The sequence below is a fragment of the Watersipora subatra genome, chromosome 8 (assembly GCF_963576615.1).
Source record: "Watersipora subatra chromosome 8, tzWatSuba1.1, whole genome shotgun sequence".
NCBI lineage: Eukaryota > Metazoa > Bryozoa > Gymnolaemata > Cheilostomatida > Watersiporidae > Watersipora > Watersipora subatra.
The window spans coordinates 50251745-50383275 of record NC_088715.1 but is presented as its reverse complement, the minus strand read 5'-3'; the positions used below and the strand labels follow the sequence as shown (position 1 = coordinate 50383275).

At 34.4% G+C, this 131531-nt stretch overlaps 5 protein-coding genes across 8 annotated transcripts in view; 3 read left to right on the top strand and 2 right to left on the bottom strand.

The window, feature by feature from the left end:
- Positions 1 to 4399: 4399 nt before the first annotated feature.
- On the top strand, positions 4400 to 18680 carry LOC137401538 (histone deacetylase complex subunit SAP30L-like). Its single transcript, XM_068087942.1, has 5 exons — positions 4400 to 4457; positions 5974 to 6164; positions 7045 to 7173; positions 10148 to 10246; positions 17736 to 18680. Exons 2-5 carry the CDS (start codon positions 5994 to 5996, stop codon positions 17883 to 17885), a joined length of 549 nt encoding a protein of 182 aa, XP_067944043.1. The 5' UTR covers positions 4400 to 4457; positions 5974 to 5993; the 3' UTR covers positions 17886 to 18680.
- A 10465-nt stretch (positions 18681 to 29145) lies between these two features.
- On the top strand, positions 29146 to 35508 carry LOC137402865 (putative uncharacterized protein DDB_G0286901). The gene is made up of 17 exons (XM_068089374.1): positions 29146 to 29277; positions 29435 to 29598; positions 29861 to 29930; positions 30043 to 30120; positions 30247 to 30440; positions 30898 to 31131; positions 31254 to 31566; positions 31711 to 31808; positions 31928 to 32101; positions 32278 to 32544; positions 32760 to 32942; positions 33385 to 33513; positions 33638 to 33832; positions 33950 to 34060; positions 34301 to 34378; positions 34500 to 34655; positions 34979 to 35508. Exons 2-17 carry the CDS (start codon positions 29436 to 29438, stop codon positions 35098 to 35100), a joined length of 2565 nt encoding a protein of 854 aa, XP_067945475.1. The 5' UTR covers positions 29146 to 29277; position 29435; the 3' UTR covers positions 35101 to 35508.
- A 3923-nt stretch (positions 35509 to 39431) lies between these two features.
- LOC137401397 (uncharacterized protein DDB_G0283357-like) lies at positions 39432 to 86958 on the bottom strand. 4 transcript variants are annotated; one of them, XM_068087727.1, is made up of 48 exons: positions 86822 to 86958; positions 86519 to 86682; positions 86043 to 86112; positions 85844 to 85921; positions 85539 to 85732; positions 85048 to 85281; positions 84625 to 84937; positions 84380 to 84477; positions 84088 to 84261; positions 83711 to 83977; positions 83426 to 83608; positions 82947 to 83075; positions 82632 to 82826; positions 82414 to 82524; positions 82223 to 82292; positions 66790 to 66815; positions 66505 to 66687; positions 65975 to 66103; positions 65637 to 65831; positions 65380 to 65490; positions 64941 to 65018; positions 55317 to 55341; positions 55013 to 55206; positions 54483 to 54716; positions 54052 to 54364; positions 53831 to 53928; positions 53548 to 53721; positions 53168 to 53434; positions 52883 to 53065; positions 52354 to 52482; positions 52016 to 52210; positions 51759 to 51869; positions 51320 to 51397; positions 44612 to 44636; positions 44308 to 44501; positions 44014 to 44071; positions 43838 to 43947; positions 43401 to 43713; positions 43180 to 43277; positions 42899 to 43072; positions 42525 to 42791; positions 42240 to 42422; positions 41680 to 41808; positions 41343 to 41537; positions 41115 to 41225; positions 40675 to 40752; positions 40391 to 40546; positions 39432 to 39980 (listed from the first exon to the last, which is right to left on the bottom strand). In XM_068087727.1, the coding sequence occupies exons 2-48, from the start codon at positions 86679 to 86681 to the stop codon at positions 39859 to 39861; spliced, it is 7215 nt and encodes a 2404-aa protein (XP_067943828.1). In that variant the 5' UTR covers position 86682; positions 86822 to 86958; the 3' UTR covers positions 39432 to 39858. The 4 variants fall into 4 exon arrangements, with proteins under 4 accessions (XP_067943828.1, XP_067943827.1, XP_067943829.1 ...); XM_068087726.1 differs by having other exon boundaries at positions 43838 to 44071; XM_068087728.1 differs by lacking the exons at positions 65380 to 65490; positions 65637 to 65831; positions 65975 to 66103; ... (1 more) ...; positions 66790 to 66815; positions 82223 to 82292 and having other exon boundaries at positions 43838 to 44071.
- Positions 74526 to 77214, top strand: LOC137401879 (mediator of RNA polymerase II transcription subunit 1-like; the record flags this gene model as incomplete). Its single annotated transcript, XM_068088354.1, has 4 exons — positions 74526 to 74563; positions 76857 to 76912; positions 77001 to 77008; positions 77146 to 77214. Coding segments are annotated over exons 1-4 (171 nt in total), but the record flags the coding sequence as incomplete, so codon positions are not given.
- Positions 86959 to 117937: 30979 nt separating the features above from the next.
- The window catches only part of LOC137402674 (probable cyclin-dependent serine/threonine-protein kinase DDB_G0292550), a 17953-nt gene continuing 4359 nt past the window's right edge, over positions 117938 to 131531 (bottom strand). The window contains exons 5-13 of the mRNA XM_068089178.1: positions 129494 to 129727; positions 128013 to 128168; positions 126777 to 126933; positions 125434 to 125531; positions 124456 to 124629; positions 122703 to 122969; positions 120224 to 120334; positions 118424 to 118579; positions 117938 to 118187 (exon numbers count right to left, since the gene is read on the bottom strand). Coding sequence (XP_067945279.1) covers positions 118087 to 118187; positions 118424 to 118579; positions 120224 to 120334; positions 122703 to 122969; positions 124456 to 124629; positions 125434 to 125531; positions 126777 to 126933; positions 128013 to 128168; positions 129494 to 129727 — 1454 coding nt within the window. The 3' untranslated portion in view covers positions 117938 to 118086. The remainder of the gene's footprint in view (positions 118188 to 118423; positions 118580 to 120223; positions 120335 to 122702; positions 122970 to 124455; positions 124630 to 125433; positions 125532 to 126776; positions 126934 to 128012; positions 128169 to 129493; positions 129728 to 131531) is intronic.

Here is a 131531-nt window from a genome sequence, read left to right as displayed (position 1 = left end):
ATTATATTAATCATAAAAAATTATTTTTTAATTTAATCATAAAAGATAATCATAGATAAGATAATAGATAAATAGTAGAATCAAATCATAAGTTATCGTTTTTTTTCTCACAGCAAGAGCAGCACGGTCAAGTTATTTTTTTTTAAATTATGGCTGTAGTGAACTTACAGTCTGTAAATAGTGGCGATAATCATGCAAATCAACTGAATGATGCAGTAGGTACACAGTAGAAAGATGATGAATGAACAAAAATTCACATTCCCATTTCTTATTGTAAACAAACTGCAAATCACGGATATCGTATAATATAGACTATACACGCGCCGTTCGTTGAACAGGGGATCTTCGGAGCATATCCGTGAAGATCGAGTTCAAATTTGAGGCACAATAGTGAAAATCTGCTCTTCTGTTTTGAAAAATCATGGCAAGGGGTTGTGGGTAAATGCCTTTACCACACAATGTTTGCTTGGTTTTCCTGAGAAACCAGAGCTAGTTTGTATAAATTCTTTACTATCGCGAGAAGCGTTTCATATCTCGTAGCCTCAAACAATTAGTATACGTAATGGCGGTAAGGGTGCGCAACTTCGGCACATCTCCAATAAGTCGATTTCATATGTCACAATTCTCTGGATTTTCGAAGGGTTTTGCCTCTGATTCGTTATTAGGCAGACCTGTTTTTAGCTGGCTACATCTCAGCTGCTGATGGGTCAATCTCCTTGATTCTCTTTTTAGAACATCAGGCAACACCTCAAGATAAATAATAAAGCATAATAATATTATGCTTTCTCAAATCTTTGAGCAGCACACATTGTTCAATTACTTAGTTCCAAAGGTCAAAAACTTAATGATAATACTTGAGGCAAACAGATGCATTAAAGTGTAAAAACTAAATAGCAAATTCTAAACTATATTTAAGAAATCAAGTAAGTGAAGTAATAATCAATTAAAAGAGGTGTTTATTGACATGATGCTGTCCGATAAAAGCGATGGACAATGGGTAGGTAAAGATGTAGACACAACGTTACACAGACTTAGACTATGGGAAATTTTAATTGGTGCAACTTATTTTCGTTTTTTATATCTGACATTTCTTATATTTCGTCTTGCCTAGTCTCTCAACTTTTTTATTTCAGTATCTCTATTTCTCACAATACTCTCATTTTCTTCACGTACAGTACAACATAGATGACTTCAAAAACCTTTGAAACGTGATAACATCACATCTCAAAATAATAACCACGTCGAGTTGAGTATATCGTCGAAATAAAAGGATTCCAGCCTACATCGTTTTCATGATGGCTGCGATTAATTGCACGTTTCTGAGCTTTTAAGAGCTCGTAATAACATTTCCACATATTTGACACCTACAACACAACAGAGTAAGACATGGTGAATCTTTTGGTACCTAATAACTGTAATGTTGTTGCAAGTCAGCTTTTGGAGAAAATAATCCAAATAAAATAGTCTTTAGTCTTGCTTTTTATGTCTTTCTTTAATTTTAAGAAAAGCATATTTTGCTCTCCTGTTTTGTCGCTATTACCTCTCACATCCAGTTGTGTAGGAATAAAGCAATATATAATATCATTTGAACACTAGAACCCAATTAAGTGAATTAGAACTGCATACATACGTGTGGCGATATTTACAAAACGGAGCATGTTGAGAAACTTTGGCATCATATGTTATTAATTATTGCTGAGGCATACACAAATATCTGCCCACATTGATATTGGTCAGCATCATTGGCTTCATATGGAAGAATAACAACATACAGTGGGCCCCTGTCATACAGTGGGCCCCTGTCATATGACATTAATTTGTTCCAGTTGTGGCATCGTAAGGCGTAAATGTCGTATAGAGGGGTATAGAAACCCATAGTAATTATCAGATGCAAACACCCCCTAGTAAAAAACATGAAATTTTTTTATATGTACTGTAAATATTAAAAATTAGTAACAAAATAGTATGTTAACCTTAGTAACTATAGTTACCTACAGTAACTTTAGTATGTTTAGTACATTTAGTAATTATGATCAACAAGAAAACAACATTACAATTAGACCGTGAGCCAAGGCAATTTATCTTGCGTTTCCGCTGGCCCCCTTTCAGTGGCAATTTCTGCAGTGATTCAGACTAATTTTGGTATGGAGAATTCAAAACTGAAGAGTTGCCACAGCTGCCATTCCCACTTCCATGAGAAATTTAAAAAGAATGATATTTTAAGATTTATCTCCCCTGTAAATAGGGTTCGTTTCATAGAATCATCAGGTTTGCAACTTTTCATCATAATTCTTTTGCAGTGATTTAATATGTCGTTAGTGAAATCAGAATTCATCTTTTATCTATTTTCGAACATTCCATGTCCTACGATTGTTACACTCACAGGTAAACTATATACATGTATATACGTATTTGTACATATTTGTATAATTGTATGGTTTAATATCTTTATTTTACAAAAAAATTCAAAACACTATAATTATGTTTTATAACCTGACACTGATGAATCATAGAAAGTAACAATTGGTTATTATTATTATTAGCATTATTATTAATAGTATTATTGGTAGCTAATATCAACAGTCTTGCAAAATGAGCTGGGATATTTCAAAATATCGCATATCCTAACTGTTTGTTTAATATTTTGAGTTCTTAGTCAGTGTCCTCACCATCGACATGCTCTGTTACTCCTGCTACAGTTTTGTTTCAGTGCACGCATGTGCAAAGCTCTGTGTAAATGTCCAAACACACTAGGCGATTTTATCGCGAGCGTCATGGGGAGGGCGGAGATATCGCTGGCCTGTGCATAAACATACTTGAGCGATTCGCTAGCAAACGATATAATGGGCACGCTCACAAACTGCCAATAAAATTCTGTATCATTAGTTTCTTCGGAGTTGTCAATAAATTTAGGTTAGTCAATATGGCGCCGTCTAGGCGACAACGTAAACAACTTACATATTTGTTATTAAACCTATCTCACTTTCACGGATTGTACACTGCCTACACTGCAAGGAAGACAAGAAAAAACAATTATGGTATTTTTAACTGTAATATTTTTTACGATTTGTATACATATTTTATTTTGTAGTTGTTTTTTATACTTGATAAATTAAATATTTACCGTTCTCAAGATGGTCAACCTGTGCAACGATTGACTCCACCTGTTGGTTTTCAACTCGAATTTTTTTGTAAATTTTTGTTTGTTATGGTGCACAGGACTGGGAGTGCTATTATTATATTTATGAACAATTCAGTGTTCGTTCTGAAGATGTTTCCATCGTAACAAACTAGCCAGTTGTCGCTGCTGTACGTTGGTGAACATCGATAAGAAATAATTACCCGCCATAAAATTGCATTCTGGTAAAAACCAACCAATCGAAATGCATCTCGCTGGCGATAAAGTTATGTAAAAAAAAGAAAGTCTAGCGTTATCGCTCTGCATGAGCACGCAGAGTGAATTCTAGCGCAGATTAGCGCTACGCAGCGCGATATCGCTCTAAATATTGCCTAGTGTGTTTTCACCTCTAGGTAGCTTTGCCATGATACTGGCACATCAGTTCCCTCGGCACCTGGATTTTTGACGCTCCCATAAAACTGCTTGTAGAATATCAGCTGGGGCGATAATTCTGGTATGGCACTTTACTGCATACTCATCGTTTTCCTTACCCAGTATCCACCCATGTAAAGATGGAAATGATACAGTGACAAGTTGTGTTGTTGACTTTTTCCATATACATGTAGGTAGCTGCGACATAATTGACACAATGCTTATGTTTTTTCAGTTATTGAAGGAAGGGACTAACCTGACCTAGACACAAAAAGCCTGTCCCTTAGTCAGTTTAAGTCTGTGCCATTTTCCTTGGTGCTGTCTTCTTCGCCATAGAGTCTACATGTGTAAGTCTCACAGAGAGAATAAAGTTGCCCCGAAACTTAAATGATTCTCAGAGTCCTTTCATTGTCTGCTGAAGCTCGACTTCTGTTTTGATGGGTTTTCTATGACTCTTTTTCCCTTAGCCTGAAAAGGATGAAACTGCATCACAGCCAGATAAACCATGCAAACTTATGAGATTTTTACATTGGAAGTTTATCTCCGAGCATAGTAGCCTTAGTAGCTCTATTCTTGCAAGTTTTCGATCACAAATTCCACACAAACCGCTTTGTACTTCTTAGCATGAACAATAAGCACATCAAGAATGGTATCAGCAAGTTGAAGGAATGACACTGGCCGGCTGGACTTGTATAAGTCCTATGGCATCCACAAGAATGGCCCCAAACCCTCAATAGCTTGGAGTCACTGTAGTTTGATCATGTCTGCCATATATACGAACTAGTCCTTTGAGAAGGTTTCTAACTCAGGTGCCCTCTGGGAACCTGGGCTGTCATATCCACAAACCGCAGTTAGAGGCACAGTTCTCTGCTTGTCCCCTTACATAAAAAGTTCCAAGATATCGTAGGTAAGTAGTGAACAGTTGATTCTGTTGAGGCAAGATTGATCAAAATTTTAACCACTTATGCCATTGCGTATCGAGCATTACGCAGATATACTCGTCATAACACTTGTTATGAGAGGCCATCCCTATAGCAACCACATCTTGCTCAAAATTCTATAAAGTATACGTTCTTCCTGTTTGATAGTAGCAGCATTCTACAATCCATCTGCATGTGTAGACAAGTGCACTTCTCCCAAAATTAACAAGTTGTTTACGCGAAACCATGCTTGAAGATGTCAATAAGAGTTTAAATCTGTTGTGAGGGCCATAGTTGCTTGTAGGGCGATATAGTGACAATCTTTGTTGCCATACTAGTACAAGCTGGTCTGCAAAACAATACAGGGTACTGCTTATCAATTATCAGTTACTTGATTATAGTTAAAACAACTGAAGAAATCACATCTTAGGTTAATTTACAGGATAGATAAACATATCAGGGGACATAGTTTTGGCCGCATGAAAGACAGCTTTGCGAGTAGTTGATATGTGTGAGCAGTACCGCACCTTTTCAAAAATCATGCTTATATGTTTAAATGTAGGTCTTGAAGCGTATAAGTGGACAACATAATTAGATGTTGTGATTTTCTCTGGTGCTTCATCTTGATATGGTTTATCGTGAGTAGCAGGTTTCTGACTCCCTTCATGTAGCTAAATGAATGCCAGGACAACATTGACTCGGGAAATCACTATCACTTAGTCAGCCTAAACCAATAAACTAGAGTGAATACTTGCATGATTTGTCCATTTGATAAACAAGGGCAAGACCAATGATTAATACCTGGCTGGATGGAAATTTAGTTATTTTTTAAACTAAATGCAAGCATCTTGATCAGTAGCCACCACGACTCTTTGCTACACATTAGCGTGTCAATTTACATGTAGCTTAAAAAACACACACCTGAAGCTAAGCTTTAGTATGTATTTTACTGAACTTTAATTTTGTCATGTCTAAAATTGTATCGCCTATCTGTTTCCGGTTTCATTCTCTCTATAACTTATAATGAATATCGTTAAACTGAGGGAGAGGGGGAGAGGGAGAGAGAGCCAATATCATATCGCTTTCAGGAATTGTAGGAGGGCTTTCGACGAATAGCATATCGGCATCTTTATTATTCCGATGTAGTCAACACACTGACTGCCAATTTTTAATTTTGACAGAAACTTATGTTGATGTCGTATGGCAGCAACGATAAAACATCATTTATGACATCCTAAGGCAAAAAATCGTTTATCAGAGACATCGCAACCTGGCGGTTCATTGTATGTGTAAATTGCAAATGGTTTATTTTTGATGGAATGTCCCAATCTGCAAGCATTCTGATCTTTCTTCCGTGACGCAAGCAAAGCTACGGATCCATTGCTTTCCCTATTTTTGCTTTTTCATCTCGTTTTTCGTTGTTACTAATCATTTTGAACTTGCCAACTCGTGGTGGAGTGTTTCGTGTTTCGTTATGGTTCTATTGGAACTGTTGATATATAGTAGATTACAGCAGAACAGAGATGGTTCTAGAAGAATCAGCGGCGGATGTAGAGGGCGCTACCACAGAACAGCTATGTTGCCTCGTAGAGAACTCAAAGCCATGTATGTTCAAAGCAGGAAATGCGAGCTATGGGAAAAAAATACAGCGGACCGTTCAGCAGCGTAAGCTTAAGCTAGAGATCAATGAGAAGGTTGGTGGAAGACGACTGCCCAAGTCGCTGATCTGGTCGCTTATCTTTTAAACTGAGTTTTGCCGCAAATAAAATAGTGTACGGGTGTATTTAGAAAAAAGTCAAATAGGATATAAATGGAGAAATTTGTTGGTTTGCAAAATTTATTTCGACAAAATGAACCATTTTCTTAGGTCATCATGGTCTAATTTGCTTTGAATTGCATTCACCAGTGATGATAAAGTTCATATCTATAATTTTTGTTTTACAAACATGAAGTTTTAGCCTCCATAATTATGTACAATTATTTGATTGTGGTATCTCCTGTTATGAATACTAGCTTGGAACTACCAGACCACAAGGCTGAGAGTTGAGATCGGTTGTCACAATCACCATGATGAGAATCTTGTAAATCACAAGCCCAATTTTGCAGCGATATGCCTATGATTCGGTTGCCATAATAACATGTTTTAAAAAAAAATCATATTTAAATAGAGTCAAATTGATTAATTACCTCCTTAGATCCTAAAGTGTTTTGCTGCATTGTAGATTAGAATTTTATATATACAAAAGATTAGCGGTCATCATTTGACTGTATGTTCACATGCGTCTAACTTGGATTATGCCGTGCCGGTTGACATACGTATTATCTTACCTACCGCTTGGTATATGTACCTTCGCTGAGGAATAGGCAATTCTTGCAAATAAATTTTCATTCAGTTATTTTAGAAGTCGATAGATTAAAGTTAAGCATGCAAACATTTTCAAGTTTGCCCCGTAAGCGAGCCTCTTCTCTAATATAGCGCATACATCCAGTTATGTGGACGTTAGATAAAACAACTACGATGAAGTTGGGCCTAATGTTGTTCACATTTCACAACAAGTACTCTTGTTATTTTAGATTAATCACACCTATATCTGTGATCGACATAAAGAGATGATCCATTCTCTTCGGCAGATTAAACCCAGAAAACGACCCGGCAGCGACCGGGACAGTTCTCCGGAAGTAGAGTCCAAGAGAAGACCAGATGTATGTCGCTTTTACCAAATAATGTTTTATATATATTTCATACTATTTCTCTCGTACAGTTAGAGGTCGACTTGCAACAAAATTCACATTACAGTTATTTGATATCAAAAGATTCACCATGTCTTACTCTGCTGTGTCGTAGGTGCAAAATATGTAGAAATGTGATTACAAGCTCTTAAAAGCTCAAAAACGAACAGTTGATCGCAGCCATCAATCACGAAAACACCGTAGATTGATATCAGTTTATTTCTCTGACGTTGTCAATCCATTTGGTTATTGTTTTGGCACGTGATGTTCTCACATGAATTGAAAGGCCAATAAAAAGCTCGATATAAAACGTCTCGTAGCACTAGTTTTTGACAAACACTTCGGGTTTTACCGAAGACCCCGTATCAAATATAGATGCTCGATACTTTACAGTTTTGTTTTGGCTTGGTCTAATTGTCTAGTCTTAGTCTGATCGAGAGACCATACTTCCTGCCAAACAGCACGAATAATTTCTGCAGCATTTTTCGATTATCACAGGTGACCGAAAGGCTTGTCATGTTTATCAGAGAATGATATGTACTCTTTTTTCGAGCTAATGTTAAAAAATTAAACGAATTTTCACGGTAGGTTATAAGATATCAGTGCTGAAAGTGACAGCATTTTTTTTATAGTAAAAATTGGCTTTTATGATGAGTTCAAGTTATGCACTCGAATACAAGAGAGAGCTTAGTAATATTGTGTTACCTTCAGCATGAAGTATCGTAGCTAGGCAAAGGGGATAATTGGTTAATAACTAGTGTTCATAACTAGGCTTAATAATCATAGTGTTCTGTAACGGGTCCTGCGTTTGTATACCAAATGCTACAATTAAAATTAAAATGCACAACTAAAATTGATTGTTAGCCCTTGGCATTTTTAATACTGCCTTACATGTCCCAGTAATCATAATTCTGTTTTAGTAATCCATAAATTAATGGGAAAATAATAGTTTATTTTGTGGGTACACATACGTACAAGAAGATATGCCGCTTTTAAGGTATCATCATCGATTATTGATTACGATTATCAAATATTGCTGTAGCGGTTTTCGTTTATAATAAATTCTTTGGTCTTCTCTAGAGTGTACCAAACCACTTTTTTTGAGTTTTAAAGAAGTCTTTTGTCTGTTGAGATCATTTAAAGCCGAGTTACGTCACTATTTTATGGTTTCATAAGTGAAGAAAGTTTAGAACTGTTTGATTTTGTAATCAATTTTAATAAAACCTGATTATCCGCTGGAAAATTGTAAAGCTTAGCAATTTTAAGTAAGATATGAAAAAGCTTGTGTGTTCAATTTTTCTCCTTTCATCATAACCAAACTGCTACACACCAACAAAAGCAATGCATGTTGTGTGCTTGCTGTTACAATGTATCACTATGGCAGCATAAGGAAAGTCGACAAATCTATATATCTAAATCTCAGTGTTTGTTCGTATTTCTGTTTTCATCTCAGTGTCCAGTTATAGCTATTAAAATCTAGCAATAAAAAATGTGCATCATAGAAGATTTGATCTCAGAACCTCCCATTCATAAGGTGCCAAATTAACCCATTAAACCACACAGCATACAGTAGTTTCATTTGGTAGGGAGTCATTATTTGGGTTACAATACGCATAACAGTCACATACGCGCAACGTCACTTAAGCTTGCTCTCACGGCTCTTATTAGTAAGTGTAGCATTACGTATACTAGCTTACTCAAATTAGCCAATGGCAGGTACATTACCTGCCACTGTTTATAAGCTGTTTTTTGTTACCCGTGCTGGTAATTTATTTTATTTGTTTTGTATTATTTATTGCTAGGCATTCCCCTAGCATATTATAATTTAACCGCATCCTTTTACCTTACTTTTTCTAAAATACTTAGAGAAGTTTTACCAATCAAATTGTGAAAGTTCTTATCGTTAGCTGAAATAGAAGAATAGACTGTCTGATTCTGAATTGCCCCATAGTGAAGGCATCAGAGATGCGTAGTCTGCCGTTTAGCAATCAGCAAATTTTACGTAAATAAATAAATCATAAAATGAGCAAGTCTTTCTATGCTGATATAATAGTAAATTTTTTCTTTTAATAACTTATTTGAAGTTCAAAAATTATGATATTCCTGTCATTGTGGTCATTGATATGTTGGAGTTCATGAAAATGTAGTTTTTAAATGTCGCCACTAAACAGACTAAAATCATATACGCTTCCGTTTACTCTCAATTGTAGATTTCACTTTTGTACTCATGCTCACCACAATTTGTGCAAATGTTTTATGCATGTTTCCATGTATTCAAATTTTTGTAAGTTTCGAATATTTTTTCTACGTATCTCCCCACCACCACAGCAGCTAGATGATTTTGAGACGGAAGAGAATGGAATTACAAAAGAGCTAAAACCGAGCAAATTTTCATGCTAATATCAACAGCTCTTTGAGTATTATCTTTTGTTGTTTCATATGACTGCATTTATAGTTTAGTAGATATAAAGTTTTAAAGAACCTTGTTGATCGCTGACTTAGTCTCTTTATTTGTTGGATTTTTTGGGAGTTATCTGTTCTATGGCAAGGTAGCCTATTTGGAAAGCAACTGCTGAAATATTAATAGATCAACTAAAGGGAGGAAAACTCTAGTTTTATGATGTTGTTTATTCTAATGCTAGTGCACATTGCCACTTCCACATCTCATTGGTTTTGTGCAATGTTTTAGGAGTTGTCTGTTCTATGGCAAGGCGTTTCGAAAACAACTGCTGAAATATTATTAGTAACGTAACTAAAATGGAGGGGAAACTCCAACTTCATGATGCTGTTTTTCTAATTTCTGAAGGAGATTAAATTTGGTCTCATCCAGCCTGCTGCTGACAGCTTTATCAGACAAATTATGTCACAAATCTGAAGCAGAGATCTCTTTTGCACGCTAAATGGCTCATTTGAAACTAAACCACTAAGCTTCATTCTTTTCTGACAGGTCAACTTCCTACAGATGCCAGTAAATACATTGAGACGATACAAAAGACACTACAAGCTTCAGACCAAACCAGGTTTAAACAAGAATCAACTCTCTGAGGTAAAGTCTGTGACTTGCTGTCTTTCTTGCTACTCATTTATGCCTATATGGCAGCTTTTCATACATTTTAGGCGGCAGCAGACTGACTTTGCTATTTGGTTCTGATTCGGCATTTTTGAAGCTTTCATATAGCCAAGAGTATTAGAGCCAATAGCATTTATAAGACAGATAGGCTTTTGTTCTCAAAGGTATCCAAGACGATGGTGTTATTGAGTTCACTAGTCGATGATTACGAGTAAAATAATAGTCATTGATAAAAACGATCTTGAATCGAACAAAAAGCATGACTTATGCATCACAAGAATTTCACTTGAGAGTCACCAACCTTTTAATTGACGAAAGGCTGGTTCACACTATATCGTCGTTGTCCTTTCGGCTTTCATCATCGACTATGTGCACTGTGCACAAATGGGATCAACGCAGAAAGTTTGCAGCTGTCAAACCTTCCCGATAGTTTGTCAAGCATCGAAGACAGCCTGTACAATGTGTACCATTTCGACGATGATGATTTGCCATATTTCCCTTTTAGTAGAGCAGGAGGGCATTAAAAAGCTGTCAAAAAAGTGATTTATTCTTTTTGAAGGTGAGCTATGTGATAAGACTGGCACCTAGATCAGAATTTCGAGCTGATTTCAAATATCTGGTTTCTACGCCTCTCAGGTTGTTCATTTTTGAGCAATACAATTAATATATTATTTTAATTAAATAAATGTCTGTAATGTTTTATGTGCTTCTGCCAACAATGTGATTATGAAAAAGGCATATAAATACTAAATACCTAGCAACAACCTAAATTGAAATCAATTCTAATAACACTAAAATATTTATTCAAATATTAGAATAATATTAAAAGTGTATTATATAATATTGTGTATTCCCAGATTGGTTGATATTGTGGCAGCTTTACAGTTTGTCCTTGTTTATCCGCACCTCCTATATCATTACAGATCTACAAAACAAAATGAAAAGTATTATTAAAAACTCAGACCATGTGTATATAATATTTTAGTATACATATATTCATCATTAATGCTTATTATGTTGAACCGTGTACTTTATTATGCAAGTGAAATCACAATTAGTCAGTCTTTTATACGGTATGACACATATGTATTCTTATCAAACATGAAGCACACTTCTGGTTACCATACCACTCGAATAATAATCTTCTAATTCAGAGTCATCTGAGTCTTCTGCATCACCACTTTCATCTCCATCCTCTTTATTTTTATTGCTACAGCAGCTGCATCTGCACATGTCCGTACACTTGAGATCTGTGTTGCTGCACTGACAGCGACGAGACTGGCATCCAGTTTTGCATCGCCAAAACATGTCCATAAGCACAAAAGGAGGTGCTGGTTGTTGTGTCATCCATCTAGCTTTACGCTCTCCACCTTCCATAAACCATCCATGTTGCTGGAGGGATGGGGCATTGATGATCATTCGCTTGGCTTTTCTCCATATCGCGGCCTGATAGGCAGCCCTAGATATATGGAGATTTAACTCATCTAGTGTGGGTGGTAGGTTTGATTGCGTTGTGCAAGATGGTGATCAGAAGATCTTATAACGTGTTTCATTGATGGAATTTGTCTCTTCACCGTATAATCTGCATATGAATGTCTCAATAGATTCTCTTATTGCACCATCAACTTCAGCATCTGTTCCCAATGATTTCAGTGTGTTACAGAATTCAGGATGGTTCTTTAGCAGCTGGAAGAAGGTTATCTTTTCTTTGGAATAGAATGCGCTTACACTGTCGCATCCATTTAGAGCATGGAGTCCAAGCAGTGCTTTACATCGTTCGGGTGTGTGGGTAGTAGACAGACAGCTTATGTTTACATATCTCAACTGCTCCTTACTACAGCAGTAAATGAGTTTCTGTGATAGCAGCTCATCCACTAGAGATAGACAGCTTAGGAAAACATCTGTGTCCTGGCAATTGACTAGAACTTTTGAGCTGGGTTTTTCTTCCAATATCTTTGCGATAAGTGATAACATGCCGTATGTGTATCTGCCTCCTCATGGTGTGATGTCAAATTATCTATTTGGCTTACAGCGATTGATCCATCAAGGTCATAGCTGATCATGTGGCATTCTTGAGAAAAAGCTGTTACAAGACCTAGTTTCTGCTTCACAGTTGACTTGCTTCATGTGTCATTCAAAAATTTAACTAGGGCAGGCTTGTTTGAGCCATCTGCTAAAAATTCAGACCATTTTGGCAATGATTAGTTCGGACTAAACACAGCAACCTTTTGCCTTCCTTTCACACTTCTACAACTTCTCTCACCTCCCTTAATGCTGATATCAGGGTATGTGTCACAAACAAAATCTACACCACATGTGTGATACACGCCTGCACTACTAACTATCCGTTGCAAAAGCTGGAGGAGCTTTCAGGGTCTGAATTTCGGCCATAGCATCAACCACAACCGCGTCAAAGACTGGTAGCTGATCCTGGTTAACATAGATTGATGGTTGATCAGCAACATCCTTCTAAACAGCAGCCATCAAAGTCAACTTAGCAGTCTTCAATATAGAGCCATCAGAGTTAGCCAGGGACCAGCTGATGTTGCCAAAAGAGAATGATAACACTTTTTCAAATCCAAGTTACACTGTTAGCGGATGACTACCAAATTCTCAAACAGTCTGTGCAAACACTCTAGGACTTTTTATTTAGATTTCTGTTTAGCTGATGGTAATGTGGTGAAGGTTTGGAGCTTGTTTGACTTGATAGATGCATTGAAATCAATCTCTTGGATGCTTAACCTCTTCTGGACAAAGTCTGAAAGCTGTTTCTCTCTTATCACATTTCCCATTTCATGATCCTGCTTCACTTCGATGGAGGCCCCACTGCACCAATGGTTATATGTACTAGTTTGGTGGTTTGAAACCCAAACGGATTTATTCTTGTTGTTATGAGTCTTTCATGACTTCCCTCATTTCCTCATCAGCCTTCCATGCCTTTTCACCCATCTCATAATTTGCTGCATCCGAATCACCAAGCACTGGCATCTTCTTCATGTCTGTATGTACAGCTGTTCGTTCCGGGTGAGATGGAGTCCAGCGTTGAGAGGCCAATGACTTTCTGGTAAACCCTATGATTCCACCGTGAGACTTTGAGTCTCTTTTAACTGTTTGCTCAATAGATTGATCAGAAGCGATAAAGCTGAATCTACAGTGATGTCGTGATTGATAAGTAAAATACCCCTTCTTCATAAGAGCCTTGTACACCTTGCTATGCTATACTTTCAGATTAGTCATCTCTACATTGTTCAGCGTGCCATATCTAGCGTAGTTTGTGTGGTCATATGCAAAAAATCAAGGAAGAATCATACATGTAATTTATCTATATATTTATGTCCAAATTGTAGGCTATAACACGTTATGGAAACTGCAAAGAGTTAGTTTTGCTGCTCACAAAATGTGCAAACAAAAATTAAAATGTTTTCTTTTTCTCCCACAAAAGTACCATCATCATGGAGTAATCATCATGAATTTGTAAAGTAATAAATATCTAGTCTCACCTCTTTTGCTGCATCACATTCCTTCTGTTTCTTCTCATGTCTTTTCTCAGCTCTTTTCATAACAAGTTTGTTACAATACTTTTTATAACATGCATAATGACATAACAAGTCTGAACTCTCATCAAATTTTTCAAAGCTTAGCACTTTTTGAGCAATTTCACATTGAATGCTCTCTTCTTCTAATATCAACCATCTGTTTGAATACTGTTTGGCTGTCTCATATTGAAGTTTAGTCACTTTGACTAGGGTTTCATTCACAAACTGATCAAGACAGTGAAATAAGCAGTCTTGCTGCATCCTTGGCATGGGTTAAGAAGTGCTGAGAGTTGACTCACCTAATCTCAAATAAAAGACATTTATTAACTTTCGAGATTATAAAATAGTTTTCTTTGTCTGATTTGTAAGTTTTTCCAAGCAATCTTGGAGTTGTCCCCTCCCATTTCAAAAGGGCTCTCTAGCTCAAAAATGTGCAAACACATAGGTTTAGAAATGTTATAATTGAATTCAGCATAAATTTCCGACTAATTAGAAACATTTTTGTATGAGTAGTCTACCCTCTGAAGGAATAAGCTGAAAGATAAGTTGATGTTCCAACTCTACTATTTGTCACAATTGCTAGGGGATTAGAATATGATTCAAACGCGCGGCAAGGACGAGGTTCCTTCGAGATAATCTAAAAACGGCAGCAAACAACGGTGTGTGTTTCTGATAGTGTAAACATCGTTATCACCAACGATCTATTTTGGCATCAATCCCAAAATAGATCGACGATCACCGAAGTATTGTGACATCAATGCCAAGATGCGACATATAGTATGAACCAGCCTTAAAGGTTGACTTGCAACAAAATTCACATTACAGTTATTTGGTATCAAAAGATTCACCATGTGTTACTCTGTTGTGTTGTAAGTGCTGAATGTGTGGAAATGTGATTACAAGCTCTTAAAAGCTCAAAAACGAAAAGCCGCCGCAGATTAGAATCTCTTTATTTCGATGACGTAACCAAGAAATTTGGTTATTGTCTTGTCTTGTATGTTCTCACGTGAATTGAAAGGCCAATACAAAGCTCAATATAAAACTTATCGTAGCACTAGTTTATGACAAACACTGGGTTTTACCGAAGACTCCGTATCAAATATAGATGCTCGCTACTTTACAGTTTTGTTTCGGTCTGGTCTAATCGGCATGTCGTAATTTGATCATGTGACCCAATACTTCGCAAATAATTTTTGCAGCCCTTTTCGATTATCACAGGTGACCAACAGGCTCGTCATGATTATCAGACAATGATATGTACTCCTTCAAGCTAAGGCTAAAAAATTAAACGAATTTTTACGGTAAGTTATAAGATATCAGTGCTAAAAGTGACAGCATTACAATGATGATAAAATAGACGCATAAGAACAATAGACATAGTTTTATTGAATGCGTGAAGTATATTTGTGAAAATATTTCGACGAATAAGGTTGCATGAAAGTGTAAACAGAAACCATCTTTCACAACTACATCTCATTGGAGCCATTTTGGAAAGGGAATCCAAACTGGCGGGCTAGGGGGGGCTGCGATTAACTGTTCATTTTTTAGCTTTTAAGAGCTTGTAATCACCTTTCCACATATTTTGTAAGAGTAAGAGTAAGACATGGTGAATCTTTTCATATCAAATAACTGTAATGTGAATTTTGTTGCAAGTCAACCTTTAAGACAAAAAATGTTAACGAATAAAAGATTTCTGTGCGAATATATATATTATATATATAAGTATAATAATATGTTAAGAGAACAAATAGTCTTAGCTTGAAGTCACTACAAATCTGTTTTGCCCAATCAGAGCATGGTTAGACGAAAAAGATTTGTGGCGACTTGAGATAAATACATTTTCCTCATGTCCATGTTTTGCGAAATATGAGGAAAGTTTGACAGCTGCGATGTTTTTCAACATATCTGAGTTACTATAGCGATGTCATTGGTTTACTGCGCATAGGCGTGACAAATAATCGCTGATAGGAAAACCCCAAAGTCCTGCGATACATTGTAAACAAGCCTTAAGGTTGAATGCTGAGAAAGTCATGTTGTTCTATTATCACTACTCTTAAATTACTTGTGGGTTTCCTTGTCATCACTCTTCATTCCGCTGAAACTCTTCTCTCTTCCGTATAGCAAATACAGTCCATCCTTGTTTGTTCGGACCTAGTCTGGCATAAAAAATCAAATGATGTAAATCATGATTTCTTTTTTAAATTGCCGATCTTTTGATTTTCTCATAAATTCACAAAAACTGTTTTGTGACAAACAATATTGTTTTCATGTGTGTGACAAGTCTGTAAAAACCTTCCTGTCATGAATTAATAATTGGGATGGAAAGAATTGATTGAATCTGCAGAGCAATGCTACAAGAACACTTATGAAGCTAGGACCCATGGATTTACTCAGTAAACTGCATTTAGCAGTATTATATGTGAGGTAGCAACTGTAACTGGTAGTTTCCCCTCCCTACTCTGTTTAATAAATGACATCGCATCAAACTCCTTCCTGCAATCAGCTCAAAAACATGCATTGAAGAGTGTTTTCTACTTCGGTTTCATTCGTTCAAAAATTATAAAATGGCTAAGTACTAAAAAACTAGCAAATTGGTATTTATATTTCTCATGATAAACTGTATCGATTAAATCAAAGACGAATGTGTTTACATATTTTAAAGTGCCTTTCTGTGCCTTTGGCTTTCATTCCTACTTTGTGTGGAACTGCTAGTAGCTCTACTACACTAACTTACATGCAGTTTGATCATTATAATTTTATATAACTGTTGAATGCAAAAAATATAAAAAAATTTCAAAGCGTGTAAGTCACTAAAACTGAAAGCTTGGTTTACCAGCATTTTGATGTGCAGTGCGATTTACAGACAATTTGCTTGAGCAAGTGAGCGAAAAAATAAAATTTATTAAAAAGTCATAAAAATCGACTGTAGTGAAAAAATCTGATTTTTTTCAAAAAATTCTAATATTTTTCTTAAAAAAATTGATGTTTTTTTTCAACCATGACTTAAACCTCTAAAGTTTGATATAGTATTAAAGCCTTTAAACTATAAGTTCATTCTGACAGCACCAGTGACCTATTGTTAGACGTGAGCTTCATGTTGTCATCCTATAAATCACGACTGCTGGCTTCATTTGTACTCATAAACATTCACTATCTGTAATGTATACCCTACAGGATGAAAATATTTGTTGGTTATAAAAATTCGCGATTTTGAATACTTAAATTTAGATTTAAATTTGATTTTGATATTAAATTCCGTGAATAATTAGTTCTATTTTTAATCACAAGGGAGAATAACTACTGCATGAAATTAAAAACTAGCCGCTAAACTAGTTTTTAATATAAATACTAAATGTAGTTGAGTTCCAAAACTTTTTTAAATTCATTGCCTGGGCTTTGAGCTAACACCATTGCCAATGCATCACATTTCATTACAAAATTATTCAAGGTTGTCACAAGCAATGCAGAATGGCGTCATCGCCAAAATAGCCGCTAGGCAGAAGTACTAAACGTAGCCAAGTTCCAAAACTTTTTTAAAATCATCGCCGGGCTTCAAGTTTTATTGCCATTGCATCAAACTTTACAAAATCATTCAAGGTTTTCACAAGTTACCGTATTCCTTGCTACACCTTCCACTACATTATACATTTTTCATGATCTCTCCCTTCTGCGACCTTCTGAGTTTGTCCTGGTTTCATAAGTCACTTGTCTTCATTCCAATTCTGTTTAGCCTTAAGATAGACAGAATTCTGTTTAGCCTTAGGATAGACAGAATTCTGTTTAGCCTTAGGATAGACAGAATTCTGCTTAGCTTTAGGATAGACGGAGTTCTGTTTAGCTTTAAGATAGACAGACTTCTGTTTAGCCTTAGGTTAGTCAAAATTCTGTTTAGCCTTAGGATAGACAGAATTGTGCTTCATTTGTTGCAGGCTGTCTATCGGCATTTCAAAAGCATCAGTGTTAACGAAAAGGAAGTGCTCAACTACTTCATGTATATGGTGAAACACAAGCGTAGCAAACTGGACAATGACGCTGACTCACCCATGTCGTCGCCAAAGCCAATGAAATACCAGGATTAACGGTACTAGGATTGACCTCATCGTTTATCTATATAACAAAATGAGTTTATGTACGTTATATTCTGATATGACCCGCTCTTTTACTTATTCCCTCATGATTCCATCTGTAGTATTTGCGGTTAACGCTGCAACACAGCAGAGAAGTATGGCTATTTTTGATTTAGTTGTAGCGAATCCAGCTTATTCATTTATATCCAGACTGGTCCCAATTAAATGGTGTACTATATTACATGAAGCAAGTCGTGTTGCAAAACTATTTTTGCTATATTATAGATATCGTCAAATGAATTGGATGTTTTGCTGTTCCATTATAACCATTTCTTTGTATGACTTTTTCTCAAGCTAAGTTAGAAAATTTTTGTTGGTTTGTTTTCTGCTATAAGACTGAAGCCATTGCACTATAGCCTCTATTCATTTCTTCTGTTTTATGATTTATTCCTCCTTGCACCATAAGACTTCTGATTATTATGTTTTAAAATTTGAAAGTATTTGTGTCACGGCTAGTTTTATATTGAAGAAAACTTCTAAAGTATGTTATCATCCCATGTATTCCCATCAAGAGGTGACAACTCTAATGTATGTTATCATCGCATGTATTCCCATCAAGGGGTGACAACTCTAAAGTATATTTTCATCACATGTATTGCCATCAAGGGGTGACAACTTTAAAGTATGTTATCATCACATGTATTCCTATCAATAGGTGAAAACTCAATCCAGAATTTTAGAATGCCATTGTTTGGCCCGTGAGATCATGTGTATGCATTATTGGCTGTCCATACCAAAGACACACCTGCCAACCTTTTCTTAGCTACGTCATAGACAATAATATTATCTTCAATCTTACACTCGTTGGTTATTTATGAACCACTGAGGTTATACCTCCAGGGTTCTTTACTACTGATCCATATATATATTATGACTGGCTGCGTTGCCCGGGTATTAAAATTCAGTTCAGCTTGTAAACAATGAGAGGTAATCAGAGTTTCCTGCCACTTGCTATTAGCCTGGCGCATTGCCAATGGATAATTTGAGTAAGCTTAATAATAAGAGCTACCAGCTTCTCAAGACGTTATGCCATCACCATGCTGCAGTAATGGAAAGCCGTTGCGTATTTGTTCCCATATACCGCTACATCAAGCTTGTGTGGCTGAATTAGTAAGGTGTTGGACTGGTGAACAGGAGGGTCAGATATCAAATCTTCTGTGATACAGATTATTTATTCCAAGATTTTAATAGCTACACACACACAAACTTTGAGAAATATAGATTAGTGGTTTGTTTTTGTTCAAAGCGCAATAAAGTATTTCGGCTGTGAAGGGAACAAAGCAAAACACCTGGAATAGACGCCAAAAGCCTGAATGCAGTGTTGATGGTATAAGCCTAAGCACCTTCCAAAAACATTAGCCTGTGTACCCACATCATCAGAGTAATATTTGGTGTGAGAGTTAACTCGGCCAATATCAAATTGACAAACAATGTGAGTCTACTCTTAGTCCTTCCAGCTTACCTTTTGGACCTGCGTTGTGAAATTCTTCAATTCTTATTTCACTGACTTTTTAGCTAGACACACGTAGCAAAGAGGCTTTGCAGCTGCGTGTGTCACTGATGCACGCAGTACGATAGTACGTCATCTATTTGTCATTTTGCAACTTCAGTTTTCAGGAAGATGAAGAGGTGACTAAGAGATGTTACCAAATCTCTTGAGAAACAAACGGTGGCCTCTGATTGACTGTTATGCATGGGTGGTTTTTAGGAGCAACCTTGTTTTTTTATAGTTCTCACCAAGAGAAGGGCTAAAGTGAGATATTGTAAGGGTTTTGTGTGCTGCCCCTTACTACTCCAAAGTACAAGACTCGGTGCAAGAGTTTATACAACAAGTCGTATAACAGGCGCAGATCGGCTCTACCTTCTCATCAGAGCGCGTGCTGTTATACATAAGAGCTTTTATACATAGTAAGAGCTCATTGCATACTTACTAGTAAGAGTTACATAGTAAGTATACATACTTACTTTTGTTCCACTTGACTGCACTCGCCTTGGCTCAGGTCTAGGCTCAGCTCTTGGTGGATCACATTCCACAACAATATATTCATGTATCCTATATATACACACGCATACATTTATGTATGTGTATATATATGTATGTATGATCTTATATCCAATAAAAAATGTGTGACCAAGAAATATTTGGTTTTACTGCTTCAAGCAAGGGTTCATATATGTTCTTGGCAAACAGCAAAAAAGTATGTTTGTGTCATACGAGATCTATGTGTTTAGTCGAACATTGGAGAAATGAAATAGATAACTTGTTGATAAAATTGTTAATCATTTCGTCTTGCAGTTAATTAAATATGTTGAGCTTTTGTTGAGTAGGTTGCGGATTTCCTTAGGACTTGATATCAAGTCCCTTGCTCTGCAGATTACAAGCCTGCGCATGCAGAACAATGGCTTATAATTGACAGAAAGGTTGCACAGTTGTGTACGCTTGGTACTTTTCAAAACTGGGAGACATCATGAATATCAGGTGGCAGCACAAGATCGCAATTCTCTGGAAATCTTAAATTTGGCAGGCCTATCATAAATTGTTTCTCTAATTTATTATTGTTTTTGATGTATGAGGTGATCTAACTGTTAGGATGCTTCAAGATTAGAATCGATAAAGCTCTATCGCGGTTAGAAAGCTCAGAATAATTAGAAGTGCAATTTTTACATCTATAGTTTCAAAGAGACATACAACATGGAGACTTGCTACAACATGCTCAACTTGAATGCCATAGCGGTCAAGTTGTAGCATATGTCACTAATTGTTATCGGCTATTGCAACTATAACAATTAGTGACATCATACTGCACTCATTTTTCTTCTGAGTGTTATAATCGCAATCAAGTTTTAATTTTGAAACATCCCGATAAAAAGATCACCTCAAATGATGAAAAAGGCCAATAATCTCTTGTAAAATCTACAAGAAAATTAGTGTAAGTTTATCTTTAAAAAAGGTAGGGAAAAACTGCAGCACACTCAATGTCATATTCAGATGCCTAGCAATGAGAATATATAATACTCTAATATAATACTCTATAAATACTAGTAGCATGACAGTCTGGTGTACTGTGAGTGATTGTCAAGTGTGTAAATGTAGCATAGAGAGTAAGTACTCAATAATTGAAAGTCATGGAAGGAGAATGATGGCTGCACGTACAAATCCAGTACGCTGCAATCCTTTTCTCAGCAACCGACTATGATTCCAAAGCAACAAATGCCCACAGCTCTTATGATAGTAAATATTTTAATCTTTCATTTTTAGTTTTAAATTTTTAAGGTAATAATTTTTAGGTTATTTCTAGGTTTATTTGCTGAACATTCAGAGAATATTTGCTTTATGACAAACATATTGGTGTATGCTAAAAAAATTTATTATAATCGACTGCAAGTCATCAATAAAATTTTATTATTGCGTCGCTGCCAAGTTGATAAAAGCTGATAAGATAACTTCTAATTAATAAATACGAGTAGAACTAAATGTATGCTTATTGCATTACTTATTCCATGATGGACTGCTTTTTATACTTCATAATAAGGACCTTTTGAGGGTACACATAGAGAATCTGAAATCACCCTAAAGTAGAATAAACAGAAACCTAAATAGTATTTGCCACGAGAAGACTTTACAGCAAATACTGGCTCCAGCTGCATGTACACATGCTGATAATCTGTGGTTACCCATTGTTCAATTCTTGTGGCTTACAAATTGCTTCCAAATCTATACATTGGCTGATCTGTACTGCTGATTGATGTTACGGAAACAAATACACTTGTCATTTTTTTATTTTGTTAGTTTTGAAAGCTAGCTTATCCTGCATGAGAAAGTTAAACTGCTGTACGACCGTATGAAAATTAAATAAACTTAGCAATTCAAATTATTCGAATCATTTTTAGTAAGGCGAAGATAAAAGTTTTTTGAAATTTAATCGGCCAATCAAGATTTTAGCAAAACTTGCCTAATTAACAGCTAGTGGCCACATTGCTTCACCATTTTATATAAAACATTAGCCAAATGCCCGGCATTGCGCGGGTAATAAAGTAATTACCAAATGAATTTGAGTAACTTACTTGGTAAGAAAGTAAAGGTAAACTTACCTTTACTAAAACAATTACCGTGTTTGCAGAATGTTTAATAATCACCATGAGTAACTGCCAACCATGCTAGTGATTATTTAAACTGATGTAATAAATGTGCTAACAGTTAAGAATAGCTCCTCTATCGTAGTGTAGTAGATTAGATTGCAGGTCTGTTGATTGGGAGGTTCTAAGCTCAAGTCATCTGCTATGTGGATTTTTCATTTCTGAATTATAATTGGACAGATGACAAACTTTGAGATTTGTATATATAGATTTATATAAGACGAATGGAATTACTTTACGTGTTCATGAACAATTATGAAAAAGCTACTCGGAAATAAGATGTAACGGCAATTCTAAGCTTCAAAAATAAACCAAAACCTATTTAAAGAAAGATTCTGGATGACATAGCAGGTCGATAGATATATTGAAGCATCTATTGGCCTGCTATGTTATCTAGAATATTCTTTTAAATGAGTTTTAGTTTATCTTCTAAGTGTAGAATAGCAGTCCTAGTTTAGTTCTTTATTCAATAACACTAGGTCCCTTGGATTCACACAAAACTATTCCTCCAAACTAGTCCTTAGTCATGTGGGCTTGTTAGTCTTATGCAATAGTGCCTAATAAGCATGAATAAAACTATTCCGTCAGAGTGAATGATCATATCAACCTCATCACCGCCATCTGACACCTACTTGTGCGGCGCATAATCATGAAAGCTGTTTGCGAATGCGGAAAAAACAAAATTCTTTGTTCACGCATCACCGCATCACACACTGATGTCACAAAAGCCGGTGCAGAGTACAGTAATAGCGTAGCGACACACTCCCATATGGGGCTGCGATGCCATCATGGAAACAACTAAGTCGCTCCCATTCTGCTATGATTCAGTTTGTACATGAAACATTTGTGGGATGCGCCATCTTTTTACCATCAAAACAGCCTTAAGCCTGGTTCCTATAAAGGTCGTAAGCACCGGCGACAGCACCGCAGAGCTATCAGCAGTAAAATGTGAACATACGCGCCAAGAACCGCCGGTAGCTGCCGGCAATCAACGCAAGAGTTCAGCGCTGTTCAACATTCGTGAAGATCCACAGGCAACCATCTCAGTATTTTCGACACGGCATGGCGCGCGAACATTTTTTATGCAACTATTAGTGATGCAGCTTAATGTGCACAGAAGCTGCCGATCCTAGCATCGCAAGTGTTTTGCTGCGCAAGATTACTGCCGGGGTCTTGCGACCGATATGGGAGCCAGGCTTTAGCGACTAGCGGCATATCACTTGTACATGCGAATAGGTGAAAGATACAACCTTGACCAAATTTGTCACACGCTTTAGGAAGTTTTACTCTAGCAGCCTTATTTAAAAGGTAACTTAGCATTACATGCAACACACCGATCAACACCAGTTTCACGTCTCTCAGATCCGTAAGGCTCACTGCTGTCGAACTAAGAGAATCTTGAGGCAGCAGTAAACACAGCCCTGGTCCTTCACAAATCTTCTTTACAATAGGTCATTAATAACCCTACTTAAAAAGTTTAAGAGGGGCAGGCAGTAGCGATGTATATGTCAGAGCAATTGTAAATTCTACCCTATGGTGTAGCTCGCAAAACCAGTCATCATTTATATGTATATGCACAACTGATACAGCCATACACAATTGCTCCTTGCTGTTTCTTATACGCTCAGGTTTTGTATGGAAGTTACTAACATATTGCAAACTGAATATGATAAGATTTTCATGTAACATTTGTACTAGTTCTATATAATCAGTGTCAGCAACTATGAGCATACTTAAAGTTGATGTCTGCATAGTGGGTACTGGTGGTGAGAGTAACAATAGTAGGAGTAACAATAGAAGGAGTAACCATAGTAGTAATATTAGTAACAGTAGTAATATTAGTAGTAATAGTCGTAGTAACAGTAGTAGTGGTAGTAGTAATAGTAGTAGTAACAGTAGTGGTAGTAGTAATAGTAGTAGTAATAGTAGAAGTAGTAGTAGTAACAGTAGTAGTAGTAATAGTAGGAGTAGTAGTAGCAGTAGTAGTAACAGTAGTAGCAGCAGTAGTAGTAGTAACAGTAGTAGTAACAGTATAGTAGTATTAGTAGTAGTAACAGTAGTAGTAGTAGTTGAATTAAATTTATACCTGACGGGTTTACTTATACAAAAGTTATTGAGACATTGAATAAACAGTTAGTTTTGTCTGCAAATACACAGCAGCAGTGAAAGATTCTTTGGAAAAAACTTCTGTTTTTTCCAGAATATTTTATCAATCTGTGAGTTTTTACCTGTGCTTTTTATTTGTGTCGATTAAAAACTTTAAACCTACCATGGCATTGATAGGTTTTACACTTGGAGGTTCAACTCGGTTTGACCTGAGAAGATATCAATAGTTAACAGTCTGTATGGGATGAGCAGTCACTGACATCTTCATGCATTCTTAAACTTGGAAGTTTTCTTCTCATCTCACTTTTAGTGACTAGTGATGGAGACAAGAATTTACCTATTAATTAGAGAGCAAAGTGTTAATTTCTCCAACACAAAAGTTATTAACCACACCATATATGTCAATTAAATGTAAGGGCGGCTTTGGTAGCCTACAAAACTTACCTCAGACTAAAGTTTTTAGCGCTTCATCAAGAGCCATTCACTTACATACTGTGTAATCTTTTATCTTATAGCAAGAACAACAGCAATTATTTTTTCAGTTGAGAAGTGCAGTAGGAAATATGAATATTAATCATGTATGCGTGCCTTTATAAGAATACCTCCTACATTTAGGCAATCCATTTACCCCCTGGTGTAGTCGCTAGCACTTGCATTCCCCTGAATGTTGGCAAGGAAACATCGACGTGTTCTGGTGTGTATCGACAATCTATCAGTCATTTTACTGGTGCTCAGAATTTTGAAAGTAGTTTCCAAAATTACACAGTTCCAATAGATGTGAAGTTGTTTTTAATATAATTTTATTATTTTACTGGCAGTAAGCAGGAAACTATTTGAGGTTTCTTTTATTTTTATCAGATTGTCCACAAAGTTGATGTTCAAAAAACTGGTTCTTAGTAACCAGATAGAGTTTATAAACTAAATATTTTTGGCGACCGAGTAACAAGAACGAAGCATATGCATAGGAAGTTCGGATAAAACTTGGCTAGAAAATATGAGAACAAATAGTGTTTACGCAGACTAACAGACAGACACATTGACAAAGTGGACTATGTTTATATAAAGTAGACATATTTTTAAAGTAATATTTATTTGAAGTTCAGTTCTAATCCTTCCAGCTTGACGTGCCCCAAATGACAGCCACTCTCCTGTAACATATCTACACACCTGCTGTTAACAAAAATTCATACTCATGTTGTTACACAGATTCCTTCACTAGTTGTCAACTTCTTTGAGGACTTGAAATATAATTGAAACAGCAACCTTGATAAATTGTTTTAAATGTTTTGTCCACAACTGAACCTGCATGAGTGGCCTGAAGTTAACACAGGTAAATAAATTTTTCCTCCTACTAAACTTGAAATTATGTATTCAGCTATGATCATAATTGGTTCCAGCTGACGTGGTAACCTTAGCTTGCGCCAGAAATCATTCATTTAATAACCTGATAAGGTTGTTGAGGAAAGCCATATTTCCTGAGTTTGAATAGAAAATCTTACATTTGACCCCAATTGAGCGGATTACAGGTTGTTCACAAGACTTGATCCCATTATATTAAAGATAATTGATATCTTAGACTGCCTTGATCTTTGTTTAATCTTTTATCCCTTTAAACCAGGGTGGACCAGTGTTACTCATCTGTGAGAGATCATCAGGAGCTACACCCAACTGCGAATTTATTCCAAGATGCACAAAGGTGTTTGAGAATTGCAGATGGTAGCGTGTCTGGCTGCTAAGCTAAATGTGCGAGTTTGAATCCCGTGTGATGAATTTTTGGTTCAAACATCCAACTGTTGCTTCCGACAAATGAAAAGATAAAAGGATAGATGGACACGGCCCTTATTATAGCAAACTCTAAATACATGTAACTTCGCGGTTTCAAGAACTGTGAAAGATTGTCAGGCGTGCTGATAAAGTAGAGATAATAATTATATACACGACAATTCTAAAGCCATGGAATACGAATGATCAGTGCAGGTGGTATTGCTCTAGACTAGTAAACTCGCTGCTGCGGGTTCAAAACCTGTGTGGTGCAATGTTTTTTTTCAACTACATAACATTTTCTAAGTATGTTTTTTTAACCTTTGGGCAGGAGATGCAGCTCTTTGCAGCTCTGCAGAGAAAAGCTACCTTAGGAAAATATAAGAAAAATATATTTCTCAACTGTCTGGCAACAATATAAATGGATATACATGTAAATAAATAAAAATATATATACATGTACATACACCGGACAGTGGGCTTCTCCCATCCTTTCTAGATGGTAGTGGCCAGAGCCCGCTGTGCTGGACCGGTTGCCCCATCATGCTTTTTGAAGGTTTGGAAATGGATTAGATTGTCTTTAGCTAGTTTACACAAGGAATCTTGCTCAGATATATGAGAACATTGACACACGAGCTCAGTCTTAAAAGGAATTAAGCGAGCTTTTCAAGGCATGGCTGTGTATTCAAAATATTTTATTATATAACATAACTGATCCCTATATTTAGGCCAAACTATTGTGGGTGCTGGACCATTCAACTCTACAGACTTTCAACAATATTTATATATTACTAAAAATAAGCCTGATATAGCTCAGAATTTCTCAAAGCCTGGTTTCCATATGCCCTGCAAACACCGGCGACAGTACAACAGGGCTATCAGCGGTGAAATGTGAACCTACGCTTCGAGTATCGCTGGTAGTTGCTATCGGTCAACGCAAGAGGTCAGCGCTGTTCAACTTTCGCGAAGAGCCGCAGGCAAAACCTTTCCGAAATGCACTGTGCTGGTGAATGTTACCATTATCTTAACGACATGGAGAGTGGCAATTTATTATGCGATTATTAGTGATGCAGCTTTATGTGAACAGAAGCCGCTGAGCTTAGCACCGCAAGTGTTTTGCTGCGCAAGATTACCGCCAGGGTTTCGCAATCGATATGGGAACCAGGTCTAAATTTTCAATGCAAATTGCTACACTGCTTTCATGGCAGCAATCTATGAACATGTTTATTGAGTGAACTAGTCTGTAATGCGTGTGTATGCGCTTATTTGAGGTTATAATCAGATAGATTGTGATAAATTTATGTAAAGAACAAAATTGCTAACAGTGCACATTGAGCCCTGCAGTGTTTGAAATGAACCTGTATTTGCCCATTAAATAAGCTGTGGGCAAGTCACGAGGATCTGACACTCTGTTTTTACAACTCATCGCTGACGCTAGATTTTTCTAATGTCACAGGACACTGACCTTATCATACTACAGATTATTCAACAACCGTTGAAAGAAAATTGAGTAGCTCAAATGGTAGAGTGTCAGTCTACCAGGGTACATATTAGAAGTCCAAAACCTGAGTGAAGCAATCTTTTATGGAGCATTTTAACTACCGCCAAATTTATTTTTTTAGTTCTGATAGTTCCAAGAAAGTTCACAAGATTAGAGTTTTATAGGTAAATATACATGTTCTAGTTTCATCGATTTATAACTGCATGTGTTTTTTGTTGGAGTTTTTCACGGGACCAAGGTAGACCAAAGGGGTTGAATCCGTATATAGAAAAACCTAAGACACTATTAGAAAGAGCCTGTTTTGTGGTTACCTGCTTTTGTTAGCAAGTCACGCTGACGCAACTAACAAAAGCTAGCTTTTGTTATTTGTGTCAGCGTGACTTGCTAACAACCAAACTGATAGCTGCCAGGATTTTCCAAACATTGTTCAGTCATACTTTGTAAAAGACGTCTTAATATAGCTTTAGTAACTAGTCATGGCATTATATGAACACTCATGGCATAGTGGTCGAGAGGGCCTTTACTGCAACAAGAGACCGAGGTTAATTCCCAGAAGTTCTAATGGTGGTAACAAGAGACCGAGGTTAATTCTCAGAAAGGCATGCCGAGAGACCGAGGTTAATTCCCAGAAGGGCAAATGGTAGTGACAAAAGATCGAGGTTTATTCTCAAAAGGGCTAATGGTGGTAACAAGAGACGGAGTTTAATTCCCAGAAGAGCTGATGGTGGTAACAAGAAGTGTCTACAAGAGCATGCTCTTGCCTCTTGTTTGCAATGCGCATTTGTCCGCAATTTGGCAGGTATTTGGGTTACTGGAGCTTCATGAGATGAAAAAATTATAGTTAATTTTGCCTGTCAATTTGCTATGTATTCATCAAGCTGTTTAAGTTGGCAATTTTTCTTTTCTCAAAGCTATTCTAAGCTCCTCTTTTGCAGTCAGTCAAGGTGCGGCTGTCTATGGTTGTGGCTAGATTACAAGCAGCTGTTTGCCATGGGCTTGTTTGATCAGCTTCCATTTTAAATTGCTTTTCGCTACATCTTAATAGTGTAGTCTAAGCTTTTCCTGAGTTCATTTACCATCACATTGTTACGAGTATAAAAGTTGACGAAGGAGCCGGTTTTGTTCCATTCTGGGTACACGATCCAGCCATCTCAGACTAAGTCTCTATCATGTTTACATAGATAGTTATCAAAATAATTTGTCCAGCTACAAATAACCACTGCAGAGATCAAAAATTGAAAAAGCTAACCATTGTAAAAAAACTTAACACTAATACTCTTTTTTAAATCCATTCACCTTTTTCTGATTAAGACAATTCCGGAAAATAGGGTTGCACAAACTATTTCGTAGTCAATATGAATAATTATTGAAACCTTTTGCATCATGAGCTTCAACAAAAATAAGCCATGATTTAAATATCAACTATTTGGTTTCACCATCGAGCAATAAATCAAGGACCTTCGTTGCCATAGCAATGGTAATACCTCATTCAGGTCACACAAGTTGCACTCATGCCAGCCTATAGTTGGTGCTAATCTAATTATAGATGCCTGCGCTATACAACCTTGTAATGGATGTGACATCTGACCATCCTGCGTTATTATATTCTGACCATCTGTGTGATAGGTTGCCTTCTGGTGACTCAGTGGCGTTCCGCTTGAGGTCTGTTTATAAGCTGGAGTTCAACTCAAAGAGAACCATTAAGCGCAGAAAGAGAGAACACGAACAGTGTTGACCACTGATATACAGATAGATATACAATAAAGAGACTATCAGTTGATCTGATACACATTTTATTTGAAATATTTAACAATTTAATTTAATATCAAGCCTTTCAAGGTACGTAATAGTTTATTTCACTTCACAAAACTTGTAGTATTTATATTCTGCACATTTGTTCGATAATATTAAAAGGTGCGATCAAAGAACAGTTATACTCTGTTATACTCTGTAAATGTTATACTCTTTTCAACTTGTATTTTAATGCTGTTTTCAGAATGGCTCGATTTGCTCATATTATATGCGCCCTTACCACCGTGTTAGTCGTATCACAAGCAATGAATATCAACTGGAGAGAAAGAGCTGATGCTATACAGAATAACTACAGAGCTTGGGATCCAACTCAATCTGGATCAGACAATGGAAACAATAATGGTGTTGGTGAGTAGAGTAGTTACACACCATCAGAAGTAGTTACTTTAGCTGAGAGGCAACCAAGGGTTCGTGAACATTGTCTGATGAGGTTCTGTAGAAATTATAAACAATATTGAGCATATTGATAGATGTAGTAGGTTACAACTATTTGTCTTAACAGTTCAAATGTAAGTGTTGCCCATTAGCTGTAGCTTTATCATTTTAATTAATTTGCAATAGAGTCATAGAATTTATTAAAAGAAACTAATTTATTAACATATTTTTCCAGGAAACACAAGAGGAACTCAGAATGGAAATGGTAACAATGGCGTCTCAAATGGAAATGTCAATGGCAACAAGTAAGAGCTATATAAATCTTAACTCATATGTTTTAAAGTTGTGAATCTGTTTTGCAAAAACAAGTAACATGGCTGAAAACTTTCACTTATGTTAAATAATTCACTATTACAGCAATACTGGAAGTGGAATTGGTAATGTAAACGGAAATGGAAACAATGGAGCAGATAATGGAAACGTTAATGGTAATGGGTAAGTTTTACAAAGTTCATTTATAATTCATCATCAGTTATCATTCTTACCATCACCAAGACACCTATATATAATATATAAGATATAAATATGATATAAGATTTAATTACTCTAATATTTCTTTAGAAATAATGGCCATGACACCGGTAACAGAAATGGAAATTCCAACAATGGTACATACAATGGTAACTTCAATGGAAACCATGATGAGGGAGTTGAGAATGGAAATGAGAATGGCAATGCTAATGCTGGAGATGTCAATGGAAACAACAATGGTAACATGAACATGGGAGACCTCAATGGAAATGCCAATGGAAATGGTAAGTATCTTCTATTAATGATTGAACATATTGTGAAATGCTAAACAGATTTTTTTAGCAGTACAGAACAAAAAAATTCCTAATCGTAACCTGGCTGATAGCCAAACAAATTTTTGAAGTTACGACTTTAACGATTTTATAGTTTTTGTCAACATAATATAAAAATTAATCTTATCTTATGCTTAAAAGACAAATCCTTATTTTTTTTTAGCTTTGGAACTGTTTAAAATATTTTATGACGTTATTGGCTACTTGATGGGTTCTCTGAATCATAAATGTACCGATTTGAACTGCTAATGAGTTATATTGAGTCGGACATGAGTATCATCATTTGAATAATGCAAATTATTGCACTTTGGTATCTGAGTCTATGATGAAACTATGAAAAACATGCATAGCAATATACTGCTGTGTCAGTCTGTACCACAGCATTGTGAAATAACCTTTCCGGCTTTAGGGAATGATGGCAAAAACCAGGGCAATACCAATGGAAATGGCAACAAGGGAGACGCAAATGGCAACGCTAATGGAAATGAAAACTTTGGAGCTGGTAATGGTAACTCCAATGGTAACAGCAACAGTGGAGATCAGAATGGTAATAGTAATGGTAACCTAAACAGAGGAGATGAAAATGGCAACTTTAATGGACTGGAAAACTCAGGAAGTGGAAATGGAAACAACAACGGAAACAGTAAGTACTCCATGAGACAGAAATTAGGTTTTTGCTATCAGTATTGTAAAATTACTAAACATATTTATGGAATTACTATTTTATGCTATTTAAACTTTATAATATTTTGCATTTTTGTGCAGAAAACAATGGAACTAGCAATGGTAATGTAAATGGAGATGGAAACATTGGCAACAACAATGGTGTTGGAAATGGAAACAGCAACAACGGTGACGGCAATGGTAATGCCAATGGACTGTCCAACCTTGGAAATGACAATGGTGGCACCAACGGTAACTCCAATGTAGGATCTTCTAATGGAAACAACAATGGTAACAGCAACACTGGTAACAACAATGGCCATGACAATGGAAATGGAAACTCTGGAGATGGCAATGGCAATGGAAATGGTTCAAACAATGGTGGAGATGGCAATGGCGCCATTAACGGAAATAGGTGAGTCAATACCAATAGATTTATGATGATTTTTTGACTGTCAAATTCTTTAATTGAACAATGCTTTTGTTGGTGATAACTGTAGTAGTGAAAAGTGTGACACACTTTCATTGCAATTTAAATGATGTTATCTATTGGTTTCAGCAACAACGGTGATGCTAATGGAAGTAATAACGGAGGGAACAACGAAGGAAATCAAAATGGAAGGTCAAATGGAAATGGCAACAGCGGTGACTACAATGGTAAGAGTGGCGATTCCTCTTTCTCAGCATAGATAAAACTCAATAAGCTATTTTTGATGGTAAACTGAAATAGGGAATGCTGTTTTTAAAATAACGTTTTTCATTTTCAATTGCGACAGGAAACGGAAATGGAGGTAGCAACATTGGCGATTCTAATGGCGCCAACAGTGGTAACTCCAACAGTGGAAGTGGTAATGGGAATAATGTTGGAAATTCAAACAGTGGCAGCGGCAATGGTGTGACAGCGGGAAATGGAAACAGTGGCTCTGACAATGGAAATTTTGTTGGAAACAGTAAGTACCCCATCATATGACAACTGTCTGTTTATTTGCGTGTATTTCATTTACCTTGCAGTTGAAAATTGTAAGCAAATATTTGACAGTTGTGTTTGTTTAGTCAATATGATAACTATCACAACTCACTGATATGGTTTCTGGCTTGATATTAGACAGCTATGTTTAAATTGCAGACAATGCCGGAAGCAACAACGGTGTTGATAGCGGTAACAGCAACAGCGGTAACAACAATGGCAACAACGGTGGAAACAGCAACAGTGGTGATTCTAACGGAGTTGGAAATGGCAACAAAAATAACGGAAACAACAATGGTAATGATATTGGAAATTCCAACAGTGGAAATGGAAATGGTGCAGGAAGCGGTAACAGCAACACTGGCTCCAACAATGGTGGAGAAAATGGAAATGGAAACTCTGGCAATAGCAATGGAGTTGCTAATGGTAAGTTTGAACCATAATAATAAATCTGGAAGTCAGTGATAAAGCCTGGAACATAAGAAAGCCATTATCGAAAAGGTTGACTGATTGACTGCGAGAGAAATATAGAGTGAGAGAGAGAAGGAAGGAATCTGTTTCCAGCAAGTTATGCAGAAGGTGTTATTACAAATTAATAATCATATTACCAGTTAGTCAGTATTGCTATGTATTTTTTGTAGGAAATGGAAACAGTGGAAATGGAAATGGAGGAATCAATGGAAACAGCAACTCTGGAAACTATAATGGAGGTTTGAATGGAAATGATAACACTGGTAACAGCAATGGTGAAATCAACGGTAATGGTAACTACGGAAGCAACAATGGAAATGAGAACGGAAATGGAAATGCAGGAGATGCTAATGGTAAGGAGTTAGCATCTGGATTTCATGAAGCGTGAATACCATAAAACATTACATAATAAAATTCACAAAAAATGTAATAATCTATAGAAGTAGCTTTCAAAATCTACAACATCGATTATTTTTGGTCAGCCTTTATGGGAAGCTCATTTGAAGTGGCTCATATTAGAAGACTGAAATAACATCCAATACAGTAGGTTTTTTGATTTTTCAAAAACTAATTTTTAACACGGTCCATCAATTGTGAATTTGAACCTTAACTCATGGTTTCCTTCTATAATTAAATTTACAATGCGATAAAATATACATTTTAAGTATATGAAAAAGAGAAAACAAAAACAATCAACTACTTTTCAAACCTTAAATTTAGATGATCTATTGTTATTTCATTTGAAATGGTATTACAAGTTATCCCGTTATCATTATTTCTGTTAATGTTTCATAGGTGTTGGCAATGGAAATGACAACAATGGCTCAGACAATGGTGGCAACAATGGTAACTTTAACGAAGGCAATGGTAACGGACAGGACAATGGAAACATCAATGATGGAAACAAAAATGGGCTAGATAATGGTGAGTAATCTGTATGAAAAGGTTTCAGTCAACCAGTTAATATCAGCAAAACTACTAGCAAAAACTCTATGTTGGTTTTTACCTATTTTTTCCCAATTTAATTTTGATATCTGTATTTTTATAGGAAATGACAACACTGGAAATGGCAACGGTGTAGATAATGGTAACAATAACCTTGGAAACAACAATGGTGTTGACAACGGAAATGTAAACGTTGGAAGCGGAAATGGAGGAGAAAATGGAAACCAAAACATTGGCAGCAACAATGGAGGAGAGAATGGCAATGCTAACCTTGGAAACAACAACGGAGTTGGAAATGGTAAGTGGATATTGGAGAACTTGTGTTTGTCACAGGCTTTCATAATAATATGCAATTTTCTATTTTTATAAAGTTGTAGTATGTTTTCAATCTTATAACCTATTCTTTCCTTTACAGGTAACAACAACGAAGGAGATGGCAATGGAGTATATAATGGAAATGTAAATGATGGCAGCAATAATGGACAAGATAACGGAAATGAAAACATTGGTTCTAACAATGGTGCAGGTAAGGAGCTATTTCATGTTATACTTTTACCTGACTTTGCTTAAAGCATTCAGTTATTAGCTTTTAACTCGCTTGAGTCATTTGTAGCAATGAAGATATATCTATGTAGCATATTTGTATGGAACCTACCATAGTGCAACATATTGAGAAAACGCTACAAAGATGTATTTAGGAACTAAGAGTGGATTCAAAAATTCAAATTTGAAAATTATTATTTTTACATTGCTATTTTTATTTTAGGCAACGGAAATGTAAACAATGGAGATGGTAATGGAGTAGGAAATGGTAATAACAATGATGGGCAGAACAATGGAAATGGTGAGTAATCAAAAACTTGTTAGAGCAAAAAAACTTTGAAAACGTTGCTAAGTTTGTGCTTTTCTCAAGTCCATGTTCCTATTTACCATGGTTTCAATTTTCTTCTTTTTTTAATCTACAGACAATGGAAATGCCAATGAAGGGTCAAATAATGGTGTCGGAAATGGTAACAACAATGCTGGTAATGGTAACGGACAAGGAAATGGAAACGGAAATGTTGGCACTGGTAACGGTGTCAACAACGGAAATGGCAACGTTGGTTCCAACAATGGCAGTGGTAAGCTATCAAACAAGACCTTCTTTTCTGAAATCGCTAGGGAATAAACCAGTTTTATAAAATATCATTTTTATAACTAGCAAGCTTTATTTTATTCAATTTTAACAAAGCTTTATCTGAGATCAACAAACTCCAAAATTGGAAGTTTGCTACCAATTTACTGATTTTAGACTTTACAGTTGTTTTTTGACTGAAATTGATTTAAATTTGAATCTATTTTTTTTTCTAAAAATTGATAACATCTTCAATATGCTAGAATGACAAAGTCATCATGCTACTTGTTAAAGGTGTTAATTGTATTAATTATTTGTGTTTTTTTACAGGAAATGGCAATGGAAACAACGATTCAGGTTCTTCCAGCGGTGGAGCTGTCTCTTACACAGTTGATCCCAACGCCTGGAGAAAGTATCTCTCTCAAGGAAGTAGCAGAACAAATTACTGGTAATCAGTAACAGACAACATCAAAAGAATACCAAAGAAGTGACAAACATTGTTTGGTGTTCAACAATGGTTATTGCTTTAGTTAGCATATCAGCTGTATAGCTTTTATGCTCTATATAGCTTATTAGCAGTTTTGTTAAATTGGCTATTGAGCCAGAAGTCACCCTATCAATGCTCAGCAAGACATATTAGCTTTAATTTGTCCTATTTGTTTTAATTTAAGAAAGCCCAGTTGTGTTTTGTCAGCTACATAGTGATCATACTGGACAATCTCCTTTTATACCGCCAAATCTGTAATAAAATTTATGAAAAAAACACATTTATATTGTTTATGTTCTTTCAAGCTTTCTAATCTATATGAGAGAGAAAAATTGTTTTTATTTCTTGTGCAAATACAGTTAAACAAATGATACCACTGCATATTCATTTTGACTGCTGATCATCGCTGACTGGATTTTTAACTACAATCATACAAGTGCTTTAATTGACCACAAATGTTATGTTTAACTTGTTTTAATTTATTATTACGGTTGAGTATTATTAAAAAGGATTTTGTGTTAAGCCTAACTTTTGAAAGAGTGCACTTTGAACATAACTTAGTAGCACAGTATTGTGCAAAACTGTGTTTAACGGCAAATACAGCTAAACTTTATAAAAAACTCTCATCTAAAAATATTCAGGCTCCTGTCTCAATGATAATACTAAAAAACTTTGTAATAGTTCTAGATTGTTCCATTAGTGGGTATTTACAGAATTCCCATAATCTAAGATAAAATTTTGCATACAATTTAGTTAAATACTGGATTATAATTTGATACTTTGATTGTAATGGAGAATAGGTGGTTTAAATAATAAAATTTCTTAAGCAAACGCTTCCGAAAAAACAAAATTCAATTCACTCGAGTTTCATATTTTAGTCCTTGTTAAAGTTGAACAAAAAATTCCTGGGCATATAAACCTTCTTCAAAAATTTAATCATTATTTTGTTGAACTTAATTGTAAATTTAAAAACAATCATTTTTCTTCAAAACTCAAAAGTTAACAAGTTTTACTCCCTCTTCCTTTGCGCTCAACCCAAAATACATACATATAGATTGTAAACAATTTTTATGAGCAAACCACATTCTATTTTTATATAATATATGGCTTTTGCAGCAAATTATTTGAAGCAATAATATTTAATTCACCGATTTTGCTGCATTAAACACCTTAAAAAAGAATAGGCATATGCTCAAGTACCACCGACTTTAAAATTCTTGGGAGCTTATTGATTTATATATTTACTTAATAATTTGTTAAAATAAGTAAAAGGTTTCAACAGTTGTAAAAAATTTAAAAGTTTCCTGCTAAACAGAAAATTTATCTGAAAAAGTATATAGCTACAATTTTAGTTGAATGAGTAAATGTGTTATTCACTCAAACTTTTGAGTATTTCTCTTTGTAAGCACCATGTCCTGTGAACACATTGGCAATCATGGTTCTCTCCTACTTCCTACAACCATGACTGTTCTCGGCAGGTTTTAACAGTGCTTTCTGTTTGGTGCTTTGAGACGAGATCTTTAGCTAGCTAGCTGGCTGTTAGCTTGCAGAAGAGCTTCTCCACCCTTTGTCAGGTTTTGTTTTTAGTCTTGCATGGCTGCTAGCTACCCATTCTCATCAACACCGATATACAGGCTTAGCTCAGTTGCGATGATAGTTGGATGCTTTTCTTAGCACCTCCAACTATCCGCAAGCGACTGGAATCACTGACCTATCAATCAAAAGTCATTGTCCTTACCAGTAAACAACGGCTGCTCCCTTTTAGGTATATACTGATTCAAATGCAGTCAAACTTTCACATTCAAAGTTATATAAACTCCATTACCTACTTCCATGAGGGTGTCATGGCTGTCTGTACAGTGGATCAATTATTTAAATAGAAATACATAGTAATTGTTTTAATTGCATGTAGTTTCTGCAAAAATTCTTTGCTAATTCCAAAATAAATACCCAAAATTAGTAAATACTAAAGATAAGTATCTTAAAAAACAGGCTAAACAAACGCGTAACCTAGAAAAGTCATCCATAAAGTCGGGTTACATTGCCACGTTGTCTTAAATCAATAGAGAGGAGGTGCAGAATTTGTAAGTCATAAACGTAGAGAGTACATAAACAGATATGGTGATAAGGATACACAGCATAAGCTGCTCTAACTTACACCAAGCAGAATTCAAACTACATTAATCACCTTATTTTAATACTTTTTGTAGCTTTCAGTTTTACCATGAACACTTCAGACTTTTTTGGCTCACTAATTTTTTCATAAAAAAATTGAATGTTGTATTTTCAAAGTTACGCTTGATAAAGTAGAGCCCAATATTTACTCACAATTTTCACCGTTTAATAGAAAACCTGCATGTTTCAGCACGTGTAAATATAAATATTTATTAGGATTTTGCTAGCTTCAGCATTTTAATAGATGTAAGTTTTAAAATTAAAGATTTTATTAGAACCTTTCATGTTAACCATTATGATAAACTTCAATTTTAATTTGCTTGCTACTAAGAAATCAAATATAGAAAGGGTTAAATACGGGCTTTTTATTATTCAAACTACATTAATCACATTAATCACATTAAAACTACTATAATATATATATATATATAATATATTATATATATATAATATAATATAATATTTTAATACTAAAGTATTAAAATTTTAATACTTTTTGTAGCTTTTATTTTTAGATTAAACACTTCTTAAACACTTTTGCATCATTTTTTTCAGAAAAAAATTTGAATGCTGTATTTTCAAAATTACCATTGGTGAAGTAGAATCCAATATTTACTCATAATTTGCACCGTAAAATGGAAAACCTGTGTGTTTCAGGATCTGTAAATATAAACATTCTTAAGAATTTCGCTAGCTTCTGTATTTTAATATATGTAAACTTTAGAGTTGAAGGTTTTAGCAGAATCTTTCGTGTTAACCATTATGTGATTATGAAAACCTTCAATTTTAATTTATTTGTTACTAAGAAATCCAATATAGAAAGGGTTAAATATTTTATTTTTAAAGTAAGTAAATAATTTATACTTCTAAACCATGTTTTATTTTAAAAAGTTAGCTGTTTATTGATAGGTTATTGATAGGTTATTGACAGGTTAGGGTCACAATCCAAATTCTATCATTCTACTAGCTTTAACATTCGCGTTTACATCTCCCATCACTATAGCTAATCCCTAGATGTTGACCTTCACTAAGCTGGTGAAGTTTTGAAAGGCTATAAAATTGTACCCAATTACAATTATTGATGAGCCTGCACTTCTGTTTACACGTTTGTTAAATAAAGTAAGGGTGAAACATTTTACTGAGGAATACTTTTTTAATTATTTCATTTACATATGATTTAGTTTTTTTTATTTGTTTCACATACCAATTATTATGCTCTATTAAATCATAATTAATTTCAACATTGTTTATCACTTTTTAGGATAAACTAAACTTAATACACAATTTCTTATAAAAACGTTTTTTACAACGCATGATAGTTTGAACACAAATAACAAATAATGGAATCAATTGACTTTGCATGTCAAAGATTGTTTGTATATCACCATAACAGTATCATTATGTATATCTGTAGAAGCTGCTCATTGCAGGATTTCTGACACACATAAATGTGTAACCCTTGTTTAAAATTATATAAAGATGCATCCCAAATAAACTCCACATACCTTTTGATTAAGCACACATGTCTACTGTTGCAAATTTTTAATTTTTTAAGAGTGTAAATAATAAAAAAAGATTAAATGAATGAGTTTGAATTTTGGTACTATAGATGTCTGCATTTTACCTACTGTCTTTTTAAATTATTGTGCTAACCAATTTTAAAAATTTAAGTTGTATTATAAAAATATAAAGGGATAGTATACCATCAAATGGCAAAAACAGCTGTTCGAAAAGTCTTTGGTAACACCTTGAAAGATGAATCAGGAATTTCTTATGAGTTTTTCTATCTCTTTGTATTTTGTGTTGGTTGATGTTTATACATTCAAAGGTGGTAAAAGGTCATTAAACTATATACTGGCAACTCATTTGTAAAAAAGGTAACTAGTGTTACAAGCATCTGCAAATGTCTTTAGCTGGTGATCATATTTGTTTTAGATCCAATAATGTGAAACCGCAATAATTGAGAAAACTTTATGGCTTTTAACAGATGCATTACCTTCCCATCAAATAGGAGCCAAAGTAGTCTTGCTTCACTTTTTGACACAGTGTCTTAGCCACTCAACGTACCAATTTATTAACTCTAAAGAGCTTCTTCTGTCCATATTTAAATATGCCTGTGAATTACGGTAAATAACATATATTTATTTAAACACATTTGAATGCTCACTCACTGTAGAATATCTGCACTGCACGAACTTCATAACTTGATTCAAACACAACAAAATAGAACAGATAAGACATTAAATAAATTATAATCTGGCAGGAAGATAGACAGCAAAATAATTTTGCCTTGTTTACATGTTTGCACAACTAAACACAAAAACACAGTGTGTTGACAATGATGAGCAACAGTTAGAACAAAGTTTTGAGACAATAGCCCCAAAGATTGTCGCTTAAAAAAATATAATAAATCTTTGGCCTATAAAATAATTTAGTACTTTTCTAAACCTAAAGTTTCTTTGAGGTCAGATTTTTCAATTTTTTTGAGTATGTGAGAACTATTCCTTCGTTTGAAGAGTCGTTGAGAAGAATTCTGTTTGACTGCTTATTACCAGTAATTTGATCTGCCACTTCCTTGGGAGAGATACTTTCTCCATGCGTTGGGATCTACTGTGTAAGAGACAGCTCCACCACTGGAAGAACCAGAATCATTGTTTCCGTTGCCATTTCCTGTTAATAGAATGCAAAGAACACATTATTACATGCTCTGAGAAATAGGTTTTGTTATAAAGTTGAATGTAAGCCACTAGTAGGACTCCAAACCTCAGCGCAAATAAATAATAATAAGAAACTTACTACCATTTGTATACAGTAAAATATAATATTACAGAAATACTAGATATGAAAAGTTGCGTTTGTAGATAAAAGAACATTCTCCCAAAAGTTTAGGTGTGAAAACTTAAGCTAGTGACTATCTAAAGAGAATTTTCAAGCAGATTATCTGATGAAATTGATATTTATGCCGAATCATTCTCCAATCATTCCTGCAAAAGGCGTTGCTAATTAATGCTGTCACTTGATCGCTCTAGAATTAAATGATATTTTGTAGATATAATGAAAGGCACATAGTGATAACTTACCACTGCCATTGTTGGAGCCAACATTGCCATTTCCGTTGTTGACACCGTTACCAAAACCAACATTACCATTTCCATTTCCTTGTCCGTTACCATTGCCATCATTGTTGTTACCATTTCCGACACCATTGTTTGACCCTTCATTGGCATTTCCATTGTCTGTAGATTACAGAAACAAAAAATGGTTAGATTATGATGAATAGGAACATCATTTTATGAAAAACACAGAGCTGTCCAACCATTATTTTACATTATTTCTGCTTTTATTAATTGTTTTTACTACTTACCATTTCCATTGTTCTGTCCATCATTGGTGTTTCCATTTCCTACTCCATTACCATCTCCATTGTTTACATTTCCGTTACCTAAAATATTAGATGTAAAGAGTTATAAAAAGAGTTGTTCACACTAGAGAGTTGCTCACATTAGCTACTTCAGCTCATTCCTTTTTACATTGATGAGAAAGTAGGACCTTAGAATTGTGCCAGTTTCTGCTTTAAAAGACAAGATAGTACAAGCCTATGACTGAACACTTTTCATAACGCCATGCTCTTACTTAACTCTTACTTGTAATTACAGAGCACCTGAATTTTCTGCCTGAGGTTTTGGATTAATACTACGCTGATTGTTTTTCAAAGCGAGACAGATTTGCATTCAAAATATCAGTGCGAAGAAAGTATTTGCAAAAATTTAAGCAAATTGGTGCAAAGATGAAACATTTGCTTACCTGCGCCGTTGTTAGAACCGATGTTTTCATTTCCGTTATCCTGCCCATTGTTGCTGCCATTATTCACGTTTCCATTATACACTCCATTGGCATCTCCCTCATTATTGTTACCTTTAAAAGAATGAAATCTTTATGAGGTTGAAAACAAAGTAGCCAGCACATAAATAAGTATTTTTAAACTGTAAAACATTGTGGTTTGTTAGAGGAGATGATAACATTCTGACTTACCATTTCTAACTCCATTGTCACTACCCTGGTTGGCGTTGCCATTTTGTCCTCCATTTCCACTGCCAATATTTTCATTACCGTTCTCTCTTCCATTTCCGCTGCCAGCGTTTACGTTTCCGTTTTCAACACCATTGTTGTTGCCAAGGTTGTCATTACCATTACCTAAACCATTTTCGCTGCCAGTGTTTTCATTGCCTATAAAATATATCAACATTTTAATAAGCTGCAGTAAAACTCAAAGCAACGTTTAAATTCAGAGTTCTTTTCTCTAGAGTTTTGAAAAATTCATATAACTCAATACTCCACTTTTTTCGAATTTCATTGATTTAATGCTCACCGTTGGCTTGACCATTGTTATGTCCATCATTGAAGTTTCCATTGTCTTGTCCATTCTGACTTCCTTCATTGAGGTTTCCATTGTTGTTACCGTTGTCTGACCCATTGTTGTCATTTCCATTGCCGACACCTAAAAAGTTAATATAGATTTAAAAATAGTGCAGTTATTATTCATATTATTTAAGGTAGTCAAACGCAACAGGATATGTCTACAATAGTCAGCCACTTTCATTTGTCAAAACATTTTTGTACAGATTGCAACCTTATGTGCAAATCCAAGAGAAACAACAAAGAGACTTGTTACAAATCTCTAGATTTCTTTAGTAAATTCGAGTAAATTTTTTGGTCAAGTTAAAGCCAGATACAGCAAAGAACAAAAAATAATTACTCTTTGCAAAAATATGTTTTAATCTTGTTTCAGCTCGTATATACAAAGCTCTTTAAAATAAATAGGACTAAGATTCTGTTAATGCTTCTAATCTTAACTTATTTACTAAAATAGATACTTTGTGGAAAAATCTTTTGGCTTTGTGAATGCCGAAACTGATGATAGTTCCTTACCATTAGCATTTCCTGCATTTTCATTTCCATTCTCATTTCCATTGTTGCTTCCGTAATTACCATTACCGTTGATTTCACCATTGCTGTTACCAGTGTTATCATTTCCATTCAAACCTCCATTATGATCTCCGGAGTTGCTGTTTCCATTTACTCCTCCATTTCCATTGCCATTGTTATCATTTCCTGTACAACAAAACAAAATTATAGCAAAGTAAGAACTTAAATTTTTTTAGCAGCGGTAAAACTTGTAACCTAACCATTAATCAGTATAACACTGTTACTTACCGTTGCCAACTCCATTGTCATTGCCGGAGTTTCCATTTCCATTTTCTCCACCATTGTTTGAGCCAGTGTTGCTGTTACCGCTTCCAGCACCATTTCCATTTCCAGTGTTGGAATTTCCAATATCATTACCATTGTTGTTTCCAGAGTTTTCATTGCCATTTCCAACTCCGTTAGATTCCCCATTGTTACTGTTTCCACCGTTGTTGCCATTGTTGTTACCACTGTTGCTGTTACCACTATTAATGCCATTGTTACTTCCAGCATTGCCTAAAATTTACAAATTTTTTTCAAACCTTTTGGAGACAGCAGTCAGTTATCTGTGGTTACGCAGTTTATCCAATCAAGTGCTTGTTTCATTGAAAATTTCTACTCACTGTTGCCAACAGCATTGCCATTGTCAGAGCCATAATTGCCATTTCCAACAGTAAGACCATTGCTGCTTCCACTGTTTGAATTTCCAACACCATTTCCATTGCTGTCTCCATTGTTAGAGTTACCGCTGTTGGAACCATTAGAGTCTCCAATGTTGCTACCTCCATTTCCATTTCCTGTTGAAATATCACTAACTGTTAATTTTAAAGATACCATTTTGCAAGAGTTTTGAGGACTAGCATTCAAGTACAAAGTTCAAGACTTTAATTGGGGTGTGTCTTACCATTGTTGTCACCACTGTTTCCATTTCCGTTTGCGACTCCGTTATAGCTTCCTTCATTATTTCCACCATTGCCATTGCCATTAGAATCACCATTGTTGCTAAAATTAACCAAAATAAGTTACAGCAGATTGTTTAATCGCTTGTAGTTAAACATTTTTCCAACAAAAATTCAAGTTTTTTTAAGTAATGAAATATACAGTTATACATATGTTTTGACTTACCCATTTCCGTTAACAGCTCCATTGCCATCTCCACCGTTATTTGAGCCATTTCCATTACCGTTGCCATCTCCAGAGTTTCCATTTCCATTGTCATGGCCATTGTTGTTACCGGTGTTGCTGTTACCATTGTTGTTTCCATTAGAAGATCCTACATTGGAGTTACCGTTGGTGCCACCATTGTCATTTCCAAGGTTAGACAGTCCATTGGCATTACCATTACCATCACCGTTGTTGCTGTTTCCATTTTCAACACCATTGTCATTGCCCATGTTTCCATCTCCATTTACATTACCATTGCTAGTTCCATTGTTTTCTGCAAATACATAATCAAATCTTGCTTAATATTTTAACAAAACTTTTTTTACCTCTAAGTTAAAACTTGTAAAAAATTACTTAAATACTTAGTTTCCATTTCTTAATAAATTGTGAATACTTACTGTTTCCGTTGTCGTTTCCATTTCCACTTCCTGCGTTCTCTACCCCATTAAAGTTGCCATTTTCATCTCCGCTGTTTAGGTTGCCATTACCGTTACCATTCTGATCTCCACTGTTGCTGTTACCATTGGAGTTACCGTTGCCAGCACCGTAGTTCTCATTTCCATTAGCATTTCCATTTGCGTTTCCTTTGTTACCATTTCCATTTGTATTACCCTGGTTCTTGCCATCATTACCTGAAAAATTTTTTATATTTTTGAATAGATAGAAAAGTTTAAGAACATTATGTGAATAGCCAGTACGTACTCTTAATTTTAATATTGATAATGTCTAATACCAAAGTTCTAGATAGCCAAAATTAGTTAAATAAAAAAACTATGAAACCATGCTTTTCACATACAGTAGATTTTTGCTTTTATTTAGTGTTTTCTCAATGTCTTTAAGCGTGCGAAACATAATAGAAGATATTTACCATTTCCATTAGCATTTCCATTGAGGTCTCCCATGTTCATGTTCCCATTGTTGTTTCCATTGACATCTCCAGCATTAGCATTGCCATTCTCATTACCATTCTCAACTCCCTCATCATGGTTTCCATTGAAGTTACCATTGTATGTACCATTGTTGGAATTTCCATTTCTGTTACCGGTGTCATGGCCATCATTTCTAAAAAAGTATTGGAATAAGTAACATCTATTTTAAATCTTGATAACGCTTGAGCTGGAGGTAAACTTAATGACTGAATCTGAACGGCAAATAAAGTTTATAAAACTTACCCATTACCATTAGCATTTCCATTATCTGCTCCATTGTTTCCATTTCCATTTACATTACCAACTCCACTTCCAGTGTTGCTATAATAGAAAATTATTTAACATAAGTAAAAGGTTTCAGCCATGTTACATGTTTTTGCAGAACAGATTTGCAACTTTAAAACATATGAATTAAGATTTAAATAGCTCTTACTTGTTGCCATTGACATTTCCATTTGAGACGCCATTGTTACCATTTCCATTCTGAGTTCCTCTTGTGTTTCCTGGAAAAATATTACCTAAAGTTAGCTATTTTGGACAAAGTTCATGACTTTTTTGCTAAATTAATTAAACCAAAAAAACTACAGGTGATAGATAAAACTTACTTTTGAACTGTTAAGCCAGCTAATTGTAATCTACTACATCTACCAATATGCTCAATATTGCTTATAATTTCTCCAGATTCTCATCAAATAATGTTCAGGAACTCTTGTTTGCCTCTCTGCTAAAATAACTACTTCTGATGGTGTGTAACTACTCTACTCACCAACACCATTAGTGTTTCCATTGTCTGATCCAGATTGAGTTTGATCCCAAGTTCTGTAGTTACTCTGTATAGCATTAGCTCTTTCTCTCCAGTCGATAGTCATTGCTTGTGATACGACTAACACGGTGATGAAGGCGCATATGATCTGAGCAAATCGAGCCATTCTGCGAACATAGGTGAGAGTTTAAAACCTTGAATTAGGTTAAAAGTTTTTTTAACTCACAAGACTGTTGTTATAGCAAACTCCAAAACTACATGATTAAAAATATCAACACAAAAAATTGTGGCAGTATCAGTGATGTAAAAGAAACTTTGACTTACCTTAAAAGTTCTGGAAACAATCTAAACTTAATTAAACTTTATAGTAGTACAAATCAGATCAACTGATAGTGTAAGTTGTATTTCCTTTGTATTCCAGTGATCAACACTGTTCGCTATCTCTGCTCTTAGTGACTCTCTTCAAGCTCAAGTTCTGCTTATAAGCAGATAGCTAACGGAACAATGGTGAGTCACCAGATGGAATCAGTAACCTATCCGCCAATCAAACAGGTGGTGTGTGATGATTGATAGATGTCAACCAGACGTCACATTTATTGCTAAGGAAGATTCAGACCACTCATTAATAATTAGATTAGCGCTAGTCTTTTGCTGGAATACACTTGAGATGCGCTTAGAGCTTGCAAAATAGGTCACCATGGAAACTGTGAGCCCTAAAAAGAACACAAAAAAATTTGGTTTTAGAAAATTCATCAAGCTTCCCTTTTTATAATATTTATAGGTCTACACGCTTTATCCGTGATAGGTGGTTTTTGGCACCATAATTAAGAAAGAGGAAGCATAGTTTTCCTCCCAACTTTTTACTTATCCTACTCAGCAATTTTATGTTTATTCGGCAACAAATTGTGTTGTGTACATTTTAGAGTTTATTGGCATAAAAACATCTAAAAGTGGTTTAAAGGACCATCTCATATTTGAAAACATCACAGGGGCTAGAGTTGCCTTCAAGGTTCAATTGCTGCTTTTTCCATTTTAAATTGTTCTCTGTAGCATCAGCATTATGTAGGTTTTAAATAAAGAAAGCCCAGTTGCGTTTTTTAAACTACTTAGCGATCATACTTGACAATCTCCTTCTATACCGCTAAGTCTGTAAAAAATTTTATGAAAAAATACATGTGCACTGTTTATGTTTTTTTCATGCTTTCTAATCTACATATATGAGAGAGTGAAATTATTTTTATTCATTGTTCAAATACAGTTAAACAAGTGATACCACTGCTTATTCGTTTTTTTGACTGCTGATCATTGTTAACTGCATTTTTTACTACAATCATACAAGCGCTTTAATTGTCCACAAATGTTACATTTAACTTGTTTTAGTTGATTATCACGGTTGAATAATATTAGAAAGGATGTTTTGTTGAGCCTAATTTTTGAAAGAGTGCATTTTGAATATACACTTATTAGTACAGTAATCAGCAAAACTGTTTTTAACAGCAAATGCAATTAAACTTTGTAAAAAACTCTTTCCTAAAAATATTTAGGCTTCTGTCTCAACGATTATACTAAAAACTTTGTAATAGTTCTAGATTGTTCTATTAGTTAGTATTTAAAAAAATTCCATAAACTAAAACAGAAGTTTGGATACAATTTAGTTAAATATATTTTTATAATTTGATAATATGATTGTAGAGGATGCCCCGACTCTAATTTCACCAGCCGATTCAGATACTGATTCGATATACCGATTCTCATTGAAAAGTAATACGACTCAGATACCGAATCAAATCTTTTGGGTTGCATAGATAATTTTTAATTTTATTATGTAAATATAATGCAAAGAAAATGTAAATATTGATGTATTATTTGTTTGTATTTATGGAAAAAAGACACATATATATATATATATATATATATATATATATATATATATATACATTCACATACTGCCATACCAAGCATCTAGTAACAAAACAGTCCGTGGTCCTTGAAATCTGTTATTAATAATGGAATTACTGTTAGTAGTACAGCTTTATCTGTGATAATTAAGTCTTTTTTCTACTGCTGAACGAACTGCTGCGCCTGTACTGTTTAGAGCAAATAAAAGTTTCGTTTAATTACCAATTACCATTATTCGTTTCATTCAATTATCTCAGTGAGATGTCTTTATCTTTTATCACTATCGATGTAACCAGTAGTACTGAAGAAGGACTCACTTGCCACAGATGATGGAGGACAGGCTAAATACCGATAAGCCACTGAGGTTATTTTATGCAATACAAACCATACGTCATATAGTCAGGATCAAGAGAGAGATAGATAACTTTATGCATCTGCTGCTCAAATTACTTTCGTAATGCTAGTAAATAGAAACATTACACTGCAATCTTGTTTTTCATGATTGTTCTTTTGTTCGTGATTGGCTGCAATAAATCATATTGCTGTAATTGGGAAATACCGCACTTTGTGATTACGTCCTGACTAAAGCCAAAATATTCCTCAGCTGTGATGATGTTTATTAGGTTGTAGACATGAAATAGATTGTGTGACAGGCTCGGAATTCATTAGGTAAAAAGAAAGAACTTGCAGCTGATGATTTTTTATTAGTGTAGCAGGCTAAAATACGGTTTTCTGCTAAATAGTTGACCTGTAAAAAGTATCTGAAGTTTCCAATTTTTGAAGAAAAGATCGGCCGATACCGATTCAGATACTTAAAACCCGTATCGGCACCGATACCGTTTCCGATATTAGAATCGGGGCAACTCTATTAATGATTGTAATAGCCTAATAGGTGGGTTGAATAATAAATTTTTTTTTGAAAACGCTACCACAAAATCAAAATTTAATTCACTAGAGTTTCATATTTTGGTGCTTGTCAAAGCTAAACAAAAAGTTCATTGGCTTATAAACTTTCCACAAACATAAATAGAAAACTATCATGCTAAAATCTTAGCAGCTTAATACTTTAAAGTGTTATTCATTCAAACTTCTAAGTATTTCTCTTTCTGTATGTGCATATTCTGTGAAGCCGCTGGCATTCATGGTTCTCCCCTACTTCCTGAAAACATGACTGTTCTCGGCAGGTTTCGACAGTGGTTTTGACCTGTTTGGTGTTTTTACTTCCGACATCCTTACTAGCTAGCTGGCTGTTAGCTTGCAGAAGAGCTTCTCCGCCCTTTGTCAGGTTTTGTTTTTAGTCTTGCATGGTTGCTAACCACCCTCATCAACACCGATATACAGGCTTAGCTCAGTTGCGATGATAGTTGGACATCCTTCATAGCAACTCCAATGGTTCGTAAGCGAGTAGAACTACTGACCTATCAATCAAAAGTCAATGCCCTAACCAGTAAACAACTGTTGTTTCCTTTTGGGTTCTTACTGATTCAAATACAGTCAAACCTCTACATCCAAAGTTATATAATCTTCATTACCTACTTCTGTGAGGGTGCCATGGCTGTCTCTACATTGGATCAATTATTTACATAGAAATCCATATTAATTGTTTTAATTGCATGTAGTTCCTACAAAATCCTCTTTTGATTCCAAAATAAACACCAAAAATTAGTAAATACTAAAGATAAATATGCTAAAAACAGACTATACAAACATGTAACATAAAAAAAGGTTACCAAAGTTTGATGGTTTTCAAAGAGTAAAATGCTTCTCCGTTTCTTCAATCTACAAGAAAAGGTCAATGAGTGCTTGAAAACTCATAACAAACCCAAACTACTGGCTTCAATGCAGGTGGAAGGCTTCCATCAGCATCTTGCTTACCTGGTTGACATATTTGGTTTAATGAATGAAGTGAACACAAAGATGCAAGGTAGAGACAGAAGTGTGTTGAATGTAACTGATAGTATCAATGCATTCAAAGACAAGCTCAAACTCTGGGTGGAAAGACTGTCTACTGGAAATGTAAGAGTTTTCTTTCCAGTTCTGCATTCATTAGTTGACAAGAAAGCTCCTTTCGCTTCTCTGCTAACCGACATGAAGCATCACTTGAATAGCTTGATAGCAGAGTTTGAGAGATACTTTCTAAAGTTAGATCCTAGGACAGAGCAATTGATGAGCCTGACCCGCGACCCTTTCAGGCGCAATGTCCATGAGATTCCGGAACAGCTTCCGGAGGAGCTTTTGGAGCTTACAAACAACTCTGCATTAAAAGAATACTTCAAGGAGCTGTCAATAGAGCACTTTTGGGTTCAGGCCCAACGATTGTATCCCAACATAAGCCTGGCAGCTTTCAAGATGCTCATACCATTTGCTTCCACATATCTGTGCGAGTCAGCATTTTTAGCAATGCTAACCATAAAGAGCAAATCTAGAAACCGTCTGGAAGTAGAAGCTGACCTACGGTGTGCTCTATCCACAACAACTCCTAACATCAAAATTTTGGTCAGCTCCAAACAAACACAGAAATCGCACTAGTCTGCTGACTGTCTTACAATGATAGATAAATTGAGTTTCAATATTCATCCATTTTTAATATTCCATGTAAATATGACTGTAATAAATGCATATATACATGCAAATATATGTATATAAGTTATATATGTACATAAAGTTCCCTATCTAGTTGCAGTGCATTATTTGAAGGAGTTGGGAGGGGGTAATTTCTGTCTTTAGGTTTGGAAAAATGGGAATGGGGCAAAAAAGGTCAAGAATCACTGAACTATATACTGGCAACTCATTTGTAAAAAAGGTAACTAGTGTTACAAGCATCTACAAACGTCTTTAGCTGGTGATTATATTTGTGTTAGATCCAATAATGTGAAACCGCAATAATTGAGAAAACTTTATGGCTTTTAACAGATGTATTAACTTCCCATCAAATAGTAGCCAATTAGTCCTGCTTCACTTTTTCACACCATGTCTTAGCCACTGAAGGTACCAATTTATTAACTCCAAAGAGCTTCTTCTGTCCAAATTTAAATATGCCTGTGAATTACGGTAAATAACATATATTTATTTAAACACATTTGAATGCTCACTCACTGTAGAATATCTGCCCTACACAGAATTCATAACTTGATTCAAACACAACAAAATAGAACAGATAAGACATTAAATAAATTATAATCTGGCAGGAAAATAGACAGCAAAATAATTTTGCTTTGTTTACATGTTTGCACAACTAAACACTAAAACACAGTGTGTTGACAAGGATGAGCAACAGTTAGGACCAAGTCTTGAGACAATAACCCCAAAGATTGTCGCTTACAAAAATATAATAAATCTTTGGCCTATAAAATAATTTAGTAGTTTTTTAAACCTAAAGTCTCTTTGAGGTCACATTTTTCTAATTTTTTGATTATGTGAGAGCTATTCCTCCATCTGAAGAGTCGTTGAGAAAAATTCTGTTTGACTGCTTATTACCAGTATTTTGATCTGCCACTTCCTTGGGAGAGATACTTTCTCCATGCGTTGGGATCTACTGTGTAAGAGACAACTCCACCACTGGAAGAGCCAGAATCATTGTTTCCGTTGCCATTTCCTGTTAATAAAATGTAAAGAACACATTAGCACATGCTCTGAGAAATAGGTTTTGTTATAAAGTTGAATGTAAGCCACTAGTAGGACTCCAAACACCAGCGCAAATAAATAATAATAAAAACTTACTACCGTTTGTATACAATAAAACGTATTATTACAGAAATACTAGATGTGAAAAGTTGATTTTGTTGGTAAAAGAACACCTTCACCAAAAGTTTAGGTATGAAACTTTAGACTAATGGCTATCTAAAGAGAGTTATCAAACGTATTATCTGATGAAATTATTATTTATGTGGACTTATTCTTGAAATATAGCTGCAAAAGCCATTGATAATTATTTCTGTCACTTGATTGCTCTAAAACTTAATGATATTGTGGAGATATAATGAAAGGCACATAGTGATAACTTACCACTGCCATTGTTAGAGCCGACATTGCCGTTTCCATTGTTGACACCATTACCAGAACCAACATTACCATTTCCATTTCCTTGTCCGTTACCATTACCATCATTGTTGTTACCATTTCCAACGCCATTGTTTAACCCCTCATTGGCATTTCCATTGTCTGTAGATTACAGAAATAAGAAATGATTAGATTACGACGAATATGAACATCATGTTGCAAAAAGCGTAGAGCTATTCAAACATTGTTTTAAAATATTTCTGCTTTTATTATTTGTTTTTATTACTCACCATTTCCATTGTTCTGTCCATCATTGGTGTTTCCATTTCCTACTCCATTACCATCTCCATTATTTACATTTCCGTTACCTAAAATATTAGATGCAGAGTTATAAAAAGAGTTGTTCACACTAGAGAGTTGCTCGCATTAGCTATTTCAGCTCATTCCTTTTAACATTGATGAGAAAGTAGTATCCTAGAACTGCCAGTTTCTGTTTAAAAGACAAGCCAGTAAAAAAGCCTTTCACTGAATGTTTTACATAACGTCACGCTCTTACTTTACTCTCACTTGTAATTACAGAGACCTGAATTTTCTGCCTGAGCTTTGGAATTAATACTACGCCATTTGTTTTCCAAAGTAAGACAGATTTGCATTCAAGTAACAATGCGATGAAAGTAAGTATTTGCAGATATTTAAGAAAACTGATGCAAGGTTAAAACATTTGCTTACCTGCGCCGTTGTTAGAACCAATGTTTTCATTTCCGTTATCTTGTCCATTGTTGCTGCCATCATTCACATTTCCATTATACACTCCATTTGCATCTCCCTCATTGTTGTTACCTTTAAAACAAAGAATAATTTATAACGTTCTTTAAAACAGTGAAATCTTTATGAGATTGCAAACAAAGTAGCCAGCACATAAATAAGTATTTTTAAACTGTAAAGCATTGTGGTTTGTTAGAGGAAATGATAACACTCTGACTTACCATTTCCAACTCCATTGTCACTACCCTGGTTGGCATTGCCATTTTGTCCTCCATTTCCACTGCCTATATTTTCATTACCGCTCTCTCTTCCGTTTCCGCTGCCAGCGTTTACATTTCCGTTGTCAACACCATTGTTGTTGCCAAGGTTATCATTACCATTATCTAAACCATTTTCGCTGCCAGTGTTTTCATTGCCTATAAAATATATCAACATTTTAATAAGCTGCAGTAAAACTCAAAACAACTTTTAAATTCAGAGTTCTCTTCTGTAGAGTTTTAAAAGTCTCCTATAACTCAATAATCTGCTTCGTTTCGAATTTCAAAGATTCAATGCTCACCGTTGGTTTGGCCGTTGTTATGTCCATCATTGAGGTTTCCATTGTCTTGTCCATTCTGACTTCCTTCATTGAGATTACCATTGTTGTTACCATTGTCTGACCCATTGTTGTCATTTCCATTGCCAACACCTAAAAATTTAATATAGATTTACTAAAAGTGCAGTTATTCTTTATGTAAAGAAAGTAGTAAAACACAACAGGATATGTCTACCATAGTCAGTCATTTTCATTTGTCAAAACTTTTTGCACCGATTGCAACCTTATATGCAAAACAACAGAAATGACCAAGAGACCTGTTACAAATTGCTAAGTTTCAGTAAATTCGTTGGTCGAGTCAAAGCCAGATACAGCTAAACAGCAAAAAAAAACTACTCTTTTCAAATAAATGTTTTAATTTTGTTTCAGTTCTGATATTCTCTTTAGAATAAATTCTGTTAGGGCTTCTAATCTTAACTTATTTACTAAATGAGATACTTTGTGGAAAAATCTTTTGGATTGGTGAATGCCAAAACTGATGATTGTTCCTTACCATTAGCATTTCCTGCATTTTCATTTCCGTTCTCATTTCCATTGTTGCTTCCGTAGTTACCATTACCGTTGATTTCACCATTGCTGTTACCAGTGTTATCATTTCCATTCAAACCTCCATTATGATCTCCGGAGTTACTGTTTCCATTTACTCCTCCATTTCCATTGCCATTGTTATCATTTCCTGTACAACAAAATGAAATTATAGCAAGGTGATGACTTAAACATTTTTAGCAGAGAGAAGACTTGTAACCTAACCATTAATCAGTATAGCACTGTTACTTACCATTGCCAACTCCATTGTCATTGCCGGAGTTTCCATTTCCAATTTCTCCACCATTGTTTGAGCCAGTGTTGCTGTTACCGCTTCCAGCACCATTTCCATTTCCAGTGTTTGAATTTCCGATATCATTACCATTGTTGTTTCCGTAGTTTTCATTGCCATTTCCAACTCCGTTAGATTCACCATTGTTACCGTTTCCACCGTTGTTGCCATTGTTGTTACCACTGTTGCTGTTACCACTATTAACGCCGTTGTTATTTCCAGCATTGCCTAAAAATTAAAAATTTGTTTCAAAGCTTTTTCAAACCTTTCTCAAAGTTGATTATCTGTGGTTACACAGTTTATCCAATCAAGTGCTTGTTTCATTGAAAATTTCTACTCACTGTTGCCAACAGCATTGCCGTTGTCAGAGCCATAATTGCCATTTCCAACAGTAAGACCATTGCTGCTTCCACTGTTTGAATTTCCAACACCATTACCATTGCTGTCTCCATTGTTAGAGTTACCGCTGTTGGAACCATTAGAATCTCCAATGTTGCTACCTCCATTTCCATTTCCTGTTGAAATATCACTAATTGTTAATTTTTTAAAGATACCATTTTGCAAGAGTTTTGAGGACTAACATTCAAATACAAAGCTCAAGACTTTAATTGGGTTGTGTATTACCATTGTTGTCACCACTGTTTCTATTTCCATTTGCGACTCCGTTATAGCTTCCTTCATTATTTCCACCATTGCCATTGCCATTAGAGTCACCATTGTTGCTGAGAATAGACAAAATAGGTTACAGCAGAATGTTTAATCGCTTGTGGTTAAACATCTTTCCAACCCTAATTCAAGCTCCTTCAAGTAACGAAATATACAGTTATGCATATGTTTTGACTTACCCATTTCCGTTAACAGCTCCATTGCCATCTCCACCGTTATTTGAGCCATTTCCATTACCGTTGCCATCTCCAGAGTTTCCATTTCCATTGTCATGGCCATTGTTGTTACCGGTGTTGCTGTTACCATTGTTGTTTCCATTAGAAGATCCTACATTGGAGTTACCGTTGGTGCCACCATTGTCATTTCCAAGGTTGGACAGTCCATTGGCATTACCATTACCATCACAGTTGTTACTGTTTCCATTTTCAACACCATTGTTGTTGCCGATGTTTCCATCCCCATTTACATTACCATTGTTAGTTCCATTGTTTTCTGCAAATACATAATCAAATCTTGCTTAATATTTTAACAACACTTTTTTTACCTTTAAGTTAAAACTTGTAAAAAATTACTTAAATACTTAGTTCCTTAATAAGACATGAATACTTACTGTTTCCATTGTCGTTTCCGTTTCCACTTCCTGCGTTCTCCACACCATTAAAGTTGCCATTTTCATCTCCGCTGTTTAGATTGCCATTACCGTTACCATTCTGATCTCCACTGTTGCTGTTACCATTGGAGTTACCGTTACCAGCACCGTAGTTCTCATTTCCATTAGCATTTCCATTTGCTTCTCCTTTGTTACCATTTCCATTGGTATTACCCTGGTTCTTACCATCATTACCTAAAAAGAAATTTGTATTTTTAAATAGAAAAGTTTTAGATTACAATATGAATAGTCAGTGTATACTTTAAATTTTAATATTGGTAAAATATATATATATTATATTATATATATATATATATTGGTAATAATAGGCAAATGACTAATACCAAAGTTTTATATAGCCTAAATTAGTTAAATAAAAATGCTATGAAACTACATACAGTAAATATTTGCTTTCCACATACAGTGAATATTTGCTTTTATTTAGTTTCTTTAAGGTCTTCAAGCGCGTCAAACATAATAGAATAACTTACCATTTCCATTGGCATTTCCATTGAGGTCTCCCATGTTCATGTTACCATTGTTGTTTCCATTGACATCTCCAGCATTAGCATTGCCATTCTCATTTCCATTCTCAACTCCCTCATCATGGTTTCCATTAAAGTTACCATTGTATGTACCATTGTTGGAATTTCCATTTCTGTTACCGGTGTCATGGCCATCATTTCTAAAAAAGTATTAGAATAAATAATATATCTTTTAAATCTTGGAAACTCTTGAACTGGAGGTAAACTTAATAACTGAATCTGAACGGCAAAAAATAGTTATAAAACTTACCCATTACCATTAGCATTTCCATTATCTGCTCCATTGTTTCCATTTCCATTTACATTACCAATTCCACTTCCAGTGTTGCTATAATAGTGAATTATTTAACATAAGTAAAATGTTTCAGCCATGTTAGTTGTTTCTGCAGAACAGATTTGCAACTTTAAAACAAATGAGTTAAGGTTTAAATAGCTCTTACTTGTTGCCATTGACATTTCCATTTGAGACGCCATTGTTACCATTTCCATTCTGAGTTCCTCTTGTGTTTCCTGGAAAAATATTACCTAAAGTTAGCTATTTTGGACAAAGTTCATGACTTTTTTGCTAAATTAATTAAACCAACAAAACTACAGGTGATAGATAAAACTTACTTTTGAACTGTTAAGCCAGCTAATTGTAATCTACTACATCTACTAATATGCTCAATATTGCTTATAATTTCTCCAGAATCTCATCCGGCAGTGTTCAGAAACTCTTGTTTGCCTCTCTGCTAAAATAACTACTTCTGATAGTGTGTAACTACTCTACTCACCAACACCATTAGTGTTTCCATTGTCTGATCCAGATTGAGTTGGATCCCAAGTTCTGTAGTTACTCTGTATAGCATTAGCTCTTTCTCTCCAGTCGATAGTCATTGCTTGTGATACGACTAACACGGTGATGAAGGCGCATATGATCTGAGCAAATCGAGTCATTCTGCAAACATAGGTGAGAGTTTAAAACCTTGAATTAGGTTAAAAGTTTTTTTAACTCACAAGACTGTTGTTATAGCAAACTCCAAAACCACATGATTAAAAATATCAACATAAAATATTGTGGCAGTATCAGTGATATACCAAAAACTTTGACTTACCCTAAAAGTTCTGGAAACAATCTAAACCTAATAAAACTTAAATGTACTACAAATCAGATCAACTGATAGTGTAAGTTGTATTTCCTTTGTATGCCAGTGATCAACACTGTTTGCTATCTCTGCGCTTAGTGACTCTCTTCAAGCTCAAGTTCTGCTTATAAGCAGATATCTAATGGAACAATGGTGAGTCACCAGATGGAATCAGTAACCTATCCGCCAATCAAACAGGTGGTGTGTGATGATTGATAGATGTCAACCAGACGTCACATTTATTGCTAGGGAAGATTTAGACCACCCATTAATAATTAGATTAGCGCTAGCCTTTTGCTGGAATACACTTGAGATGCGCTTACAGCTTGCAAAATAGGTCACCATGGAAACTGTGAGCCCTAAAAAGAACACAAAAAAATTTGGTTTTAGAAAATTCATCAAGCTTCCCTTTTTATAATATTTATAGGTCTACACGCTTTATCCGTGATAGGTTGTTTCTGGCACTGTAATTAAGAAAGAGGAAGCATAGTTTTCCTCACAACTCTTTACTTATTCTACTCAGAAATTTTCCGTTTATTCTGCAACAAATTGTGTTGTGTACATTTTAGAGCCCATAAAAAACATCTAAAAGTGGTTTAAAGGATCATCTCATATTTGAAAACATCACAGGGGCTAGAGTTGCCTTCAAGGTTCAATTGCTGCTTTTTCCATTTTAAATTATTCTCTGTAGCATCAGCATTATGTTGGTTTTAAATAAAAAAAGCCCAGTTGCGTTTTTTAAACTACTTAGCGATCATACTTGCCAATCTTCTTCTATACCGCTAAATCTGTAAAAAAACTTAAGAAAAAATACGTGTGCACTGTTTATGTTTTTTTTATGCTTTCTCGTCTACATATATGAGAGAGTGAAATTCTTTTTATTCATTGTCCAAATACAGTTAAACAAGTGATACCACTGCCTATTCGTTTCTTGACTGCTGATCATTGTTAACTGCATTTTAGACTACAATCATACAAGCGCTTTAATTGTCCACAGATGTTACATTTAGCTTGTTTTAATTGATTATCACGGTGGAATAATATTAAAAAGGATGTTTTGTTAAGCCTAATTTTTGAAAGAGCGCACTTTGAACATACACTTATTAGTACAGTAATCTGCAAAACTGTTTTTAACAGCAAATGCAATTAAACTTTGTAAAAAATTCTTTTCTAAAAATATTCAGGCTTCTGTCTCAACGATTATACTAAAAACTTTGTAATAGTTCTAAATTGTTCTATTAATTAGTATTTAAAAAAATTCCATAAACTAAAACAAAAGTTTGGATACAATTTAGTTAAATATTTTTTTATAATTTGATAATATGATTGTAGAGGATGCCCCGATTCTAATTTCACCAGCCGATTCAGATACCGATTCGATATACCGATTCTCATTGAAAAGTAATCCGATTCAGATACCGAATCAAATCTTTTGGGTTGCATAGATAATTGTTAATTTTATTATGTAAATATAATGCAAAGAAAATGTAAATATTGCTGTATTATTTGTTTGTAAGTATGTAAAAAGACATACATATATATATACATTCACATACTGCCATACCGTGCATCTAGTAACAAAACAGTCCATGGTCCTTGAAATCTGTTATTAATAATGGAATTACTGTTAGTGGTACAGCTTTATCTGTGATAATTAAGTCTTTCTTTTACTGCTGAACAAACTGCTGCGCCTGTACTGTTTAGAGCAAATAAATGTTTCGTTTATTTACCATGAGTGATTCAATTATCTCAGGGAGATGTCTTTATCTTCTATCACTATCGATGTAGCCAGTAGTACTGGAAAAGGACTCACGTGCCACAGATGATGAAGGACAGGCTAAATACCGATAAGCCACTGAGGTTATTTTATGCGATACAAGCCATACATCATATAGTCAGGATCAAAAGAGAGATAAATAACTTTATGCATCGGCTGCTCAAATTAACTTCGTAATGCTAGTAAATCGAAACATTACACTGCATTCTTGTTTCTCATGATTGTTCTTTTGTTCGTGATTGGCTGCAATAAATCATATCGCTGTAATTAGAAAATACTGCACTTTGTGATTACGTCCTGACTAAAGCCAAAATATTCCTCAGCTGTGTGGATGTTTATTAGGCTATAGACATGAATTAGATTGTGTGACAGGCTCTGAATTCATTAGGTAAAAAAAAGGAACTTGCAGCTGATAATTTTTTGTTAGTGTAGCAGGCTAAAAAACGGTTTTCTGCTAAGTAGTTGACCTGTAAAAAGTATCTGAAGTTTCCAATTTTTTAAGGAAAGATCGGTCGATACCGATTCAGATACTTAACACCCATATCGGCACCGATACCGTTTCCGATATTAGAATCGGGGCAACTCTATTAATGATTGTAATAGCCTAATAGGTGGGTTAAATAATAAATTTTTTTTTTAAAATGCTACCACAAAATCAAAATTTAATTCACTAGAGTTTCATATTTTGGTGCTTGTCAAAACTAAACAAAAAGTTCATTGGCTTATAAACTTTCCGCAAACATAAATAGAAAAACTATCATGCTAAAATCTTCAAAAGAAAACAAATATTACCACCTCTTGCTTTTGCGTTCAGGCCAAAATATATACATATAGATTGTAGACAATTTTCCTGAGCAAACCAAACTCTATTTTTATATATGGCTTTTGCAGTAAAGGATTTGAAACAATAATATTTACTTCACAGATTTTGCTGCATTAAACGCCTTAAAATACAATTGATATATGCTCAAGTACAACTGACTGTGAAATTGTTAAGGTTTTGTTGATTTATCTATTTACTTATATATTTGATAAACCAAGTAAAAGCTTTTTAAAAGTTTAAAAAAATTAAAGTATTAAAAGTTATAAAAAATTTTAAAGTTTCCTGCTAAACCTAAAATTTATCTGAAAAATTATATAGCTACAGTTTTAGCTTAATACTTTAAAGTGTTATTCATTCAAACTTCTAAGTATTTCTCTTTCTGTATGTGCATATTCTGTGAAGCCGCTGGCATTCATGGTTCTCCCTTACTTCCTAAAAACATGACTGTTCTCGGCAGGTTTCGACAGTGGTTTTGACCTTCTGTTTGGTGTTTTGACTTCCGACATCCTTACTAGCTAGCTGGCGGTTAGCTTGCAGAAGAGCTTCTCCGCCGTTTGTCAGGTTTTGTTTTTAGTCCTGCATGGTTGCTAGCCACCTATTCTCATCAACACCGATATACGGGCTTAGCTCAGTTGCGATGATAGTTGGACATCCTTCATAGCACCTCCAATGATCCGTAAGCGAATTGAACCACTGACCTATCAATCAAAAGTCAACGCCCTAACCAGTAAACAACTGTTGTTTCCTTTTGGGTTCTTACTGATTCAAATACAGTCAAACCGCCACATCCAAAGTTATATAATCTGCATTACCTACTTCTGTGAGGGTGTCATGGCTGTCTCTACATTGGATCAATTATTTACGTAGAAATCCATATTAATTGTTTTAATTGCGTGTAGTTCCTACAAAATCCTCTTTTAATTCCAAAATAAACACCAAAAATCAGTAAATACTAAAGATAAATATGCTAAAAACAGACTATACAAATGCATAACATAAAACAGGCATTCATAAAGTAAGGTTACATTGTCACATTGTCTTAAATCAATAGAGAGGAGGTGCAGAATTTGTAAGTCAAAAAAGTAGAGCGTACATAAACAGATATGGTGATAATGATACACAGCATAAGTTGCTCTAACTTACACCAAGCAGAACTCAAACTAACTTAATCACCCTTTTTAATAATTTTTGTAGCTTTCAGTTTTACCATGAACACTTCAGACTATTTTGGCTCATTATTTTTTTATAAAAATTTGAATGTTTTATTTTCAAAGTTACGCTTGATGAAGTAGAGTCTAATATTTAATCACAATTTCCACCGTTTAGTGAAAAACCTGCATGTTTCAGTACGTTTAAGTATAAAGATTTATTAGGATTTTGCTAGTTTCAGCATTTTAATAAATACAAGTTTTAGAATTAAAGATTTTATTAGAAATATTTGTGTTAACCATTATGATAACCTTCAATTTTAATTTGTTTGCTACGAAGAAATCAAATATGGAAAGAACTAAATACGTGCTTTCTATTTTTAAGGTAAATACGTAATTTATATTTCTAAACCATGTTTCATAAGCGGTTCAAGCAATTCTAAACACTTAGTTGCTTATTGATAGGTTTGGGTTAAATCTGAATTCCATCACTTTTTTGTCATAAAGTTTGCGTTTACATATGATAGTTAAGACACGAACAACAAATATTGAAATAATTTGACTTCACATGTCAAAGTTTGTTTGTATATAAGCATGACAGTAATATAATGTATACCTGTAGAACCTGTTAAATGCAGGTTTTATGATACACACAAATATGTAACGTTTATTTTAATCATAATAAGATGCATTCCAGATAAACTGCTAATAATTTTTTGAGTAGGCACACGTGTATACTACTGCAAATCTTTTATTTTCATTAAAAGTGTGGGTAATCAAAGGAGATTAAATGAATGAGTTTAATTTTCAGTATCATAAATGTCTGCATTTTACCCACTGTCTTTTCAAACCACAGTGTCATTAAACATTTAATATTTAAAAGGGGTTAATAATAAGTAAATAAATACATATAAAGCGATAGTATCATCAAATGGCAAGAATAGGTGTTGATAGCTGTCCAAAAAGGCTTTGGTAATACCTTTAAAGTTGAATCAGAGATTTCTTATGAGTTTTTCTATCTCTGTGCATTTTGTGTTGGTTGATATTTATACATTCAAAGGCGGTAAAAGGTTATTAAACTATATCAGTGGTTCTTAAACAGGATGAATTCCCCCTGGGGAGAATTTTGGGATTTTAGGGGGGAGAGAATTTGGCAGTTTGCCAAAGGGGATTTCCATGGCAGCAATTTTCTTATATAAAGGGCAGCGAGGAGTGAATGAATTTCAGTAGTTTCAACAAAGCCAAAATCTAAAATTGGTGAAAAAGTAAGGATTGCTACACTACATGCATATAAAAACCTGCAATATTAATTGTTCAGTTACCGATTTAGTTTGCACAAACGTATAACATTTTGACAATTTGCCCTGTAGCCTAACATATGTATGATGTTTTGCTCATTTAGATATTGAGCGTCTTCAAATATTTTGATTGCATATCCCATATTGTAGGTGTTAGAAATGTCAAATACAAAGAGACGAACATATGACGATTCTTACCTTAATTATGGATTCACTCGTATGATTAAAAGCGGCATCGAAGTACCACAATGTGTTTTGTGCATGAAAGTGCTCGCTAACGACTCCATGAAACCACATCAACTTAAGCAACACTTAAAAAATAAACATGCAGAACACATGGATAAATCAAAGCTGTTCTTTGAAGCTAAAGAGAGAGAAATCAAGCGGGCAAAACTGGATTCTACTGGCAGCTTTCATATCCAGGCACAGGCCATTACCGAGGCATCCTATGCTCTGTTTTACCGTATCGCCAGAGATAAAAAGCCACACACCATTGGTGAAACATTAGTTAAACTTTGTCTGCTAGAGTGTACTAAGATTATTCTCGGAGACACAGCCTCTCAAAAGATAGCTGATTTATCCCTCTCAGACAGCACAGTCAAATTGAGGATCGATGATATGTCTGCGGACATAAAGAGGCAAGTAATTGAAAAGAACAAGTCATCTCCCATGTTTGCCATTCAACTTGATGAGTCCACTGATGTTGCTAGCATTTCACAGCCGATGGTGTTTGCACGCTATGTACACAGAGAGACAATTGAGGAAGAATTTCTGTTCTGCAATCCTCTAACAGAGACCACCACAGCTGCTGATGTTATGAACCTGGTTTCCGACTTCTTCGGCAAAGAACATCTGGACTGGGGCAAACTAATTGGAGTTTGCACTGATGGTGCTCCAGCCATGCTTGGCTGTCGTGCTGGATTTGTGCAGTTGGTAAAAGAAGATAATCCTTTAGTGGTGAGTACCCATTGCTTTATTCACAGACAAGCTCTAGCAGCAAAAACTCTTCCCAAAGGATTGCAGAAACACGTTTCTTCAGTGATTAAAGTAGTAAACTTTATCAAAGGCTCTGCCTTGCAAACACGTCTCTTCCACAAGTTATGCAAAGATATGGATGCTGTGCACTCATCACTATTGTTTCACACCAAAGTTTGATGGTTTTCAAAGAGTAACATGCTTCTGCGTTTCTTCAATCTACGAGAAGAGATCAATGAGTACTTGAAAACTCATAACAAACCCAAACTACTGGCTTCAATGCAGGTGGAAGGCTTCCATCAGCATCTTGCTTACCTGGTTGACATATTTGGTTTAATGAATGAAGTGAACACAAAGATGCAAGGTAGAGACAGAAGTGTGTTGAATGTAACTGATAGTATCAATGCATTCAAAGACAAGCTCAAACTCTGGGTGGAAAGACTGTCTACTGGAAATGTAAGAGTTTTATTTCCAGTTCTGCATTCATTAGTTGACAAGAAAGCTCCTTTCGCTTCTCTGCTAACCGACATGAAGCATCACTTGAATAGCTTGATAGCAGAGTTTGAGAGATACTTTCTAAAGTTAGATCCTAGGACAGAGCAATTGATGAGCCTGACCCGCGACCCTTTCAGGCGCAATGTCCATGAGATTCCGGAACAGCTTCCGGAGGAGCTTTTGGAGCTTACAAACAACTCTGCATTAAAAGAATACTTCAAGGAGCTGTCAATAGAGCACTTTTGGGTTCAGGCCCAACGATTGTATCCCAACATAAGCCTGGCAGCTTTCAAGATGCTCATACCATTTGCTTCCACATATCTGTGCGAGTCAGCATTTTCAGCAATGCTAACCATAAAGAGCAAATATAGAAACCGTCTGGAAGTAGAAGCTGACCTACGGTGTGCTCTATCCACAACAACTCCTAACATCAAAATTTTGGTCAGCTCCAAACAAACACAGAAATCGCACTAGTCTGCTGACTGTCTTACAATGATAGATAAATTGAGTTTCAATATTCATCCATTTTTAATATTCCATGTAAATATGACTGTAATAAATGCATATATACATGCAAATATATGTATATAAGTTATATATGTACATAAAGTTCCCTATCTAGTTGCAGTGCATTATTTGAAGAAGTTGGGAGGGGGTAATTTCTGTCTTTAGGTTTGGAAAAATGGGAATGGGGCAAAAAAGGTTAAGAATCACTGAACTATATACTGGCAACTCATTTGTAAAAAAGGTAACTAGTGTTACAAGCATCTACAAACGTCTTTAGCTGGTGATTATATTTGTGTTAGATCCAATAATGTGAAACCGCAATAATTGAGAAAACTTTATGGCTTTTAACAGATGTATTAACTTCCCATCAAATAGTAGCCAATTAGTCCTGCTTCACTTTTTCACACCATGTCTTAGCCACTGAAGGTACCAATTTATTAACTCCAAAGAGCTTCTTCTGTCCAAATTTAAATATGCCTGTGAATTACGGTAAATAACATATATTTATTTAAACACATTTGAATGCTCACTCACTGTAGAATATCTGCCCTACACAGAATTCATAACTTGATTCAAACACAACAAAATAGAACAGATAAGACATTAAATAAATTATAATCTGGCAGGAAAATAGACAGCAAAATAATTTTGCCTTGTTTACATGTTTGCACAACTAAACACAAAAACACAGTGTGTTGACAATGATGAGCAACAGTTAGGACCAAGTCTTGAGACAATAACCCCAAAGATTGTCGCTTACAAAAATATAATAAATCTTTGGCCTATAAAATAATTTAGTAGTTTTTTAAACCTAAAGTCTCTTTGAGGTCACATTTTTCTAATTTTTTGATTATGTGAGAGCTATTCCTCCATCTGAAGAGTCGTTGAGAAAAATTCTGTTTGACTGCTTATTACCAGTATTTTGATCTGCCACTTCCTTGGGAGAGATACTTTCTCCATGCGTTGGGATCTACTGTGTAAGAGACAACTCCACCACTGGAAGAGCCAGAATCATTGTTTCCGTTGCCATTTCCTGTTAATAAAATGTAAAGAACACATTAGCACATGCTCTGAGAAATAGGTTTTGTTATAAAGTTGAATGTAAGCCACTAGTAGGACTCCAAACACCAGCGCAAATAAATAATAATAAAAACTTACTACCGTTTGTATACAATAAAACGTATTATTACAGAAATACTAGATGTGAAGAGTTGATTTTGTTGGTAAAAGAACACCTTCACCAAAAGTTTAGGTATGAAACTTTAGGCTAATGGCTATCTAAAGAGAGTTATCAAACGTATTATCTGATGAAATTATTATTTATGTGGACTTATTCTTGAAATATAGCTGCAAAAGCCATTGATAATTATTTCTGTCACTTGATTGCTCTAAAACTTAATGATATTGTGGAGATATAATGAAAGGCACATAGTGATAACTTACCACTGCCATTGTTAGAGCCGACATTGCCGTTTCCATTGTTGACACCATTACCAGAACCAACATTACCATTTCCATTTCCTTGTCCGTTACCATTACCATCATTGTTGTTACCATTTCCAACGCCATTGTTTGACCCCTCATTGGCATTTCCATTGTCTGTAGATTACAGAAATAAGAAATGATTAGATTACGACGAATATGAACATCATGTTGCAAAAAGCGTAGAGCTATTCAAACATTGTTTTAAAATATTTCTGCTTTTATTATTTGTTTTTATTACTTACCATTTCCATTGTTCTGTCCATCATTGGTGTTTCCATTTCCTACTCCATTACCATCTCCATTATTTACATTTCCGTTACCTAAAATATTAGATGCAGTGTTATAAAAAGAGTTGTTCACACTAGAGAGTTGCTCACGTTAGCTATTTCAGCTCATTCCTTTTAACATTGATGAGAAAGTAGTACCCTAGAACTGCCAGTTTCTGTTTAAAAGACAAGCCAGTAAAAAAGCCTTTCACTGAATGTTTTACATAACGTCATGCTCTTACTTTACTCGCACTTGTAATTACAGAGACCTGAATTTTCTGCCTGAGCTTTGGAATTAATACTACGCCATTTGTTTTCCAAAGTAAGACAGATTTGCATTCAAGTAACAATGCGATGAAAGTAAGTATTTGCAGATATTTAAGAAAACTGATGCAAGGTTAAAACATTTGCTTACCTGCGCCGTTGTTAGAACCAATGTTTTCATTTCCGTTATCTTGTCCATTGTTGCTGCCATCATTCACATTTCCATTATACACTCCATTTGCATCTCCCTCATTGTTGTTACCTTTAAAACAAAGAATAATTTATAACGTTCTTTAAAACAGTGAAATCTTTGTGAGATTGCAAACAAAGTACCCAGCACATAAATAAGTATTTTTAAACTGTAAAGCATTGTGGTTTGTTAGAGGAAATGATAACACTCTGACTTACCATTTCCAACTCCATTGTCACTACCCTGGTTGGCATTGCCATTTTGTCCTCCATTTCCACTGCCAATATTTTCATTACCGCTCTCTCTTCCGTTTCCGCTGCCAGCGTTTAAATTTCCGTTGTCAACACCATTGTTGTTGCCAAGGTTATCATTACCATTATCTAAACCATTTTTGCTGCCAGTGTTTTCATTGCCTATAAAATATATCAACATTTTAATAAGCTGCAGTAAAACTCAAAAGAACTTTCAAATTCAGAGTTCTCTTCTCTAGAGTTTTAAAAGTCTCCTATAACTCAATAATCTACTTCGTTTCGAATTTCAAGGATTCAATGCTCACCGTTGGCTTGGCCGTTGTTATGTCCATCATTGAGGTTTCCATTGTCTTGTCCATTCTGACTTCCTTCATTGAGATTCCCATTGTTGTTACCGTTGTCTGACCCATTGTTGTCATTTCCATTACCAACACCTAAAAATTTAATATAGATTTACTAAAAGTGCAGTTATTCTTTATGTAAAGAAAGTAGTAAAACACAACAGGATATGTCTACCATAGTCAGTCATTTTCATTTGTCAAAACTTTTTGCACCGATTGCAACCTTATATGCAAAACAACAGAAATGACCAAGAGACCTGTTACAAATTGCTAAGTTTCAGTAAATTCGTTGGTCGAGTCAAAGCCAGATACAGCTAAACAGCAAAAAAAAAACTACTCTTTTCAAATAAATGTTTTAATTTTGTTTCAGTTCTGATATTCTCTTTAAAATAAATTCTGTTAGGGCTTCTAATCTTAACTTATTTACTAAAAGAGATACTTTGTGGAAAAATCTTTTGGATTTGTGAATGCCAAAACTGGTGATAGTTCCTTACCATTAGCATTTCCCGCATTTTCATTTCCATTCTCATTTCCATTGTTGCTTCCGTAGTTACCATTACCGTTGATTTCACCATTGCTGTTACCAGTGTTATCATTTCCATTCAAACCTCCATTATGATCTCCGGAGTTACTGTTTCCATTTACTCCTCCATTTCCATTGCCATTGTTATCATTTCCTGTACAACAAAATGAAATTATAGCAAGGTGATGACTTAAACATTTTTAGCAGCGAGAAGATTTGTAACCTATCTGTTAATCAGTATAACACTATTACTTACCATTGCCAACTCCATTGTCATTGCCGGAGTTTCCATTTCCATTTTCTCTACCATTGTTTGAGCCAGTGTTGCTGTTACCGCTTCCAGCACCATTTCCATTTCCAGTGTTTGAATTTCCGATATCATTACCATTGTTGTTTCCGTAGTTTTCATTGCCATTTCCAACTCCGTTAGATTCACCATTGTTACCGTTTCCACCGTTGTTGCCATTGTTGTTACCACTGTTGCTGTTACCACTATTAACGCCGTTGTTATTTCCAGCATTGCCTAAAAATTAAAAATTTGTTTCAAAGCTTTTTCAAACCTTTCTCAAAGTTGATTATCTGGGGTTACACAGTTTATCCAATCAAGTGCTTGTTTCATTGAAAACTTCTACTCACTGTTGCCAACAGCATTGCCGTTGTCAGAGCCATAATTGCCATTTCCAACAGTAAGACCATTGCTGCTTCCACTGTTTGAATTTCCAACACCATTTCCATTGATGTCTCCATTGTTAGAGTTACCGCTGTTGGAACCATTAGAGTCTCCAATGTTGCTACCTCCATTTCCATTTCCTGTTGAAATATCAATAATTGTAAATTTTTTAAAGATACCATTTTTCAAGAGTTTTGAAGACTAACATTCAAGTACAAAGCTCAAGACTTTAATGTGGTTGTGTATTACCATTGTTGTCACCACTGTTTCCATTTCCGTTTGCGACTCCGTTATAGCTTCCTTCATTATTTCCACCATTGCCGTTGCCATTAGAGTCACCATTGTTGCTGAGAATAGACAAAATAGGTTACAGCAGATTGTTTAATCGCTTGTGGTTAAACATCTTTCCAACCCTAATTCAAGCTACTTCAAGTAACGAAATATACAGTTATGCATATGTTTTGACTTACCCATTTCCGTTAACAGCTCCATTGCCATCTCCGCCGTTATTTGAGCCATTTCCATTACCGTTGCCATCTCCAGAGTTTCCATTTCCATTGTCATGGCCATTGTTGTTACCGGTGTTGCTGTTACCATTGTTGTTTCCATTAGAAGATCCTACATTGGAGTTACCGTTGGTGCCACCATTGTCATTTCCAAGGTTGGACAGTCCATTGGCATTACCATTACCATCACCGTTGTTGCTGTTTCCATTTTCAACACCATTGTTGTTGCCGATGTTTCCATCTCCATTTACATTACCATTGTTAGTTCCATTGTTTTCTGCAAATACATAATCAAATCTTTTAACAACACTTTTTTACCTCTAAGTTAAAACTTGTAAAAAATTACTTAAGTACTTAGTTTCTTAATAAGATCTGAATACTTACTGTTTCCGTTGTCGTTTCCGTTTCCACTTCCTGCGTTCTCCACACCATTAAAGTTGCCATTTTCATCTCCGCTGTTTAGGTTGCCATTACCATTACCGTTCTGGTCTCCACTGTTGCTGTTACCATTGGAGTTACCGTTACCAGCACCGTAGTTCTCATTTCCATTAGCATTTCCATTAGCTTCTCCTTTGTTACCATTTCCATTTGTATTACCCTGGTTCTTACCATCATTACCTAAAAAGAAATTTGTATTTTTAAATAGATAGAAAAGCTTTAGATTACAATGTGAATAGTCAGTGTATACTTTTATTTTTAATATTGGTAATCATAGGCAAATGACTAATACCAAAGTTCTATATAGCCAAAATTAGTTAAATAAAAAAACTACGAAACCCCATACAGTAAATATTTGCTTTCCACATACAGTGAATTTTTGCTTTTATTCAGTTTCTTTAAGCTCTTCAAGGGTGTCAAACATAATAGAATAACTTACCATTTCCATTGGCATTTCCATTGAGGTCTCCCATGTTCATGTTCCCATTGTTGTTTCCATTGACATCTCCAGCATTAGCATTGCCATTCTCATTTCCATTCTCAACTCCCTCATCATGGTTTCCATTGAAGTTACCATTGTATGTACCGTTGTTAGAATTTCCATTTCTGTTACCGGTGTCATGGCCATCATTTCTAAAAAAGTATTAGAATAAATAACATCTCTTTTAAATCTTGGAAACTCTTGAACTGGAGGTAAACTTAATAACTGAATCTGAACGGCAAATACTAGTTATAAAACTTACCCATTACCATTAGCGTTTCCATTATCTGCTCCATTGTTTCCATTTCCATTTACATTACCAATTCCACTTCCAGTGTTGCTATAGTAGAAAATTATTTAACATAAGTAAAAGGTTTCAGCCATGTTACAAGTTTCTGCAGAACAGATTTGCAACTTTAAAACAAATGAATTAAGATTTAAATAGCTCTTACTTGTTGCCATTGACATTTCCATTTGAGACGCCATTGTTACCATTTCCATTCTGAGTTCCTCTTGTGTTTCCTGGAAAAATATTACCTAAAGTTAGCTATTTTGGACAAAGTTCATGACTTTTTTGCTAAGTTAATTAAACCAACAAAACTACAGGTGATAGATAAAACTTACTTTTGAACTGTTAAGCCAGCTAATTGTAATCTACTACATCTACTAATATGCTCAATATTGCTTATAATTTCTCCAGATTCTCATCAAATAATGTTCAGAAACTCTTGTTTGCCTCTCTGCTAAAATAACTACTTCTGATAGGGTGTAACTACTCTACTCACCAACACCATTAGTGTTTCCATTGTCTGATCCAGATTGAGTTGGATCCCAAGTTCTGTAGTTACTCTGTATAGCATTAGCTCTTTCTCTCCAGTCGATAGTCATTGCTTGTGATACGACTAACACGGTGATGAAGGCGCATATGATCTGAGCAAATCGAGCCATTCTGCAAACATAGGTGAGAGTTTAAAACCTTGAATTAGGTTGAAAGTTTTTTTAACTCACAAGACTGTTGTTATAGCAAACTCCAAAACCACATGATTAAAAATATCAACACAAAATATTGTGGCAGTATTAGTGATGTACAAGAAACTTTGACTTACCCTAAAAGTTCTGGAAACAATCTAAACCTAATAAAACTTAAATGTAGTGCAAATCAGATCAACTGATAGTGTAAGTTGTATTTCCTTTGTATGCCAGTGATCAACACTGTTTGCTATCTCTGCGCTTAGTGACTCTCTTCAAGCTCAAGTTCTGCTTATAAGCAGATATCTAACGGAACAATGGTGAGTCACTAGATCGAATCAGTAACCTATCCGCCAATCAAACAGGTGGTGTGTGATGATTGATAGATGTCAACCATACGTCACATTTATTGCTAGGGAAGATTCAGACCACTCATTAATAATTAGATTAGCGCTAGTCTTTTGCTGGAATACACTTGAGATGGGCTTAGAGCTTGCATAATAGGTCACCATGGAAACTGTGAGCCTTAAAAAGAACACATGTAAAAAATGGATCTTAAGAGAATTCGTCAAGCTTCCCTTTTTATAATAATTATAGGTCTATACGCTTTATCCGTGATAGGTTGTTTCTGGCACCGTAATTAAGAAAGAGGAAGCATAGTTTTGCTCCCAACTTTGTACTTATCCTACTAAGCAATTCTCTGTTTATTCTGCAGAAATATGTGCTATGCGCATTTTAGAGTTCATTGGCATAAAAATAGCTAAAAGTGGTTTAAACGGACCATCTCATATCTGAAAACATTGCAGGCGCTAGAGTTGTATTCAAGGTTCAATTGCTGCTTTTCCATTTTACATTGTTCTCTGCAGCATCAGCATTATGTTGGCTAACTCTCTTAAAACTTTTTTTTGTAGCAAAGATTCTATGTTTTTTGCATGTAAAAATTGAGTAGAAGAAGGACTAAAAAAACTACCATTTAGATAAGTTATAAAGTTCTCAGTTTAAGCTGAAGACAACTTCATTATTTGATTTGGCAGCTAGCCGCAACCTTGAATAAAAGTATAGCAGAAAATATTGATAAACTATTGGCTTGAATGTGCCAAAGATTACGTTTAATTATTCATATTTTAGTGGCAGTCTTTTCTAACACAATGACATGGCATTAAACTTCACTATAATAAAAGCCATTTATCTGTTAATCCATGGGTTAAAAGCCGTAGTTAGAAGCTATATCATATAGGATTCAAACCCTCAACATTCCTCTTCACCACACAGCATGCTACTACCTGCGCTAATAATACACCTTTGAGTATGTTAGAATTATTGTACACACACTTATTCTCTGTCCTTTATTAACAAACACACCTGACAATCTCTCACAGCAGATCAGACTGTCAGGGTACCATTGGTAACAAAAATAAGTTGGTGAGCCAAGTTATAGCTTAGATATACAAAGACTCCTCATAGACATCTTGGAGTACCCAGATTTCTTTTTAATAACCAGAAAAGTTTCTATAATGTTTTTATGTTTTTGAGGTGTTTATCAAAATACATACTTTGGACCAACTTGCTCATTTTCCATCTAGCGAAACAGCACTCTATATCTGCTTCTTAAGCATTCAACTCTTTCCTTAACTGTGTTATGAAACAAAAAGTTGCTCTCATTCTCGCTCTCACTCTCTCTCATTCTCTCTCTCACTCTCTCTCACTCTCTCTCACTCTCTCTCACTCTCTCTCTCTCACTCACTCTCTCTCTCTCTCTCTCTCTCTCTCTCTTTCTCTCCCTTTCTCACTCTCTCACTCTCCCTCTCTTTCTCTCTCTCACTCTTTCACTCTCTCTCTCTCTCACTCTCTCTCTCTTCTCTCACTCTCCCTCTCTCTCTCTCTCTCTCACTCTCTCACTCTCTCTCTCTCACTCTCTCTCTCTCTCTCTCTCTCTCTCTCTCTCTCTTTCTCTCATCTCTCCCTCTCTATCTCGCTCTCTCGTCCCTTCTCTCTGTCTCTTTCTCTTTTTCTCTCTCTCCTTCTCTCTCTCTCACTCTCTCTCACTCACTATCTCTCTCTCTCTCTCTCTCACTCTCTCTCTCACATTCTCAAACTATCTTTCTTATTATTAATTTTTTTCTCGCTTGCAGTTGATTGTTTTGACATTCATTTTTCTACATTCATTTTTCTATCTTTATCACTAGATTTCATGCAACTCTGCATTCTGCTTTCTGTTACCAGCTGTTTGTGTCTAGTTCTTTAAACTTCACGTTACGCTTTGAAACATTTTGGTGTTTAAGTTTAGGTCTACCCCGATTCTTCTATCTTTTGTAGAGTTGTGATTATAATAGTTGTCGCAGTATTTGCTCACTATCCATCTTACCATGCTGGTGTTCTTAACCTTATCTTTTCAAGTGAGATTCATTATGCTGCGTATTTGCTACATCATGAATGCATGCAGTCTCTTTGCTTTTGTTTGATATGCTGTCCAGGTGTTAGCTTTATATAATAGAGCTGTTAGGACTACAGCTTTGTATATTTCACATTTAGCTTGGATGGTTACATGCTTATTCTTTCATATATTTTCTACAGAAAGCGCTGACAGTTCCGATTTTGTGACTGCTCGTCATGGATTTTGGCTTTGCAATAAGCTTTGTTTTACCTTGTCTGCCAAAGTACATGTATCTAAAATCTGTACAGAGATTAAGCAGCTTATTGTCTATCAGGGTATCTGTAGGATCTTATGGTGGATGTAGAGGCCGGTACAGACATTGCGTTTTCATTATGTTTATCTTTAGGTCACTTTTTGATGCTGATTGTAGCATCTACAAGCCTAACTGATCAATTCACCATTCTTTGGGTTTTCTATTTAGGGTTTGCCACCGCAAGTAGTATATCCTGGTGTTAAGTTCCTTGGGCCTATTTGTTCATAAGATTTGGTGCAGGAGAAAATCCAGTTTGATGCCCTTCTTTATTCGACCAATGGTTCTTCTTTGATTCGAACCACTGACCTACTGATTGTATACCAGTGCAATAACCACTGAACAACGACTAGCTTAACAGCTCAATACTTTCCGTAAATTCTTAGTCACAAGTCCTATCAAGAAAACCTTGGTAAACGCATCATGTTTGGCAGCATTCAAAAACTCCAGTAACAGATACTTTCATCAAAAGCTTTTCAAATATGTATTCTCACTGCAATTGCACTTGTGAAGTGATTTTTAGTGCGTTATTCTTTACATACATCATAACACGTTAAAAAATACTGATATAGGTATCTCACAAAGATGGTACCATTTTCAATATTAATATATGCGCATTAGCTACGAAACCCTTTTTCTTATGTTACAGGTTTACCTAACTGGAAATCCTGAACTTCTTGTATAGAAATGATACCAATGAACCGTGGGCAACATTTGCATAATTGAAATGAAAGTTGCGCCACAGGAAGCATAAGTTGAATTTGCATAAACAGATAGGTCTTCTGATTAAACCACAGACCCAGATGTTATCTGATGCAAACATGCTCTAAAACATCAATTTTGCCTTGCAATACTGTGACCTAGAAATTGTAAGAGACTATTACAGTTTATTGATGAAAATGTAATAAACTAAATTGTATAACAATTAAATGGTTATTTTTACGAAATCATTATATGAAGCTCATTTGCTACAGCAGTGACAAATTTTATGTTCTGTTCACGATGAGGATTTGAGCATCTGGTGCACTTGTTTATGTCATTTATGATATGTCTGGCATGCGATAGATTTTTGGCCTTGTTTGCTAAACCTTACAATCCAATGAAGCGAAGCATGAAACATTGAGTATCAAACAACAGGCGTGTAAACTGTTAGAAACCTACGAGAAAATCTGCTAAATATGTTATTGGAGTGATATTGTCTGAAGCGTACATTAGCTCCTAGCAAAGGGGTTTATAAAACTGTTGCACTGAAGAGTTTAGAGGAGTCTGAAAGTCTCACTATAGTGCAAGTAGATTTATTTTTAACAGAGCTAGATTAAAGAATGACACAAAAGAAGAAAAAGAAAAAAAACTAGACAAAGAAAGAGAAAGTTTGAAAATAAAAAAACCCAATACAAGATGAAAGAAACTAGATTTAGAATGAAAGTGAAAAGATAGCTGATAAAGGCAAAAAAGAGAAAACCAGAAAGAAAGCAGAATAGACGAGTAGATTAGTAAAAAGACAAAGAGGTCAAGCAAAGAAAAGGTTATGGAATAGAAAAACAGCATTGGAAGTATAGAAAAAGGTTTAATAGACAAAAAGTAGAGAAAGCTAATAAGACGAAATAAACATTAGCCAAAAAGCAGAAAAACAAAAAGACAGAAAAACGGAAGCCTAAAATGAGAGGATCAGAAAGAGGGAAACAATAAGGATCTGGTTATATGTTGTGAGAAAGATCATAGAACAGTGCATTCACATCCTTCTTAGAGTTTCAGGCATCACCTCACTAATCCTATCAACTCATCATATGTGCTATCCTGCAACACTTCCACTTTTTCATGTTTTGCGAATCTCAATTGCATAATCTATGTCAGAAGTGGAAGTATGTGATGCAACACCCTAAGGGACATTCTATGACTTCATCATTATTTCTGACGTTATTGGTGCAAGTCTCTAAGAAACTGTAAATGCCCGTCTGCACGTAGATTCCTGGTTGTGATCAACAAGCTTACAAGGGTGACTGATTCTCATTTTTAGCAAGCCCATGTGAATCAGGTCCGCATGTTTTTTGAGGCTTGTTTTTTCAGGTCAACCTAGTTTATAGCAGAACAACATGAGCAAAACAAAATTATTGATTAATTTTAGTAATGTCAAATTGAAACAATTTGTCTTATGGTGAATCACTCTACACAAGTAGGCTAAAGCCTGGTTCCCATATACACCGCAAATCACCAGCGACAGCTCTGCAGGCTACTAGCGATGAAATGGGAACCTACACGCTGGGTACCGCTGAGTACTACTGGTAGTTGGCGGTGGTCAAGGCAAGAGTTTGACGCTGTTCAAATTTTGCGAAAAGCCACAGGCGAAACCTTCCCGAAATGGGTTGTACATGTGAAGGTCACCATTATCTAAGCGGCATGGCAAGTGAACATTTTTATGCAGTTATTAGCAATGCAGCTTAATGTGGACAGAAGCCGCCGAGCCCAGCGTCACAAGCGTTTTGCTGCGCAAAATTGCCACCAAGGTCTCGCAATCGATATGTGAACCAGGCTTAATTCATTGCCATCTACTCAAAATCAGACACTGCGTAACTAAATATAAAGTAGCATTTGCAGCAGTAGCAATAGGAGAACTGGTGGTTAGCAATACTCGCAACAGTAGAAGTAGTAGTCGTTGCAACTATCGCAGTGTTGGTAATAGTTGTAGTAGTACTAGTAATAGTAGTAACAATAGTAGTAGTAGCAGTTACTGTAGTACTAGTAATAGTAGTAACTGCATATTGCAACTGGTATGAGTAATTGCAGTAGTAGTAGAGAGAGTAGTATTATTAATAGTCCCACGACCAAACACGAGCGAAGCGATTGTTTAGGAGCTTTATGACAAATGCATATGGCGCACACAACTCCCGAAAAATTATCCGTCAACGACCGTTACCAAACCCTAGTACAAAAATCCTATCAAAAAATTTAACCATTTTTGTGTAGAGTTGTTTAAGTATAATAATGATACAAAACACATGTAAGCATATTTAAATATGTTACCAAGTCTTTGAAAAGCTTCTGCACTATCCTAAAACTAACCCATCTGATTGGATTATAAATAAATAGACAGATTAATTTGGCCTAAAATTGCTATAAAAACTTGACAAGCTTTTTAAATCAAAATTAAGTCCAGCCAACGAAACGCCAATGAGGCCGTGCGACAAAGAATAGAACCATTAAGTCGTGTGCATTTCACGAGAAAAATGTGCACATTTCACCAGTCTATGGCATTTTCCAATTGCCGAAGGTTTCTGTAATTAATGTAGAAGTACCGAAAAGTAATCGTTTCCTTTTTGCCGATTCTACAGGACTCTGACATTTTGGACACTTATAATGAGTACTTTGGTATTCCAACTGATGTACAAAGCAGTGAAAGTAAAGAAAATGACGATGATATTTTTCTAACGATTCTAACAATATTTAATTATAAGAATAATTATTCGGTTTTATAGGATTATTATAAGATTTAATTATAAGAATATTCATTCAAATTTACAAGATCAAAGTGCGTATATAGCGACCGATGGTGTGCAATATGTTACTGTTATTATTTTTCTAAAGATTTTGAAGATGATACTGCGGCTGTGCCCAATATTGCGGTACCCAATATCGCCGTACTGCCAAGCCGTTTTTAATATCTGCAAAATTAAGTAATAGGCCTACATTTTCTTATAGATATACATCTATTTCTATGCCGGCCAGCTAAAATATGTTTAGATTTTTAAATTCAGCGTATTTTTTTAGATATAAATACAGAAATCTAGATAAATATCACAAGTTCTTGATATTGGTTGCTATGACCAATGATATACAGCCCCCCATTCAGCCTGTGTATATTACACAGCAGCTTGCCATTTTACCTATAATATTACATTTCTCCTATTGCAGGGGAGAGATATAAACATATAATCTTTTCCTTTCATTATTGCTGTTTTTTGTCCATAATAACATCCAATACACTACAGCTACCATTGCAGCTACTATTGCAGTTCCCCTATTGCACTGCAGTGCCATTTGACTGCTAATTTGATAGCATTTCTCCACCGGCCGTACCCTTTCTTTTTCCATTATAACTTTGGTCGGGGGTTGTATGACAGGGGAATTTCTAGTAGTACTAACAGTAGTAGCAATAGTAGTAGTAGGAATAGCAGAATTAGTAAAAGAAATAGTTGTAGAAGTATTGATAGTACTTTTAAAGTAGATGTACTGGAAGGGGAAGTAGAAAAATATTGGTTGTAGTATAAGTAGTAGTGGCAGTAGTAGTATAAGTAGTAGTGGCAGTAGTAGTATAAGTAGTAGTATAAGTAGTAGTGGCAGTAGTAGTATAAGTAGTAGTGGCAGTAGTTGTACATGTATAAGTAGTAGTGGCAGTAACAGTATAAGTAGTAGTGGCAGTAGCAGTATAAGTAGTAGTGGCAGTAGTAGTATAAGTAGTAGTGGCAGTAGCAGTATAAGTAGTAGTGGCAGTAACAGTATAAGTAGTAGTGGCAGTAGCAGTATAAGTAGTAGTGGCAGTAGTAGTATAAGTAGTAGTGGCAGTAGTTGTATAAGTAGTAGTGGCAGTAGTAGTATAAGTAGTAGTGGCAGTAATAGTATAAGTAGTAGTGGCAGTAGTTGTATAAGTAGTAGTGGCAGTAGCAGTATAAGTAGTAGTGGCAGTAGCAGTATAAGTAGTAGTGGCAGAAGTTGTATAAGTAGTAGTGGCAGTAGTAGTATAAGTAGTAGTGGCATAAGTAGTATAAGTAGTAGTGGCAGTAGTAGTATAAGTAGTAGTGGCAGTAGTAGTATAAGTAGTAGTAGCAGTAGTTGTATAAGTAGTAGTGGCAGTAACAGTATAAGTAGTAGTGGCAGTAGCAGTATAAGTAGTAGTGGCAGTAGTAGTATAAGTAGTAGTGGCAGTAGCAGTATAAGTAGTAGTGGCAGTAACAGTATAAGTAGTAGTGGCAGTAGCAGTATAAGTAGTAGTGGCAGTAGCAGTATAAGTAGTAGTGGCAGTAGTTGTATAAGTAGTAGTGGCAGTAACAGTATAAGTAGTAGTGGCAGTAGCAGTATAAGTAGTAGTGGCAGTAGTTGTATAAGTAGTAGTGGCAGTAACAGTATAAGTAGTAGTGGCAGTAGTTGTATAAGTAGTAGTGGCAGTAGTAGTATAAGTAGTAGTGGCAGTAGCAGTATAAGTAGTAGTGGCAGTAGCAGTATAAGTAGTAGTGGTAGAAGTTGTATAAGTAGTAGTGGCAGTAGTAGTATAAGTAGTAGTGGCATAAGTAGTATAACTAGTAGTGGCAGTAGTAGTATAAGTAGTAGTGGCATAAGTAGTATAAGTAGTAGTGGCAGTAGTAGTATAAGTAGTAGTGGCAGTAGCAGTATAAGTAGTAGTGGCAGTAGCAGTATAAGTAGTAGTGGCAGTAGCAGTATAAGTTGTAGTGGCAGTAGTAGTATAAGTAGTAGTGGCAGTAGTAGTATAAGTAGTAGTTGCAGTAGTAGTATAAGTAGTAGTGGCAGTAGCAGTATAAGTAGTAGTGGCAGTAGTAGTATAAGTAGTAGTGGCAGTAGTAGTATAAGTAGTAGTGGCAGTAGTAGTATAAGTAGTAGTGGCAGTAACAGAATAAGTAGTAGTGGCAGTAGTAGTATAAGTAGTATTGGCAGTAGTAGTATAAGTAGTAGTGGCAGTAGTAGTATAAGTAGTAGTGGCAGTAACAGTACAAGTAGTAGTGGCAGTAGCAGTATAAGTAGTAGTGGCAGTAGTTGTATAAGTAGTAGTGGCAGTAACAGTATAAGTAGTAATGGCAGTAGTTGTATAAGTAGTAGTGGCAGTAGTAGTATAAGTAGTAGTGGCAGTAGCAGTATAAGTAGTAGTGGCAGTAGCAGTATAAGTAGTAGTGGCAGAAGTTGTATAAGTAGTAGTGGCAGTAGTAGTATAAGTAGTAGTGGCATAAGTAGTATAACTAGTAGTGGCAGTAGTAGTATAAGTAGTAGTGGCATAAGTAGTATAAGTGGTAGTGGCAGTAGTAGTATAAGTAGTAGTGGCAGTAGCAGTATAAGTAGTAGTGGCAGTAGCAGTATAAGTAGTAGTGGCAGTAGCAGTATAAGTTGTAGTGGCAGTAGTAGTATAAGTAGTAGTGGCAGTAGTAGTATAAGTAGTAGTGGCAGTAGTAGTATAAGTAGTAGTGGCAGTAGCAGTATAAGTAGTAGTGGCAGTAGTAGTATAAGTAGTAGTGGCAGTAGTAGTATAAGTAGTAGTGGCAGTAGTAGTATAAGTAGTAGTGGCAGTAACAGAATAAGTAGTAGTGGCAGTAGTAGTATAAGTAGTATTGGCAGTAGTAGTATAAGTAGTAGTGGCAGTAGTAGTATAAGTAGTAGTGGCAGTAGCAGTATAAGTAGTAGTGGCAGTAGTAGTATAAGTAGTAGTGGCAGTAGTAGTATAAGTAGTAGTGGCAGTAGTAGTATAAGTAGTAGTGGCAGTAGTAGATATAGCAAACAGTACTGCAGAATCAGGGATGCTAGTTTCATTATTACCCTTCATTGTGTCTGAGCTTATTTCATTGTTGTTTTTGAATTACTTGCTTCAAGTAAATTTTTTGTTATGAAGATCAAAAACAACTATATTATGCAAGCAGTATACCAATTTATTTGCAGCAGATGCATGTGTGCTCTAAAGCTACTCTCATTCAGGATAAGACAACTTTTATTCAAAATCTATTTACACTTGCCATTGCACATCTAACTATTTGTAGTTGAAGTAACAAAAATACCATTACATTTACCTGACCTAAGCAGATCAAAATCAAAAGCTTTTAACTTTGACAATACCTTTTTATCTAATTATTTTTTAAAGAACACTTTTTTATAAAAAATAATTATGAACTGCCCAACCTATATATATAAATCTCCGTATTCGTCTCTTCGATTATTGCAATTAAAATCTAGCAATAAAAACTCTACAGTAAAAAAAATTTAACCTCGGAGCCTGCAGTTATAGAGATATCTAGCTATTTAGCCTCGGAGCCTACAATTATAGAGATATCTAGCTATTTAGCCTCGGAGCCTACAATTATAAGGGACATCTAGCTCATTCATTACACTATGGCATTCAATGAGCACAGCGATCAATAATTGTGAAAACATTCATCACATCGATTAAAATTGGCGTAACAACGTTGCGCACGTATCGATTAGTAGTTGGCCTCACTAGGTGAATGACCGGTGTTGCCCGGGAAATAAAACAGCTCATAAACAGTTGCAGGTACATGTAATGTTGTGTAAAGGTAATGCAGTAGATAAGGTAATGTAACGTCTATAAGCTGTTTTTTATTACTCGTGTTAGGTAGTGCATTCATTTAGTAAAAGTATAAGTATAAGCTAAAAACAAGCTTATATACGCTGAATGCCTTTTAAAGCTATGATGCTTTTTGTGTTTCCAACACCGACTACTTTATCTTTTATCAATAATTAATGAAAACTTGAGATACTCAAAAAAATTAGTTTTTTGAGTATCTCAAGTTTTCATTCTGCTGTGGCACTTCTGCTTATGTGATGTTGTACCCAGTTAGAAGCTTCATACTTGAACTAACGGTCATTGCTGTAATGAGGAAGGTTATAAACAAGGTGCTACTTCTAAGGCGTTACATAATTATTTGCGGTATTGATTCTGAGCAGACAACTTCAACATATGCCGATACAGTGCAAAATATACCTATGCAAAGGCCTCATAAAATGTTTCAGCTGTTGGAAAATGCACATGCATAAATTAATTACTTCATATAATTTTTTTATTGCTTATAAAACTTCAGCCAAATAAGCAACTTAATCTTGTAAAACTGGAGCTAATTCAAGAAAGAAATGTTTCATTAATTATGCATTACTATAAAATCTGAGTCAGACCTGTCTATATTAATTGCTACAAACAATTGGCATAATATAAAAATAAGAGTATAATAAATATTTTAACACATTATACACATTATACAAATAAAGATCTAAAACCTATCATCTTCCATCCAATATTTTGTGAAAGTACTGCAATAGAACACCATAATATAAACAATAAAAAATAAAAAAAGTATTTTTTATTAATTTGAGTTGATTAGCCTTCAGCTGTTTATGGAAGCACCAACTATTTTATAAGCCAATACAGTTAAATACAATTTTCTTAAATTGATCAATTAGTAGAAACAAAAACACAATACAATTTAATTTCATTTAAATCTCAAAGCTAAAATGTGATTTGTAGTTGAAATTAAAAACTTTTTATGTCTTTAAAAATCAGTCTCAATTCTGTCACCACCAGTTATGTTTAAATTAGGTTTGTGTATTTTTTAACACATGTACACGTAAGTTGGGTTGCTAGAAACCTTTTATACAGTGTATGCTGAAAAACCTTCTGAAAACAAATTGTTTTATTGGATGGTAAAGTTTCAAAGAGGCCCAAATTACAAAAATATAGTGAAGACTTCATTTATTTAGTAGTTAGAATCTAGCCAAGTTACAAACAATTCTGGTTTAGTGTTGTTGGCTCTCTTATATATATGTACATATAGTATATATGTAAATGTATACATACATTTACATACCTTATATACTATATGTACTATATATATTATATATGCTATATATTATATATATATATATATATATATATACTAAATATATACAGTAGTATATATATACTTAGACAATCATGTTCTGCAAATATACTGAGCTTTTGTGTACAAACTGTTACCATTTTGTGTTTATTGGGAACATTCAAATTTGACTTAACTTTCATAAGAAACATTCATCTGTATTTGGCACAAAAGGAATACAAAAATATACACACATCACGTCTTAATCAGTGTTGGAGTACACAAAACAGAACAACAATAGATATATAAAAATGGACTAGAAAACATAACAATATCGTTATTTGGTGCATTGTGAATTTGTCAATCTCCTTAAAATCATTCAATTGATAATTTTCTAACAAAAATGTTGAAACAATTATGTATCTATTTAACACCCTACAGACTATAATTAGGAGTTAAAACTAATTTTCTTGAAAATCGACAAACAAGAAACATAAATGGCTCAAGCTGACAAGTAATGCATGCATTAAATAAGATTATCATCAGTAAGATCAAATATTAAACAGCAGGACTGGCGTCCATTGTTTTCGGCAGATTACTTATTAACCCTCTGAATTTGAGATTTCTGTAATATCTGAAGAAGTGGCTTCATTGCTGATTACCAAAGCCCGGTTCTGCTGCTTCCATCAGAAAGATATTTTCTCCAGGCATTGGGATCTACTGTGTAAGAGACAGCTCCACCACTGGAAGAACCTGAATCGTTATTTCCATTGCCGTTTCCTGCAAACAAAACAACACAATTTTACTGATTGAAATTAACTGATTCTGTTAGTCAAAGGTATCTTTCCAAAAAAGGATAATTAATTTTGAAGGAATATATGTTTTAAATAAAGCTTTGCTCATTGTTTTATTTTATTGTAACAAGAAATAAAGAATGAGAATAACAGTACTTTTCGGAGTTGGCCATCTCAAGGAAACTAAAAAAATCTTTTTGACATATGGGCACAACTTACCACTGCCACTGTTAGAGCCGACGTTGCCATTTCCGTTGTTGACACCGTTACCAGAGCCAACATTACCATTTCCATTTCCTTGTCCGTTACCATTACCAGCATTGTTGTTACCATTTCCGACACCATTGTTGGATCCCTCGTTGGCATTTCCATTGTCTGTAGATAAAAGAAATCATGTTGAGATTACAATAAAAAGGAACATTAGCTTGAAAAAAACCTTGTTAGAACTTCCATTGTTTTTAACAACAGAAACATTGTAAGTACTTTTAACGAGAATTCTAGAGTTGTGTTATGATTTCAAATTTAGCTTTTAGCAAGTAAAAGGTAATTATACAACTCACCATTTCCATTGTTGGATCCATCATTGGTGTTTCCATTGCCTACTCCATTACCATCTCCATTGTTCACATTGCCGTTGCCTAAAAAATTGTTTAAATGGAAAACTTTCAACTTTCAATTTGAAAACAAAATCAGATTTAATATGATTTTTTTGTGTGGTATACTTGACATCGCTATCCAAAATTGAAAACTGCTTCTTACCTGCGCCGTTGTTAGAGCCAATGTTTTCATTTCCGTTATCCTGTCCATTGTTGCTGCCATCATTCACGTTTCCATTAAATACTCCATTGGCATCTCCCTCGTTGTTGTTACCTTTAAAACAAAGATACATTTTAACATTTAAAACCACAATGAGAATTTAGAAAATCTTTATATTTTCAGTTCTGAAAAACTATGAAAGTATAGACAACTTGACTTACCATTTCCAAGTCCATTGTCATTGCCCAAATTAGCATTGCCGTTCGCTCCTCCATTTCCACTGCCGATGTTTTCATTACCATTCTCTGCTCCGTTTCCGCTTCCAACGTTTACATTTCCATTGTCAACACCATTGTTGTTTCCAAGGTTATCATTACCATTGTCCACACCGTTGCCATTTCCAGTGTTGTCATTTCCTGTAGAAAATACATATATCCAAATGACTTTTGGCTAATTAAATTCAAACTAGAGTACATGTTTTTTATTTCAGTTTAGTTGCAAAAGAAATAAAAAACATTCATATACCAAATGCTTACCATTGGCTAGCCCATTGTTGTTTCCATCATTGATGCTTCCATTGTCCTGTCCATTACCACTTCCTTCGTTAAAGTTACCATTGTTGCCACCATTATCTGAGCCATTGTTGTCATTTCCATTACCAACACCTAAATTAATAGAATATTTCTTTATGTTCCTGTTATAAGGCCCATATAAAATTTTTTATCTTATGTATAACAATACAATACAGTTAAAAGTAGTAGAATATCGGTTGATAAAATTGTTGCAAAATAAACATGTTTATAAAGCCAAATAAACTAGGCAAATGTGAACTTAAAAACCAAAGAATGAACTGCCTAAATGAAAAGCTTTAATAGAAACTTCATGGGTTTGACAAAAAATCATTTTACTCAGCGTTTACTAATACCAGATTATCTGAAAATAGGATTAACTAAGTAATAACTCAATATTAATTGCACATTTTATGATTCTTAGTATCTGATTAGGAAGAGCTTACCGTTGGCATCTCCCACATTCCCATTGCCATTCTCATTTCCATTTCTGTTGCCAGAGTTGCCATTGCCATTTATTTGACCGTTGTTGTTACCAGCATTATCATTTCCATTCACTCCTCCATTGTTGTCTCCTGAGTTGCTGTTTCCATTGATTCTTCCATTTCCATTTCCATCATTTGCATTTCCTGTAAAAGATAGACACTCCGTCATTGACTTGAAAGCATATACTTTAGTCAAAATATGAGATTGCTTTTTAAGAGTCATATTAGTTTTTTAGTTTTACCTACCATTAGCAACTCCATTGTTATTGCCAGAGTTTCCATTTCCATTTTCTCCACCATTGTTGGAGCCAGCGTTACTGTTTCCACTTCCAGCACCGTTTCCATTTCCAGTGTTAGAATTTCCAATATCATTGCCATTGTCATTTCCATTGTTTCCACTTCCATTTCCAGCCCCATTAAAATCACCATTGTTGCCGTTTCCACCGTTGTTACCATTGTTGTTACCAGTGTTGCTGTTGCCACTATCAACGCCGTTGTTGCTTCCTAGATTACCTACATATCCAATAGTTTTTTTTAGAATTGATTAAACATAACTTTTACAGGTTTTTCTGGCAAATAATTTTGCACATAAACACAAGGATATCTTAAACTACATTACTTACTGTTTCCAACGGCATTGCCATTGTCAGAACCACTGTTGCCATTTCCTACTACCATACCATTGCTGCTACCACTGTTTGCATTTCCAACACCATTTCCGTTGCCGCTGCCAGTGTTGGAGTTACCAATGTTGGCACCATTTGAGTCTCCAAGGTTACTGCCACCATTTCCATTGCCTAATTAAAATAAAAGCAGCGTAAATGCAAGATCCATAAATCTTTAAGATCACAAAACATTATAATAAACATTTAGTATTAATTGCGAAAGATTCTCATTTGGAGATTTGATTCGTACCATTGTTGTCACCGCTGTTACCATTTCCGCTTGACACTCCATTGTTGTTTCCGGCATTGTTTCCTCCATTTCCATTGCCATTGGAGTCACCATTGTTGCTAAAACAAATGCCACAAAATTACGATTGCGAGTATTAGATATCCTCAAGATTTAGATATTATTTGCTCTTAGTTTTGCAATGTGATAGTAAGCATAGCTTAACATTTAAATATTCTGATGCTTCTTAGACTACATTAAAATCTTACCCATTGCCATTAAAAGCTCCATTGCCATCTCCACCATTGTTTGAACCGTTTCCATTGCCATTGCTATCTCCAGAGTTTCCATTTCCATTGTCATGGCCATTGTTGTTACCGGTGTTGCTGTTACCATTGTTGTTTCCATTGGCTGATCCTGTATTAGAACCGCCATTGTTTCCACCATTTTCATTTCCAAGGTTAGACAGTCCATTGGCATTACCATTACCATCACCGTTGTTGCTGTTTCCATTTCCACCACCATTGTCGTTGCCGATGTTTCCATCTCCATTTACATTACCATTGCTGGTTCCATTGTTTTCTGCAAAAAGGACCAATAAGCAAGGTAAGAAAGAAAGGTTACTGGTACACCAATTTTTTTGAAACTCTATAAGTGCTTAGTAACTTACAGAAATTATTATAAATACATACTATTTCCGTTATCGTTTCCATTTCCGTTTCCGGAATTGTCCACACCATTGAAATTTCCGTTGTCATCTCCTCTGTTTAAGTTACCAACGCCATTGCCGTTCTGATCTCCACTGTTGCTGTTACCATTGGAGTTACCGTTGCCAGTTCCAAAGTTCTCATTTCCATTAGCATTGCCATTTGCATCTCCCTTGTTGCCATTTCCATTTGTGTTACCCTGGTTCTTACCGTCATTACCTAGAAAAGGAATAATAATATTATCAAGAGCTCGGTAGGTTTGATTCACATACGTTTTATTTCATCACTTAAGCTGATACTTAATGATTCAAAATGCATCAGTACCAATGTGCTAATTCCACGGATTAACCAACACAAATTAGTAAGTGGCCATGATCAAAGACTACTGGTAGAGACCAAAGAGATTAAAATACAAATTACTTTTTGTGGGATTGAGTCAGAGCTTCTGACATGCCACATTTGGCGAGGTGACTTACCATTTCCATTAGCATTTCCATTGACGTCTCCCATGTTCATGTTACCATTGTTATTTCCATTGACATCTCCAGCATTAGCATTGCCATTCTCATTTCCATTTTCAGTTCCTTCATCACGGTTTCCATTCCAGTTACCATTTAATGTACCATTGTTGGAATTTCCATTTCTGTTACCACTCTCATGCCCATTATTTCTGTAAAATTAATTGGTGATAATATTAACAAAATAGATCAATTTTGATAACATAATCATAACATAAAATAAATTGAACCAAAGTTTCAGAATTAATAAGAATTCAACTTACCCATTGCCATTGGCGTTACCGTTATCTGCTCCATTGTTTCCATTTCCGTTTATGTTTCCAAACTGAGTTCCTGTGTTGCTGCAAAGCAAAAATAAAAATGAACAATACTTTTCTGCAAAATGAAACAATTAAATTTCACAAAATTCATAAAATTCATAAAATTAAACTAAACGCAGTTGACAGATGCATGTATTCTTACTTGTTGCCATTAAGGTTTCCATTTGAGACTCCGTTGTTTGCATTTCCATTTTGAGTTCCTCTTGTGTGTCCTAAAAATCAAATAATTGCTTTGTAAGAGAAGTAACTTGTATTTCAGCAAAATTTGTTTTAATAATTATTTTTTAAAAGAAGTATGTAATTATATTTGTATTATATGTTACTGTATATTGCTCTATGTTAATTGTAATGAAACTATTTCAAGTTTGTCAAATTCTGAAGTTGGAATTTTAAAGAAGAATCTGTTGTTAGCCCAAAGTTAAGAGTTCTGGAGGGAAGTAAAAATCACCTCAACAGCTCCACTATTGTTTTCATTGCTAACTAGTTGCAAACTGCTACATCTACTAATATGCTCAATATTTCTTATAAATTCTCATGAATATCATCAAACAATTTTCAGGAACTCCTGTTTGCTTCTCAGAGAAACCACTTCTGTTGGTGTAGAACTATTCTACTCACCAACACCATTAGTGTTTCCATTGTCTGATCCAGATTGAGTTGGATCCCAAGTTCTGTGGTTGCTCTGTATAGCATCAGCTCTTTCTCTCCAGTTAATAGTCATTGCTTGTGATACGACCAACACAGTGGTGAAGGCGCATATAATATGAGTAAATCGAGCCATTCTGTAAATACCCCAAAAATTTAAGTTGATATCAAACCTATAGACTCATAAAATCAGTTTTTTTTCTCTTAATGAAATGTTCTAAAAATTAAATCATCAAATTAAGAAATCCAAAACAATACAAAATAGAGTAAACTTACCTTGAAAAGCTGAATAGCAACAGATACCAGACAGTATTTTAAATACGATATATATCAGATCAACTGATAGTTTCTTGCTTCTTTCTCTTACTTCAGTGATCAACACTGCTTTTTCTTTCTCTTTTTGTAGCTTAATGATTTCCACTCTGCTGGTTTGCAGCTTATAAACAGATTCCTAACAGAAGAGTGCTGAATCACCGAAAGGCATTAGTAACCTGGCAACCAATCAAACAGGTGGTCTTGGTTGAGCGCAAGATATCAATCAGATGTCATATATAGTGCAAGGGTATCAGAGCACCATCTATAATTACATAGATTAGCGCCAACTGTGAGCTGGCATAACTGTAAGTGTTTGTTGATGTGGATTATCTGGGCAATTGCTATGCGTTCCCAAGGTAACTAGTCTTGCAGAAGCAACAAAATAGAACACTGTTCTATTTTTCACTAATGGGGCAGCAAGAAATACTTAAACCATACTTTTTTCTTAGACATCAATTTACCATATTATATGGTCTCATATACAAAAACGATCAGCTTGTTAGTCTTTGAGAATATCAACTGAACCATTTTGAAAAATATTTCATCAAACACCAAAGGAATTGCAGCAAGACCTAACTAACCCATATTATGTGTTTTGTCACTATCACAACAGTGCACACCGAGTGATACATGAGTCCACCTGCAACTAGCTAACTTGGGCATGGCTTGACAAGTAATAACAGTTCTGTCAATGGATGATGCATTTGAATAAGTCCCTGCTGTTGTTTATATAGTGTTACTATGAGTCTCTAATGCTCCATTCTAACTACAGTCTACATCAGCAATAAATAACTTGTGCTAGCAGTATTTTGTACCATTTCACTAGTACGTAGACAAGATATACTGCTATTTTTCTCATCTCATACTTCGTTTGCAGCTTTTATTTTTAAAGCTTGCTACCATGATGTTCTATTTTTGTTGTTATAACACACTTCAAACAGTTTTTTAGAGTTCTATCTAACAATTATTTCTACTGTTCACCTCACTTGTTTTTACTGCATACTCTATTTTTTGTTCAAAATGGTGAAAAACCGATCAAATCTAAAAAGTATTACACTATTTGCTTTTTTAATTTTAAAGTAGATAGTTAATACCTTTTCTATGCTGCACAAATTATACAACTGTACTATCAGTTTTACCATTTATATTAGCTAGCAATAGTTATTACTAATTATTGGTTATTGACTGCTACTGACTATAAACCCTTGATTGTTGTTGATTATTATTTTTTATTTCACCAACAGTATAATCATGTTATTTAATGAAAACTGAAAACTAAAAGTAAATGACTTATTGCTTAAAAGAACCACAGTCTTTAACTACAATACAAACTAAACCTTTTCTTAACATAGCTCACAAAAGCAGTTATTTTGTACAATTGGACAAAATAAGGTTTTTGTAATTTTGATGGATTTACTAAACTGGAGAATATAAAAGTCGGTGTATTGCGCAGAAGAGTTTTATATATGGCCATCTGCAATAGGTGAGTTCGATCACATTGTCACTATGGTGTACGACAAGTAGCACTAACATTATTTAAGGCCTTCATGGGTTCAGATTTCAATACCAACATCACTTGGTTAACGTTAATGATTCCTGTCAAGACTAGCTGTAGTAAGAACTTCAATTTGTAGTTCGGTAAAACTATCTTAAGAATACCGGGATAGACCGTTGTAAATACCACCAGATTCTTCAATAAAATTTCTTGTTGACTTCTTTAGTTGGAGTTTAAAATAAGCAAGACAGTTTTGTCAACAATTCTTATGCAGAGCCACTGTTCAATATATGACTTTCTGTTCGTATATAGAAAAATACACATGCTGTTAGCGGCAAGTGTATTAATATCTAAATACTGAAGTTTTACAACATCGCAAACTCAAAAACCTAATGTGCAGCTTATTTTGAAGACAAGTCAGAGAAGCGATACAAGGTAATTTATATACCCAACTGAAAACTTTGTAATAGAGGTAAAAAGTGATCATTTTACTAATAGATAGATATTAATTTTATCATCGTCAGTTAACGCCATTCAAAGCAAATTAGAACACGAAATAAAAGAACAATTAAACCAAATAAAGTAAAATTATGCTCATTGGAAGAAAAAATCTTTTTGAATAATAGTGTTGAATTATGTGGATTAGCAAGGTGTTGGTGATGCAAAGTGATTGTTCTTCTAATGTTACGTATACGTAAAATAATTTATGCATAAAATGTCTTAATCGTGCAATTACATGATGATAATGCTGAAAGTTTTCAGGGAAACGAGCTAAAACTTCTAGCACAGTTGTTTCCTTTAAATGATAAATTGTTAAAACGCTATCACTATGAAGAATTGATAATGATTGACCAGTTAAAGTGACCCAATTGTTGTCTGGGACCAATCAGCACAGCATGAAAAACAGATCCTTTACTAACTCTGGTGTTATAACAGGAATTCATGTAAACAGGACCTTTAGTGCAAACAATTACGTTTTGGTTACCGATAAAAAATTGTTTGCAAATTCTAGCCAACGTTGACCTGTATGCATCTGAAAAAGAAGCTTGGTATATAATATTTCATTTTTAACAAGTGTTCATATTCAAATAAATACTTGACTACTATCAGTAAAGTGAATTCTAATCAAAGCCTTTGAATATTCTGTAAACATTCTAATACTGATGATATGTCACTAGCTGGTGCCATTTCATGCCAGTCGCTTTGAGGTTTTGAATAATTTATGGGAGGTTGCAAAATACCTCTGCGCGGCTTTAACAGCCGGTGCCTACGCAATAAGCAAAAGGAAGTGACAATTAAAAGTATACAATTTAAGTAATTTAATGTTTTGCTAGGAAGTTGAACAGCAATAAATCACCGCCTCGCTTAAGGTGAATTTTCGCCTACGTGTAGTTACCTTAAATTATTTGTTACTCAATGAATGCTATTTACATTCTGAGAATGACTCAACCTCAGCATAGTTTTTAGACAAGAACATGAGTTTAGTGTAAAAACATTATAAAAGGTGGGTTTAAAAAGAATGACCTCAAATATTGTTCTCCATTGTTGAACCGGTCAATATTAGCATTTAAACAATCATATTAGCAGAGCAAAACCTTCACTCATAGCCTTTTGAATACGTTTTATGCAAAGAAAAAGAAACTTTTGGCATTGTGTACAATTTTCACTCGCCAGTTAACCACAAATATTAGCTTTAACACAGTAGCACAGATGAAATTGTAATTGCACAAACCAGTGATTAGTTTTTACGAAACAAATTTCTCAATAAATAAAATGATTTTGAAAAGGTTTACAGAAAAATGAATTTATATAGGCAGTGATGAGATTAGCACACTGGGCACAATCGCTTACCTCGATATAGCCAATTTAGTTCCGGAAAGGGTTAAAAAACACCTTCAAGTTTGAACCACTTTTCAAAAACTGTATATAAACAAAGCAGGACAGGCTAGCACTTGAAAATCATGTGTAAGAATGGTTTGTTTGTGAAACCCTTAAAGAAATAAACATGTTTGATTACTGCTTATACTGTCCAGCTACATATATGCCTTTAGATTTCTCAAAAAGGTTTTGAAGAAGGCAGAAGATGTATAATGTCAAAAACTCAAAACAGAGTCTTCGTAACTGAAGTTGCATTATATTGCCAATCTAAACAGAGCCTTCTGCTCAAGAGTCAAACGGATGTAGGTAAAACTTAACCACCCTGACCATTTCATAAAAATTTGTTTCTTAAACGCTGTTAAACTAAGAGCTTTTAAATCATTTTCTTATCTTATCAATATTCCTAGGTGAACAGTTTTCCATGAGCAGAGCTATTATGTTATATTATTTAGTTTTTTAGTAACTTTAAATATGACAAGACTATTTTTGCCAACAGAACCTTTTGTAGACCTCGTTTATCTTTTTAAATTTAGTCAAAACATAAGTTCTGCAGATGAAACTTTTATCCTAAATATTTAAGTCAGTAAATAAATGACCAGAAGTCTCAATTGTGGTCACAATTTGAACTGAGAAAATGATACAAAATACTTAATGCGCTTTGAACTTTGAAATTAAAAAACATTTCAGACGCAATATTTATAATTTTCCAATTTCATTAATAATAAACAGTTGGTAGACTGCATTTGTATATGTTTATGCCAAGGTCAATGTTAGTGTATTTGTTGTGAAAAAGAGAAGTTTGCATAAATGTGTGTATATGAATTAGTTGCCAGTTTTAGGTACACAACGCATGAGTGCGAGTTTATGAAAGTCAACAGAATAGATAAAGTAATATAATGTCGCTTGCGTAAAGACCTTAGTTGTACTTTGCTTTTGGTTTAATTTTAGATTATAGAAACACACCTTTGTTGTCATTCCACAAACTATGTAATAACAGAAAATCGTAAAAGGTCATTGGAAACTAATTGTTGCATGACGGTAGATTTTGTTCAAGGTTTTGCTACAAGAAAACTGCTTTATGCAAATTGACAATAAATACAAGCATGCGAACACTGTCTACTAATTAGGCTGGGTACTCATTGCCTCTTCTACTTGACCTGGTCACTCTTCTATGTCTATGCAACTATCTGTGAATTCTTTAAGTATTTTAGAATTTTTTTATGTATTTGCGGTATGTGTACAGGTTATGCACACAGAGAGAAGGTAGGGCATTAAGATTTTAGTTGAGTAGCTTCACAATTATGAAAGAATTATTTCACAATTCTATAATTTAATAATTGCAGTTTTTACAGTTACTTGGATGATTATTGCGACAAAAGTTATAATGGCCTCAGTGATGGTATAGTGGCTATCTGGCAAAGTTCTACAAAGCACCATGGAAAAATGTAGCCTGAGATCTTAAACGGTGTATACAGTATATTATACATGTTTAGTAAACGACAAAAAATGTTGTTAACGAACTTGTCTGGTAAGCTTATTTTATAGCAGAATAATGACTTTGTCTATCACGTATAATTGAAAGTGAATGTAAAACTCTAAGGTTATACATTTTTTAATATTAGGCATTTGACAAGCATTTTTATTTAAAAATAAGTTACAAAGGTGCCACAAAAGTGAATATACATAAGTGAATAAAAAGAAAAGTGTGATGTGAAAAACGTAGAAACAACAATTTATACAAGGTAGACTTTAAACTACTAAGCCAAGGAATACATTTTATTTCTTTTGATAAGAGGTAAAAAGGCTCAGCAAAACAATTGTTGAGTGCACTTTTGATAAGTACCAAATATAATCATCACATCATGGTATTTGGTACTTGAGAATTGACACCTATCAGTGATCTATGACAAAGTTAAAAGTCTGTTATACAGCTGGATTTGCCAGCAGAAATTGCTTTACCAAAGAGGAAACTAAAAATATCTAGAGTTGTGACAAGGTCTTTCAAGTGTCATATCAATTTACAGTTTTCAGAACTTTTTCAGTCCTTTAAAGTGTGCCTTTTTTAGAGACGCTAAAAGCACCGCAGCGTAAATCCATGTCCAATAAGCTTAGATCTATGATCATAATAGCTGGCATAAGTATTCGTCATAAACAGAAATTATGACTCTGTTTTCCTCAAGCACTCGTCTGCTGTATAATCTCTTCCTCCTTCTCAGAGTCTGAAAGCGAGAAAGGCTAATAAATTCAAAGAGATTATCTAAATGTATGTTGAATCATAATCCACTTTAGTGAGTGGATCAACTGTATAGGTTAACCGTGGTTCTACTCAGCTCCTAATATTTCACCGGTTAGTTGAGAGTAATTGAATTGTAACGGGCGCTTGAAAACTGCTCACGTGTTTGACTCCTTCTCTGTGTGCGTCATCTCTCTTGATTGTAAAACTTTTATTTGGTAACTCAGTGAGATGATTTTCGTGCAAATAGGAAATAAAACCAGTAGGGTCAAAATGCAAAATCTTAATGTTCACAAAATGGAAACTTAATGAAATTTTTCATTACTGGTTTTACTTTTTAAGATCAAAGTTTCTTTAACAGAACTTGGATTCCAACATTTTGGCTAAGGAGAAAGTTTTCAGCTTAAAAAAAAGCATCTTGCAATTTCTTAAATCGTAATGTTCTAATGTTCAAAATTTCATTAAAGCAAGCCATAAATAGTGCATTTTAAGTGGTCATAACATTGTGACTAAACTGTAGCATGAGTGAGGGTTAAATTGTTTGTGTATTGATCTTATTTATGTCTATTGTCTTATTTATGTCTATTGTCTTATTTATGTCTATTGATCTTATTTATGTCTATTGTCAAATAAAACTAAGAAGTCAGTAGCAAAACCAATTTATATACCAGTTGAAGCATCTTTACTTAGTCTGACAGCATAAGTTTTAAGAATGTTTTTTGCTTTTGCTACGTGTATATGAGAACCAATTATTTTGCTGTTTCTATAAACATCAAGGCACTTCAATGCATTGTACAGGTTAGTGCTAGGTGCTACAAGCTCTTTAGTCCTTCATCAAGTTAGAGAGTAATGATCATTGATCAGTGAAGGCTATTTAACCATCAGAGCACTCTTACCATAGAAAAGAGCAGCACTGACCTCAGCTACTATTAGTATTTTGCAGCAAAACAGCAGGCCATAGTTTCACAACAGCCAATGTCTTATTCGGCAAATGTCTATTTTTTAGTCCTGAGGCAGACAAACACTTGAAGATATTTTTTGAAATTTTCTTGATTTAAAGTTCAGTAAAAATTTTTCAACAAATTCAGCTCGATTCATTAAATTTTCACTCTAAGCAGAAAATAAACATAAAGATAAAGTTTTCATTGACACGCATTTCAAGTTTCGCTCAACTAAGTGGTACATAGCCTAAGTCTATGTGCATAAAATACATATAAATAACCGTATATGTGTGTAAGAATGTGTGTAACAAGTAAAGATGATGATATGTAGATAAAGGTAGCAAAAGAAAACTGCCAGCAGCTGCTGGCTGCAGTACAAAAGCAACGCTTACTTGTAACTTTACCTGCATAATATTCATCAAGTACTGAAAGCTAATAGTTGATAACACTATGGTACTCTGACCAGAATGATATCTGCAGTACACTCCTGCAAGTGCCTAAATACCAGCAAAAGTGATCAAACAGAACCTTTCTGAATCTTTGTCAATCTTCAAACAAATCAGTGCTGCCTCCTATCTATTTTCTTCTTTTTATGTTATTTTCAGTTTGTTTGCTTGTGATGTAATATATTTACTAGTAGAACTAGTAGATTGCTGATTCATCAATATTTAAAGCACTTTTACCTTAAAGAAGAATCTCCAAACTTTTCAGAGATTCCAAAGCCCTTAAGAAGTTGCTTCCAAAATGGGAGAATTTTGACCAAATTAAACGATGTTTACAAAAATCTGCCACATCCACACCAAAGAAACAAAGAATTTTCTGTTGCTTTAGATATTTCTGATCTTATCGTCAGTCAGCCAATCATGATCTGAACCATGACTGAACCAACCTCTTGTTAAAAAATGAAGCAAATATTGCATTTAGTAGTATGCACTTCTCTATCGCTTTCTCTCTTTCTCCCTCTCTCACTCTTGCTATCTCTTTCTTGCTCTCCTCTCCCTCTCTCCCTCTCTCCCTTTCTCACTCTCGCTATCTCTTTTTCCCTCTCTCTTTCTCCCTCCCTCCCTTCTCTCTCTCTCTCTCTCTCTCTCTCTCTCTCTCTCTCTCTCTCTCTCTTTCTCTCTTTCTCTCTCTCTCTTTCTCTCTCTCTCTCTTTCTCTCTCTCTTTCTCTCTCTCTCTCTTCTCTCTCTCTCTCTCTCTCTCTCTCTCCCTTGTAAAAGTACAGTATGCATGTGAAATCTTCTGTAAATGTAAGTTGAGAGCCTGTTGTTGTAAGTAAAATGATCATTTAATTAAACCTGCAACTAAATATATATGTAGCAACTTAGTTTTTTTGTTTCATTTACATTTAAGATAATATGTCATAATACCATAGAAACACTGTTGCAATATGTTTGTGTATTTATTCTCGGTATGTACGAGACAATGTTTGTGAAACATCAACCACACAGCTCAACTAAACTTGGTTTTAGATAAACCTACTAGATGAATATCCGTGCTTGAAGATTATGGTTATGAAAGTGCCTTTATTGTCAGAGATTTGCATATATTTACATAGATTTAGCCCACAAAACTAGATTGAACAGACAGCTTCACACTAGCAGGGCTTGAAATTTCGTAACATCTTTATTGCATTTCCTTATGTGCCCCTGTATTTACCATCAACTTTCAAAGTAAACCTTTTTGTTTATTTATTTTTAATTGTTGTCAGTTTTAACAATACTTATATAAATAATTCCTACTTTGTCAATGCATGTGCGTCTGTCTGTTTGTGTGTCTGTCTGTTAACTTGCATAAACGCCATGCATTTCCAGTTTGGCTGGTTGAGTTCAAACTTCCAATGCAAGTAATTCGTGCTTACCACCAGGTTATCAGCCACCAGGTTACCAACATGTTTAGTTGTTAAAATTTATCTGGTTCCTGAGAACAAGCTTCTCAAATACCAATATGACCAGAATGTATGCATTGCAGTATTGCATCGCAGTATTGCATTGCAGTATCCTGCATTGTATTGCAGGATAATTACAATAAATAAACGCATTCAGGATTGTTTGCCCTGAAGGCAGTGTATTAATTTGTATTTAAAATCTACACGTGTTCCGCAAGCCATCTAACTGAGAATGAAGAAGAATTTTTGGGCAATGCCAGACCTTCTGTTGCGACTTGCTAATTTACAATTTACAATCTCTTATGATAGAGGTCTACACTCTCAATAGCACCAACAGAATGCTGCTTTTAGATTTGCAAACTTTGAGAGTGATGTTTAAATACCAAATCATTTACTAGAAATCTTTCACATTAAGTCTAATCCAGATTTGTGACAGCTGTCCCTCCTATAGCGCTAAAGATGCAGCTGGACACAGGCTTGTCAACTCTGTCATTGACAAGTAGTCACTCTATGATCTCATAGTTTGTTATTGACTACACCCTTCCCATCTGCTAACATTATCTCATCTCCCAAAGAGCTTTCTAGTCAAGTTCCAACTCATAACAACAAGGAAGAAGATTTTTATCATTTGCATGTTTTAATTTGAGTTTCGTTAACACATACTAAAGATGAACCAAGAGCACATGAAAGTAGAAAAGCTAGATTTTGCCAATTACCCATACAAGCTATTAAATAAGTTATCAAATTTTAGCAGTTTTCACAAATAATAGCTTAGTTTAGTAATTACTGTAGTCATCAGAGCTGGCAGAGCTTTAAAAACGTAATGTATATCTTATATGTGTCTATGTTAAAATTGTACACATACTTTTATGAATAAGTCTCAATACAAACCTGTTTTAGTTATCATGCTCCCTTATCTACATTACACAGCAAATTATAGCATTTAATATTAGGTAAAGGTTTTTTAAGTAATATGAGTAAACACTGGATGGGTGCCTTAAAAAGTTTGTTCAAGAAGACCCTACCTGCAGTTATAAGACATGTTCTAGGGCTGCAGCGTGGTCCTAATGTGAAAACTGATTTATTCAAAACCAATTCGCAACAGCTTTAGGACAGGGCTCAGAATATTAATACTTGCTTGTTTTGTCTACCTCTCATTAACTAGGTATTCTAGGCACACTTATATGTTGCAGAAAACAATTACTAAATGCAATAGTTTTATTTAGAACTGTTTAAAATAAAAAGCCATCACTAAAGTCAGTACAAGTCAGCCAGAGCAAATATAATGAAAAAATGGCAATGACATAGGACAGATGAAATAAAGATCACAAAGTAAAAATTACTTTACCATGTATAGACAACATAGCATACTTTTAAATATCGATGAGTGTAACCATAGCATTATACATAAACCTGCTGTTATTCTCCGACTCATTGTTCTTTTAATTCAAGCGTTTAAAGACCAGAAAAAAAACTAGCAATCATAATAATTGCTTTAAAAGGTGTTACAAAAAATTTAACTTGCTGTAACACTGATTTTTCATAGTTTAAATACTAAAATTGCAGCCAAAACAGGAGAGAGCACATTAAGTTAGCCATGGTAGTCTTAAAAAGGTTCCATTTAAAGTTTTTATTGAATTTTTGACTAGCTGCTGAAAATCTCTCAGAATAGTTATTCGTTAATCTATTAGCTCTCTCAACTGACTTGAGTCTAGATAGAAAAAAACTACTTATTTTAACCCAGCACTCTCAAAGATGGAATGGCAAGCAGATCTCTAGCTGAACCACCAATTAAAAGAGTACTACAAGTTGGGGAGTCAATAAAAACATCCAAGGAAACAACGTGAAAGGGGTAAAACTATGCTAATCTAAATTTTAGGATTTGCTGGTCGATATTCGTAGCTTAATCTTTTATCTTACTAAATAAGCATTGTTTTTTTACGGTATTCTGACAGTCTAGTGTGGTGTGAGAAATCATCAGGTGTAAGAGCTATATGCATAATTATTTTGGATTGACAAAAACAGTTGATTGGAGCAGTTTCTAGAGTTTTGGGTTACTGGAAGAACTAGCTCAGTGTTTTTTGTCTGGCAATCTTTACAAAAATAGCTATTATTATTCCAATAATGCGTTATTACACTAAAACTTCAACTTGATTTTTGTTTACTTGTGCTAATATAATACAAAATATTTACTGGCACTACACCTTTTTTGAAAAGCTTGCAAACATAAGTCTGTTAAAACAGTTGTTAAACAAAATCTGTCTCACTTAGCTTTTAAATACACCCACCATATGAGTCAGGCTGACTTTGAACTCACGCTAAAAAGTACCTAGTTTGAATTTTGTGCAATGAAATCCTTTAATCCAACCTCTATCTGTGCCTTTGAACAGATGAACAGACAGAGAAATACATCTCTCATTATAGTAAAGAATATTTATTTCATTAATGATTAAAAGTAGAAACAACATGCAAACATTAAAATAACTGCTTTATGAAGTAAATAACTGTTATACTTACCACATTTTTACATAGAGTAATCCAGAATCATTCAAAGAAAAGATTCTCACAAGTTATGTTCAGAGATGTATAATTTGTGCATGAGATAGTCATTTACTAAATGTACATATTATATTTGATGGTTAATAGCATAAGCAGTCAGAACCTTTACTATAATAAGAGCAGTATCTGTTTGTTCATCCGTCTGTCCAAAGCCCCGCTGAAGCATTAGGAAAAATATTGCATCGCACATGAAATAAACCCAGCAAACTTCCATTGCATCCAGGCACACTACCAACTGCTAACCTGGATCACTTTGCAGCATTAGGTAATCATTGTGCACATAGTTATTACACATAGTTACCTCTCACTGCATACGAGGCCGGCCAGTGCACTTGTATACTGTATATAGTTTTAAAGAATACCCGTAAAAGCTTGAAAGCTATTCATAACTAAAGCTGAAAAACCTGCATTGCTGATTGCGACCCAACTATTTTTCCTGATATTGTGTTAAGTTGTTTGTGTTCCAACTTTAGTTTTTGAAAAATAATAAGTATGTTAGATGCGCAAATTTGAGTGGTAAAAAATTTAATTTAATAACAACTAAAGAAGTCTGCGCTGCTTCTGATACATCACATACTAGTCATTCCTGCAAACCTAACAGATAGCTCGCATACATTGCATAGCTAACAGATAAATCAGAAAGGATACTGTCAGTCAGTGATGATCATAAAGTGATGCAACTAGAACCATCAAGTGTGAGGAGAGAGTTTCTGGTTAGCTTCTTATTATCTCATGCATCAAAATACCTGACTATGACTGAAACACTGGCGACGGTTTGTTTAGTGAGTTGGATCATAAATACTTGAACTATTTGAACGATTCATCATAGCTTTAGTTTATTATTCTATTATTATTAGCATTATTTTGTTTTTGTTTTATGGTCTAATTTGTCTTAAGCGGCATCCACCAGTGATAATAAAGTAAATATCTATCTATTCATCTATCTATCAATATATGTATCCATGTATCTATCAATCTATGTATCTATGTATCTATGTATCTATCAATATATGTATCTATGTATCAATCAATCTATGTATCTATGTATCTATCAATATATGTATCTATGTATCTATCAATCTATGTATCTATGCGTCTATGTGTCTCTGTATCTATGTATCTATGTGTCTATGTGTTTCTGTATCTATGTATCTATGTATCTATGTATCTATGTATCTATGTATCTATGTATCTATGTATCTATGTATCTATGTATCTATGTATCTATGTATCTATGTATCTATGTATCTATCAATATATGTATCTATGTATCAATCAATCTATGTATCTATGTATCTATCAATATATGTATCTATGTATCTATCAATCTATGTATCTATGCGTCTATGTGTCTCTGTATCTATGTATCTATGTGTCTATGTGTTTCTGTATCTATGTATCTATGTATCTATGTATCTATGTATCTATGTATCTATGTATCTATGTATCTATGTATCTATGTATCTATGTATCTATGTATCTATGTATCTATGCATCTATGCATCTACATACCTATGTATATACATGTATGTGTATATGTATATATGTATATATGTATCTATGTATCTATGTATCTATGTATCTATGTATCTATGTAGATATGTATCTATGTATCTATGTATCTATGTATCTATTCATCTATTCATCTATGTATCTCTGTATCTATGTATCTAGGTATCTATGTACCTATGTACCTGTGTATCTACGTATTTATGTACTTATGTACTCATGTATCTATGTATCTAGTGTATATATCTATGTACCTATGAATCCATCTATCTTGCTATCCATCGTTCTATCTAACTATTGGTCTGCCTGTCTGTCCGTCTATATATGCCTCTAGTACGTTATTGCTGAATTACATAACATAAAATATTAGAAAAATTTTGCTTTACATTTACTGCGGCTCTAAATTAGCATACATTTGGTTCAAATGATTTCTCAGCTGTGGTACAAGTCATTGCTGGTTGTTCGGCTACGGTTTGCACCTGTGCTATTTGTTCTGCTACTGCGTTGGTCTGTTTTAGTTATTCTGTAACAGGTGATGTTTGCTTTAGTTGCTCTGCTATGCTGGAAGTCTGTGCTAGTTATTCTGCTGCAGCGAAAGTCTGTGCTAGTTATTCTGCTACAGTAAGAGTCTGTGCTAGTTATTCTGCTGCAGTGAAAGTCTGTGCTAGTTGTTCTGCTGCAGTGAAAGTCTGTGCTAGTTGTTCTGCTACAGTGAGAGTCTGTGCTAGTTGTTCTGCTATAGTGAGAGTCTGTGCTAGTTATTCCGCTGCAGTGGAAGTCTGTGCTAGTTATTCTGCTGCAGTGAAAGTCTGTGCTAGTTGTTCTGTTACAGTGAGAGTCTGTGCTAGTTGTTCTGCTACAGTGAAAGTCTGTGCTAGTTGTTCTACTGCAGTGAGAGTCTGTGCTAGTTATTCTGCTGCAGTGAAAGTCTGTGCTAGTTGTTCTACTGCAGTGAGAGTCTGTGCTAGTTGTTTTGCTACAGTGAGAGTCTGTGCTAGTAGTTCTACTGCAGTGAGAGTCTGTGCTAGTTGTTCTACTGCAGTGAGAGTCTGTGCTAGTAGTTCTACTACAGTGAGAGTCTGTGCTAGTTGTTCTGCTGCAGTGAAAGTCTGTGCTAGTTGTTCTCCTGCAGTGAGAGTCTGTGCTAGTTGTTCTCACAGACCGCTATGCTTCTATTCTCGATCTTTATTTTCTCTCTCTCTAGATTGTCACTAAGACTGATATATGAGCCAATTATAATAAGGATAAAGGCTTTCTAACTAATAGCTGTAATTTGTAAAAATGAGGCAAGGAAATGAGACATAACAACAGGTGGTGTCCTGCTAGGTCATTCGCAATGGGTTCTATTACTCTCCACCCTATAGCTATCCTTGCCAACTACAAAAAATTACTTACTGTGCTTGGTTGAAAAAGATAAGCAGAAGATTTCTTAATGTTCGCTTCAATAACTTTTCAATGCCACCATCTTGTATATAAGGAGCTTAACATTTAGAAAATAAAGTTTAAAAACAGAAGCACTGCGAACTCTGTAAATGAGTGAAACCAGCGATGCTGCAGCTCATTTGTCACAATTGAAATACTTTACTAGCAAAAACATTTTAATAATCAGTATTTTAGTTTTATGTAACTTTTACTATGACCTATAACCTATGAGCCTTTGCAGCTTTATTGAACAGTTTGTGTAAACTCTAGAGCTAGCGTGTTTAAACTTCAAAGTGTTTACTTGGTGTCCTTTACATAGTCCATGGTCACATTGAAAACCTATTTGTTTCCATTGATAGAGGAAATGATTTTTAAGCCTTTACTATCATGCGTAGCAGTTCTTTTAAAATATAAAGTTGCTTCTATTTCTAACTGTATTTTTCTGCTACTTGTACTATTGGAAAAGGTTAGCTTACCATATTGCAAAAATAGAAGGCTCCTATTCTATTGCAGATGTGTTTACGGCGAATTTCTTTTTGACACCACCGATGACCTCCGCTGACTAATAACAGAAAAAATGACCCTTTAGATTGAAGCACTTCATACCTTTCATTATATGTTACTTTTAAAAAATTCTCTATTAACAATTTTATATAACAAATTACCTCAGTTGTTAATATTATAACTTTCCTTTATAATTGGTTGGTAGACCGACTCAACTGTTTTCCGAGTTGATCTTTAGAAAACCACCTCTGGTATCGAGTATAATTTTTTTATTTCCTTCGGAACGTTATAATAAAATATAATCAGCTTGTTGGAACGATGCAGATCAGTATAATAAAATGGATCAGTCAAAAAATATTGAAATCTTTTAAAACAGTGGTGAGGTTGACTAAAACCATTGTTAAAAGCATATAAAAACATTTAACAAGCTATGATTTGACATAATCAATGCCATAATCATTGAAGTTTTACATATTTTAATTTGAACACCTTTTTTATACATTCCAATAGTCTGAGTATAAACAGATTAGCATTAAACTCTCTTGTTCTATCATGTTCATGTACTGTAGCAGGGTGACACTAAAATCATCAACAGGCACACTGCGCCAACTTCCCAGAGCGTAATGGTCTGCTATTCTAGCGAGTCAACAACAGGTTCTTGTGCCAAAAACAGAACTTTTCATTTCAACACTTGTCAGATATTTATTGCTCAACATCCAGGCTTATTCATCAGAGATGAGGAAGAACGTGCCAGGGAATAAACGTTACCACTAGTTTATTTTAATCACACTCAACGCACGGCGGAGTGATCAGAGTGATTTATGGTTGCCAGTCATAGGGTATCTCTCGAACTTGAGTCTTCTCTGGTGGCGCGAGTCATAGCAACCCCAAAGGAGAGAGCACACAGTGGTACCGGTATGTTATTAAAACCGGTTTTAGATAATTGGAAGCAAATAGGACAAAATTGCTTGCAAAAGGGTCTAATTATATATGCAGAAATTGACAAATTGAAGAAGAATATAAATATAGCATTGTTGGCTATCACTGCTAAGTGAGATAGGACAAGGCTCAGTCACACAGGTGACACTTCTATATGTGCCAGGTCGTGTCAAAAGTAATGCATTAACAGTTTTGCTGTAAAAGCGGAAAATATTGATTGCAATATTGTGGAAGGTGATTGTTGAAATTTCCATAATGACTTATTGGCCTCATTGTCAAAGTTCTGGTTTATAAATACATGTAGTTTACTAAACTAACCCTGCTTTCCAAGCAAGTAATTTACTGAACCAATATCAAGGTTGGTAGTTAAGTGATGTGATGGTAGAGTTTGATTTGTGGTTGTATATTTATGGGTAGGTTTTATGTTTTTAGCCTAACAAAATTAATTTTCTGGGAAAATGTTCAGCAAACAAGTTTTGCAAATTTAAATTAAATAAATTTTAAACATGTGTTAACTATTTTATAAATCATTACACAATCTGGAAAAGTTAATTTTTGTTATAGTAAGACAAATATGTCTATCGATCTGTCTAACGCCAAAGTTGGAAGTTGGAAGAAAATGATGCATCATGTATGATTGGAACTCTCTATATTCAGCTTGCTGAACTAACACTCTAACACCTGAATCGATCAATCGCCTGCGCGTGTGTTGAAATAATTATAGAGGTAGTAGTTATTCTCTGTGCTTCATCAGCACACCTGACAATCTCTCCTAGCATACTCAACTGTCATGTACTAGTAACTTATAATTTAGAACATGTCACTCTCCTGACCTACAGAGAATTAAAACTTAAAAATTGCAAGCATTACTGTTTGACTTTTTTGAGCTTCCCTAACTTTCATATAACTTTTTTGTATTCTTGAACAACTTAATTTTATTACATAACCTGTTGATATTACATAACCTGTTGTTATTACATAACCTGTTGTTATTACATAACCTGTTGTTATTACATAACCTGTTGTTAGTGCCTGAGTATTTCTCTCTACTAATAGCTTAAACTTATGCAAAGGTTGGTGCAAACATTTTTCTGGCAAGTTTCTACATCAAACTGGTAAATTAAAAACCGTTGATTCACATTGAACTGAGCAACCTGGCATTCTGCGGCTTTCACTCAAGCATTTCCTCTGACATCACTTATCTGAACCATCTTTATTTCTAACTTTATAGCACTTGTATGAATCTTAACTTTTGCAGAGATGATTTGAGATTAATTAGGAATTCGCAAAGCGTGAAGGTATGAAAACTAAATCACAAGGAGGAGTCCTGACAAGAATAGTCAGAGATAAATTATCTCACAGAGAAACATAGAAGTACAGTAAATTGGTGACAAAATACTAATATGCATGGTTGTCTTAACTGGAGGAAAGTGTTGTACAATGTTAGGTTATATGCATGTATAATCTTACTTCCTGTTTAGATCTAAATTCAAACGTTACGAAGCAGTTTACACGCGTCACTGCAAAACTCTAATACTAGATTGAACGCTTCCTTATGAGTTCTATGGGTCATGAATTTTATTGGTTTTCCTTCCGTTCTGGGGCAGATACTCCTGTATGACGAGTCTCTGATGTATCATCTGTTTTTATACTAGATATTTACTGAGGTAAAAAGTGTGTCACACTGTTATTTTTTTGGGCTAGGTTGTGTAGAAACATTTTTGTCAAAGCGATCAGGATTGGCACTCTTCCTGCTAGATGGACAAAATATCATAAATTAACAAGGACTAAGGCTACCCTTATTTTATGGGCTCTTAAAAGAACTCTTAAAACACATGAATTCTCATAAATCATTATTGTTTGGATACGATTAACTCAAGCAATGCACACTATCATTTTTGCGAGTGGCTGAGATTTACATTAAAACTTTCTGATCCAGATATTTATTATGTGGAGTTGTTTGCACATAACAAAAGTTCAGGTATTGTTAACAATATCCTGCCATATCTCTCAAGTTCACATGAGAGAACAACTACAATTTTACTAAACTAGCTTCATAAAGGCTTGCTTTGGTACCTAAAATTTTACATTTACATATTTAAATTACATAAATAAATTACATTTTACAAAAAATTTACAGTAGCCAAATTATCGCAGTTAAAAGTAATGCTCAAATTATTTTATCAAATTAAAAAGTGTCATTGCTATGTCTTTTTTCATTTGCAAGAACTTTAGTATCTGTATAACATTAAATGAGAACACTGCTGCTGAAGCTAGATAAAACTGGAAATGCTAACTTGACAAAAAGGCGCTTGTCAACTGCGACTTATGCTGTCACTGTTGTTATTACTGATCAAATGAGAACCAAATAGACTCATGCCACTCGGTGTTTGATATCAGAAGAAAACTTTCTGATAAACCCCTGGAGCAATCCAGACATCGTTTTGAAGGTAATGAGACTACCACCGGTGATCAGCACAATGTGATAGAAAAGAAGTGTGAAACGCTAGGTTTCAAATTAAAAAAGAGGTATTCAACAACTCCATCCCACTTTTCATTCATTATCATTATCAAGCAATATTCCCTGTAGCCAAGGAAAAGATTATAATCGGTGATGTTATTGGAATAGACCAAAAACTAAGGTTTATCAGCCCAATTTGATACATAAACTTTGATTTACATAGACTACATAGACATAGACTACATTACATAGACTCATATTCGTGCGAAATCTGCAATTTTGATTTAAATGAAACTGTCATTGGTTGCTCTCATCTCATCTCAAATTAAATTTTATTATTGAGTGAATGAAGTGACAACTTCTTATTATTTAGGCAGTCACACATTTTTTCCACTATTTGATTGCGTTATAGTTGGTAGACTTTGGAATATTCAATTTGATTGAAATACCCAGCATTCTCATTTTCTCATCTGAGCTTAAATGTAACACAGTAAAATCCTATTCTAGAAGTGAAACCATAGCAAATAACGTGGTATTTTACAAACTGTCTGCAGCCAATTTATACCTAAGTGACAGCCTTTAGCAATTAAATTTTTTAACAATCAAAGACAGCATGTTTAAAATAAACAAGCTAAAAATTTGAAGATGATTTAAAGTTTGAAAGGGTCTCTGAATTGGATTATTTTTTTTAGCGAGTGACAGTTGGTCATTTGCTTAGTATTGGAGTTATCATAAAACAGCTCGCTAAATGGAAAAGAGATTAAAATTCTCTCCTGAAACTAAATGATTTGGATTTCTTAAAGTTCAAGCATTCCATCTACATCTACATCTATAAATATAAATATATATCTATATATCTATATATATATATATCTATATCTACATCTATAAATATCAGCGTTTGTTTCTTGTTACGCTCTGTGTTCAGTTACAGCAATCAAAGATCACTTGATTTGTTCTCAGGACCTCCAGATCTAGAGGCAGCAAACTCAACCATGAAACTACATAGCATACAACAGATGCATTGGTCAAATAATCATTACACTAGTTAATATACTCACACATGAAGCGATTGCTAGGGGTTAATAGCTTGCATTTTTGACCGTCACACGCAATGCTTGTTAAGCTGGCTCAAAATGTGGTATTGTCCTAGCAAAGATTTTATTAAAGATTTAGCTTTTCAGGTAAGCTAGTCAAACTCATTAAGTAGTCATTTTACTACCAGTGCATTCAGCCAGCTGATGTATAAATGTCCACAGTATCTGGATGAAAGACAACAAATATGTTGAGAGAACAAGTTTAGTTCAAATTAGCCTATTAAACAGTTGTGTCTTACATATTTTTGCTGTTCCTGTAGGTAACACTTGCAGCTGTTTGATCTATAGTAGAGTTAACGTACTAGCGCAACAAAACACAAACTAGTGTAAATAACTCCACATAAATAAATCTAAATAATTTTGTAATCAATCAAATGCGGAAGTTCAGTTTGTTGCAGTCATATCCAAAAAATTACCTAATTATGCTTTCAAACAGTTTAATTTTTTCACAATGATTATAATATCCTGAAACATCTTTTATAATAGTATCTTACAAAACTGCCGAAATATTTTTTTAATATTTTAAACACGTCAAAGTAAAATGCTAGCAATACAAGTTAATTTTCAATGGGTGAATCATACGTACCTGACTAGGTCCAGACGTACAGAGTGTAATCTTTTTGCAATTTTTTAAATTACACTGCAGTCATGTCCATTACGAAATTATTGCGAAATAATTTATAAGTGCAATTTATCTTTTTTCACCGCCGAGGCTTTTTCTAGAACTTTCATAGCTTCTGTCACTCTTTAGTTAAACTACGCCACTAGCATTGATCGCATAGTCCACCAGCTATTACCAAAGCCCTTTCACCCTGAGCTTAACTAAAATTATAAAGTTTGTTACTGACTGCTGCTTAAACTGGTTTGCAGTTTTTGCTTTAAAATTTCTGTTGATTTGCTTGCAGTTCTCTAATGCTACTGCAGAGATACTAAAGTTTTGCAAACAAGACAGAAGATAGAGATGTTGATACATTGTAGTTTATAAAAACAATTTAAACATTATCTTTAATTCAGATAGCATAAATGTTTTAAGAAAATTTAATTTATTTGTAATATTCAAATATTTAACAGTAAAGTTTTTAGTTACAACTGCAAGAAGTACACAAGACTCAGCTAAACAAGTATCCGCATTGTATAGTTTTAATGGGAAAGTCTGTCAATCTCAAATATAGTAAGTGGGTGCTGTCTGAGTAAATCGTATTCAAACAATAATGATTAATGAAATGCATCTGCTTTCAGATTTAGTTGACAAGCCCATATATAATAGACTTGATCAATTACTGTTCAACTTAATTTGTGGCCACTTGTCTTTTTTAGCTTTACCGAAAGGACATTTTAGGTTTAGAAAAACCTCAATTGTAAAAGTTGGAAAGTTGAAATGTTACTTTAGAATGTTTTGGATTTTTTATGTGTACTTTAGAAAAATATACGGATGGAAAAAAAAGAAAAAACTTGTCGTGGAAAGGGATACAGGATAAATACTGAGATAGACCTTCATGTGTCTATATATTTGGAGTCATCTACCTTGTGCTGCTTTCAGTGATATGGGATAACCACAATAAATACCTTATAGCAGACCTTTAAATGATTCCATCATTACATTTTAGTATACAACGAACCTATTTGTTACAAGGCGAGTGATGAAATATCGTAGCTTAAAAGCTCTAAAATATAAACATCTCCAACTGCAAACTTCACTGATGCATTGTCGCGACCTTTCTTATCGTAATCTTTTACGATTGTTTACAATAAGTTATAAGTTTTACTAACACTTTTTCAAGTTTTTCTGACAATGACTTTTGTGAAAAAATCATTACCAGTACCATACTAGATCATTAGGTGTATTAACTATACGTACAATTGTTACAGCGATTCACTGTTGGTCGGTTAGCGCAGTTGTTACAGTACAGCATTGGTCTATCATGCCAGAAGCTGTGGGTTTGAATTTTTTGTCCAACTTCCAATGATGATTTTAGACTTTAGAGAGATGAATGAAAGGACAGATAGACGCAACTCTTATTATGGTAAAAATTAAAACACGCTTTTATATCATACTTATTTTAAACTTTTTGTTGTCAGTATCAAAATCATATCACTCTTATTAACTTTACATATACCTAATCGTTACTTTAATGAAAACAGTGTCCTGCTGTTTATGTGTCCAAAGCCACATTAAAACCGTTTAAATCAAGTAGCCTCGCACAGGAGTTAAACTCAGATACTCAGGTATACTAGGCCGGTGCACTAACTATTACACCTCTCAGCCATCTTGTCACTTCACAAATTGATCATGCACATAGTGACTACTCAGTATGTTTTTATTATCTTGAGAGCCAGGTTTGGTCTGAAGCCACGCTAGGAGAGTAGGGAAAAATATTGTCTCGCTCCGGATTTGAACCTGAGCTTCCGATTCAAAAGCAAGCGTGCTACCTCTACACCACTTGGTCACCATGCTGTGCAACCAAGTGATTATGGATACACTGATTACACGTGATGATCTCTCACTGCGCACAAGACTGCTAGTGTACTAGTATTAATATTTTAATAGGAATACTAATAAATACCTGATAGTATTATAGCCAGTCAGTGTGACAGCAATGTACCATTTGCGTTAGTAACTCCTAACAGGGTGAATGCTTTGCAACCGATCCTATTTCTCTTTTTCTCTCTATCCGATTAGTCTCGACTAATCACCACTCTTTACAAACATAATAACAATGATGTACACTGAATTGTTTAAATGATTCAAAATATTTCAAGGTAAAGCTAGCAATGGTCTTAGCCATGATACACTTGTTTCTACAAACATGCTTATTTCTGAAAGCACTGCTCAAAAACTGTTTTTCACTTTGACCAGAAAAACATTACTTTTCATCGAAGTGACAAATTCCAGTAGTCCTTGCACCTTTTCATACCAAATAAATTTCAAATTTCATGTGTTCTCAGACACCCTGGGTCTCCTTTTATTTGCTGTAGATCAGAGGTTTTATTTTGTATATGTCTATAATTAGTATACTGCACTAGTCTCACTAGACTTGCTGTTAGAAATGTAAGCCAACTTAACTACATGCAAATATTATATGGTCTTCAATTGTTAAGCCCTGCAATTAGGATGCTTCTAAGTTAATGTTCTCTTCGCAGCTGAAAATTCACTTTTAACTAAAGCAGCACACTCTAGTAAGCCTTTTATTGTTTTAGCGCGGATGAACTTCAAACTTTTCATGTTTCAGAGAGCCTTGATATTTTTAACCGCATCAGATATATTTGATTTTTATTCTTGTCGATATCAATCCAAATGCTGTCTCATTCTCATGGGTGCTGTTGATAAGATGGCTGTTTAACCGTAGACCAGCTGAGCAAGAATTAATTTGTGCTTTAACTTGTCAAATCTAGAACATTCTGTTTAAATGTATCCAAGTTAGTTTTGTATCTTTAAGACATGCGAGTGTATCAAAAAGATATCGCAAAATATGACTATAATGTAATATCTTCATTTTTTTTATTATATGCATAAATAGCTGCTCAGGCAAATCTACTTTTAAAAATGCTTTTATGACTAATTGATTAAATTTTTCCAGTTTTTGTCCAGCTCAGCATATTTCAGACTTGATAAAAATAAGAGGAAACCGCAACAAATATTTTTTGCACATTATTTCAGAGCTTATTTTTTATATGACTACAATGATCAGTTGACTTCTAGAGTCTTGAAGTGAAACTGAGCATCCTGCATATTTGTATGGTTCAATACCGTTAAGGATCTCTCTAGTCAGCGTTATGTGACACGCAATATTTTAAAAAACAAGGATTAACTTGCTTTTAGTCAGTCTCTGCAACGGATGAAACAAAGCCGTGTCTCGTGACTTATCTTCATCATTGATAATCCCTTTTACTGCAAAGTGTATTGCACTAGTAATGCAAATGATAGTAGTGCCTTAACTTATTTGCAGACAGCTTTCATGATATAGGTGTTGAGCCAAATAACTTTGAATTACTAAGTGAAAAGAACTATATTTTTCATTCGACCCATTCTAAATTGTGGTTTATGTATTTTAATAGTTGAGTTTTCTTCTCTGATCTTTTGAAAATTTGAAGTGTGGAGAGTTGACCACATTTATTAACAGAGAGAACATATTAATACAAATAAGGAGTCTCATCAAGATGCGCTTTTAGTAGCGTTCAACTCTGACATCATCTGGCCTGATAGCTATTGGGTGGACACACGCTTGGAAGATGAGATTGAAGGAGAGGAGACGAACAAATTATAGGATATGTAAACATGCACATTAAAATGATTACAGACTGAAAAGATTGATAGCCAATGCTGCTACAAAAATATGACTGCTGACAACTAGATATTGGTGTTCGTATCTTTATGACACGTTACATAAATTAAGAACTTTTTTTATGGGCACTAAATGGTTACAGGTTGTTTATGCTAGGGAGTGTTTGCCTTTGCCAATGAATCTTTCAAATTATTCCTAAAGTGTTGCTACGCATATTTTAAAAGCTAGATTTTGTCTAGGACAGAATGGTTTATCAGATTTGCCTCCACACCGACAAAGTCAGCTTGGTAGAAAACTAAAAAACTGTTGTAAAAACAGCTTTGTCCCAATCCACAACACGAGATTGGTAAAATACAACATGGTGAATGTATGGTTGTCCATTTTTGACAACCTTCATTTACGGAGCAAAGCATGGAGCTGACCAATCATATCTTGCAATGTTAATAGGGCCAAAAATACAAGCTATGGAATGAATATTGATGTTATATTTTATTAGGTGAAACAAGTGGCACATTTTGTTGTCGGAGTTTGAGTTGATTTGGCGTGAAGTCTTAACAAAAATTTATTTCAAATTTTAAGCAGATTAGAACTTTCCAACTCCAACATTGTCGGCGGAAACACAACTCCGACTAATCATTATTGCGTAAACAAACTTTGAAGTATCAGCTAAAGATGTAAAGATGCTAATAAAAATCCAAAGTCCTCATAAGAAGTTTCCTAACAATTGCATATATGCAAACGGCAATGAAGCAAACAATTGAGCAAGAAAACAGCAGTTGTCAAAAATATTATGCAGGTGAATCACTTGTGATAACAACCAAAATATTGTCAAATGCATTACATAGAGTTTGCGGTTCTCAATGTAAATTTTTCAGGCTATTTAGCTAGCAACAACATATCCTGTTTGCCACTAACATAATATAATGCAGCTTGTCATGTCTTGTACGCAGTTACGAGATGTTCAGCGCAGCTTTGCCTACTACACAACTCTGATCTCTAACGTAGCCACTCAATCAATCAGGTGGTTGTCATAGCAACATCTTGAAAAGAAAATTTAGTCATTGATCATAACCGCCAATTTAGCAGTTATATGAATGCAAATAGAAGCAAGTTTTAAGTCAGACCATGAAGAGATCAATGCTACTATGATTGAAATCTGGGAAACAACCAAATACTTATAAAAAACGCAAAATTGACGAATAAAACTTTAATGATAGAGAGTTTTACTCAGAGTTCTGAGAAAAGTTTTTTAGGTAACAGTGATACAAACTAGGTAGAAGGAAATGTATATAAACGTATAATGTACATAGACTCTGAAAGACCAAGCATATCTCAGTCATGGTGAAGTTTAAAGTGTATCGAACAATGGTTCTGTCATTATCTTTTATGGTGCAGAGGCATAGACAATTTATTAAGCTCAAGTGAAAAAACAACATGATGTGATGATGAGATACTTGAAAGGAATTACAAACATCAAGGGACAGACAAGATTGCAAATGTAAAAACTTTCAAATAGATTAGTGGTCAGGCCTGACCCATCAATAGCTGACATCCTTTTTGAACAAAGTATGCAATGGTTAAGCCATGAACACAGAATGGAACAAGACCGGCTCTTACATTAACTATTATACTCACAACTATGTGATGTTAAGCAAAATCAAGGAATGTCTAAACTCTGGTATAAATATGTTGCAAACAGGAGCTTAAAATGGAAGCCGATCAATACCAACTCTTTACTCAAAATTTCAAGCTTTATATGATAGAATACGTTTTTTCTTTACAGCTAGAAAACATTGGCAATACCTTTATAACATAAGCACTAACTTGATATTTCAGAATGAATGACAGCCGCTAAAAGTGCCACAAAATTATAAATATATTTTCACATGTATAACTTTTTAGTGAATAAATTGGTACGTTATTTTTTTATTTGACCCTATTGGGTTATGTTCATGCTGGAATATTCACAAAAAATTAGTGATTAATCATTTATATCAAAATATTCTGGTGATAAAATGCACTTCACCACACTCAGCACAAAGGCTAAAAATCAAAGCTCTCTAAATTACAACAAACATTGGCACCAAGGTTTCTAAGCAGATGTATACATCCTGCAATTTTTTAGACAAATTTAAGATAACAAAAATTAGGTTTGTGCAGATGTTCTGTTTGGTAAACTCCAATCAAACCCCAAAATATTAAACAATTCCTACACTTTAGGAATCGTCTTCAGACACCTAACAAGAAAGTACAACTCCTAAAAATGGCTGGTGCACCTAATATCAGCGGTTTGGATTTATAAATACCGGGTATGTTTTTAATGTATGTAACTATTTTCTTGCTTTAGGCAGCCTAAAACTTTTATGGTTTATTTTTACTTATTATACTTTGCCCACTCAGTATCAGATTTGATATTTACCATAAATATTTGTTAGCATTTTGTAATTAATGGTGTATCTGTGTAATTCATTTCACGATTTCCCAAAATGTCTTATAGCAAAGATGCTCCCCAACTTGTGAGTAGGATACGCTCCGAATGACCGTTTATAAAGCGAATTTGTTCATATGTTATCTCAGTCCGTTATTTTACATAGAATGCATGTTTATGAATTATATAAGTATGTTTAAGGCTTGTATAAGTAACGTAGATTGGTTTGTACTGCATTTAAAAACATCAAATGAGAATAAAACAATATTCTCTATTAAGATGTGTACAAATAAAAAGGCTTGCAGCTTTTTTACACTTCTGTTTTCACCAGAAGCAGTGTGCTTTTCACCAACCCGATTGAATAATGGATGGACTAAATAATTAATGTTAAAATTAAAGAGTATGGTATTTAATGACAAATTACATTTAATATTAATATTAACAGTTAAAACAATTAAATACTAAACATTAAATTTTTGGCATATGCACAGCACCCTTCGTATCTACCGTTGTTCGTAATACAAATGTTTGTAAGTTGGGTAGCGCATGTACTTGTAAGCATTTTGTATTTTTCAATAATTTTAGTGATGAGTTTTTGTGTAATATCTTTTACATTTTTAATAAAATGTTGATTGCTTTTTTAAATATAGTAAGTTTCAAAATGAAAATAGAGCTTTTGATCTCTTTTTACGTTACTGAGATTCTTCCATACTCTAAATTATGTAAACTAACAGATTTTCAATTTTTAGTTTAGCGCAAAAATATATAAAGTGCTGTTTGAGTCACCTAAAAAACATCTTAAATTTTGTCAATTGCCAATTAAGCATGTGGCCAGTTATGACACATTTTATTGCAATCGAGAAATATACATGAAATTCATCATAAATGTACATGTATTTAGTTGTCTAAAGTAAGTTTTAGCAATGTTACATGTAGATATATCACATTTTAAATAACTTGAGACATATTGCCTCCAAAGACAGCAACAACTGAGCTTACAATATAAAGACTGTTGTTGGAATTGCGTAAATTGTCAAACTGCTAAAGTGATTATAACAAGTTGATATAATTTTATGAAAATATGTTGTGGTCAGTTTCTACCAGTCATAAAACTTTTAAGTACCGATTTTATACACTACTATTACAAGAATTTTAAAAGCTCATTGTTTGAAATTCTTTGAATAGTTCAGTGTGCCTTACTTAGGTACATACAAATCTTTTATCGTAACTTCGTTTGACAGAGCTTGAAAAAAAGTGATTGGTGTCTTTAATACCTCTCCAATTATTCAGCTAATATCCTCACCTTTAAGACACTTGATCTTGCACTAATTTGGAAAATCCAAACCATCAAACATAAGGTATGCAACTATCTATAATTCTCCACAATTGTTGGTTGGATTAAAACAATAAAAATGATCGTAATTTTTTTGATCCAAAAAACACACCAAACCGAAAACATTGAATCTTTGTTAGCTCTGATTGTCAATCTACTATCGGCAAAATATGGCATACTAAAGTATATTGTAAACTTGGTATATTTTATTTGATAATCTTACAGTCTATTGAGCAAGTAAGTAAAACTTGTAGTGTGGATAAGATTGTGAGTAAGTATGACCATAATATAGTCACTTACCTAAATGCTGATTATATATTATGTTATCAGCATTTAGGTATCTACTGTATTACTATCTGTCTATAATTGAGTTACTCTACCAAAAAAGTTTTATATAAAGTTAATTGACAAATTCAAATAAATTAGATGGCAGGTGTCACCAATGCATATACATGTATGTCCTTCAGAAGTGTTTAGTGTACATTCTGAAAGGCATATCTGATGTAAGTCGTCCTACGGAGTATACGAAGATTTGCGCCCTTATTACTTTGAAGCCTCTCTTGTATACGCAAGCAAGTTCCTTGATCTTAGAATGTATTACCAACTTTTAATTGGCTGGGAAAGAACCTAGGATAGCACAAATCCTTGTGAGCTAAATATCCTATTGAAGCTGCAAGCTTGTAGAACTCAATGAAGAAATCAGAAACCAAATATAGTAATTTTTTTTCACATTTTTTCAAAGAAGTGATGTTTTAGGGGTAACTGAAGAAACATAATGATTGATGTACACCCAACTTGACAGACTGTGTATATTTTTTAAATAAAAAAATTGATAGCTTTAGTATAAAGATCCTTGCTGCAGAGAAAAGGTTTTCTCAATTTGCTAATTTTTAATCTTTGTTGGTAAGAATTTCAATCATTTAAATTATTTGAAACTAATTTGCTGACTACAGAAAATTTTCATTCCTCGGGCCAGTTACAAGAGCCTTCAACACTCTAGCAATATCTCAAGAACTAATTGTTTAATCTGATTAAAGCCTTGGAATTAAACTGAAAATATATTATGACCATATTGCCTACTGTTTTGTATTTATAGGCAAACTAGAAATATAAGAGTACAAAAAGGTTATGCTGCGTCGAAAGTTTTTTTTCATTTCTAGGTTGGTTGGAAACAACTCTACTATTTTGGCGATATCCTAAGAACTAACTACAGTCTAATCTGCTTAAGAATTTTGAATTTCACTGAAAATTCGTGGCCAATTATCCTTCTTAAACTGAAAGTATAGAAAAAAACAAATAAACTATAAAACCAAGATTAGTCGAGCATAAGATACGGTAGAAAATATTCCCCCAAATTATTTCTGGCCCAAGCTTCAAAGTGTTTATGCGTGCTAAAATTGTAAATTGGATGCTGTTGCTGAAGGGTTCTCAAAGGCTGTCACAACGCTGAAAAAGAAAAGAAAAACATTTTAAAAAAGTGATATCTTACTGATAAAACATTCAAAAACACAAAATACTTACTAAGCTCTGATGAAATGACCTCTCAAACACTTTCAACAAAAAACATCATTTGGTCTGAGCTTGCATTAGTTGCGAACGCCTTTTGATTATTGGCAGAAATGTTACTCACAGTATCCATGCATTCTACAGTGAACCATGATTATTTTTTTAAATAAATAATTTTTTCGTTATAACCTTTAAAACTGTTAAAAAACCTAGCCAACCCTTTTCTGTTTTAAAATCACCATGAAACGCTTTAAATCAATTAAAATATTAACATACGTGCAATGATACTCCTAAGAACAATTACGATGTGATACAATTAACGTACTCCCATAAGAGCATGCTGGTCACCGTGCTATTTATAACTTCACACGTCAAAAGTTTACCCATATTATTTTATGGGCCGTTAAACACAAGTTAGGAGTAACTGTTTCCTATGGCGACAGTCTAATACTAATATTTGTCTTAGCTAGTGTTTGGTACTTATCTCCCCTGTCTTATTATTTGTTGTAAACCATATTATGTGCACCCATTGTTTTGCTGTTACCTATTGTCAAAGTCTAGTTAATGTAGTCTAGTATTATTTCATTATAATCACAAAACAAGTGCCCTCCTGTACCGTATCAAATTATAATTTTTTAACATCTTTCTGATTTTCTAGTGTAATCTAGTTATTCTGTGGGTCAAATTAGTGCTGAATAAAACCTGCTTGGGTACAATTTGGCTGCACCCATTTTGCCATAGCTTGGCAGCTTCATAAAACATTCCAAGAGGTAGTATGTGACAACTTCTGCCACAGAGCACAAGATCGATGGCTCCTATTTGTTCCTTAGTTAAGATGTATCGATCTCTATTTCATCGCTGATTTTTTTATTCTCTGCTCTCTATAGGAACAACTTTTTCAATAGACTTCAATTTTCAAAAAGATGGACTGCAGTATATAGCAAACACAAATGGATAATAACCTATTCAGTAAATTGGATCAAATGTGACGTTGAGCTAACTTTGGTTTAAATTGACATCAAGTGTTTTCAAAACCAGCACATTCTTCAACATAACATTATCGATATCAACTCACAGCATTTTAAATTGGTGAATCTCGTGTCCCTTAACCTATCAAGATATAATATAGATATCTATATAGATATATCAAGATATATCAAGTTTGGAGTATTTTGAAATTGACATCTTTCAGTTAAGAGTGAGTAAGTCTCACTTACCCCAACTTGCTGTGTTTTAGCAAACAAGGATTAGCATAAAACTCACAGAAGGTTTAGCTTGTTGATCGGTTTATATTTGAAAGAACCTCGTCAACACTAGGAACCTCAAAACAATTCGTATGGAAAATTTTATTGAAGTTATAAAAAGCAACCAGTTTTAAAACGATCTGACTAAAAAATTACTTTTTGGAAATTTAGCAACTGAGTATAGTTTGTGGAAACACTCAGGTTAAACAACAGTAAATTTCAATACTTTGCTCAGCCGCAATATTGAAAAGAGATGAAATTGAAAGAACCAATCGATGTTTATTTTAGACATACAAATTTGTAATATTTTACTACTAAATTTTACAATAATTGTTATAATCATTTGAAAGCAGCTGTGGTCTAGAATGCTAGACCTGCAAGCATCAGGTTGGGCTTCAATACCCAAAAAGGCTGTTAATGGTGACAGTAATGACATCTAACCTTTAAATTACTTTTTGCAACTTGATACGTCTGCAGTCAACAAGATTTCCTTGCCATTGAAATCAGACATGTTCAGCCAAACTAACAGAGCCAGTACTTGTGTAACAATGCTCTTAAAGCCATACCAAGTCCCTGCTTGCCGTAAGCTAAGCAAACAACACACTTGACCTTTGACCGATTGCTCACAGTCATTTATTTTTTTAAAAATGATCAAAATAATTTGAAGATTTTTTTCAGAATAACAGCTGTGTAGCCGGTTACCAATGGTTATAGTTTAATCTACCATACCATCAACTTACCTTAAGTGTGTTTAAATGGGCTTTTTCCAGCCATGGTGAGAGCCCTTGCACAATGTTAAAATGCTATTGAAACTTCTCAACTGTGTTTATACCTTCAAAGTAGGCAACACTAATCTGATTTCAAACTAAAGCTTACAGACACGAACATTCATTCTCTTATTCAAGAATGAAGTCTCGGATGCGGTGCCAGGTCAGGTGTAATAACTGCACATAGAATAATTTGTTAAGTGGTGGTCTATTGCAGCTAAGGTGATGGTCTCAAAAGCGTAAAATTGTGAGTTCGAATCCAGGGCGTTGCAATCTTTTTACTAAACCAACCATGGCACTGGACAAGTGAACACGAATCCTATTATAGTAAAGATTAACTATTTAGTAGCGGAGTAAGTATTCAAGAAATCAAATACTAAATGAGTTAAGAACAGTACGCTATTGGGCAGATAATTACTAGGATTTAATTCATTACTTACTGAAATTACTATATGAATCTTGTACCCTTCTATATTTGCACATAAAATTAGGTAAAAAAGTACATACATCGTATAACAAATAATTAATAAGTCAACACAAAAATCAACAGGTTATGACATCAGGAGGTTCTTTGAGTCTCCTTTGTCAAGCTTTACGAAACAAGGCTAATATCGATGTTTGTTAGTACATAACAATTGGTATTGCCTTTGGTTCTTAGTTCCCATAATACCGACAGTAACGAATTAGTTGTAACAGCAGCAGTTGTATCAGGTTCTGACACAACTTTTGAGTGCTTCATTAATATTTGCTTGATTTTGTATATTTTTTCCAAGCGTTAGGATCTACAGTAACTCCTTCCGCTTTTCCATTTCCTGAGTTGTTATTTCCGTTACCATTGCCTGCAAAATGCATCAAATTTAATAAAAATTGCACTAGAATTTAAATTATATTAAAAGTACATACAAAATTGTAATTAAAACTAAGCATTTTTGTGATATTTAATTATTAAAATTTTTTTACGCAAAACAGCATCCTCGATCTAGCAAAATAATTCAACTCAAAATCAGCATCAATTGAAATTGTCTTTTAGCATTATATTTGTTCTTTAAAACAAGTAGAAGTTGTTTTCCCTCACCTGTACCATTGTTAGAGCCAACATTGTTGTTTCCGTTGCCACTTCCATTGCCGGAGCCAACGTTTCCATTTCCGTTATTTTTGCCATTGTTGCTGCCACTGTTCTCATTTCCATTTCCTGAGCCATTTCCACTGCCATGGTTTCCATTTCCATTGCCTGTTGTAACATTACGTTTAGTTGTACAAGCAAAGACCGTCAGCATCAAAAATTATGTTTAATTTATTTTCAGTAATTAAACGCTCAGTATTTACCTTTCACTTTTAGAACTCATGAGACAATAATAGTTAATAAATAACAAGGCTTGTAGAAATCTCTAAATTTATGTTACATATAACACTACATATTTATAAGCACAACCCACAGGGAGTGAAAAATTTCTGGGTTTTGATTTTTACATTACAATCACAGATTGTCTACTTATTTCAACTTACATGATATGAACAAAATGCATACAGAATCTAACAATTATACCACTACTAGATCCCTCAACAACTTCCTACTTGATATCCATGCTCTTGAAAGAAAAACATTGATTAAATGTGATACATCAAACCCTTTATTTGTTCTATTTATTTGACTTTATTGAATTGATGATTGGTTTTATGATTTTGTATGGCTCTACTCAGAAACCATTTATGTTTAAAATAGAACTATTAATTCTAATGTAATATGCATGTAGGCCTATATTTCATAAATTTTTATTTTGCCGAAATCTATATGCACCCTTTCTAGCTGACAAAATACCTTTAATTAGTTTTCTGCCTTAGTTACTATTAACTTTATCATCCTAAGAAATTTTTTCCTTTAGCCTAAACTGTTTATAATCTTCTTCCTCAATTGAAACTTTTTAAATTCTACTGCGAATGCTCACGACATGCCGTGGCTTTACAACTTACTGTCCTCCACACCTACTGTGACACCCATAACTGTATGTGTAATACTTGTACCATATGACCTGCCACCAACCAAAAAAACAGGCAGCTTTGGCTTATTCACTAGCTATTTAGTTCTATTACAGAAATGATAAAAAACTAGTTAAAATGTTTGATTTCTGAAAGTAAAGTATTCAACTATAAAAGCTTAATACTCTGAACTCAACTCATGTTAATTTTTGTATGAAATGTTGTTTCTGTAGTTATTATTACTCCCAAACATGTGTGATGAGTTAAAATACGTGAGTTTTGTGAGTGCAACTGTGGTAGACATTGTTTGACAGTAGAATTTAGAAAATTAGCGATATCTTAGCTTTAGCTCTCAAGTTTAAAACTACAACAAAAAAGTTTATTTTTCTTTGGGTGACCAGTAAAATCATAATTGTTATGTTAAATTTCTCAGAAAAAGAAAAATCTATCAATAAATGTGAGCTGACTCGCAACCCTTTCGCAGTTTTGATATTATAAACCGCTGTTACAACAGAATTGAGCAATCAGACTAAATCCAATTACTAATAAATTTTAACCAAACCAAGGAATTGACATAAGGCCATTGTTGTAGTAAGTTTTAGAAATCACTGATCGATGTGCTTTCATTTGCTTTTTCTTGAAAGGACACATCATTATAAATTTGAGTACTTTGGAGACTATTTGAATTGGTTTTTTAACATATGCTTTATAGATCACAATGCAGGAAGGCTCTCCACTTTTTTCTCGCACAAGGAGGCCAAATTTTGGTGCACACTAGATTTTTAGGAATGGTCTAGAAAAAGTATCTCATTACAAAGCAACCTTAGTAGCTCCCTCATAGATCCTGCCACCCACAGAGTTAGGCATGTAAAGATAATAATAGTAAAAAGCAACAAACCTCCTCCATTGTTGTCTCCAGCATTTGCATTTCCATTTCCTCCTCCATTATTGTTCCCACTGTTACTGTTACCATTAGCTCCTCCATTGCCATCTCCATCATTGTAGTTTCCTAACAAAATGTTACAAGATAAATCAGGATGAAAGGTTGTTTAACAGATAATAGTATAATAACATAGAATATGATACAAAATAATGTAACATACTATTAAATATATTATGTAATTTAATATATAACAACATGCTATAACATACCAATCTGAATGCAGTTCACTGAAGATACACGTAAGTCATAGTACGGCAAATTATATTGGCAGAGACTATGGATCTACTTAAAGGTTGACTTGCAACAAAATTTACATTACAGTTATTTGATATTAAAAGATTCACCATGTCTTACTCTGTTGTGTTGTAAGTGCAAAATATGTGGAAATGTGATTACAAGCTCTTAAAAACTAAAAATCTAGCAGTTAATCGTAGCCACACGAGACCGCCGTAGTTTGGATTCTCTTTCCAAAATGGCTCAAATGTGAGATAGTTGTTACAGGATGGTTTCTGTTTACACTTTCCTGCAACCTCATTCGTCAAAATATTGTCACAAATATACTTCACGCATTCAATAAAATCATGTCTATTGTTCTTATGCGTCTATTTTATTGTCATTGTAATGCTGTTTATTTTAGTATCGATATCTTATAACTTAACATAAAAATTCGTTAAATTTTTTAACCTTAGCTCGAGGGCGTACATATCATTGTCTGATAATCATGATGAGCCTGTTGGTCACCTGTGACACTCAAAAAGCGCTGCAGAAATTATTTGCGAAGTATTGGGTCACATGATCAGATTACGACTGGCCGATTAGACTAAACCGAAACAAAACTGTAAAGTAGCGAGCATCTATATTTGATACGGGGTCTTCGGTAATACCCGAAGTGTTTGTCATAAACTAGTGCTACGATAGGTATTATATTGAGCTTTTTATTGGCCTTTTACTTCACGTGAGAACATCACGTGACAAGCCAATAACCAAACTGTAATGACTACATCAGAGAAATAAAGAGATTCCAATCTACGGCAGCTTTTCGTTTTTGAGCTATTAAGAGCTTGTAATCACATTTCCACATATTTGGCACCTAAAACACAACAGAGTAAGACATGGTGAATCTTTTGATACCAAATAGCTGTAATGTGAATTTTGTTGCAGGTCAACCTTTAAGAAATAATAATGTAATAAAATATACTATTATATATGTTGTAATATAGCGTATAATACAACATGATATAATATAATACGATAAAACACTTTATAATATAATTTGATACAATGTAGTATAATATAGTAAGGTATTTAACCTTTAAAAATATCATTATGGTTAATAAGAAAACATGGTTTCTTTTTTTTTCATTGAGCGCTAAATAATTTTGTTTATTGATCTGCACCGACTTTACTAAAAGTTAGGACTGGCTGCACACATGTCATGGATGTTACTTCAATGTATTTAACATGTAGTTGCTAACTATGTAATAGACTTCTATTAAATTGGTTGGCTCTATGACTGTGTAAAAGACATGAATACTGAAATTTAGATTAAGTGGTATATGTACAGGGTGACCAACCCATCACACTTTGAATACTAATAATTTTAATCAATACTAAATTTTGAATCATGTAACAAATTTTTGTACTTCAGCGTGAGCTGAGAGTTAAAAATGAACTTAAACAAAATATTTAGTAAATTTTATCAGAGATTATCAGTATTTTTCTTTCACTTCACAATAATTTTTGATGTTTGAGGTGATCTGTTTGCCAGGATGTTCGAAGATTAAAGTTGATAAAACTTGGTCACAATTCAAACTCTAAAACCAAATGAAAGCGCGATTATTACATCTATTCTTGCAAATAGGCACACAGAATAGAGAATCGTAACGATGCATTCTGAACTCAATAACCGATACCAACTATTGCAACAATACCAACTAGTGACATCATGGTGAAAGTATTTTTCTTTTGTGCACTTCAACTGTTTTGTCAATTGTATGGACTAAAATGTATGTCGACTAAACTGGACATAAAAATATATGCTCAAAATAGCCGTTTATGTATGCTAACATCTTGTGGAATACTGTCACTCAAGTACAGTTTTAAATTATAAAGATAATGACCTGCTCTTAGGCAATTAGTGTTTGAGAACCAATATTGTACACAGAATAGTTGGTTTAGCCCTAGAGCCATCGCAATTCAGGATAAATCCTTTTCCAGGCAATATGCAATCAGCATCATAAAAACTCCCTTTATCAGTACTGCAAATGAGTTCTTATTTTGCTCATGATGTAAAAGCAATGAGTTTCTGCAAACTTTAAAAGCTCCAAATTCAACTCAAATTATTCTCCTATTTGTTAAGATTAAGTCAGTGTAGAATTAGCTTCCCATTAATCAGCTCTAAAGAGTGACAAAGGTTTCATCTGATATTTTTTACCGTTGACTACTCCGTTGCCGTTGCCACGGTTACCGCTGCCATTGCTTCCACCATTTCCGCTGCCATAATTGTAGTTTCCGCTTCCAGCTCCATTTCCACTTCCTGTGTTGCTGTTTCCAGTATTTTTGCCATTGTCATTGCCCACATTTTTGTTACCATTGCTGACACCATTGCTGTGTCCACTGTTGCCATTTCCAACATTCCCTCCGTTGTTGCTACCAGAGTTCTCGTTCCCATTATGAGCTCCGTTGTAGTCTCCAGAGTTGGCTGCAGAACCCGATTGATTTATGTTTCAGGTTATATATACGTGTGAACAGGAGCATGTGGTTGATACTGGCATTGCTACAAAGGCTTGCAATGTATTTGTCAAAAAAGGTTCGTGTTCAAAAATATTCTCATTTATCTCTAATAATTTGGAGCTGCAAAATTTTTTTGCAGCAATGATTTTATTTTGAAATCTTTATTTTCAATAATTAACAAAAATGAAAAAAAAATACATCTAGCTATCACAGACTTTATATTGGACACTCTAGTTTTGTCACTGTGTGCGTGTTTGTTAGTCTGCGTAAATGCTATGCGTTGCCACATTTTCTGAATGATTTTGTCTAAGCTTGATACCATACATGCATGTTCTATACCTTCCAGCAGGTTGTTAAAAAATTTTGTTTCAAAACTCCATAGTTCTTCAATAGATCATCAGAACCAGTTTTTTAAATACCCATTCATGGTTAAGTCACTGAAAATGAAAAAAATATATGGGTTTTTCTGGGCGTGTGCTTGGTTAACTAATAAAATTCAAACAATGCAAAAGCTTTTCAAGCAAGTATCAAAGCGTCAAAAGAGGGCGCTTTAAACAAATAACATTCTAGGTCTTTGCCAAAACCCTGTCTGCGTATCTATCACTACAGATTAAAAATGATATGAAGCGTATTTTGATATTTACGGTGCACTTAAGTGGAGTAATAATAAGCTTTTCAACCATTTTAAACCATTACTCTTCAATTTGAAGCCAGTTTAAAAACCTTTAAAGCTTTGAACCCTAGTTATCAATAGAGTATTCCAGCATAAAAAAATTAAAGAATAAATAAAATAATATAACTTGTTTCCAAAATTGATGGCGTGTTCTTCTAAATTCTGCAAAGCAAAACCAACAATGTAATTTAATAACAAAAGTATTAATTTATGAGCTTGATAAGAAAATGAAAAATTATGATTTTCCGCCAAAAATTAATGATGGTATTTTGCCCATTTTTTTACCAATATTTTTAGCAACAACATTTAAATTTCATTATCGAGATTTATTCCCTCTTCGCCGCATGTTTGGCAAATTATTCTGAACTATATATACTGTGTCCATTTGCTCATGGCATTTGGCTCAGGAATAATTGTGGCTGGATTCTCTTCCTAACACCACCAATGGTCCTTCTGTGATCTGAACCAGTAACATACTGATTATATGCCAGCGAACTAACCACTGAACCACGACTGACTCAAATAGCAGCCAGCTACTTCTTAACTTTATTTATTGTTCAAAAAAGTTTGGCAGAAAAAAATGTTTTGTGTCAGATGTCATTCTTAACACAATAAACGGAACTTGCGTAAGAATACTCCCAAGACCTGCTCAAACTATGCGCTAAACCGCTGCTCAACTTGCTCCTCCCTAATACTAGCCATAAAAACTAACAATTCTGTTATAGAGTTGTGATAGCAGGCGGTCATATTGCAGTTTTGGTTTCATAAGAAGTTGACTTACAATTTCCGACTCCATTTCCGTTGTCACTGCCGTAGTTACCATTTCCGTTGGATTGTCCATTTCTATCCCCACTGTTAGCATTACCGGCAGCATTGCCATTACCACTACCGGTGTTGGAGTTTCCATTCACCACACCATTGCTGTCTCCGCTGTTGCCATTTCCACTGCCATTTCCTGTGTAACAAAAAGTAACTTCAGCGTACAGCCTGTAATGCCCTGTGACTTTAGTGACAGAAAGTATGATCATCCTGCATTTTCAATCAGTCAAGACAAACTTGTAAAATTTTGTTTGTTTTTTGGTAGTTTGCTGAACTGTCAGTCAGACATAGACAAACCTCAAACTTGATTTCTTGAAATCTGAAAGCATTTCAACTTAGGCCGAGTTTATTAAATATCATTAGTTGAGCCTGAGTTCTAGTAAAACTGCAATGTATAACATGAAATTAGACATTTTAACAGCTGTTGAGCTTAATTTCTGTGTCAAACTGGTTAATATAATACTTTTTACAATAGGCAGTTAGTAACCTTAACTAGAAGTAACCATAAAACAAAAACATAATATATTATAAATAATTTGTGTCTGCTGGTGCCACACAGATTTCAGAACTTTTTCTTCAATATTATTTTTTAGTTTGCCTTATTTAATAAAAATGTATGAAAAATGTACAAAATGTACATGTAGTCTATTAATGGACTCAGAACAATGATATCAACTAAAATAACAAAACATTTTTTATGAGTTTTGAAATTAGTGAATTAAATTTTAAATCCAGTTATGAATGTTATTATATAACTAAGCGCATGATGGACAAGTTTTTTTATTTGTGTAAACATCATAGTCTTTCCAGTTACCCTTGCATACAATGCCAACTTTTTTGCTCTGAAAGCATCAACTAAAGGCACGTATTTCTTGTTTTACAATGCCTGCAAAACTGGTACCACCGACAGCAGCATTGCTACATGCAGAGCAATACTCACCATTGCCACTGCCTTTGTTGTTATTTCCATTCTTTCTTCCATTGGCGCTTCCCGCGTTAAAACCTCCGTTGCCATTTCCATTTTCTGACCCTTCATTACTAAAAGTAAAAGGAAAAAGTCATTTGAGAGAGCTAAGAGCTTGTGCTATTATTTGCACCTACTCTTTTTTAACCATTTGTTGCTATTTGTCAGTTTGGTTTCTAGCTGCTAATTGCCTGATTGATAGCTAGTTGCTAATTGCCTGATTGATTGCTAGTTGCTAATTGCCTGATTGATTGTTAGTTGCTAATTGCCTGATTGATTGCTAGTTGCTAATTGCCTGATTGATTGCTAGTTGCTAATTGCCTGATTGATTGCTAGTTGCTAATTGCCTGATTGATTGCTAGTTGCTAATTGCCTGATTGATTGCTAGTTGCTAATTGCCTGATTGATTGCTAGTTGCTAATTGCTAATTGCTTGTTGCAAACTAACACTTGCTGAGCATAAATGATCGTTGCCCTACGATAGTAATAACTTTTATCTCTTATGCTCCATTTTTATGGCTGACATAGGCCCTACTTGGTCATTGACAGCGTATTTGAATATATGAAGAGACTTGCATTTTTATCTAACACATATGATTATATGAAGTCTAATAAATTTGCAGAAATACAATCTTTAAATAAAGTATGTTTTTATAGTGAATCTTTGAAGACCAATTATTTTCAAAAATCCCTTGATGAATAAACTTGATGATATATAAAGATGTAGAACAGCTTTATCTATTACTTGGTCAGTCATCGCGATAATTTGCTTTTTTTCTACACAAAGTCTGTTCATAATGCAAGCTAGCTGCTGCAAACTGATTTTTTATTAAAATAGCGACTTTTGAGAATAGAATTGGTGAAATAAAGAATGATTGCCGTCGAGAAGTATTAATGCTTTATCCTTACGCACACATTCCACACATGAAGGCCTCTTATAGCTGCTATTCCTCTCTGATAGTTGAACATTAACTTCAAGCAATGCCAAAGGTATAAAATTTGCATTATGAAGTTGACACACAATCTTGATTTGTCTAAGTTTTGTAAATAAATAAAAATTATGGTGGGGTAGCTTTTCCTGAAAATTCCTAGTTTCTAGAAGATATTAGCCTATTCAGTTATTCAATAGAGATGTTTTCTCACATTAGCACCTCACCTCTTTGTACCAACTCAGAGAGTTTTAATTTGTGAAATAGCTGTAAATAGGCCTAAAACACTCTTTCTCTCTCATATATGTATTTAGTGAGCTTTTAAGAAGCCAAAAGTATAACGTTTAGGTTTTCACATATCTTCTACCTTGACAAAGATACATGTACTTACTAGTTGCCATTGTCAACTCCGTTGCTCTGTCCATTGTTGCCAGAACCATTTCCATTTCCGTTACCATCTCCATTATTCTTGTTTCCATTGTCAGCACCATTTTGGTCACCGGTGTTATCTCTGCCATTGTGATTTCCATTAGAGTAGCCTTTGTTCTCTAACATAAAAAGAGTTTTACATACAGTAGCAGCAGGAGCAAGGAGTATTTTTAACTAGCACCTTATGAGTCATATGAGCCCTAATGCAATTTTTTTATCTTGAATTTATTTACGATAAAAGTTTCGTATTATAGAAGTCTTTTAATTTTGTGTGAAATCATGTAAAACGCTAACCAATCATAACATATGATTCAGTAGACCACCTGCAGCCAACTTTATAATAAAGTTAACAATAATAACACTGAAAATAGTAAGTAATATTTATATTATAGCTAATAATATTGATAGCTAATTTTATATTATAGCTAATAATAATAACAGCTAATATTTATATTACAGCTAAATTTATATTGTGATTGTATTAGAGTTATGTACTCATGGCATTTAAGCGCAATACTTTAAAGTTATGTTTGCATGTATATCAGACTCAATTTGCCTAAATAGATTATTGGTAGCTGCTGAACTATAAACAGAAAGAAGGTACTGCTAGAAAAACAATTTATAATGAATGTTCCAACGAAGGAACTGATAGAAAAATGGTTAATAATGAATGTTCCAATGCTGCAAAGCTCCTTAGAAACAAAAAACAGATAATTTATTTTAGATTTTATCTACTTCATATATCATGCCAATTTTATAAGTAGAGTGGCATAGGCGCACCTATACCATAAAATTATTACCACAGATTTTCGCTTTCATAAACCAAAGCATGCTGGGGTGAAACACAAACTTTTGATATCTCTGTTCTTTTTGAACAATTCAACAAAGCAATGGTAATTTTACTGGTTGCGTAAGAAATTCTCAAACTTTTACCAATTTTTTTAAATTTAAGAATGAAGGCTAAGAAATTGTTGAACTCTCAAATTCTAATGCCAAGCCTTTTTACCATAGTTGCATTCAAAACTTTGGCCCATCGCCTAAGTCCAGAAGTAGTAATAATTATAAAAACCACTTGATTTGTTTTCAAACAAAAATATGTCAGTTGAGTTCAGAATAGAAAGCTCTTACAATTGGCTACATCTCTTTCAAAAGGTGAGTGTTTTGACTATTATTTAAGACAACTTTTTCAGAGACTTACTGTTGCCGTTGTAGACACCATTATCATTTCCGTTGTTGAGGATGCCATTAGCGTTACCATTACCAGACCCGGTGTTAGAGTTTCCATTATCATTACCATTGCTGTCTCCATAGTTACCATCTCCGTTTACATTACCATTACCACTGCCTCTGTTTTCTGTAAAATTATAAGTTTGCATCACAAATTGTACATATGCATACTATAGAGAGCTGCCTTAGTTCTGTGATGCTAAACTAAAGTTTTTCAGACAAAAATGTTAATCTATTGAAAAAATCCAAATGATTTATTCTTTTTTTAAATCATAAATGCGAAAGCCACACAATATCTGATTCAAAAGAATTTTTAGCCAAAGTTTAGTTTATTTATTGCATTAAATGTAGTAATAAAACTGGATTCTTTTTAACTGGGAAGCATTTTAAAATGACAAAAATTTGGTTGTCATTTTAAAATGTTTTAAGTTTCGAAATAAAAAAAATAAAAAAATAGCAACAAAATGTTCATTTTGTTGTTAGAAACAAAAGTTTCTAACGATAAGAATTTTTTTAGTTTTTGATAAGTAATTCTGTAAGTTAAAGACTTTCATTACATGAATACTTAATGAATTTTGCTATATAAGGAATATGCTGCTTAGTAAAAAGGTTTACTAAACATCAATAATGCTTTATAATAAAAAAAATACTATCACAGATTTAAATGAAATGTTTGTCTAAAAGTCTGACTACTTATTAGCTTAAATCCATCTTACTTGCTAAACCTGGAATTACCAAGAGTTGACTCTTTTACAATGATTTGCAAATAAGCACAGTTTTTCCAAATTTGGTTTTTGATTTAAAAGTGCAACAAGTGCAATTATTATTAGGCTCTGCAATTTCATGGCAAGAAACCAGCATAACAATGTCCGCTCTTAGTAAAAGTTTGTAGAAACTCTATAACTGTTGACAACAAAAGTTGGATGCTGATTAAATCTGATTTACAAAACTTTAGTAGATTTCGTTAAAAAGTATTGGCATTTTTTATCATTTGCAATTTTTTTTATGTTTGACATGATCTGACGGCCAGCATGTTTCAAGATTAAAATCAAAAAACTTTAACGCTGTTAGAATGCTCAGAAGAAACATTTGTGTGAAATGACATCATTAATTGTTATCGCTGCGATAGTTAATGTTGGCTATTGCATTACTAAGTTGCAGCACTACGCATCTCTATTCTGTCAATCTCGTAACAACTATAAACATCGTAATAGCCCTTTTGATTGATCTGATTGTTTTAACAGCAATCCATTTTGTCGATTTTAATCTTGAAACATTCTGCAATAAAATCACCTCCAACAACAAAAGAAAGCGTGAATGATAGAAAAATATGGACATTTTGAATAAAATATATTCAAATATTGCGTAAGTTAATTTTTAAAGACGAGTTTATCAAAACAAGAAGTACTAAAACTCAATTATTACATAATTGAGATCTGTAATAGCACTTACTATTTCCATTATTTCCTCCATTTTTATCCCCAACATTTTCAACACCGTTGAAGTTTCCGTTGTCAGACCCTTTATTTTCATTTCCGTTTCCATTTCCATTATCATAGCCATCATTGTTATTGCCACTTTCGTTTCCATTTCCACTTCCTCGATTGCTATTTCCGCTGCCATTGCCATTTCCACTTCCTTTGTTCTTGTTTCCGTTAGAGTTACCATTTGAGTCGCCAGCATTGTCTATAAACCAAAAAGATATATTGTCTGAATATTCACCATAATTAACTGAATATAAAACGGAGATTCTATAACAAATACTAGTAGTTGTCTACTCTTGCAAAGAGAGGGTGATTAGTCTAATATTCACCATAATCAAGGAACTGAATCAAACACTTATATAATCTAGAAAACTAATAGTAGTTGTCTACTCCTGCATAGAAATGGTAGCCACAGTTTAATATTCACCATAATCAAGGAACTGAGTCAAAGACTCAAATACTAGAAGAGAATATTAGCTGTTGTTTATTCCTGCAAAAAAGGTGATGACACTTTAATATTTCTTCTCAATCACATTGAAAAAGGTTTTTGTATGTTTCTAACCAGTTCAATGAGATGTGCTAAGGAAGGCTGATTGACATCAAAAGCTGTTTAAGTTTAATGACGGATAATACCGACTAAAATTTAGTGTTATCAAAAATTCCCATTTGTATTGCACACTAACTGATATAAATGACTATCACTGTACCTGTACGGTTATAAAACATTTTTAGATTAGTAGCCCTATCATTGCCAAATTTTCATGTATAATTTATGATTTTTCCTTTATTGCTACTTAAATAATGTCATATGGCAACTAGTGGTGAACAGACATAAAAGTTTCAGACTCATACAATTGCTAGCATGCTGGAAATCAGGCTAGTGTGCTGCAAGTGATTGTCTTGTATAATAACTATTTGTACAATTATTCTGTACATCATTGGTTGATTCTTAGGTGCAGTCGTTAGAGTCTGGTGTACTGTGTTAAAAGTTAGGAGTTCAAATCTAGTACATGGTGATCTTTTTCAAGCCTTTAACAGTGGCTTCAACTTATTATAGTAAAAATATCTGTTGTCTGACTCTTCCTCAGACAACATACATATATGCATCGAAATGACAATTTTTTGAAAAAAAGACTTTTACGTTCAATACAGCTAGTGGTTTGAAAATTTTCTATAGATTGCTTAATGCTCTGTTTTAAACACGGTGTTTTACTGTAGGTATGAAGGACAAGTCACTTCTTACCCATGCTAGGTATTGTGAGATCCTATTGTTTTTAGTCATCAATAATAAATTGAATTCTCAAATTTTTAATCTCTCTTACCAACCTTACCAAGCCGCAGAAGTATTCTATTGTTGAAAAATTGCAATGGTAAAAGTTATTCAAAGTTAACCTCACAACATAATTAGGTGTATGAAATTGTGAAATAGCCCGCTACAGCAGACATGTAACTGATAATTGATCCACCTCAAGACAAGAAATCTGAAAATATTATTTCTTTTTCTAGGTTTTTAAAAAATGTAGCTATATTAGATTTGGCACTAGCCTAGTATTGTGGAACTAAAATTTTAATACCAATGTAAAAGCAAAATAGAATTATCTTATCACTAAGATGAATTTCTAGCATAAGCAAATGATGTAGCGCTATTCAGTCCTATAATAAATAACTGCTACCATAAACTTCTCTCCAGCCTGTAAGGAGGTGAACAGTTATTACTAGGTTATTAAATCTTATAACGTTTACTATAGCAAGAGCAGTGTCCGCCCAACTTTCTGAAGCCATGTTGAGAAAAAAGATTGCTACCAACAGAATTCAAACTCCTAACTTTCAGTTTGGCAAACTACGCTCTACCACCAGCTCTAATTGACTACGTTGACACAATTTGGATTAATTAGGCAGTCAATTGCTACACCCGACAATCTTCCACAATGTATTCCTTGTTGGAGTTGGAGGTACAGTAAGCCTCTGCAGTTAGAGGTTTAAAAGATATTGAATCATTCAGGATT

Coding starts and splice junctions, on each gene's coding strand:
- LOC137401538 (XM_068087942.1), top strand. CDS start 5,994: ATGGTTCTAGAAGAATCAGCGGCGGATGTAGAGGGCGCTACCACAGAA. Junction 6,165..7,044: donor AGCTAGAGATCAATGAGAAG/GTTGGTGGAAGA, acceptor TTGTTATTTTAG/ATTAATCACACCTATATCTG. Junction 10,247..17,735: donor ACAAGAATCAACTCTCTGAG/GTAAAGTCTGTG, acceptor CATTTGTTGCAG/GCTGTCTATCGGCATTTCAA.
- LOC137402865 (XM_068089374.1), top strand. CDS start 29,436: ATGGCTCGATTTGCTCATATTATATGCGCCCTTACCACCGTGTTAGTC. Junction 29,599..29,860: donor TGGAAACAATAATGGTGTTG/GTGAGTAGAGTA, acceptor ATATTTTTCCAG/GAAACACAAGAGGAACTCAG. Junction 34,379..34,499: donor TGGGCAGAACAATGGAAATG/GTGAGTAATCAA, acceptor TTTAATCTACAG/ACAATGGAAATGCCAATGAA.
- LOC137401397 (XM_068087726.1), bottom strand. CDS start 86,681: ATGGCTCGATTTACTCATATTATATGCGCCTTCACCACTGTGTTGGTC. Junction 66,816..82,222: donor ACCAATGATGGATCCAACAA/TGGAAATGGTGA, acceptor AAATGGAAACTC/CGGCAATGACAATGGAGTTG. Junction 54,717..55,012: donor TGGAAATGCCAATGGAAATG/GTAAGTTATTCT, acceptor ATTTCTTTTTAG/GTAATGATGGTAAGAACCAG.